This window comes from Cajanus cajan, chromosome 7 (assembly GCF_000230855.2).
Source record: "Cajanus cajan strain Asha chromosome 7, NIPB_CcT2T_4, whole genome shotgun sequence".
Classification (NCBI taxonomy): domain Eukaryota; kingdom Viridiplantae; phylum Streptophyta; class Magnoliopsida; order Fabales; family Fabaceae; genus Cajanus; species Cajanus cajan.
The window spans coordinates 40,612,206-40,732,914 of NC_138523.1; the positions used below are offsets into that span (position 1 = coordinate 40,612,206).

The 120,709-nt window shown below is 33.4% G+C and overlaps 5 protein-coding genes, 1 long non-coding RNA gene and 1 other non-coding gene across 9 annotated transcripts; 5 read left to right on the plus strand and 2 right to left on the minus strand.

Annotated features, from left to right (window-relative positions):
• Positions 1-24,619: 24,619 nt before the first annotated feature.
• On the plus strand, positions 24,620-25,324 carry LOC145950020 (uncharacterized). The gene is made up of 2 exons (XM_083060933.1): positions 24,620-24,917; positions 25,059-25,324. The coding sequence occupies exons 1-2, from the start codon at positions 24,620-24,622 to the stop codon at positions 25,322-25,324; spliced, it is 564 nt and encodes a 187-aa protein (XP_082917059.1).
• LOC114916861 (small nucleolar RNA R71) lies at positions 25,025-25,131 on the minus strand. The gene has a single exon (XR_003805510.1). It is a non-coding gene; the product is annotated as a small nucleolar RNA R71 (small nucleolar RNA).
• A 19,991-nt stretch (positions 25,325-45,315) lies between the features above and the next one.
• On the plus strand, positions 45,316-47,893 carry LOC109813542 (putative inorganic phosphate transporter 1-7). The gene is made up of 2 exons (XM_083059641.1): positions 45,316-45,531; positions 46,254-47,893. Exons 1-2 carry the CDS (start codon positions 45,331-45,333, stop codon positions 47,241-47,243), a joined length of 1,191 nt encoding a protein of 396 aa, XP_082915767.1. The 5' UTR covers positions 45,316-45,330; the 3' UTR covers positions 47,244-47,893.
• A 3,440-nt stretch (positions 47,894-51,333) lies between these two features.
• On the plus strand, positions 51,334-53,014 carry LOC109813541 (protein phosphatase 2C 3). Of its 3 annotated transcripts, none has more exons than XM_083059639.1 (3): positions 51,336-51,832; positions 51,922-52,275; positions 52,691-53,014. In XM_083059639.1, exons 2-3 carry the CDS (start codon positions 52,048-52,050, stop codon positions 52,766-52,768), a joined length of 306 nt encoding a protein of 101 aa, XP_082915765.1. In that variant the 5' UTR covers positions 51,336-51,832; positions 51,922-52,047; the 3' UTR covers positions 52,769-53,014. The 3 variants fall into 3 exon arrangements, 2 of the variants coding, with proteins under 2 accessions (XP_082915766.1, XP_082915765.1); XR_014427821.1 differs by having other exon boundaries at positions 51,350-51,832; positions 52,481-53,014; XM_083059640.1 differs by having other exon boundaries at positions 51,334-52,275.
• A 3,828-nt stretch (positions 53,015-56,842) lies between these two features.
• Positions 56,843-63,414, plus strand: LOC145949544 (uncharacterized). The gene is made up of 2 exons (XR_014427822.1): positions 56,843-57,234; positions 62,207-63,414. It is a non-coding gene; the product is annotated as an uncharacterized LOC145949544 (long non-coding RNA).
• A 22,564-nt stretch (positions 63,415-85,978) lies between these two features.
• On the plus strand, positions 85,979-87,374 carry LOC109813547 (auxin-induced protein 22D). The gene is made up of 4 exons (XM_020377746.3): positions 85,979-86,330; positions 86,429-86,634; positions 86,735-86,834; positions 86,965-87,374. The coding sequence occupies exons 1-4, from the start codon at positions 86,095-86,097 to the stop codon at positions 87,035-87,037; spliced, it is 615 nt and encodes a 204-aa protein (XP_020233335.1). The 5' UTR covers positions 85,979-86,094; the 3' UTR covers positions 87,038-87,374.
• Positions 87,375-103,341: 15,967 nt separating this feature from the next.
• On the minus strand, positions 103,342-104,742 carry LOC145950021 (uncharacterized). The gene has a single exon (XM_083060934.1). The coding sequence runs from the start codon at positions 104,740-104,742 to the stop codon at positions 103,342-103,344; it is 1,401 nt and encodes a 466-aa protein (XP_082917060.1).
• Between the last annotated feature and the right edge of the window lie 15,967 nt (positions 104,743-120,709).

A 120,709-nucleotide genomic window follows, 5' to 3' on the forward strand; every position in this document is an offset into this window, starting at 1 on the left:
TGAAAAAATGACTTTCGATTATATATGAATATCTAATTCAGAAATAGATAATGGCTATAACTTTTATGCATCAGTTTTGTGTGTACTGTGTAGTTAATTCTTCTCTCTAGTTAGTAGCTATATACATAACTAATAACAATAAGTCAATGATAAAATACTTTTGGACACGATGCAGGATTTCGTTATAATATTAGCTTTAATTGTCAATTAGAGTATCCATATAGACAGAATTAATACATGTTAAAACAATTTAGATTTCTAGTATTTTGTTCTAGCGATTTGTTATAAATATGTATGTATTTCTGACATGCCTTTTACTTTGGATATGTATTAATGGGTAGGAGTAATTGTCAAACTTAATGCGTTAGTTATTTCTGAAGTTGGACACGTACGCGTATTAGGAACCATGGAGTTGAGATTCATGTTCTGTGGCACAGAAGCAAATCATCTACACAAAATGAAAATCATGCTTTGGGTTGGCGTGGCTAGCCTGTATAGTATCATTTTAAGTACACTTTGTGATTACAACATTTCGACACTATTAATTATGCGTCCATTTGTTAACCTTCCTAATTACAATTGATGTTATCAAAACTAGGAATGAATTATTGCTTTCTTAATAAGTTACTCACATAATTAATTTATAGGCTACAAATTTTAGAATTTACGTTAGTACTTTTATATTGGGATGTGCTAAGTGCTGAAGATGATTCACCAACAGAAATTGTGGGGAGCAAAAGTAGTATATAAGAAGCACATTTAACTACAGCGTGCATATGTACCGGATTAGTGGTATATTGATCAGAGGTGTTGCTTTAGAATTGCACGAGCACAAGTTGACCTTGCCCACATATGGGGCAAACCAAACTGGACCGTGAGAAAAATAAAAGAAACTGAAGATTGTGTCTAAGATTTTCCTAACCTAGCTAATTAGTTACACCCCCGTGTTAGAAACACCAAAATCTTATTTGGTCATGGCTTTGATTTGTGGGATGACTGTGATCCTCATTAATACAATTTCAGGGACGAAATCTTCTCAAGGAAAATGATTTATTAATTAATTGAGTCCATTGACATCAAGTAATGAGAATATGAATCACTTTCAAATTTTGAAGATCATAACTACTTGTTGAAGCATCTAATTATACATGCGTATATGAAAGAAAGTTAAAGGAATAAATTTTAACGATATAACTATGAAAGATCAAGAATTAATAAAAAGCTTTTTTTTTTTAAAGCTTACATAATTTTACGTTTTAATGTTAATTATTTATTATGAGATTTAAAGTTAGTTAACAGGGATTGACATATCTGATCAAATCTTTCGCTTATATTGAGACTTGGATTTAATTATCAAATTTTAGTAGATCATGTGAATTTCAATATAATTATCGCTCAAGTTGATGGTTTAGTCTTATAATTGGGGATGTGTTTTTTTCTTAATCTAAAATTTTTACAAAAAGAAAAGAGGTTTAATTAATTTTTATTTCTTAATATTCATTAAGGAAACTCCCTTGTTTAATATATTTTCTTCTAGTATATACAACTATATGTTGAGTGGAGCAAAACAAACTCTCCTATGTAACAAGATGCAAGTTTGAATTTTCACTCATATATTTGGAATAAGGTAAAAATTACTTTATTTTTAAACACTCTGAGTTAGAAAGTTTTTTTTAATATATTTTTTAATTGTAAATGATGAGACACCATCCTTTTAAAATTCTCTATCTAATTATATATCTATCTATCTACAAATCGGTATCTCAAATTCTTTATTTTCATATCCCAATTACTGGTTATACCAAAATGATAATTATCAAAGAGTTTAATTCAGTTAGTTGAGTGACATATATAAGTTGTTGTAATCTCTCATATTGAATTCGATTTTTAAATATAAAAAACTAAAACGGTAACAAACATTTATGTTTTCGGAGATATATTAATTCTCAACTAAAATACTTAGCTTTTCATCCATGATTTGTCTTTTGTGTCACAAATCATTAATTTTAATTAAGTATAATAGTTTCTGGCCGCTTATCATTTAATAATTTAGAGTATATGTAATTTTTTTCCCTTCACATTTTAGGCACACCATAGCTATTTTATAATATGAGCATATTCTGCCAAAATGTACATACATAGTTACATACATCCAAGTAATATACAAATATGATAAAATAATCTATTTATAGTTTTCTCGCTCATTGGCATATTTTTGTAATTTTCTCATAATCCAAGAGCATTTTGTTTGAATGGCTTTTGGCCTCTTTAATACGTTGTTGTATATTTTTTATAAGGTTATGATCACCTTTAGTTATCATGCAAAAGCTAGGGTGTGGTCCTCCAGTATTTGGATGGGTAAAAAGGAAGAGGTTGAAGTTATTGGTTTAGCAAGGGTAAAATGAAGTGTACATGGACCACTTTTGTTGAAGACGAATTTCACATATGCATGGTAGGTCATGCATCCGTTAAAAATGAAATAACATTAACATCAGGAGAAGAGAATAACGATTGAGCATTGAAGATAGGTACCAAAAATGATGTAGCAGCTTATTTCCCTAATGTGGTATTGAGAGGTAAGTGGGACCCAAGGGTAACAGAGCCATGTGGTAAGATTCATTGGCTAGAGGTCGATATGAAGTGTGAGGGCCCACAAAAGAGCCCATGTGAGTTTGTTGGCCGTATGTACCCTTAAGGGTCAAACCCTATCCCATGTGCGCCGCTGCAGGGCACCCCACTCACCTCCCCTTCAATCCCCACTCAACAGACACCCTCTCTTCTATATCTATTATTCTTTTTTTTTATACTTTTTTTTTCTTTTTAAATTTAATTTCTTATCACGAAATAGTTGATACTAGACTCAAATACTTTAAAAAAATTTCAATTTAAATTTTGCAAATATGGTAAAAAATGTAATTAAGAAAAAAAGTTATACTAAAAACGGTTAATTAGATTTTAAAAAATTAATACATATTTTGTGTTAATAACATGATTATTAAAACTATATTTATAAATTTTAAATAAATAAATATAATTTCAAAGATTAAATTTTTATTACATGATTAAGGGATATGGTTTCCTATCAACTATCACACACTTATTATTTTATCTATATGAACATAAGTTTTACATTACTATTTACTATTTAGATGTCACTAAGGCCCAAAAGTCAACCGTCAACAATGAAGGAGAACAATGATTCCTTGAAACGGGGCAAAAATAAATCATACTTTTTGTGAAACCTTTCCCTGCATTCTCTCCCTTATTTATTAGTATGAATATAATCATATCCCTTAAATATTCCTCCAATATGACGATGAGCATATTCCTTGAGCAACAAGGCTGATTGGAGAGGGAGGTGGAAAGACACAGAAAGAGATCATATAACCAATGATGATTTATTTTGCCTTTTGTTGTGATGAAAATAATTGCTCAATGATTATTGATCTTAGTTAGATATTGCTAATTTATTTATTCACAGGATGGTGGTTTAAACATTAAACACTAAAAAATAGAGGTCAGAGTCTTAGATAGATAGGGAGGGTAGCGTGGAGCAGAAAAACCAAAGACCAGAAAGTGATTAAAAAGTTACATATAACAGATTATTGGTGGTGGCAAAGAGAGAGCTCGTGATCTTTCTAAGCTAACAACATCTACTTATATAGAACTAACTAGCTTTTCCAAGGTTAAAAAGTTTGGTTCCTTTACTTATTCTGAATGATATCTGATATTGCGCTTTCGTTGAGCTCCATGACAAAGTTCAAATTCGGTTCCATCGTTACCAAAAGTGTAGACACAGCGATAAAGTTTCCCCTCTATTCATTATACCATCCACCAAATCTAAACAGATATAACCATGTTCCTTAGAATTCCATGGTGTGGTTTTTGTCAATGTTTTAGATACTATTTGTGTCAGCACTGCACATGCCACTGGTTTTGGTACTAGCTAGCCATCCAGGGTCGACTTTAATTTGCAAAAACACAACACAGAATATAGGCACTGCTACGAGAAATTAATTGAGTTCTGTTGTATACCAGCTAGCTAGGCTCATTATTTCACATGCATAACTCACATATATTTGGCTATGCAGACTATAGGTCTAGCATGTTACATATTCTCTTTCATAAACAAAGCCTTAGTCCTTACTTAACCTTACCATTGTCTCTTTGCTAACTTGTGCGACATGCATGTTTCTTTTTATAAATTAAGGGTAACAGAACAACTTTTTCATTTTCGTATATGAGGAGCTTTGATCCACATGTTTTGTCTTTCCCTCTTTGTTTTTGTTATTCATCAGAAAACCAAAAAGAACAAAACAAGACTAAGCCTAACACCGAAATCAACTGTATGCAAAGAGACTTGTACTAAGCTCAAGAGCCTCCCAACCAGAATCGCTTCTCGCACCTCTCTTAGCTATACATGTCATCATTTAACTTGAGATACATATATGTTAAAATAAAAATAAAAATAAAGAATAAGTTGTGTAGAAAATTAAGTTATATAAGAAGGTAGAAAACACTTGCTAGAAATTCAGTGCAGTGATTTAATATTAATGGTGCAAATTGGAGTCCTGCACAAATTGGATTCTCTTGTAGTTTGAGCTTCTTACGGGACGTACCCAACTTTTTTGTTTTTGGCATAAACGACAGAAAGAAGATTTAAAACATTATAGTTTATCAAAAGAGTGTTTAAGAGAGTGGAAATTGCTCCGATACCCTCCATCGTTCCAAATTTCTCCACCATTAATATATAGTATTAGTGGATAAGAAACCATCAAAATATTGAAAAAAGTTTGGCACCTTTTGATCCTTTGGAGAAACACATAGCATTCAGGTTCACGGGGTTTCTCACTTGCGCCATTGCTCGCCAATGAGATTATATATAAGTAAAAGAAATAGGATAAAGATGAACCTGTGAAAACAAATGGGTTAATAGAGTAGTGAATTGAATACTTTATTTTTTTTTTCGCAAAAGCAAAGTTTATTCCCTTTTCAAAGAAAAAAAAATGTTTTCAAGTAAAGTTGAAGAACAATGGTAACAACCCTCTTTCTAACAATCAAGTTATGAAAATATTTGTTGAAGTAATTGATGAAAAATTAAAGAATGCTCTAAACCTCAAACTGATGCATATGTCTCTTGATATCATGCAATGAAAATTAGTATGACCAAATTAACAATGTAATAACAAAAGCCCAATGAATCAAAATAAATGAAAAATATCATATTGCTTATAATCTTGATGAATTCATGACCAATGCATTATTTTAGTTAAACATATTTTAATTTTGAAAATTAAATTTAAAAGCTAAAAGTAAAAACTTGCAACTAACCCGAACCAGTCCTTAAAGTTTAGAGAAGTTGTATAGTGAATTTATCCTAATTCTTTCTTAACTCAACAAATGAAGAGTGATGTCCCAACTAGATCCGTCAAAGTGGGTCAGGACCTGTGGGCCAATCCAGCCTACCTTGAAAATGAGCCGGGTCGGGCCAAAAAAATTGAAGTTTTATAGTAGCTAGGTGGATATATCTCAACTCGGCCTACTTTGACCCAGCCCACCCAGGCTGAACCCGTGGTGGGCCGGGTAGCCCACCAACCCACCATTTTTTTTTTGTAATAAAAATTTAAGTATGATTTGTAGTTAATTTTGTATGATGGGATATTGAAAATTTTTATTTTAGACTTTTATCATGATTTATATTTAATTTTTTATGGTGAGTTATGACTTATGACTATTAATGATGCTAATTTTATGACTATTATGTTAATTTATAATTAATTTAAAATTTTGAATTTCGTTGATAACTTTTTTTTTTAATTTTTGGTGGGCTGGTGGGCTGGCCCGTATAACCTACCAACCCGTGGTGGGCCGGGCCGGGCCAAATTTATTTTAAGAAAATCAAAAGTGAGTCGGATTGGGTTGACTCGTTTTTAAAGTGGGACAAGGTGGACTGACCTACATGGGCCAGGTTGACCCGTTTTGACAGCTCTAATCCCAACCATTAATTGAAAATTCCCACTATAAAATTAACTATAGAATCAAAGACACCTCACTTTTGTTACTATGGATGCCGCATCTAAAAATCCTAATGAAAATATTATAAGTGTATTTCGACGAGAAATTTAAATATAATAATTTTTTTTTAATTTCAAATGTCTTAAAAAAATGATTTATTTGGATGAACAATTTATAAAAATTTGAAATCAATATATTTATAAAATTTCTTAAAAGAATAGAGTTTCAAATTTTTCTAAAAGAATAAGAATTTGAAATTCTTCACATTTTTTTTCTTATTTCACCTATATATATATATTTATAACTCTTTCCTATCTCTTAATTATTGAATATTCAAAAAAAAATATTTTTAAAATATTAAATATTATATAATATTAATTTTTAAAATTATTAATTATTTAAAAGCTAATTAATATTTATTTTTATAAAATTTAATCTTAAAATCTCAATGTGTATCTTTTTTATCTATCAGAATTATAATAATAACATTAGAATTCGAATCTAAAATCTTGTGTATTCTACTTCAATTCCTACCACTAATCTCAAAATGTATATCTATCTATATATATATATAACAAATTTTATTCATAATAAAATTCAAATTATCATATTCATACTAAGAATTTAAAATTAAAAAATTTAAGTTAACTTATTTAAATAAAACATTTAAATACTTATAAAAATTAAAATTATTAAAGTAATTCAAATTTAAAAATTTAAAATTTTTTAAAATTTCTCCTCCAAGTACATTATAAGAGTAATTTCACTATAAGAAAAGGGTTATTAATTAGCGCCAAAAGTCATTTACATAACATAATGTCGTCGGTAACAAATTTTTTTTTGGCAAATTATTGGCAGAGACATCTCAGTTGAAAATGGACGTGTTGGTAACTTCTTTTCACAATCAAATGAAGAAATCGTTGTCACTACAATACCAACAGCCAACAACCATACTGCAGGCCATCTTCTCTCTTAAAGTAGAATAATTATCTTAAAAAAAAAACATTTTTTTATTAGTTATCGGTGTAATTTTTTTGAGTTATTACTCAATAAAAATGTTTTTAAGAATTTTCTTGATATATGCTTTTAAAAAAATTTCTTAACCTCTTATTTTAATATATTTTTTTATGTTTATATATAAATTAAATTACAATATTTTTTAAATAAATTACTAATAGTTAAAAATAACTGTGTACCGCAATATAATTTATTTATTATAAATATAAAATATCACAATACTAATGTATCATTCTACAGAAAAATAATTGGAGATTCCGAAGAAGTAATGTATTCATGACCTTAGGAACAAAAATTGAACATTAATTGATTCATATTATTCTTCTAAGTTTTATTGAAACATATATACAAATAAAATGAGAAGTTTACGTATCAAAAGTTTTTTTTTCCCGTAGTTTAGAGCATGATCAATTGGACTATCTTGAGTTTATTATATGTTGTGAAAAATATTTAAAAAATCATGTAAACACCCATTAAAGAGCTATGAGATTTCTCTAACCAATTTTTTTCACAAGCTGGTTATTTCCAAAAGCAAAGGGAAGAAGTGATTCGAGTATTACACGAGTTTAAAGATTTCTTCGTTTGAGATTATGATGAAATGCCTGGTTTGGATCGAGGGTTGGTAGAACATAGATTGCCAACAATCCCTGGGAAGAAGCTAGTAAAACAAAATCCTCGAAGATTTGTCCCAGAAGTGATCGACAAGATTAAGGAAGAAATTGAGAGGTTGTTGAAAGCTAAGTTTATTAGGACCTCAAGATATGCGGAGTGAATATCGAATGTTGTGTCCGTTATAAAGAAAAACGAAAAACTCAGGGTATGTATTGACTTTCGAGATCTTAATACAACTACCCCCAAAGATGAATACCCTATGCCTATCGCTAAGACAATGATAGACGCAACTGCAAGTAACGAAATTATAAGTTTAATAAATGGTTATTCTGGATATAATCAAATTTACATTGTAGCTAATGATATATCGAAAACTGCTTTTCGATGTCCAGGAGCTTTAGGTGTGTATGAATGGGTGATGATGCCATTTGGATTAAAAAATGTAGGTGCCACATACCAAAGGGCAATGAATTTAATATTTCATGATTTGATAGGTAAGTTTGTGCAAGTATACATTGATGATATAATTGTTGGGTCGAAACAAAAGGAGGAACATTTGTGCCATTTAAAATTATCTTTCGAGAGAATGAGGAAACATGGTCTAAAAATGAATCCACTAAAATGTGCTTTTGGTGTCACAGCAGGAGAGTTTTTGGGATTTATCGTGCATCAAAAAGGGATCGAAGTGGATAAGAACAAAACTAAGGCCATCATAGAAACTAGGTCTCCATCGAACAAGAAAGAACTTCAATCTCTCCTAGGTAAAATAAATTTTCTTAGAAGATTTATCTCGAATTTATCTGGCAAACCTAAAGTGTTTTCTCCATTATTACGTTTGAAAAAGGAGGAGGAATTTCGATGGGAAGAAGAGTACCAGAAAACATTCGAGGAAATCAAAGCTTATTTGGCTCATCCTCCAGTGATAGCATCACCCTCTAAAGGAAGACAGTTGAAATTGTATGTTTCAGCCAACGATTTGACTATTGCAGGCATGCTGGCGTAGGATGATAATAATGGCATCGAAAGAGTAATTTATTATCTAAGTAGAATGTTGGTCGGAGCAGAGATTAGATATACTCCTTTAGAGAAATTATGTTTAAGTTTATATTGTGCTTGTAAAAAGTTGAAGTACTATCTTAGACCTTTTGATGTATTGGTATTTTGTCGAAGTAATGTCATTAAGTATATGTTGGGTAAACCTGTATTGCATTTGAATTGGAAAATGGGCACTTGCATTAACTGAATATTCACTAACTTTTGTTCCTCTTAAATCCACTAAGGGACAAGTAATTGCAGATTTTCTTGTAGATCACTCGAGATTAACTGAACAAGTGAATTACCTAAAAACGAAACCTTGGGAATTATTTTTCGATGGCTCGAAACATGAGTTAGGAGTTGGGATACGCTTGTTAATCATTTCCCTTGAAGGAATTCCGACCAAATTATCACTAAAAGCAAATAAAGGGTACTCGAATAATGAAATGGAATACCAAGCACTCATTGCTGGATTGGAAATCCTTAAGGAATTAGGAGCTAAGAACATAGTAGTTCGAGGAGATTCTCAACTTGTCATTAAACAATTAACTCAGGAGTATAAATGTTCAAATAAAAAACTGGTCGAATGAAAAGCTGGAGCCATTGAGTTACTAAACACGTTTGATAAGGTTGAGTTAGAACACATTTCTCAAAATGCAAACACAATCACAAATGAACTGGCTCAAATCGCATCAGGGTATAAAATGAGTAAGGGATGTCTCGAATCTTTGATCCATACAGAAAACGAGTTAATAGGTAACTTGGAAGACTTCATGATTAACACCTCAAGCAGCGTTCAAGATTGGAGGAGAGAGTTGATTGAGTACCTTCAAAATCTGAATTTGAAAGTCGAAACAAAGATCAGATTCCAAGCCCTTAATTACGTCATGCTAAATAACAAATTATACAAGAGAGGTTTCGATGGAATTCTATTTAAATGCCTCGGGAATCATGAAAGTTATATAGCTATGGCAGAAGTACATGAAGGTATTTGTGGGGCACATCAAGCAGGTGAAAAAATGAGGTGGATTTTGTCGAGAAAAGGATATTATTGGCCAAATATGATTAAGGATTGTATCGAATTCGCTAAAAATTGTGAAAAATGTCAGAAACATGGACCAATACAAAGGGTACCAGTGAGTGAGTTACATTCGATCATTAAACCTTGGCCATTTCGAGGTTGGGCTCTCGATATAATAGGACAGATTCATCTACCTTCCTCGAAAAATCACAGATATATAATAGTTGCTATAGATTACTTTACAAAATGGGTAGAGGCAATTCCTTTGAAAGAAGTTGATCAAAAAGACATAATTGATTTTGTCAATGATCATATCATAACAAGGTTTGGAATTCCCCAAATAATTACTACAGATCAGGGCACAGTTTTTACAGGTCGAAAAGTTACTCAATATGCTCAATCGAGAGGGATTAAGTTAGTAACTTCGACACCGTATTATGTACAAGCAAATGGACAAGTCGAAACTGCTAATAAATTATCAATTTAATCAAGAAACACATTTCAAGCAAGGCTCGAAATTGGCATGAAACACTCGTCCATGTGTTGTGGGCTTATAGAAATTTGCCAAGAGATGCTACAAGAACTACACCATACAAATTGGTGTATGGACATGAAGCCATTTTTCCTATAGATATTAATTTATAATCAATTCACATAAAAAAACAAAACGATTTGCCTATCGAAGATTATTGGAATCTAATGTATGATGCGTTGGTATCTTTAGAGGAAGGGAGGTTGATGACATTACAACATCTCGTCCAGCAAAAAGAAAGAGTCGAGAAAACATACAACAAGAGAATCAAAACACGCAGTTTTCAAGTTGGAGATCTAGTGTTAAAAGCAATTTTTCCCATAGATAAAAAATCTTGACATTTAGGCAAATGGTCTTATAATTGGGAAGGCCCATTCATGGTCAATCAAGTATACTCGAAAAATGCGTATGTAATTAAAGCAGTAAATTCAAATTCAGCAAGCAAGGTAATTAATGGTAAATACTTGAAATATTTCCATGAAAGATCAGAGTACTGAAACAAACATAAAAAATAACATAAAAGAAATCGAAATTGATGTTCTAAAATTTAATTAATATTACAGAACTTGGATTTGAAATTCTTGAAGGCCTGATAAGCTTCATTTTAACTCTGCCTTCGAGAAGCGCATTGAGCTTCTAGACGTTTCTTATGCTCTAGGGTCTTGGAGAGTCTCGAAGAGATCTCCTTGCCTTCATCTTTGAGACTTTTTTGGCGTTGAACGACTTCTTGACTTTGAGCCTTCAAAGCAGCTTGTTTTGATCGAAGGTTATTAAGTTCTTGTTGTAAAGCCTCAATAGACCTCTCAGTATCAGCTTCCTCTTGTTGCAACTTCTTTAAAGCAGGAATCATCTCTTCAATGGATTTTCTAATTGAAAGTAACTCTTGCCTAAGATGTTCAAGCTTGGCATGGTCACCTTCGATTCCTACCTCAATATGGGCCACCTCTTGAAAAGTTTTGACCTATTTGGCTCGAAGATCATAAGCAAGAGTGAAATGTTTGATGAACTCTTGGAGTTAGAGATGAATTTATGGAGGAAGATCTAGATACGCAAGTAGGTCATCCACCATTTGCTCGACCTTAGTCTTGAATTCAGGGACAAGAAACGCCTGGTCAAGGTCCTCGACATAAGCTTTGGACCGAAAAGATTCGACCAAAGGTTGGAAATTGGCAACTGACTCAGGAGTTTTTTTCTGAAAAAGATGTGCCGCTTGTCTAATTCTCCAAGACATCAAATATATTGTCAACTTCGATGTCATCATTAAAAAAGCTGACTAAGTCTAAATCAATAGAAGGAATCGAGGCAGTAGGAGGTTTCGAAGATTCGACGCCACCTTGGTTGGATGGTGAGGGAGTAAGAGGCCTTGGAGAATCGGTCGAGTCTACATATAAAAGGAAGCACAGTCATGTTTTTTTTTACATCATCATCATAATCGAAAGTGATTAACAAAGCATAATCAAAAGTGATTAACAAAGAAAAAGGGAGATATACCATGACTAAGACTAATTGGAGGCTTAAGCTCGAAAGATGGAGCTTCATCTTGGGAAGATTGATGATGAGTTTCAACATCTTCAACTGTTTTTAAGAATGCGGCACTTTGATCATCTTGGAAGCAGTTATTCCCGTTAAGGGAATATCGACATTATTCGACTGAGGAGTAATCAATTGAGGAAAGAAAGAGAAGTTAAAAAAAAAAAGAAGTAAAATACAGAAGAAAGATCGATAAAAAGGTCAAACCTTTTGAGGATCCTCAGTCGAAAGAAGGGCATATTTTGAAACGTCTCAAGAGGAGGAGATCTAAATTATCTCAACATCCTATAATCAAAAGATTTTCGATCAGAGAGTGTTTCCTTTTGGAACTCGGATAAATAAAGGGACTAGGAGTAAGGATAAAACTAAATACCTTGGGCACAGACTTCATGGCATCCTTGAGAAGTTTCTTAACCTTTGGCATTGAGGGCGGTTTAGGGATGTGAGTTTGTTTCCCTTTCCCTTTATCGAGTTTTTTCTTTGTCGAGACCTAAAATAAATAAGGGAATGAGAAGAGAAAAATGTTTGCGAAAATGACAAAGCAAATTACTTACAACATTGCCGGTCGTCGAACCCGCCTTTTGTTTCTTCGAGGTCTCGAAACTCTAGAAAAAGAAAAAATACTTAGAAAAGGAGGTATTGAGTAAGTTGATCGAAAGAAAGGGACACTACCTTAGAACGCAGGGAAATCTTATCAGAAACAGTCTTTCTTTTTCGAGTCTTCAATGAAGACCCACCATCACCATCTTCGTCACTTTCCCATTGGGGTGTCTCGTTGACATATTGAGGAACACGTTGAGGAATAACAACTGCATAAGACAAGCAGGGGTCATATAAATACAAGGGGAGAAACAGAGAAATTTTTTACAAGACATTTACCAAGGGGAAGATTGTGATTATTGACCCAACACAAAGGCCACCATTTCTCTCGAGGAAAATCGTACACGGAACATCTCGCATAGGTAACTCGATCTTTTACAGGAATTTCTTTGTGTTCCAAGTAAAAAGGGTTGAGTGTCTTCACCCAATGAGGGTAAGATAAATATTTGACTAAGCCAAAACGAGCATTTGGAAGAGGAGGAATGTTTTTTGGGCAAAATTTTTCAAAATCAGTTTTTTCTCGAGAATTAATAATCTTTTTTGAGCGAATGTTCCTTTGTACCATTCTCGTTAAAGAAACAGAAGCATCAAAATTTGTTCGACCAAGGTTATCGGGTCGATAACAAACTTTAAAAAATTGCTCGAATTTATAAATAATATTACGGTTCTTGTAAGTACCCGGTATTTTTTGTCCATGCGAAGAAATAGGAGAATTAATTAGCTTCTTAAAAAAATCATCGAAGGTGAAATTTTTTTCAACATACTATTCACACCACCAACGAAGAAAACACTTTGAGACTAAAATAGAAGCAGAGAAAGTGCAGGGGGTAAGTCAAAGTTGTTTATCAGGACGTAGAGTAAAATCCAAGACATCCTGATAATCCCCTTTGTCGACACAAATATCAACATCTATACTTTCTTTACGTCGAAGAGGGAGAGGCTTCATCTGGCAGAGGCCAAGTTGTCGAGCAAAAAGCTGAGGTTGGTAAGGGTAAATCCTAACATCTTTTTGTCGCATCCTAGATAAAATTACATCCCACGACAAGAAGCCAAACCACATGTCAACAGAGTCGGGTGAAATATTTACCACTTGATTGTTCTCTCGAAGCCAAGAAGGCCCTGTTAAACTCGAACGAATGAACGGAGCTAAGTCTTTGGTGAAGTCATTAAAACTAAGGAATGCTCAAACATATTTTGAAAAATTCTCAATTGAACGCTTACGCGGAGTAAGAGTAGTTAAACGAGCGCCTTCAAGTTGACATACGAGGAAGAAAGAGGAAGTCAATAGAAGTTTCTTCTCGAAAATAGCATTGAGCCATAATTGCAGCAACCATAATGGCCCATAAAGATTGCGAGGACCAGACTCACAGAAAAGACTTTCCGACGCTTCATCGAGAGAAGAGTACAAATAGGCCAATAGTAGTTTACTCAAACAAATTTTCTTTTGCAAATGTAGAGCTTGAAGAGATGGAGTGCAGAAAACACAAGCAGAGAGCCAATACATTAGAAAAGCAATATGCTTGGAGGTCGAGACAGGGGTATCCGATTGTCCCATATGGGTGTTGATGAAGGCTAAGTAGGTCTTTTTGTCCCAAGAAATAGAAGTCTCTTTGATCGAAATCTCCTCCTCGAAAGCATCTGGATAAAACCTATCCCCTATAGGCGCCAAACCAGTGATAGATGCAATGTCTAACAAAGTGGGACACACAAAACCACATGGAAACTCGAAAGCTCGATTATTCCAAAAGAAGATAGTAGAGAGAAGCATTTAAGGATCGAAAGCATGCAAATCAAACTTAGAGAGTTGGATGAACTCAGATATACCAGCACCTACCCACACAGAATGCATTGATTTCTCTACGCGCTCTAACCATTGCAAATGCCTATCTTTCATGGGTGGAAACGCTCTAAATATTTTTTGTGGTGTCACTAAACAAGTTCAAGTCTATTGTAGGGGAATAGATGAAAGACAAGGTAGAAGAATCCTCAGGAAGCAATGTGTTACTAAACTTTTTCTTATTCTGACCTATGAAAGGACCCAGAAAAGCATGGGTAGTACCATCTTGAAGAGAGAAGGGAAGAAGTACCTGGGAGTTGAAAATCTTGAGGCTAGCCTCCTCCATGCCCAGAATGGGGACAAATTTCTCATCACCATCTTTCATAGCACAAACCGTAGCATTGGCCATTAGCAGGGGAAAGAATTGTGTAGATGAAGCGAAAGACAATGTAGGAGAAAGAACGGAGGCAGTGGCAGAGGTTAAAGCAGCTGAAGAAGCCATGGCAGCAAGAACCAAAAGAGAAAAACCAGAAGAAGCGCAAGAATGAAGATGGAGCGAAGAAGGAAGAAAGCAACGAAGACTCAAGGGCGCACAATGAAAAAGTGGTAAAAGAAATTTTACCCAAAAATACTCTTAAACAAGTATAAACGGGCCAAGGTAAAGGCCCACATGAGTTAAATCAACCATCAACGTTTCAAATCACAATTCAAATAAATGGATAAGAGCATAGGGAAACGTGAGCAGGCGCCGTCAAAATTTATTAAGAGCAGTAAAATTTTGAATATAATGGTAGCCATATTTAATGCATGTCTGACTAGGGTTCTAGCAAAGATAAATGACTCGAAAGTTAGTCAATGTTGGTCGAAAGAATGAAAGTCATAGGAATTCAATCTTTCATCGCCTTAACATGTGCTTCAAAGACTAAATTCCTAGGGGGGCATTTGTTAGGGTCACTCAAAAAAGGTACTTTTTGAAATCACTCGAAAAGGAGAATGATTGGAGAGGTATCTACCAAAAAGAATATCAGAAACCATAAGCAAGCCTATTCGAGGATTGATCGAAAAATGCAAGAAGGAGTTACTAGAGGTTTTTAAGCAGTTGAGTAGTTACACTAAGGTAGTTACTTAGTCGAAGAAATGAAGAACGTGGGATGAACGGTTGTGAGAGATTACACGTAATTGATGTAGTGGACAGCGGTTGGGCACCCATGATGTACTTGCATAGAATTAACCGCTCTCGAATAATTCTATAAATATGAGAAACATACCCCTTCACTGAGGTCAGAAAAATCATACTTGCACTCTTCAAGCACTCACCGCCTGCGCATATGGCTTTCTTGCATGGACTTGCTGGGTATGGCAAATTCTTGACCATATTTTCTTTCTTTTTCTAGGATTAGTGTAATTTCTTCTTTTAATTCTGTAGTTTGTAGATTGTTTGATTTTAATCTTGTAACTTGATCATTATGCGAATTAGACAATGATTTGTATTGCTAATGTATTTATTGTCCATTCTGTTCACGTAAGTATCTACATGCATGCAAATTATTGATCATCATTCATGAAAATCTGGAAACAAACATTTATTAATCAGTTCTGTCTCATCTATTCCCATTCCTAAGTAAGTTGAACCACTTTACTGTAAAATACCTAAATTGAAACGATTTCGTGCTAGTTCAAATAAAAAGAACTCACAAACAAATTCCACCACAAACAATATTATATTAGAAATGTATTGTAGAGGAGTCGATTCTATGCTAGATAGTGACGAGGAGGAGGAACTGATTGTTTGCTCGGAGGAAGAATTGGCACATGAGCAATTAATGGCTCAATGGAGAAGGATTACGGCAGTTGACGAAAGTTGGAGACGACAATGATCACGACACATTTAGGTCATGTAACATTCGCCCTGTTATTCCTGGACCAGCTGGTTTGGTCCAAGCTGCGATTAAGAATAGGCAGTCTGATAGTCCTTTACCAACACAAAAGTTTTTTTTTCCTAATATTGCTCGAGGTGTCAACATGGTATTCAACACTAACCCGTGGCGTTATGCACTTGATTACGTCAAATCCAGAGGCTATTTTTCTATAATAAGTTGTTCTTCATCAAATTTTTTCACGCAATGAATATAATGCATTCTATGTTTTTATTAACAAAAGGCCTTCTAGAAGTCACACCATTGATCAATATAGACCATAATTTACAAAGAGTTGCAACTTTGTTGGTTTTGTGGACTCTATGACACCAACTCAGAACGGAAATTATACTATTAATTGAAGGTATGATTAGTGATTTTTTGATACATGATAAACAACAATGTATTTAAATAATTTAGTATATTCATTTTAGGACCCAACTGTAACTATTGGTGCAAGCTTACATTACGAGGCAAAACAACACCCGCAATATGGGGAAGACATAATTGTTAGTTGTGTATTAGTTTTGAAACAGGTAATATTTCTTTTATATGTTTATATCAAAAATTAAATAAATGTTGAATTAATTTAGTTGCATAATTGTTCAGATTGTTGTCTTTGCCCCAGCTCGTATCAGTGGTCCTTACTTCTTGAACATAACCAAAAATAATGTACAACGGGTGCATATAGATACTCAAATTTAATTTACAACATTATTAATAACGTATATTAAATAATTAGTATTATATAATTCTTTATTGCATGTTTATTTTAGGTTATTTAGAAGGAAATATGAATTAATAAGGAAATAATAAATGTACTTTAACTTAACCTTGTTTTTTTAATTTACATGTGTATAATTTAATGTTTTATTTCGATTGTAAAATTAAATTTTCAACAACATTAATATTATTATTTGTGCACTTGATTCATTTAAATGTATTTCTACTTATTTGTTTACAATTCCTACAGTATATTTGTGTTATCTTTAAATAATGTAGGGTCCTCTTGGAGTGTCTAACATCGGCCTATAAATATAACATGATGACTATCTTATAAGTTCATAGTCTTGAGAAACAAAAAGGTTGAAGTTCCTCTGTCAACTGACTCAAGTCTGCCTGAGTCAAATCACTGCACCACCTATTATACGGTGCATTACTCAACTCTTGTATCAATCCATTACAAATGGGATATCACATTTTAATAAAAAGCCTTTTTAATTTCCCAATTCCCATCACTGTAAATGTTAATATTATGTAAATTGAATCATTAATAAATCACCGTCACGTTCAACTGAAATTTATCATAATTTAAATTTATTCACTTCGTTGTATGCCATTACAATTAACTAAGATTGTATGCCAATTTTGTCCCTTCTATTAATAAAAATACTCAAATTATCCATCCTTTATGTCTAAAAACACATTAATACCATACAAACCATTATAAAAATTATTGTAAAATTAAAGTAAATATGAGTAAATACAATTATCCTTATCTTCCATAACTCCAAATACAATAGTAGATCCTTCCTTCATATTGTTGATTCTGCAAAACTCAGTCCATCCTCCACTCAAATTGTAGTATAGACTTGATTCACATTCCCAACTTATATTGCATTCAAATATGTTCCCAGTAGGATCAACTAAATCAATATGTTTTGCGCTTTTGCAAATATTATTTACGCAAAATCCAATTGGAAATCTCTGTAAACAAACAAATTAAGTGTAGAATAATCAATATTAAACTATTTTTATAGTATATATATATATATTTATTAATTTCAAGTTGTATTTGAATTACATACCAGAATAGATGTGCTAACATCAACGACATTCATTTGTTTATGCACTTTATGTAAAAACTCAGAATGATGTAGAATGTCTACTACCACCTTATTGCAACTTATAGTACCACTTACAGATTGAGATTGTTTCCCAAGTTTGAAAACCCTCTTTGTCTTTGGATAATTAATTTCATCACCTAATCTATCTTTAACATTCATAAAAAAGAATTTTACATCCAGAAATGTAAGTGTCAGCCAACCACCTCTATGAAGCCCATTAAAAGGACCAATACCTTTTGTCCCTTGAGTCAAATAAACTCGTCCATTTTTTTTTCCTAATAGAAACTTCAAAATTATTTCCCATAGGATCTTCCAGAATAACAACTTCAGTAATGTCATTATAATAATCAAGTGAAAACAACAGCGACAATCTTATTTTTCTCTACATTCAACAATAAAATCACAAAGTTACATACATCAATAAAATCATAAACTTTATTTTCAGATATAATTTTAGACGAATAATATAAAAGACGATGTTTTTACTTACATATGCATCCAACCTCAAAATGCCGATTTTTGATATCTTTCATTGTTTTCATTGCTTCTTCAACATCATAAACACACTTGTCCATTTTGACGAACAAAAGCTACAAACAATAGAAAAGGTTTTCTAGTGACACAAACCCTAACAAACAACACACTTACATGCGTACTTTTTCCCGTATGGTCGTATGTCATAAGCATCTATATAACATTATGAAACAAATATCGAAAAAAAATTTGATAAGGCCCATTATAGGCCATTACGGTACGTAACGTCACTTTATGGGATTTGAATCATAATTCCAAAGTTACCAAACAAAATTTTGTCTTTTCGAATTCATACCGGTTACCAAGGCTGGTTGTAAAATGTGCTGTTGCAACTTCCAGGTTTTATACTTTACCAATACACGTCTTTTCATTGCCAATACTCCTTACTAATACACTTGTCAAAACGCTTTATCCTTTATGCAAACACGTATGAAAACGGGTGTTTTTTCCTTCAACAGGTGTCATAATAATATTATTATAATTTTTTTAATATAATTTATAACAATTATATTTACACATTTGACATAACATCTTTTTTATTTTTAAATATGTTATTAAACATTAGTATCACTTTTTTTTAATCATATTTACACAACAAATTAATTTTTTATTTTTGTACACATCGTTTCTAATTAAAGAACAAAATTAAAATAATTTCAAATTCAAATATAGGTTATATACAAGGGTATTCAGTATGAATTGTTCAAATACAATTACGCAGTACAACGATGGCGTCAAAAACGATCTCATCACCAACAACTTAGTCATCCTTCACACAACAAACTGACAAATTCCTCCATCAGCCACTCATCGGTCCTACATCACACACAAAATGAAATTACTATTTAATTTTTGTAATAATTCATGTATCATACACTTTATTTATGCCAAAAACAAATTCAATCAAACAATTACATTAACTTACACCATCCACCTTGATTTTTCATCATACTATGTAGGAATTCACATCAACCACCTCTAGAATTAAAATTTGAAGGAACACCATAATTTTGAAATAATTATTCCAATATAACAATTAATTTATTTCAAAGACCAAATAAATAAAAAACACAACAAAATAATTATCATTATATACAAACTAATCATATATGTCGGCATCAAATTTCGAATAGCATTACTCCACCTTCATCAAACTTAATATTAACACCACTTGAGCCAAACCATACTGGTGAATGACACATATATTGTATTGCCCAACACATTAAAATATTAACAATAAACCGTGCATACCATGTATACACTTCATTATAATAAATTGTTTTAAATTTTCAAATCACACAAATTAAGTCTGAAAAAAATAAAACTAACCATATACGTGCCCATTGGATTAGGCATTGACAAAATTGGTTGTTGTGGGAATTGATTCAAACTATTAACCTCACAACCCTTATCATTCTTAACCTCACAAGCCTTCACCATTGGCTGTTTACCCTAAAACAAATTATAACAACTTCAATATAAATGAATATAGAGATTAACATCAATTTATCAATGAAAATATTTCAATTCCAACAAAATACCTTTACTTTATCTCCTGCAGTTGTAATACCTGCACTTTCTGACCCACAAACACCATCAATTTTACTAACATGTTGCTCCTGAGAAACAACAACAGGGCATGTTGTTATAAAGTGACCAGATTTCTTGCACTTAGAACATTTTCTACTATTCTTTTTCTGCCTTTTTGTTACTAGAGCACCTTTTGTCTTAACCACATTTGGATCACAAAAATGGTTTCTTTCACACTTATCATTTAATTGTAACTTCTTTTCAAGCTGTTCTTTTAACTTGAAGACTTCATTTCTAACAAAATTGAAACTATCATATTTTTTTGCCGCAATACTACACAGACTGTTACAACACGCAGCCAATGATGCAAAATGAGCCATAACCATCATATCAGTATCTTCAACTTCTGACTCAAAAGATGACATATATGAACTTTTAGCATCCTTCAACCATCTGTTGCAAATCAAACTACTTGGAAAACACTCCATGTGTTCATATCGCATCACACATATTATGTGCGAGCATGGAATGCCACAAAACTCATACATCATGCAATCACAAACAAATTTACCTTCTTGTTTATCATATCCAACATCATGTTCACGATGACGCTCACAAAATTTATCCACCTTAAAACAAACCTTCTCCTAAACTTCAAATCTCTTTGTCACATTCAAAGATCCAGCACTAATAATTTGTATTGACACTTGTTTAAAAATATTTCTCGTGAATAAATTAGCAGCCTGTTGCTCAATTTTTGGAAGATAGGATGTAAGAACAGGTTCACTATATAATGAATTATAATATGAAACTAGTTCATTGTACCTAAAATCCCTTAAAGAGTGCTCAAAATTATACAACAACTCAACAATTGTATTTTTCCTCCTTATATATGTTTTGATACAAGAATTAATCCCTTCACATTATGACGTTGTTCGTATTCCTGCAAAAAACTTATCACGAAGATATGCATGAGCCCACACGAGCCTCTTCCTATAAACTTCACTAACCCAATTGTTATCTTCAACCTGATGCTTATCAACTAACTCCTACCAAAAATTTTCAAATTCACTTGACGAAAAATTACCATACATTGCTATTTTGAACCCACAGACATTTTTTTGCAAATGCCAACCACAAAGTCTATGTGTAGCATTTGGAAACACTTGTTTTATTGCCTCCCTCATTGCTCCATCAACATCTGTCACAATGGACTTTGGTTGTTTGTTGCACATTGCATCCAAAAATGTTTGTAACACCCACTTGTATGTTTCAATTGTTTCGTCTGAAACAACACTACAACCAAATATCACAGTTTGAGAATGATGATTTTTTCTAGAAAAAATTACTAAAGGCTTATTGTACTTATTTTTCTTATACGTGCTATCAAATGCAACATGTCCAAAATATTGGAAATCAATCTACTGGTACCATCAAACCAAAATAGGTGCTTCAATTCACCTTCATTGCCAACAACATATCTTAAAAAAACATTGTATCATTATCTGCCTTTCCTTGTAAATAACTTAAGGCATCCATTACATCTCCCCCTTCAACTTTACACCGTCTATGTTGTGAAATATGATTATAAAGATCTTTCTTGTTGAACCCTAAACCAACACAGCCCCCCTTTTGCTCCATCATGAAACCCATTATGTGACATGTTCTTACACCTTGAGCATGCAACGAATCAACCTGTGCTTTGTCTGCACTACACAGCCCACGATATGTAGGGATTAATGGAACAAATTTATCTTCACATCTAATATGATTATGACTTGGTTCATGTCAAAGGTCTTTGTTGTTTGTTCCTATCATCTCTAATAAAGTGTTTCTTATCCCTCAAACCCGCCTTGTTGCACAAAAATTGATGCATTACAATATTGTGATTTTTGTCATAACAAACTTCATCTTTTCTAACACCAAAACCATGATACTTTGCATAACCAAAATAGAATTTATAAGTATCATGTTCACTACATAACTCCATCTCTAAAATCTCATCTGTTGTTAAATCAATATAACTTTTGTAATCAAATCCACTCAAACCTACAGTTTCTACTTTATCACTTTCACTTTCGCTATCATCACAAATATCTGCATTTTCTTCTTCATAATTTTCGATATCACTATCTTTACAAATATCAATGTGAGTAAAATTACACTCTTCTTCATCACTTAAATTAACACAACCTTCATCATTCAATTTTGCCATCTGTATAATATGTGAAAAATCCAACACAAATATTAATAAACAACACAATCAAAGCAACTAAACCCTAAATCAAAATTTCAAATTACCCACAAAACGAACCCAACCATATAAAAAACACTATCTTCGAACACACGACACCCACAGGTAACCAATCCGTCCAAATGCCTTGTCGGAGATGATGACGCTTTATGCTTGACAAACTAAGTTCCTTCGCTAGAGAACAACAACGAATTTTCCTTCCAATTCAAAATGGACACTCGCAACCACCTCGCCGGAGAACAACAACGACAATACTATTTTCGACAACACCACAACAGAAAACGAAACTAGAACGACTATTTGTGGATATTCAAAATGGACAGTCGCAACCACCTCACCGAAAAATGCCAATTTTATAGTTCAATCACAGGGCTCAAAAATAACAATGGAAAGCCCTAAATGGAGAAGGCCAATTTTACATTCATAGCCTTTCGTGAAATTACCCATTTGTCCCTAAAACAAATGTTCAACTTTCAAACGACACCTTTCCAACTCACCAGTGACTCACCTCATTAATGCCACATGTCAATCTGTCATTGGTCCTCATAGAAGGGGCACCACAACCCCTTCAATTAAAAGGGCACCTAAGCAATAGCCGTAGAATTCATTGGCTAGAGGTGGATATGAAGTGTGAGGGCCCACAAAAGAGCCCATGTGAGTTTGTTGGTCGTATGTACCCTTAAAGCACTACAAAAAATGGCATTTAGCGACTGATAAGTGTTTAATTAGTTTGATGGAATTTAAATTTGAGACACTTATCTAGCACACTTTTTGTATATATTGATATAATTTTGGAAAATACATTAAGAATCAAAGAGGGGCTCTTAATTTACGTTATTACATGGAGTGATGAGTTTTTGATCAGATTTCCCCTTATTTTATAGTTTTTGAAGTCTGGAGGAAAATGACTCAGCCTTTCAAAAGGGCTGAGTGCTTTCAAGCTAGAGAGCCCTTCAAAAGTGCACCAAACTAGAGGAGCTCAGCCATTCTGAAGCGCTGAGTAGTTTTGGCCCTGGAAGAAGGAGTGTTCTCTACCTTCTAGGCGCTCAGCGGATCTGAAGCGCTTAGCCCTTGGCTTGCTTGATAGTGAAGAATCTCTCAGGTGCTCAGCGGATTTGAGGGGCTCAGCCCTTCAGATTACTTCATGATGAAGAATTCTTCAAATCGCTCAGCCGTTTCAAGACGTTGAGTGGATTCTTCTCTCTCCTGCCTACTCTATTTTAATTCCAACACTTATAAAAGGGCATAGGAGAGAGAAAAATAGGATCACAAGTGACACGAAGAGAAGAACAGAGAGGAACTAGGAAATAGAGCACCTTGGAGCTCGTGGCGACGTGATTCTTCAAAGGATCTCTTTCTTCTACCTTTCTTCTTGTTGTTTTGTGATTTCTTGTACCATGGAGAGCTAAAGCTCTAGGGTTGGGATTGATGTAATCATCGAACTCCTTTGTATTCCTCTTTGATTCATATATATATCTCATCTATTACTCAATGTCAGTGATTTGTTTCTATTCTTAATGCTTTGATGAACTGATCATTTATCTTTGATTTCAGATTTAGAATTTGGTTGGAAAACGTTTTCTGAATCTAAACTTGGAACGAATCACCTATTAGTTTCAAAAGTCAAGAATGATTTTGGAATTAATAGTTGTAAGAAGTTCTGACTCTTAATGCGGGATATTTAACTGAATGAAGTGAGGAATCATTCATTGAGTTAAATATCTTAGAATTTCTTATGCCAAGGAATTGGGTGAATGAATATAGAGAACTCAATGGCCATGAGTAATGGAATCATTTGAAAGAATCAATATGAATGCATAGGAGGGAGATTGATGAAATCTAATCCCAACTATTTCTCATATCTATTTTTCTTAAATCTAATCGGACTCTTGGTTACTTAAGTTTGATCTACCATTCACATCAAATTTTGAACATGTGTGATTACTCAAGTTTTAAATTTATAAGTACCAATTAGTATAATAGAAATCAAAGCTTACTTCACAAGTCCCTGAGGATCGAAAACCTTTTAACTCTATTATAGAGACTTGGGTGCGCTTGCTCAGAAAACCAACAAGTTTCTTGGCGTCGTTGCCGAGGACTTGTGTCAAGATAGTTTGTGATTTCTATTATTCTTGTTGTAGCTTGTTTGTGTATATATTTGTTTTATTTTCTTTTTGTTAAAATATTATTTACCTGGTTGTTCTAACTTTTCTGTTTAAGTCACTATTTGTATGTGAGGCAAAATTCCTGTTGAGCATTTGCTATTTGATCCAGAGATTGAGAAAACAGCTAGGAAAAATAATAGTAAAAGAAGGCGGCAAAGGAAGCTTGAACTGGAAAGGCAGGAACAGGAAGGTACTTCCACCTTAGTTTCAGCTCAACATTCTACTCTTTAATCAATGGTTGAAGAAGGACCGGGTGGTGATAGACCACATCATAATCCCCCAAGGAGACTCCTAGGAGAATATAATCATCAGTTGGGTCCTAGGAATTTCTCCAGTATTGCCAAGCCAACCAAGAGGGTGGAAATGAAACCAGATTTATTATCTCTCATAACTACTAATCAATTCGCAGGGATGAATCATGAAGATTCCTACACTCAACTGTCTACTTTTTATGAACTCATTGGTACTATGGGCATTCCTGGAGAAGATGAAGAAGTGGTATATCTGCGATTATTTCCTTTTTCCTTGATAGGTAAGGCCAAGACATGGCTACAAGCCCACCCAAATCAGAGTTTGACCAGATGAGACGATGTAGAGCAGAAGTTTTTGGCTAGATTCTTTCCTCCTTCCAGATACATAAGTGCCAAATCAGCAATTACAACTTTCTCTCAAGGCACTGATGAACCTTTGTGTGAAGCCTGGGAGAGATATAAGTCTTTATTGAGAAAATGCCCAAATCATGGGTTTGATGATGTTGCACAACTTAACATGTTCTGTAATGGGTTAAGGCAACAAACAAAAATGCTATTGGATGCTTCTGTAGGTGGTTCTATGATGATGAAGGATTCTGAGGAAGCAATCATTATTATCGATGCTTTAGCAGCCAATGATTACCAAGCTCACCATGATAGAAGCCAGCCCACAAAAAAGGAATTCTAGAATTGGATACTTAGAATGCAATTTTAGCTCAGAATAAACTTCTTTCTCAAAAAATAGAAGAATTAAAGAAATAGATGTCTAAGCTCCAAGTGGGATCATCTTCACGCCTTCAGCAAGTAATGAGATGTGATTTTTGTGCAGGTGATCATCCAAATGGACATTGCAACATGACTGAACTAGACCAGGAGGAGGAAGTGAATTAAATGAACAACTCAGTGAGGCAAGGGAATTGCTCTGGCAACTACAATCAGAACCAAGGTTGGAGGAACAATCAAAATCAGTATTCTGGTTGGAAGCAAGAAGTAGGGCCATCACCAAGGCAACCTCCACAGAAGCCATATCAAAATCAACCTTCTTATCAATCGGACAGGCTAACAAAAATGGAGGAAGCCCTTATACAGTTCATGCAGGTTTCTTCAACTAATAAAAAAAATACTGAAGCCTCTATCAAAAATCTGGAAGTACAAATAGGGCAGTTGGCTAGCAGAGCAGCATAGTAATAATTTTTTTAGCCAATACACAGGTCAATCCTAAAGAATATTGTCAATCAATTATAACCAGGAGAGGCACTGTGATAGGAAAGGGGATATGTGATCATTTGAGAGAAAATAAAGATGGAGTGGATAAAGATAAGAGTGAATTTGAGCCTGAAAGTGAGAAAGAGGCGGAGTTGAATAAAGAGGTAGGAAAAATAGAAAATAATAAAAAAGAGAGTGAAAAAAAATGAGAGTAGAGATGGAGATGTGAGGGAGGAGAGCAAGAAGAAGGGTAAAGATGTTGTTAGGCCTCCTCTTGTGAAGAATCTACCTTATGCACATGCTCCATCAAAGAAAGACAAGGAACGACAGTTTACAAGGTTCCTTGATATAATCAAGAGGTTTCAGATCAACATACCCTTTGCAGAGGCTTTAGAACAGATGCCATCTTATACAAGATTCATGAAGGAGCTTCTGACAAAGAAGAGAAAATTGAGTGAGGATGGAACAGTGGAGTTAGAGGTAGGTTGCAGTGCTATAATTTAGAGGTCACTTCCACAAAAATCTAGAGACCCAGGGAGTTTCACCTTGCCAATCACCATTGGCAATCTCTCTGTGGGTAAGGCATTGTTGGATTTAGGGGCTAGTATCAATCTTATGCCCTTATCTATGTTATAGAGGATAGGTGAGGTGGAGGTGAAACCTACCAGGATGACTCTGCAATTGGCTGATAGATCTATAAAGTATCCTCATGGTATTGTTGAATACCTCTTGGTTAAGGTTGATAAATTTTTGTTTCTAGTTGATTTTGTTGTCATGGATATAGAAGAGGATTCTGAGGTTCCTCTCATTTTGGGTCGGCCATTCATGAAGACAGCTAAGGTCATTATAGATGTTGATGATGGCAAACTTAAGGTTAGGCTGCAGGATGATGAGGTGAATTTTAATATTTTTGAAGCTATGAAACACCCAAATGACAAGAAAGATTATTTTAGAGTGGATGTGATGGATGAAGTGTGTTTGGAAGCTGAAAGAAAATCTTCATTAGCCACACCATTAGAGAAGGAATTAAATTTTGATATTAAAGCTACAAGTGAAAAGAGAAAACTTCAACTACATGAGCTTGAAGAAATGCAATTGCAAGCTTATGAATCCTCAAAAATTTACAAGAGCAAGGTGAAGTCCTACCATGACAAGAAAATTGTGCAGAGAAACTTCCAACCAGGCCAGCAAATATTGTTATTCAATTTTAGGTTGAGATTATTGCCTGGAAAGTTCAAGTCCAAATGGTCAGGTCCCTTTGTGATCAAATCAGTCAAACCTTATGGGGTAGTGGAGTTAGAAGAGCCAAATTCTGGAAGATCTTGGATGGTTAATGGTCAGAGAATTAAGCCATATCTGGGTGGTGAAGTTGAGAAACTTACCATTGTAATTCATCTCAATGACCCATAATTGAGTGAAGTGTCAAGCTAATGACAATAAAGAAGCGCTTACTGGGAGGCAATCCAGCCATTTTGGTTTGAATTCTCATTTTCATTTTAATTTAATCCTTTACATATGTAGTTATGCTTTTGAAGAGTTGAGTTTGTGATTTGATGTTTTGATGGTGTATTCTATCAAATGTTTTGTTCCTTCAAAATTCTCCTCTCTTGTGTTATGTTTTTTTATAGTTTATTGAAGGTAACTGGAAGTGGGAGTGTGAAAGGAGAACAAAATGTGCTTCTTCCAGGTAAGTTTACAAAACTGACAAAACAGCTCAGCCCAGAAAAAGGGCTCAGCCCTTTGGCTGTCGCATCTGATTGTGAGCTAAGTTTTCCTCCCAGGGGAAAAAGGGCTCAGCCCCTCATATTAGCAAAAAAATTTGGTTGAGATTTCTGCATCAAACGGCTGAGCATTTTCAAAGAGCTCAGCATTTTTCTTTATATTGCTCGCGGCACCCAAACGGCTGAGCGCCTAAAAAGGGCCCAACACTTCAAAAAAAATTGAGAAAGCCTAATCCAAGAACAGAAAAGCAGTTGTCCCTTTATTTGTCTTTCATTCTCAACACTTTCAAACCTGGTTTTCTCATTTTCTCTCGCTTTCTTCTCTTCCACACACACCATTATTCTCTTTGATTCAAGGTAAGTTTCAAGTTCTCTCTTTTGATTTCTGTTGTGCCTTCATGAAAACATCTTATTAGTATCTGATGTGTTTTGTGTCCACTTGTGGTGATGACAAAATTCTTTTTGGGAATCAAATTGATAATCTTTCTGGAATGAGCATTTTCATGATTCAAGTTTTCAATAAGCGATGTTTTCTAATCTAGAAGTTTTCATTGTTGCACAAGTGGTTGTACATTTTTGACTTTAAGTATGTGCTTCAAGCATGTTCAAGTGAAATTGAAATGATTCTGAAGTTGTTGATGTCTGGGGCACTTAACCAAACCGTGTGAGTGAGTGGGCCAAACAGTTAATATTCAATCATTGAGAGTCATCACTGTTTCATGCGGCCAGTTTTGTTTGAGTCTCCCATGAGTTACAGTTAAGCTATGCATGGAATTTACTATAAGGCAATTGTTATTATACTTAGCCAGTAGCCAAAAAGCCAACCCATGAACTACATCAACCCTTGATCAGCCATTTTGAGCCTAAACAGATCCCTTAAGCTTATAAAGAAAAACCATGACTGTCCTTGTGATGGAATCATGCCAAGGAGGCCAAGAGGTGACATCTTGAAGGAACCAAGAGGAATGGGCTAGACATGAAGATTTGGGCCAGTCAAGGCCCAATGGGCCCGATGGGCCTAGGAGGCCCAATTTGTTCTTCACATGGGACACACCTTGAGATAGAAATTTTTATTTTATTTTGTATATATTAGTATAGATTTCATATATTTTGGTCTTGTATTTTGGACTACATAGAGTAGCATTTTTGGGTCATAGGCTTATTGGGCCTAGTTTTGGGCTTCATAGGCCTTTGGGCTTTTGGTACCTAATATTGGGCTCATTTTGTTTCTTTTATTATTTCCTTTTATTTGTGTATGTTTGACCATTGTATTTAGGCCATTAGAGTAGGAATATTTGAGGAACACTTAATAAGGCAAAACTAGCTTAAATTAGGTTTCATTTAGCATGCATTTAAGTTGAATTTGAGTCACATGTTTTAGCCAAGGGTGGATGCACATGTGGACACTCAAATGTATCTTAAATTCACTCCAAATGAAGCTTAATTAGCCATGATTCACATTCAGCACATGGTAGCCCAAAGAATTTGAATTCAAAATTCAAATTCTTGGCGCCAAAGTTCAAATTTGAACTTGGCTCCACTTTGGCTTGGCTAATTGTCTATTTTAGTCTTTTCCTTCACATTTGTATTCACTTTGAACATATTAGAGAATTCTGATCAAATTTGATTCAGCTTCAATTCTCTCCTCAAATTCACTTTAGAAGCTTAGAAAAGTTCCTTGAGAGCTTCTAGGTTCTAGTCCATTTGTGAGCAATCCATTGCTCACTTTTGCTTTGGTGCTTCCTTCCATTCCAATTTTGTCTCTCTTCTCCTTGCTTTGCTAGATTTGAACGTTCACAATTTGGATCAAGGAAGAGTGCCGTGGCCGGAGCAAAGCCAAGGGAAGATCTTCAATTTTCTTCACCTAGCTTTGCCATCATTTTTCTCTCCCTCTCGAAAAGGATTTATCCTCAAATCATGAGGGTTTCTATGATAAACATCATCACCTATAATAATAAAATACCATGCATGAGAGGTGATATGTTCAATGGATGGAAATGAAGAATATACCCTTAGATGATTCATCTTAGAAAAGAAATTTACACTAAAAACACCAGACTCTCTAAAGGTAGAGATAAGATCCTTACCCAAGCAAAGTCTATGTGTGTAGCTAAAACCTAGAAATGTAATGAAACTAATACTATAGCAATTGAAAGAGTTATCTCTAAAAACTAAAACATCTTGCCTAAGGTTCCCTAAATGGTGACCTAGGCATGCCCTAGAGAATAAAGAAAATACTACAAGAAAACTTCCTAAACAATTATGGATTATATTGTTTGTTAGATAGTGATGAAAAGATAATGTCCCATGGAATCTTGAAAACTCATATAAACTATTTTTTTCTTGTAGGGAAGGAGGCAAATTAAGTTCAAATAAAGATGAACTTCCCTTAAGATCAAAAATAGAATATGAAACATGACAAGATGTATCTATCAAACAATATATTCCAAAATTTGGGTGCTTTATTAGAACAACTAAGGTAGAAGGAGTCCTAAAGAGAGGGAGGCTATCTTCCTTGGGCACCTCCAAAGAATTAGCACAAGAAGTAGAACTAAGTGTAGTCTACTCCTTCTTCACTATATCTTGAAGTTGAGATTCGTTTTTCTTTAAAATATTTTGTTCTAGAATCTCTACTTCATGACTAGTGGTAGCATAAGGGTAAGAGTTAAGGTCTTTATGTAGGAAGAGAGTATTTTGCAAATGGTTTTTAGTGATAGAACAACTCTCTTTACTCACAAGTCCTTTAGAGGAGATATTTTCCTCCTTACTCTTCCCTAAGAGAAATGCCTTTTTTCTTTCATTTTTTCTTGTTTTTCTCAATTTTATTTTTTCCAAAAGTTTTTCTTCCTTTTGTTTAATAATGCGAATTTCTTCCTCCAAAATTGCAAGTTGTGTTTTTCTTTTTCTTTTGTTAACATTTCTTGCTTGGTCCAAAGTTTTAGTGGCATAAGCTCTTGAGTAGGATGTGAAAAACTTTTTGGAGAACTTAAGGCACTACCACTTGAGGAATTCTTTCTCATGATTAAACAAAAAGAGTTTTCAAAAAAGATAAGTTTTCAAAAATTCCTAAAGAAAAGTTGGCTAAAGATTACTAGTTAAACGTGGTTCTAAACAACACTAAGCCTTTGGAACTTAGAAATTGTTTCCCTTAAACTTCAATGAGCAAGCATCTAGCAGACTTGACAATTAAAACATGCAATTTGAAAACTTAAAAACAAGAGAAAATTTTAAGCAAACTAGTCGATTGGTTAAATTTCAATGCAAAAGGAAAATGAATTTTTTTTTTCAAGGAACAAAACTAAACACTTAGTGGTCTAAGTATACAAATTGCACTATCAAGGGAGGTGAGCTACTAAGAGCCACTTAATAACCAAGCCTTTTCAAGTGGAAATTACTAAACCCCTTTAGGTTAGTTTCAATTCCAAAATCTTTTCACAAACTTTAATGCTTATGATTTTCTTCAAACAATTTTTTTTTTCTTGATTCCTTCCTAAGTGTGAGCAATTAAAACTGCACAAGCTAGTCGAATCAACTAAGTAAAGCAATCAAAGACAACTAAACAATAGCAATGATCAAAGATTAACAAGCTATTCGGTTTCCTAAGTGGAAGCTTGAAATCATATGAAATTTTCAAGCCACTTCCACTAGATCTACACGTGAGTGATCTATAGGGATTTAGATATACCTGATCAGCTTCTTAATACTCCCTTCAAGCTATTACAATTGATTAGAATCAAAGAAAATTTCAAGAAAAAATAAGCTAGATTAAAGCAACATTTAGTGACGGATTTGGAGACAATTTTAGCAAGGGATTTTTCTTTGACAATTTTTCAGCCACCACTTTGTCTCCAGTTCATCCCTAATCTTGGGATTCTTGTTTCTCCTTGCAACGTGCACCTTAAACACAGAAAAATACAGAAGATTGGCTGCTCACAAAGATGGAAAGGTGTGATCACTCTTGTGAAGGATCTTTAGGAGGTTAAAGGATGATTTATGTATGAACAAGTCCAAAATCTCCTAGTCTTAAGATTCCTCTCCTTCTTCTAGGATTTGTGAGCTAATGCTTGCTTCCTTTGCAATGGTTTGAGGCAGCTTCCAATCATGGAATCCAAGAATAAAAACAGCAAAAGCACAATTAGGAATAGTTAAACCAAAGTAGAGTAAGAATTTGACAAACACAAAGAGTTCCAATCAAGACTAAAAAAACTAAAAATTAAGACACACCTAAAGGTTGGCACACAAAAGGAAAGGTCCTAGATTAAGTCTAGATTAGATTAAGAAAACCAAAAATTAAAGGAAGAGAAGATTAGAGATGATTTAAAAAGATTGCAATCCGGATTAAGCTTGGTGGCACAATTTCATTGTTCTATGTTTCTCCTTGGCTTTTTCTACTTTGTTCTTTTCTTTCTTTCTTTTTTTTTAATCTTTTTTTTTAAATTATTTTGTTTCAAAGGAGATCTCACTTCCTTTTTCCAGCAAAATGTTCCAGCCACACTAATTAAAAGATTGAATCCGAATTACTAAAAAAAAAATTCAGCTAGAACTAGTTCAAAATTTATAAGGAATTTGGTGCATGTTCTTTACAAACACTTGCTTGTTTTCAATCGAAATTCACTTGCACATTTATTTTTCAATATTGGTTCTGTTTTTCCCCTGTTTTACAAACAAATTTCCAGATTCTTAAATGCCAAATTCATGCACCAAAATTGAACTAGTCTACTAACCAAAAAATCTAGCAATAATGATCACAATTTTTTTTATAGGAAATTTTCATGGAATTTTATCAATACAAACAATGAAGACATAATGGAAACATAACTCTAAGAATCCACCAATGAACTAGTGATGGATACGAACTCAAAGTTGCAAAATAAAAGCACATATGAAGGCACACAAAGTATAGCTCTCGGCCAAAGCAGCTTTTAGTAGAAAATGAATCAAACAATGTTTAAACTAAGCACATCTTGAATCAATTGACATTCAAATGACTAAACATGACTTCTAGACATTCATAAGATTCAAAAATTAAAATCACATGCAATACTCAAAGATGACCGAATCAAAATTTAAAGAACAAGACTCAAACAAAAATGAAAACCGCACAAGTAGAGTCCTAGACTCCTAGTGATTGTGGAATGAACACAAATACAATCACTCAATTGGATCTATCAAATTTTGAGTAGAAAAATTAGATCCAAACAGCAAGAACACAATGAGACATATAAGAACACAAAACACAAAAATTAAACTGTGAAAGAATGCACAAAATCTCAAGGAATAAACCAATGCTCTTGATACCAAAAATGATGGCAAAGCTAGGTGAAGAAGATTGAAGATCTTCCCTTGGCTTTGCTCCGGCCTCGGCACTCTTCCTTGATCCAAATTCTGAACGTTCAAATCCAGCAAAGAAAGGAGAAGAGAGACGAAATTGGAATGGAAGGAAGCACCAAAGCAAAAGTGAGCAATGGATTGCTCACAAATGGACTAGAACCTAGAAGCTCTCAAGGAACTTTTCTAAGCTTCTAAAGTGACTTTGAGGAGAGAATTGAAGCTGAATCAAATCTGATCAGAATTCTCTAATATGTTCAAAGTGAATACAAATGTGAAGGAAAAAACTTAAATAGACAACTAGCCAAGCCAAAGTGGAGCCAAGTTCAAATTTGAACTTTGGCGCCAAGAATTTGAATTTTGAATTCAAATTCTTTGGGCTGCCATGTGCTGAATGTGAATCATGGCTAATTAAGCTTCATTTGGAGTGAATTTAAGATGCATTTGAGTGTCCACATGTGCATCCACCCTTGGCTAAAACTTGTGACTCAAATTCAACTTAAATGCATGCTAAATGAAACCTAATTTAAACTAGTTTTGCCTTATTAAGTATTCCTAAAATATTCCTACTCTAATGGCCTAAATACAATGGCCAAAAATACACAAATAAAAAGAAATAATAAAAGAAACAAAATGAGCCCAATATTAGGTACCAAAAGCCCAAAGGCCCATGAAGCCCAAAACTAGGCCCAATAAGCCTATGACCCAAAAATGCTACTCTATGTGGTCCAAAATACAAGACCAAAATATATGAAATCTATACTAATATAATATATACAAAATAAAATAAAAATGGCTATCTCAAGGTCTGGCCCATGTGAAGAACAAATTGGGCCTCCTAGGCCCATCGGGCCCATTGGGCCTTGACTGGCCCAAATTTTCATGTCTAGCCCATTCCTCTTGGTTCCTTCAAGATGTCACCTGTTGGCCTCCTTGGCATGATTCCAACACCTTGAGCCTTGTTGGTAAGAGACATTCTCATGAAACAAGTGGGTTTGAGCCAAGTTGGGGGTAAATGTATGTAGTCTTCATGTGGTTAGAGTTGTATAGGCAAAGTGTTGTTCTCTGTGTATATATTGTTCTAAAAAAAAGAGTTAAATTTATAATCAAGGTTCCTTGTTACCATTCCATCAATTATTGTAATATTCTAAAAGAGAAGGAACCAGTAGATACAATCAAAAGAGGGATGAGACATAAGAGTAAAGAGAATTCAAGCAAGTGCAAGAATTTGGTATTAACCCATATGAGTGATAATGTCTCTTGCCAAATAGGCCTTTGAATCTCTAAAGAAAAACCAAGTTCTCTTATAACCAGGCCACATTACAACCCTCTTTAAGTCCTTAGTGATCCCTGTTTAGTTCTAACAATAGACTTGTGGGAGATGAATAACAAAGCAAACTTAGTGTGTTTTGGTGCATGAAAAGAGAGAAACACTCACCCTTCACAACATATTATTGAGAGATACACAATTGTGATGAAAATTTTAGTGCCTTTGACTGAAAACAATGGAAGATGAGTGGATATTTCGCTTGAGTATGCTTGATGTTCATGATTTTTGTTATTATGTGGGCACCATTTGTAGTGACTTGCATGTAAGCATACTGGATTTTGCAAACAATGCTTACATTGGACTCTTTGAAACCATGTAAGTGCATTAACATATTTTTTGGGTGACACTTGAAGTGATTCACTGGGTATATAAGTTAAGATATATTATTTCCTTAATCAAGACTTTTTGTTTGAGGACAAACAAATTTCTAAGTTGGGGGTAGCTTGATAAGTGTCTAATTAGTTTGATGAAATTTAAATTTGAGACACTTATCTAGCACACTTTTTGTATATATTGATATAATTTTGGCAAATACATTAAGAATCAAAGATGGGCTCTTAATTTACGTTATTAAGAGCAAATTTTCCTCTTATTTTGTAGTTTTTGAAGTCTGGAGGCAAACGGCTCCGCCCTTCAAAAGGGATGAGCGCTTTCAAGCTAGAGAGCCCTTCAAAAGTGCACCAAACTGGAGGCGCTCAGCCGTTCTGAAGCGCTGAGCGGTTTTGGCCCTGGAAGAAGGAGTGCTCTCTGCCTTCTAGGCGCTCAGCGAATCTGAAGCGCTCAGCCCTTGGCTTGCTTAATAGTGAAGAATCTCTCAGGCGCTCAGCGGATTTGAGGGGCTCAGCCCTTCGTATTACTTCATGATGAAGAATTCTTCAAACCGCTCAGCCGTTTCAAGGTGCTGAGCAGATTCTTGTCTTTCCTACCTATTCTGTTTTAATTCCAACACTTATAAAAGGGCAGAGAAGAGAAAAAAACAGGATCAAAAGTGGCACGAAGAGAAGAACAGAGAGGAACCAGGAAACAGAGCACCTTGGAGCTTGTGGGGACGCAATTCTTCAGAGGATCTCTTTCTTCTACCTTTCTTCTTGTTGTTTTGTGATTTCTTGTACCATGGAAAGCTAAAGCTCTAGGGTTGGGATTGATGTAATCATTGAAATCCTTTGTATTCCTCTTTGATTCATATATATATATCTCATCTATTACTCAATGTTAGTGATTTGTTTCTATTCTTAATGCTTTGATGAACTGATCATTTATCTTTGATTTCGGATTTTGAATTTGGTTGGAAAACTTTTTCTGAATCTAGACTTAGAACGAATCGCCTATTAGTTTCAAAATTCAGGAATGATTTTTGGAATTAATAGTTGTAAGAAGTTCTGACTCTTAATGCAGGATATTTAACTGAATGAAGTGAGGAATCATTCATTGAGTTAAATATCTTAGAATTTCTTATGCCAAGGAATTGGGTCTGAATGAATATAGAGAACTCAATGGCCATGAGTAATGGAATCATTTGAAAGAATCAATAGGAATGAATAGGAAGGAGATTGATGAAATCTAATCCCAATTGTTTCTCATATCTATTTTTCTTAAATCTAATCTGACTCTTGGTTACTTAAGTTTGATCTACCATTCACATCAAATTTTGAATATGTGTGATTACTGAAGTTTTAAATTTACAAGTACCAATTAGTATAATAGAAATCAAAGCTTAATTAATAAGTCCTTGAGGATCGACAACCTTTTAACTATATTACAGAGACTTGGGTGCGCTTGCTTAGAAAACCAACAGCGACCACCAAAATCGGTCGCTAAATTGCTAAAATTGGTCGTTATTTACCTTAGTGACCAAATTAATGACCGAATTTAAGTAGTCGCAAAAACCTTGGTTGCAAAGCTATATAGATACCGAAAATTTTGGTCGCTATTTAGCGACCAAAAATTTGGTCGCAAAATGGTTGCAATGATTTTGGTCGCTACAAACACTCATATTTGCCCTTCCAAGGATTCTATTTCACAATACTTCACTTTCAGCATGTCTTGTCCTTAATTGTTTTGTCCTATATTACTCCAAGTCAAGCACGCTTAATTGTGGAGTTCTGATGAGATAAGCTACCGAAAAGCAGATGCATGTTGTTAGTATAAGTAGCACAAATTAATTCATTTAACTCATCCTCAACTATACAATATCAACTTATACTATCGTTGGATCCTTCTCATTTTGATGTGTCTGGACCGTTATAATATATAATAATATATAATAATTATATTACTGATAATAATAATTATTATATTATATTTAATTAATCTTTATTTATATATATACTTATTTTTATAATTAACAATCTACTTATTTCTATTTAAAATTAATATTATGATACAATTTAAATTATTTATTATAAATTTAAAAGTTTAAATAATAATTTTTATATTTTAAAATGAGAAGGATTATAATAACACTGGTATAACCTTTACTAAGTATTACACTGTGTAACACCCCAAATTTTATACAATAGTTAATTATTATTTTTATATTTATAAAAATTATTTTCTTATAGTTATTAATTAATAAAAAGGGTTTTTATAGAACATTTTAGAGATTTTTTTTAAATATTTATAAAAAAAATAATCTTTATATGAAATTCTGTTTTTTTTAGGCCTAGAGCGGGTTGTTCCAAAAACTGGAACGGACCGTTCTAAACGATGAAAGTAAACTATTTTTAAAGGACCAGAACGGGCCGTTGCAAATGGTGGAACGGGCCGTTCCAAATTAGTAAAGAGGCCAAATTTGGTTATTCCAAAACGGGTTGTTTCCAAAGTGAAATGGGTCGTTCCAAGATTCTAAAAATGCCTAAAATCCTTAGTTGGAAACGGGCCGTTCCAATTATGGTTAATGTGTGTTAAAATCAACCCCAAAATGGGTCGTTCTGATTTTGAGAACGGGTCGTTTTGATTTTTAAAATGGGTCGTTCTAATTTTGAGAACGGGTCGTTCTAGTTGTAAATTTTGCGTATAACGGATGGGTCTAGAACGGGTCGTTCTGGTTTGAGAACGGCCCATTCCGGCCTCCCCTGAATGCCTATAAATAGGAGGGAGGGGCTGTGAAAAATTATAACTGACCGAGGGTGAAAACTTAGAGAGAGAAAAAGAAAGAGAGAGAGAGAGAGAGAGAGAGAGAGAGAGAGAGAGAGAGAAAGAAAGAGAGAGAGAGAGAGAGAGAGAGAGAAAGAGAGAGAAAGAAAGAAAGAAAAAGGGAATCCAGAGGAGGAGATTAGCAAGGTTTTGCTCTAGTTTCAGCTCCTGCTTATCGAGGTAAGGGGGGAGTGAGAAACCTCACTCGGGGGTGTGGGAATAATTGTTGGGTGCCCCCAATCTATTGCCTGATGCATGTTTCTAGGAACATGCAAAGTATGAATATGTTCTGTTTTACTTTCTTATTACTCTACTGTGTTCCTTGTTGGAGATGATGAATGAATATGTAACTAATTTTGAAAATAAATAAGTTTTAATATGAACTAAAATGCTCTATGAATTTTCTGTTCGGACCTTATTAGGAATAATCATGACATTACTATGTGAAATATGAACAAATGACATGAGACATGAAAATGGACTATTGAGATAAGCTACGACTATGAGAATATGAAAAATAATGATGTGAGACAATAAATGAAATTCCGTGATAAGTGAAATGTTGAGTCAATGAAATTGTGAATGTATGACATGCATCATATACATATATAACTCTAAGTGTGCTGCTTAGGCTGCATACCTGTGATGTAACATGCTAACAAGGTGTACCTTAGGGTCACCCATGATGTAAAATGCTAACAAGGTGTACCTTAGGGTCACCCACGACGTAACATGCTAACAAGGTGTACCTTAGGGTCACCCACGACGTAACATGCTAACAAGGTGTACCTTGGGTCACCCACGATGTAACATGCTAACAAAGTGTACCTTGGGTCACCCACGACGTAACATGATGATATGATGAGAAATGTGATTATGAGACACGTGATTGGCGCCACATGCATGCATCTGTGAGTCGAGTCCATGACATCATTGCATGATGAATGACTGTGCATGTGTTATTGTTGTATGTGAAATTTGAATTTGCACTTGATTAATGTGACTGTGCTTGTATGAGTTGTGTGTGTGTTGTCTAACTGTTATTTCTACACTTGGAATCGAGTGAGATGTTTCTCACTCCCTTGTTGTTCTTGTATATGTTTAAATTATGTTGCAGCTGATCATCATCATGAGGATGTTGGTGATGAGGCTTAAGGTTTCAGTTGGGCATGCTCTGATAGGATGTGACATCGGGCATAGCTAGGCTTAGTTTAGGATGTTATTGTTTTAAAAGTCTTAGTTTTCTTTTCTTTTATAATTTATAGCGAAGGTATAACATAGATGAAGTCTATAATTGCAGTGATTGAATCCAAGGAGAATCTATGTTGAGAATTGTATGTTTAAACGTTCTTGATATATAAAAGACCAAAATGTGCATCTTTGTCATATTTTTTTTATTACATGATTTGGAAGTTATAAATTAATTCCTAACCAGGAGGCACTGTTACCTTTACTGGAATTAATCTATATTTCCTTTATTATTATTTTCATATATATATGATTTCTTGTTTTCATCAAATTGTATTGAAAACCTTAATTTCTTTTCTTTTGTAATTTCTACATTGGAGTTATGATTTATGAGTTATGAATGTGAATTTTCTACCTTATGATATTTGAGACATTTGTTTTATCCATGAAAGCAGTGTTTTAAAAATCGAACCGGTCATTGAACCGGTGGGAGTACTGGGTCAATGAGTCAATGGTTAGACCGGTGGGTCACCTATTAAACCGCATGACCCGGTTTCTATTAAAAAAAATTAAAAAAAATATTATTATACATATTTCATACCTATAAATTAAAAAAAAATCATATCATACCTTAAAAGAAACTTCAAAAAAATTACAAACACATTTTAACATAATTTTATAACGTTAAAAACAGTTCCACTCAAGCACAAAAAAGGGAAAAACATAGAAATGTCATCAATCTTCTTTCTTTTTTTCCCTGCACAAAATCTTTGCTTCTTTCGTTTTTTTTTTCATTTACCAAATGCATCCTCTCCGTTCCATAATTAAACCCGCACATAAATGTTAAACCTTCCTCCAATTGAATGCACCGGTGAGAAAGACTCTATATTTAAAACGAATTCCAATCAACACCAAGATCCCAATTTAAATGAAACACGATTTCAGCAACAACCCAGTTAAAAGCTTTCAAAAAACACTCGTTCCAATGACTGAAAACCAAACCTTAGGGAGATGCTGAGCAGACACGGTGATGCTGCAGTGGTGCGTGCGACTATGCGGTGGTGTAGGCGTGCAGTGGTGCGGCTGTGCAGCTGTGTGGCTATGCAGCAGTGCGGCGGTGCAGCTGTGCAACGATCCGAAGGAACAACGATTGTGGCTATGCAACTGTGTGCGGCGATTGTGGCTTAAAATCAAACTGAAAAACAAAACTTAGGGTTCTCAAAGATGAAGCTTAAGCGTGCAGCTAGCAAATGCGAGAGACATTTCAAGGTTTTAATTTTTAAATTAAAAAACGACGCCGTTTAAATTTTTTTTTTTCCAAAAAAAGTGATGACCCGGTTTGGGTCTTGAGACCCGCGAGTCACTGGTTCAACCGGGTTTTTAGTCGGGTCACACCGAGTCAGACCGAGTCAGCTGCACGTCCGGTCTGATCACTGGTTCGACTCGGTCCAACCACCGGTTTCCGGTTCGACCGGTTCGACCGCCCGGTCTGAACCGAGTTTTACAACACTGCATGAAAGATGTTGTCAACTATGAAAGATTTTATTTACTCAAAAAGAAAAAGGAAAAACATTGTTTATATTTATTGTGTATTAATGTTGGGGTAGAGGGTGTCACACACTGCTCAATAACTTTATATTAAATGTGAATTTTGTAAATCCAACTGTTAGATTGAAAGTTTATATCACTTTATATGTTTATATAAAGTTTTGTTAAAATTGAACAACTTGAAGGAAATCAAAGTGCTCATATTTTAGTATATTTTGAAATGTATATATTACATCAATTTTATTTTACAAGAATGAAGTATCAAATCATCTTGAATTCATATAAAATTTTGTCTATATGATTTAAGAGTAAAAAACTTTCAATCTAACGGTTGAATTTATAAAATTCACATTTAATATAAAGTTATTGAGCGATGTAATACTTAGTAAAAGTTACATCAGTGTTATTATAACCTTTTTCTTTTAAAATATTATTTTTATAAATTAAATTTTAACATTTTAAATAAATTATTAATTAACTTAATATATTTATTCATCTTAAATCTAAGATATAAAATTCAAAAAATGTATTTATCCTTGTTTTATTTTATAATTATCAACAATTACTAAAATACTAATTTAAAATCTTATCAAGTTATATCATAATATTTTCATATCAAGTTTAAAGCCAGATATTAATTATTTATAAAATATGTTAATTTGTGTTGGGATTTTATTTCAACACAAAACTTTAAAATACATGTGCGAATAATCAAAAAGAACAAGCGGGTGGTTTGCCCAATTAGTTAAGGAGGAAGACTTAATATTTTCTCCACGTAAGTATGAGTGTGGATTCGAGCTCTACTGTCAGCAATTTTAACCTTTTTAAACAAAGGAGGTGTATATATCATAAGTTATGTAACACCCCAGTTTTCAAAAAGGTTATTATTATTTATTATTATTATTATATGGTATTTGGTCATAATTATTTTAATAATTATAGAGGAATATTATTTTGTAAGTTTTAAATAATTATTGTGTTGGACAATTATTTTGTGCGTATTAAATAAGTATTTTTATTAGCATTTTTAAATAAATATTTATATGTTTTAAGAGAAGGTTGATTTTATATGATATTTTGTTATTGAAATTATATTATTATATTTTGGGTCAGAAATATATTATTATTATAGAGGAAAAATATTTTATAATATACATGTATTTATTTTATTTAATTATTTTGAGGAAAAAGAGAAGTGAGTTAGAAGAGAAGGAAAATGGGTTGGGTTGACCTAGCCCAATGGATTAATTTTAAGAAAGGAGTCAGGTAGCATTAACCCTATGTGCCTCATTTGCGTTCTGAAAGGTTAGGGAAAAAAAAGGAGAAACAAAGAGCTATAAGGAAGAGTACTCAGGAACGATCTTAGATCACACCAAGACCATTTGTGACACCCTTACTACCCTAACACATATATTATAACAATGTAAATAAGCTAAAGAATAAATTTTTCAACGTTGGTAAAAGGGTTCATATAAAAACCTTCACAAATGTTCTTCAATATCTAAAATGATTGAAAATAAATAAATTAGAAAATAAAACCTAAGAGTTTACAAATTATTTTTTTAAAATAATAAATACAGCTCCAAATCCATATAAAAACTTCATGTCCTAGAAATCTTCTGCCCCGATGTCACAATATCAGAGCATACCCACAATTCAACCGTTGGCATTCTAGTGCCACTCATAGCCGGATCTTCCTCACCTAAAACATCCACAAGTTGTACGGTGAGAAAAGAAAACATCTATATGGAAAACACACAAGGAAAAACATAACATAATCTCATCATAACTCCTTAATGAAATATTCACAAGCATTTATATATATCATAATTTATCAATCATTCATCATCTTCACATCTCAATTACATCAATCCATCACAATCCACACAAATCTTACAATTAACATTATGCCAAGGCCACGCCACATTTGACACAAGTGATACGGGTTAATTGCCTCACTTATCCCACACCATGCTAGGGGCACACTCGTCCTTGTAACATCACTTACTCAAGATTCGTCTCATCCCTGGTCATTAGTGTGAGGAACCACAATCACATTACAATCCACACAATCTCTTACAATTAACCCTATGTCAAGGCTTCCATATTTGACATAAGTGATGCGTGTTAATTGCCTCACTCATCCCACACTATGCCAGGGGCACGCCATCCCTGAAGCATCACCTAACCAGGGTCATCTCATCCCTGGTCATATGTGTGAGGAACCACAATCACAATCATATTTACATCCATACAACATCTCATCTCATAGCTCAATTTCTTATCACATACACAATTTCATATCACGTACAAAACAGATAAGTCCAACAAAATAAGGATTTACACACCCCTCAGGCAATTCACATCTAGATCATCAATTCTTATCAAGTAATATAACAATAACATTCATAAATTAATACAATAATCAATAGAATTACCAATTTAATATAATCTTAACATAACGGTAAAACCCTCAATTATTCCAAAATCTAACTCCTAGGAACTTTTCTACAATTTCGTTCTCTCTCCCAGATCATCATTCTTACAAATTATTAGCATATTTCTAATCCTCAACACATACAGAATCTAGTGGGATCATCAATTCCTCAAACAAAAATAATCCAATTTTCTAAAACCTAACTTACAGGCACTTTTCTACAATTTTGTTCTCTCTCCCCGATCATCATTCTTACTAATTAAATATATATTTCTAATCCTCAACACATACAGAATTTAATGGGATCATCAATTTCTCAAACAGAAATAATTATAAAATTACTCATAATCTTAAGGAACTCTTCCTCTACTCAATTCCCTCATGTAACTCTACATACAAATAATCCCTTTTTCCTCGTACCTAGATAAAAATAGTTGAAACTAAAATAGAGATATCCTTGGTCTCCTCCTCTGAGTGCCCCTCGATCTTCAGAGAGTGTAGAAGGAAAAGAAGAGAATGTAGAAGAAAGAAGTCAGAACTAAAAAGTGTGATTTTGAGAGTGTCAAAGCGCTCTATTTATAGGCATCAGGCGTCGCCGGAATGGCTCGTTTCAAATCCGGAACGGCCTGTTCTAGACTCTGAAGGCATGTGTAAAATTCACATCCAGAACGGCCCGTTCTGGGGTTGCACTTAACCCACAACGAGGATGTGAAATGCGATGAGATGAGATAATCCATGACTATGAGAATGTGAAATGTGATAAGACATGAAATTCCATGACAAGTGAAGTGATGAGTCCATGAGGTTGTGAACGTGTGACATGCATCATGAGCTAATCAGGTGTACCTTTTGGTCACCAAGTGATGTAACAAGCTAACCAGGTGTACCTTTTGGTCACCAAGTGATGTAACAAGCTAATCAGGTGTACCTTTTGATCACCAAGTGATGTAACAGGTGTACCTTGTGTCACCTAGTGATGTAACAAGTTAACAAGGTGTACCTTGAGTCACCAGTGATGAAATGATGAGAAATGTGATTATGAGACACGTGACTAGCGCCACATACATTTATGAGTTGAGTCCATGAGATTATTGCATAATAAATGACTGTGCATGTGTTACTGTTGTATGTGTAATTTGAATTTGCACCTGAATATTGAGTAGCTATGGCTATGATTGTTATGATTCGTGTGTGTGTTGCCTGACTGTTATTTCTACATCTGGAATCGAGTGAGATGTTTCTCACTCCCTTGTTGTTATTTGTACATGTTTAAATTGTTTTGCAGATGATCATTAGCACGAGGATGTTGGTGACGAGGCTTAAGCTTCAGTTGGGCATGCTCTGATAGGATATGTGACATCGAGGCATAACTAGATTTAGTTTAGGATTCCTTATTGTTATTCTATTTTGGAAAAGATTCATTTTGCTATAAATTCTGCATTTGACTATATTTGAAGTATACGAATGTGAATCCTTTACTCTTATGTTAATGGATTTATTGTTTTAATTATAAAGATTTTATTTAAATCAAGAATATGTTTCATATATACGTCGGGGTAGAGGGTGTCACAAGTTAAATACTATGAACATCTTTAAGTAAATTAAAATCAAAAGATAATAATTTTTTTAAATTACTAAAAAACATTTCATTTTATAATTGTTTCTCAAATTCTTATTTTTGTAAAGTCAATTGCTTTTAAACAATGAAACTAACACGATTATATCAATTGAATTAAATGGTTAAGTCTAACTTTTAAAATAACAATTGAAATAAAATAAGATTCATGAAAATAATTTCAAAATATATTAGGTAAATAATTTTTATATATAATAAAATTAAAGACAAGGATTAAAATAATCAATGGAGTTAATGTAATATTCATTTATAAATATTTAAATAAATTATAAGTAGCAATGTATTATTTAATTGATGTTTAAATAATATTTTATAATATCTAAATGAATTGATTTTTAAGATAAACTATTATATACATATTTAATTAATATAATTTTAAAAAATATATGTATAATTAGATATATTTTAAATAAATATTTTTATATTAAAAATTAATTTATCATTAAACAAAATAAAAATATTTCAAAATATGGTTGTTGTTGAATATGTTTCCCATGGTGGGATCATATTCATATATAATAATAGAATCATGTCTCTTCAAAGAAGCAATATCTACCTCAAAGTAGTACGAGCATAATCGAAGATAGATGGTATAACGTATTTTAAGTAATTGATCTCATGCATTATTGGTATATATATTTATATATATAATTTAGTTTATAATTTTTATTTATTAAACTAATGGAACATTTATATTTTTTTATCAATTTTAGATTTGTTTGATAAATTTGTATTAATCCTTATACAAGCCAATTATTTTTAATTTGATGGAACTAACGTGTTTATATCAATTGAACTACATGTTTAAGTCAATTTTAAAAATAATAATTAAAATAAAATAAGATTTATGAAAAGAAGTTTATTTACCTTAACAAAATTGGAAAGCACAATAAATTATGTATTTTCATATTATCTAATAATATAATAAAATATTAAGCATGATAAAAAAAATAAATTTTTCAAGAAAAAAATAAATAAATTTTCTAGATAAATTATTATTTAAATTAGTCTAATTTTTTTTAAAAATATTCCATTAAAAATATTATTATTTAATTTTATTTTATAGTATTATGTTTCTCATTTTTTAATACATCATGATACTCATGTTCTTGGTGTTAGCTTCCATGCTTCAAGTCTTTCATTTGGACATGATCCAAAGACTGTGATGACAACTCTTTGCTTCTTCCGCTTCTGGCTTGGCTTTGGTATTGGTGGAGACTATCCACTTTCAGCAACCATAATGTCTGAGTATGCTAATAAGAAGACACGTGGTGCCTTTATAGCAGCAGTGTTTGCCATGCAAGGGTTTGGAATTTTGGTAGGAGGTGTGTTTGCAATTGTAATAGCATTTGTGTTCGTTAGAATAGTGGATTAAGCCTAACTCAACCCTACAAAACCGGCTTGTAAGGTGAGGGTTGCTTTCCACTTATATACTATTCAATTGCCTAATCTCTAGTCGATGTGGGACTTGAGTTTTTCCCAATACACCCCCTCACGTCCAGCACTATTGGGCTTGGTACGTGGATAAATGGTAGGTGGCCCTTTTTAATGATCTAGGATTGGCGGGACTTGGGTTTTTCCCAATACACCCCCTCATGCCTGTGAGGCATGCATCAATGGTGGGTGACCCATTTTTAAAGTGGATCTAAATGGCTTTGATACCATGTTAGAATAGTGGATTAAGCCTAACTCAACCCTACAAAACCGGCTTACCTTACAAGCTGGTTTTGTAGGGTTGAGTTAGGCTTCAATCCACTATTCTAACATGGTATCAGAGCCATTTAGATCCACTTTAAAAATGGGCCACCCACCATTGATGCATGTCTCATAGGCATGAGGGGGTGTATTAGGAAAAACTCAAGTCCCGCCAATCCTAGATCATTAAAAAGGGCCACCCACCATTTATCCACGTACCAAGCCCAATAGTGCTGGACGTGAGGGGGTGTATTGGGAAAAACCCAAGTCCCACATCGACTAGAGATTAGGCAATTGAATAGTATATAAGTGGAAAACAACCCTCACCTTACAAGCCGGTTTTGTAGGGTTGAGTTAGGCTTCAATCCACTATTCTAACAGTTCAAGACCAAGTTTAGTGCTCCACCCTATGAGGTTGATCCATTGGGGTCAACTGTTCCACAAGCAGACTATGTTTGGAGGATAATTCTGATGGCAGGGGCACTTCCTGCTGCATTGACTTACTATTGGAGATTGAAGATGCCAGAAACTGCTCGCTACACTGCCTTAGTTGCCAAGAATATGGAGCAGGCTGCAACAGATATGTCTAAGGTTATGCAGGTGGAGATTCAAGTTGAGCCAGAAACTGAGGAGAAAGCACAAGGCCAGTATGGATTGTTATCAAAGGAGTTTCTTACTCGTCATGGACTGCATCTGCTTGGAACAACTAGCACCTGGTTCTTGCTTGACATTGCATTCTACAGCCAAAATCTGTTCCAAAAGGACATCTTCAGTGCAATTGGTTGGATCCCTTCTACAAAAACCATGAATGCTCTTGAGGAGGTTTTCAGAATTGCAAGGGCTCAAACTCTTATTGCTCTCTGCAGCACAGTTCCGGGTTACTGGTTTACTGTGGCTTTCATTGACAGGATAGGAAGATTTATCATTCAATTGATGGGGTTCTTCTTTATGACTGTCTTTATGTATACTCTTGCCATCCCCTATGATTATTGGACTCTTAAGGAGAACCGAATAGGTTTTGTGGTTTTGTACTCTCTCACCTTCTTCTTTGCAAACTTTGGGCCTAATGCTACCACATTTGTTGTGCCAGCAGAGATTTTCCCAGCTAGATTTAGATCTACTTGCCATGGAATATCTTCAGCATCCGGGAAGCTTGGTGCTATGGTTGGGGCATTTGGATTTTTGTATTTGGCACAGAACCAGGACAAGAGCAAAACAGATGCAGGGTACCCTGCAGGTATCGGTGTGAAGAATTCACTAATTGTGTTAGGTGTTGTCAACATTTTAGGCTTCCTCTTTACTTTCTTGGTGCCTGAGGCGAAGGGTAGATCTTTAGAGGATATTTCTGGTGAGAATGAAGAAGTTCAAACCAATAAGGGTTAAAATAGTGCCACAACAATCACATGGTGGCAGCCAGAAATGTAATAGTTTAATGTTTTCTTTGTTTAGGTTATCAGTGTTGTGTTACTAAAATAAAGTCGAGTCTTAATTAAAATCATGAATTTCATTAAATATATTATTTACTCATTTCTTATTTAAAATATAATATTAAATTATTTTTAAAAAATGAAAAGTTATAATTAACATTATCTAAATATAGAATACAACGAAATAAATAAATAAATAAAATGTTACATAATAAGTAAGAAGGATAAAAATATATAATTTCATTTCATTCAAATACAAAATATTAATAAATATCATTAAAATAAAATATATTTTAATAATATTATTAAAACAAAAATTAATGGGATATAAGATAATAAGAGAGATAAAGATATAAGGAAAGAGAGAGGAAGAGAGGAAGGAGACTAAAGTGACATAGAGAAAGTGGGAAGGGAGAGAGGAAGAGAGGGGGAGTGAGAGGGAGAAAGACAAAGAGAGAGGGAGGCAGAGAAAAAGATAAACAGAGAGAGGAAAAAAAGAGGAGTAAGAGTGAGAAAAATAAAGAGATAATTAAAAAGTTGAAAATTTATAATTAATATTATCTAAATATAGAATAGAACAAAATAAATAAATAAATAAAATGTTACATAATAAATAAGAAGGATAAAAATATATAATTTTATTTCATTCAAATAAAAAAATAAATATTAACAAATATTAAAATAAAATACTTTAATAATATTATTAAAATAAAAATTAATGAGATATAAGAAAGATATGGAAAGGAAAGCATGAGGAAGGAGAGTGAGAGTGACATAGAGAAAGGAGGGAAGGAGAGAAGAAGACAGGGGAAATATATTTTTTCTTTTATATTTTTTCTTTTTCTTCTTTTCCAAACGTATTTTAACAATATTTGTTTATTATTTTAAAAAATTTGTAATTTTTTTTCTTTTTCATTTTGTTTTTCTTTTGTGACTCATTTTTTTTTTCTAATTTTTTTTAGCACCTTTTTTTCATTTTTTTTTTCATTTTTTTAAAAACTTTTCTTTAAAAAAACGGAGTTTTTTTTTAATCTTAATTATTTTTATCTAAATTTATCTTAAAATATACTATTAATTTATTTTTAATTTACTGAACTATTCTAGGTTATTTTTAAAAATCTTATTCTTTTTTGTAGATTATTAATATATTTTAAAAGTTCAACTCTTAAAATAAATATATTTTAATTTTTTTTTTATTTTTATAAAAAAATAATTTTTTTATAAAATTAAACCATTTTAGATGTTGAAACAACTGATAGCGACACTATTAAAGTCGCTACAGCTAGTAGCGACTTGTATGTGGCTAAATTTAAGCTGTCCTATTTTAAAAAAATTATATGTGGCACGTGACACTGTAGTAAACTACCTCAAAGGCATAAATAATTTCAAAACAGTGTCATTTACATAATTAATTTTAAAAACTATCCTACAATGGTCAATCAGCCTTGATCAGGAGATGCAGAAGATTGCAAATGCCAATCGCAATTATAGTTGCAGGAAAAATAACGAGATAATGACAAAAGCATATTAATTAATTTCCTTTTAACCTCCTTAGAGCATCTTTAACCAATAAATCTATTAAAGTTTCACTTGTACTTTTTAAATTATGTTTTACTTCTCTATCTGGTCACGTCACATTCATACTTTAAATTGTGACACCCTCTACCCCAACATTAATACACAATAAATATAAACAATAATTTTTTGTTTTTGAGTAAATAAAATCTTTCATAGTTGACAACATCTTTCATGCATAAAACAAATGTCTCAAATATCATAAGATAGAAGATTCACATTCATAACTCATAAATCATAACTCCAATGTAGAAATTACAAAAGAAAAGAAAACTAAAGTTTTCAAAACAATTTAATGGAAATAACATCCTAAACTAAGCCTAACTATGCCCTGATGTCACATATCCTATCAGAGCATGCCCAACTGAAGCCTTAAGTCTAATCACCAACATCCTCATGATGATGATCACCTGCAACATAATTTAAACATATACAAGAACAACAAGGGAGTGAGAAACATCTCACTCTAATTCAGATATAGCAATAAATGTTAGGCAACGCACACACAGTCATAACAAATACCACACAAGTTACACATAACCAATCATAACTATCAAGTTATAAATACATTAGAATACATATACATTCACTTATCATGCAATAATGTCATGGACTCAACTCATAAGTGCATGCATGTGGCGCTATACAGAAGTTTACATTTCTCATCACTGGTATGCTGCACAGCAACATACCTGGGCACGTTCATTCATGAATACATCACTGGTCAGTGGTGACCAAAGGTACTCCTAAAATATCTCAATACATCACTGGTATGCGGCCTAAGCAGCACACTTGGAATAAGTCATTTCATCACATAACTTGTTACATCACTGGTATGCGGCCTAAGCGGCACACCTGGAATAAATTATTTCATCACATCATTTCATCACTGGTGAAGGTACACCTGGAATACATCATTTCATCACTAGTATGCGGCCTAAGCGGCACCCCTGGAGTTATATATGTATATGATGCATGTCATACATTCACTATTTCATTGACTCAACATTTCACTTATCACGAAATTTCATTTATTGCCTCATGTCGTCATTTTTCATATTCTCATAGTCATAGCTTATCTCAATAGTTCATTCTCATGTCTCATGTCATTTGTTCATATTTCACATAGTCATGTCATAATTATTCCTTATAAGGTCCGCACAAGAATTCACAGAGCACTCTTATTCATATTAAAACTTATTTATTTTCAAAATTAATTACATATTCATTCATCACTTCCAACAAGGAACACAGTAGAGCAATCAGAAAGTAAAACAAAAACATTAATGCTTTGCATGTTCCTAGAAGCATGCATCAGGCAAGTGATTGGGGGTCAATCTGACTACCCAACAATTATTCCCACACCCCCGAGCGAGGTTACTCACTCTCCCCTTACCTCGATAAGCAAGAGCTGAAACTAGAGTAGAACCTTGCTAATCTCCTCTTCTAAATTCTCCTTGGTCTTTAGAAGGTTTAGAAGAAGAAGAAGTCAGAAGTGAATAGTATGATTTGAAATCAAGCCTTAGCCTCTTATTTATAGGCATCAAAGGTGGCCGGAACGGTCCGTTCTGAACCAGAACGACCCGTTTTGGACTCATCCGTTATATGCAAAATTTACAACTACAACGACCCATTCTCAAAATCAGAACGGCCCGTTCTAGGGTTGATTTTAACACACATTGATCATAATTGGAACGACCCGTTTCTAACTTAAGATTTTAGGCCATTTTATTAGTTTGGAATGGCCTGTTCCACTTTTTGGAACGCCCGTTCTGCTTATGGGAACGACTTGTTCCGCTTTTTGGAACGGTCCGTTTTGGGCCTAAGAAAAATAGAATTTAATTTTTCATAAATATTTAAATTATTAAAAAAATCTCTAAAATGTTCTATAAAACCCCTTTAATTAATAAAAATAACTATAAGAAGATAATTTTCATAAATATAAAAATAATAATTATTAACTATTGTATTAGTAGAAAATTCGAGATGTTACATAAATAAATCCATTTATTTTTAACTTCAACTAAAAAAACTTATTTCTTTTAGGTGAACTAAAAAATTATTTTTTTTTTGAATGGACTCCACATATATACCTATTTATATATTTTATTATTCATGTTAATTTTAAGTTCATATATTCAAATGAAAATTTTTAAATAATAAAAATATGATACATTTTAATAAAATAAAATTTAACTTTCATCTTTAAAATACATAAAATAGAATGCAAATTAAAATTAATAATATTAACTTTTAAAATATATAAAGAAATGCAGATAACACTATCACTAAAATATAGTTTAACAAAATAAATTTTATCGCGAGATCAATTCTAATTCTTGTTTGGGATTGCCCATTAGAAAAGTTTTTTCTAAAAGAAATATATTAGAGATAAAATGATTCTTCCCCTCTTATCAAGGAGCACATCATCTCATATTTTAAAAAATACTTTTGCAGTGTATATGGACCCATAATATGAGAAGAGAAATGGGTTCTCTGTCCAACAACTCAATTCTAAAAGTAAGACCCGCACAGTTTGTCTCCAGTGATGAAAATTTGTCTTTTGAGTTTCTATTAGTACTACAAAAACACTTTTAACATCGTTATATTTACATATAGTAGAATTGATGTAAATCATAAATGCAGTAAACTTGTAAATAAATATAAAAAATACAAAGATGTTTACATCAATTAGGAGAAGAAACGATGTAAACAGGAGAAAAAGAATCCGGAAGTTGTTCTACATCGGTTTCACTTATGACCGATGTAGAAGTTGAGACCCTAATAACCACGCCCACCATGCGAAGGCACACCCTTTCACTCATCAGCAATGTGCCCAGCCGCTGAGAGCAACGACGGAGAAACAGAAGAGAGCCATGGCGTTGTTTTTGCAATCGTTTATCGATCCCAGGAAGAACTGGTTTGCCGCTCAGCACATGAAGTCCCTCTCCAAATGCCTTCGCATATACGGTTACTTCCATTTTTCCCTCTCTTCCTTTCGATTTCCAAAACCCTAATTTTCTATTCGTTTTTGAAAATTTATGGCTTTCATTAATTAGGGCTCCGATACGACAATTTGTGCGATCCTTATTACGATCTCGATGTGAAGGAGGCGCTGAATTAGCTTTGAGATAGTGAAGGAGGAGGTTGAGAAAGGGAAAGAGGATTTGGACTGGGAAATCACGATGAAGAAGTGTTTCGCTCGCATGGACGAGGAGGTGCAGAGGTGGACCAAGAGCAAGGAAGCTCCCACTTGCAGGTGCGAGCTTCAGACTCAGCACTGCGATGCCATCGGCTCCACTGCGATCGTCGTCGTCGTCACGCCGGACAAGATCATCATCGCGAACTGTGGCGAATCACGCACCGTGTTGTGCCAGAACAATGTCGCCGTTCCACTCTTCGACGACCACAAGGTAAGCAAGAGTTTTTGGTTTATTTGTTTGGGATCTGAATTGATGTGGTTGGCGCGTTGAGTACACGCGCGTGTGATTTGGTTTCATTGTGGTGACTCCACTTACGGAAGTGGAGGGAAAAAGTTGGTTGGTTTGTGTGTTGTGGGTGCGTGTTGGGCATGTGCACTAACCTTTTTGGTTTTGGTTGGGTTTGAATTTTGCGCAGCCGGATCGAGCGGACGAGTTAGGTCGGATCCAAGCCGCGAGAGGGCGTGTGATATATACTTAGATGCATTGTGTAGATTGCTAGTGCTCTTGTTGTGGATTGAACTCAATCATTTCAACATATATATTAGCGTATTTGATGATTTACTTATATTATATATTTCAAGAAGAAATAATTAAATTCTTCCTGTATTTCACTTAATTTCTGTAGCATTATTTTTGCAACTGCCCACTTGCTGGAATAGATGGGGTCATGGATATTTTGCAGTATCTGGGAATCTTGCTTTAAGGAAGGTTTTGACAAGGCTTCCGAATTCTTTGTTGGGTATGAGGAAGATAAAAGACCTGATGTAATTTTGCTCACTTTCTACAACGGTTCAAGAACCGATGTAGAATATCTTACACATTCTACGTCGTCATCTGTAACTACATCGATTTCAAAATCGATGTAGAGTAGTCAAAAGAACCGATGTAAAATTTTGTTACTGTAGTGTCAAAAGAAAATAAAATTGTTGGAGTTGCTCTTAGGAAGTTATTGAATGGGACTAATTAAATAACCACTTACTAAAGAAGTGCCACCATTTAGATGTGCCATCGATGACTATTGCAATGTAGAGGTTAATTAATACGTAGTGACTTTCTATTGTCAATACTCATTGCCAATAGTTTTGAGATTAACCAACACTTCTTATTAACGCAAAAATTGATCGGTTCACATGCAACAAGATGAAATATCCCAACACTTATATCTCTAATTTCTTATAGATGATTGTGAAACCTTAAGGATAAACATCATAATTGAAGATCTCATGATCGAGATGAAGAATTGTTTCTTTTCTCTCTAAGGGAAGACGTGAAAGTTTGGCACCAAAGTCTACTTCAAGGTGGCATCATTACTTGGTAAGACTCATCTAGTACATCCATACCTGTTTTGGCAATAGGTTACGATGTCTCTCTTTCTCTTTTTCTCCTTTTAAAGACCCTCTATGTGCTCTACTTTGAGCAACATAATAACCATCTGTTACCTCTTTCCCACTCTCCTAGTATTGTGCTACACGTAGTACGAGAAAAAGGTTGTATGCTAGCATTCTCCAAAGGTCACAAACATATCCGTAAAGGGTTAGGGTTCTTACTAGTTAATGTCTCGATCGTTGGTTGGGCCATGCAATGGACTCGTAAGGCAAGACCTAGATGCATGCATCTAGGTGACTCATAAATGTGAGGTGACAGGTCAAATTATCTGGAGGTTCAATTCTAGATCGTTCATATCAACAAAGCTCAATTGGCCATCATTTTGCATCAAACTCATCAACCTAATTATTCAACACTCGGTTCTTCTCACCCAACATCTTCAATTGTTCCTCTAGATCCTTTTAGGTCGATATCACAACTTTGGCCCGACCTTCTACGGTCAATGACAGCTTATTGACCATTGTAGTGTAGTTTTTAAAACTAATTACATAAATGATGTTTTTTTGAAATTATTTATGTTTTTTGGACAGTTTACTACAGTGTTGCTATGGATAATAGCGACACTAGTGCCACATGTAATTTTTTTTGTAACCGAGAACGACTTGAATTTAGTCACGTAGAAGTTGTTATCGGCCGTAGCGATTTTATTAGTGTCGCTATCGGCTCCTTCACCATTTAAAATGTCTCTAAATAATAAATCTTTTTTCATAGGAAAAATATATATTTTAAAATATATATTTTTTAAAACTTGATCTTTAAAAATATTTTAATTTTTTTTTACAAAAAATAAGATTTTTTAAAAATAAACCAAAATAGTTAATTGTACAAAAAATAAATTAACAGTATATTTGAAGAAAAATTTAAATAAAAAATTAAGATAAAAAAATGACAATTTTTAAAAAAAATTATTAGAAATTGGAAATTTTTTTAAAAAAAATGATAAAATAAATGTTGAGAAAAAAAGAAGAAAAAAAGAGGTTGCTATGGGCCATAGTCACACAAAGTCTATATGGGCTCTAGCGACTCTGATAGTCCATAAAAATATATATAATTTATTTAAAAAATAGTAAAAATAAATAATTAAAATACATCTGAAAAAGAAAAAAAAAAAGGAAAAATATAAAAGATAAAATTAACTAAAGAAAAAAAGTATATAAAGAAAACGCAAAAAAAAAAAGAAGTATAAAAAGTTGAGTCACATAATATAAACAAAATAAAAAAGAAAAAATGTACAAAATTTGTAAAACAATAAAAAAAATTATAAAAATACATGTGGAAAAGAAACAAAAATGAAAAATATAAAAGGAAAAAATAACTTAAGGGAAATAATATAAAAAAATGCAAAAGCAAAAAAATGAATGCTAAAATAAAATTTTTGTTAAAAAAATGATAAAAATAAATGTGGAGAAAAATACATCTAGAAAAGGAAAAAAAAAGGGAAAAATATGAAAGATAAATATAACTAAAGAAAAAAAATGTAAAAAAAAACGCAAAAAAATAAGTATAAAATAAAAATTTTAAAAAAATGATAAAAAAAATGTATAAAAAAAAAGCCGTTATGGGCCGTAGCGACATTGTGTCGCTGTGGCCCATAACGATCATTTTTTTTATGTCGCTATGACCCATAGCCACTTTTTTTTTTTTTTTTTTTTTACTTTTTCCACTTTTACCAGAGGTGCTAGAGCCCATAGCGACACAAGTCGCTATGGCCGCTATGACCCATATCGACTTCCCTTTTTTTTATTTACTGTTTTTACTTTTATTTTATCAATTTTTTTAAAAAAATTTATTTTATACTTCTTCTTTTTTGCACTTTTTTTTAAACATTTTTTCCTTTAGTTAATTTTATCTTTTATATTTTCCTTTTTTTCTTTTCTAGATGTATTTTTCTCCTCATTTATTTTATCATTTATTTAAATTTTTTTATTTTAACATTCATTTTTTTTCTTTTGCATTTTTTTTATATTATTTCCCTTTAGTTATTTTTACCTTTTATATTTTTCATTTTTTGTTATTTTCCACATTTATTTTTATAATTTTTGTTTACTGTTTTACAAATTTTGTATATTTTTTATTTTTTCTTTTGTTTATTTTCTTTTACTCAACTTTTTTTCCAGTTTTTAAAATTATAATTATATGCTATCAAAAAATTAAATAAATTGTATAATTATACTAAAATTTTAAATTAATTATTTTATAAAAAATAATTAATTAGTGTCGTTATAGGCTATAGTGTTAAAAATTTTATTTCTAATAGTTATTGTGGGCTACATATATTATTTGTAGTATTTATATTAGTTATTTACATTTAGTTGGGCTCTATAAAAGTAATCTAATTTTAGTGAGTCTTTAGACTGCTAACATGAAAAATTGATATGGGCCCAAATAAGTAGAAACCAGATTTGACCCGTTAGGGGTTAATGGAAACCCTGATAGGTTTAAAATCGTAAAGATGGTCATGGTCCCCAATATGCCAAATCAGAAACACACGTCTCTCTGTCTCCCCATCAAAAGAGTAACATCAAGTCCCATCAAGGAATTCAGTGATCTGACTGAGGAAGATCATTGCACCAAAAGACTATTCCGCTGCAACCTTTTGATCAACGTCAATGGATACAAGTATGTGTTATTAACATTAACTCTGTAATCTGAGATAACGGTTCTTAATTTTGATTAATGGAAAATTTCTATTTGGCTTAAGAAATTTATCCCAACATATAACGACTTCATTAATTTATTTTTTTAAAATTTCCAGCCAAGCATGAAGCCGTTTTGTGTTGTTAGGAGCTGTAGCGACTTTACAAGAGACTCTACCGGCTGTAGCGACTTTTATAATATGACTTTCATGGTTTCTAAAAAAAATTACATGTGGCACTAGTGTCGCTATGATCCATAGCGACACTATAGTAAACTGCCTTAAAGGCGTAAATAATTTCAAAACAACCTCATTTACGTAATTAATTTGAAAAACTACCCTACAATGGTCAATCAACCGTCAATGACAAGAAAGCAAGTTTGGAGGCTAATGCCTCCATCATTTTACAAAGACTTACATCCTTTACCTCTTCAAAAGTCTTAACATCATGTACCAAACTCAAGTGTGGATGGATTAGTGTAAACACCAATTTTGTTCCATCAATTTTTCTAATAATTTCTTTCTCAAATCTCCAAATCAATTATTCAAGAATAAAAGAATAATATATATATATATATATATATATATATATATATATATATACTTTTGTGATTTGTATATTTAAAATAAAAATAGAGTGATTAATTATAACTTTTCCTTGTAAAATATAATATAAAATAAAATAACAAAAATAGAAAGAAATAAGAAAATCAAATAGTGTATAAATGAGTCAGAAAACAAAACCAAGTAAAAGAATTGGGAGGCACCATTTTGAGTTTAAGAAACAGAGACTTTCTCTTGCACCCCTACGTTCCTCCTATTCTCATACAAGGTAGTGCAAGCCTTTTTCTCCTAAAAGGTTGTCTATGCTACCCCTGCGGCTTTTCCCTTTTGATTGAAAAAAATCCTCGACATAAGCGAAAGAGAAAAAGAAGGAATTCATGGATGAGGAGAGGGGACGACATATAGGGGTCAAGGTTCATTCAGTTGAAGGGGAGAGGTTTTGGAAGCGAAGAAAGGAAGGGAGAATCCGTAATGGAAGGAGGGAGGTTTTGGAAGCTGAGAAAGGAAGGAGGAATCCGCAGTAGAAGGAGAAGAGGTTCAAAGAAAGGAAGAAATAATTCGTAGTGGAGGGAAGAAGCAGTAAGGTAAATGGTTTTTCAACCTATTCACATTACCCCTTTATTCATTTAGTTTTTTTAGCTTAGATTATATTATTAGCTTGCACACGGAACCTGGACAGGAAGTCACCACGTCAAAGCCTTATTCATTTCATGTCATTCCTACATTCACATCAGGTCACTTTCTAAAAGTATATATATATATATATATATATATATATATATATATATATATATATATATATAATGAAAAGCAAAGGAATCACGCACGAATTGTTTTCCTATTGTCAATTTTGCACGCAATATCCATTAATTTAGTTTCATTTATTTTAAACATGTTTTACCTTTTCAGTCAACAATGAATTTAGTAATATGTCTTCGATAATTCTCAGCTATGTAATTTGTGACTTTAGCTATTCGTCAAATATATTAATTCTACTCTACTACTGTGTAGACTTAGATTAGTTTATATTGTAAAATTTATGCCTAAAGACTGTACGTACTTAATATCATTAATAAGGAATTAATAAAAATATACACTAAACTAACAAGGCAATATTAAAAATAAAATAAAGGAAGAAAGATAAGTAATATTATAAATTAAGTTTTAGGTAATATATATTTTTCTATTGGATGTTTATTTGATCATTTTTTTTAAATAACCTTCTTACAATATGTTTAATCATCATATAAACTTATTTTATTAAGAAATTAATTGGATGTGATGTCTTTTTAATCTTGAAGTCTTAAAGCACAACTTGTGACAACTTTGTAGTTCTAAGTTTTCTCCTAAAAATGAAATATTTCATAATTGTTAATCTAGATTAAGTCATTATAATAAAATAATGAAAATAATAATTTTATTCACAATAATAAGGGGAGGAATTTTCTAACATTTTGTTTCAAAGATAGTGAATTAATTAGATGAAACATTTATTTAATCCTAGAGGCTTGGAATCACAAACTGTGATAATTTGATAGTTCTAAAACTTCTCTTTAGAACTTTAAAACATATCAAACCATTTTATAAAAAGAATTAGCTAAGGAGTACACCTTAGTTGGTTCCATCCTGCAGGCGTGAATTGTAACAGTTCAAAGATCCTACAGTAATAATAATAATAATAATAATAATAATAGAAATAATAATAACAATAATAATTAACGTGATATTCTATTATCAACATTTATATTAATAATATATATCATTTTAAAAAAAAGAGATTATTTGAATGTAACATTCTCTTGATTCTAGAGTTTAAAGGTGCAAGTTGTGACAATTTGTCACATTAAAAGTCTTTATTTAAATTCAAAGTATGACTAAATATCAAAAATATATTTTTACAATATTTAATATAAATATTGGAAGTCATTATATCAAAAATTCATTGGAGGAATGGTTAATTAAATGTGACATCTTTTTAATTTTTTAATTTAAAATACAATTTGTGACGACTTGATATCTCTAATTTTTTCTTCTCCAAAACAAAAACATTCAACCAAATTTTTTTTCAAGATAATAATATCTATAACATTTATAAGTAAGATTTCATTGAGTTGACTTTGGTGTACACCTCAGTCAATTTTATTATTTAGGGTGAATGAGCTGAAACAGTTCAGGAATCATAAATTAAATAAAAAATAGAATTTAATTAAAAAAATATTAACACATAAATATTTTCTACAAAGAACTACGTGACTCTGATTCTCCATTGTATATGGAGATACGTAAGAGCAAGAAATAAATCTTGTCGAGCCCCAAAAAATAATATTATCTTTTTATATAATAATTTTAATTTTTTACAAAATAAATGTACTAGTTAAATAAAATATATTTAATTGCTATAGTTAATTTCGATTAATCTAGAGTAAGATAAATATTTTATAAATTATAAATAATTTGTTTAATTAATTAAAGGTAATCGTCTTAAGACGAACGTTGTAAGGTGTTAATATCTTCCTTACACGTAATCGACTCCCGAACTCAAAACTCTGATTTTTGTAGACCATTTTCTACTTTGTGATTTTTCTAATGTTTTTCATGGAAATAAACATCGGTGACGACTCCCTATTTTTCAATCTATTTTTGTCATCTCGTGGTAACCAAGGTTACTACAATTAGCTTGCTATGAGAGAATTATAAATTCCAAAGAGAATGTACGTCGATTCCAACACCTTCCAATTTCTATTCAAATTTGGTCAGTTCTGGACATCGCCTCTACACTAGATCATGAGGGTCTCCTTCGCCTTCGAGATGCAGACCTTCCTCTCCATCCGAATCTACACTGAACATAGCCTGACCAATCATGTCGAAACGACATTTCTTTTAAACAATCATGTCTTCTTCGATGATCCATTTCGGTAAATGAGGCTGTGGTAGGAGTTGGTTTGGCCATAGAAGTTCCCATCGTAGTAGAACCATTGAGGCCTACTAAGGTGGATGGCTCTTTGGCCTTGAATTCCCTCACAGGTTTTGTCATTTCATGAGTGGAAAATGAGGCCATTTTCGCTACATAAACACACAAAGAACTTGTCAAAAATTTTTACCAATGTTAACAAAATCAAATATGCAAATAGAGAATCGCATGAAAAGCCTATACCAATATATTTTCTTTATTCAATGAATTTGAATTCTAAATTTAGAATGCGATTGTTGCTAAACACTCCTAACTTTGGTAGTTTCTCTACATCAGTTTTATCCTTCTCAGGTATATATATCTTCCAACTTGAAGTCATCATGTATGCTAGATTTCTTCGTCCAATATAATGGAAAGTCAGAGAGTAGTGTCTGGTCATGGATCGGGGCTTTTATTTTGAAAAACTTATCCTTAAACCCTTTATATGAGGAAATATAAAGCTCCATCAGACCCCAACATGCAACACTACTCATAGACACCCATCCAGTCTTTTTGCTTATTTTCATCTTAAAGAAGAAGAAAATTTTCCCAATTGCATGGGAGCAACATTTAGCATGGTTAGGACTTCTTTTTCAAAGTTCATTAATGGCCAACACACTTCTAATATAGACACTATGGTTTCATAACAAGTGGTGAAGGGCCTCCCTCCTAATGTGCGCTAAACACAAATTGACGTTCCTTTTCGGTAAAGCTCAACTACTACGTTCTCCTTCACTCCGTCAACAAAAATGACATTTTCATCTAGGAAATGATTGATATTCTCCCATTACATCCACAATGAGGACACCTTAAGAATGTGTGCCTTAGCCCAACCATACTCCCTCGTATAATCTATCTCTAGTTTCTCCATATTTGCTCTCTGTACCTTATTCCAACAACGATTAACTAAGAGTGCAAGGAAGAGGTACGTCACACCTAAGCAAGAAGTTGTTTTTGTTCTCCCACACCTGATCCTTCCACCAATATTTCCCTCGGCTGTGCAGATTAAGGACCTTTACCGTTTTGCTAGCATAGAAACGTCATCAAGGTTTTTGGGGATTTTTTAGTGATTAAGAACAAAGTTTTGAAAGCAAATGTGTGAATAGGAGGGGGAAGCCATTTTGCTTTCTTGGCTCATGACTTTTAGGGCTTATGTACCACTCGACCGGTGGCCAATTGAGTGGTTTTACTACAAGAAAATTACATATTAGCGAGGGAATATTCCCTCACTATTTCTTCTCTGATTTCTCGCTAATCAGATTTGCGACAGAATAGTGATGGAATTGTGAGAGACCATTCCCTCGCTAAATACAGGTAGCTAATTAGCGAGGGATTTAATCCCACGCTGTAGCAAAATCCGTCGCCAATCCCTCACTAAGTTCCTCGCTAATTATATTAAGTATGCTAACTATATCGCTCGCTAATTTGCGATCAAGCTTCCCCGCTATTCCCTAGCTAAGGTGTCACAAAATATCCCTCTCTAATTTGTAGCTAATCTCTCGCTAAGGCCTCGCAATTCCCTCGCTGAATATCCCTCGCAAGCCCTTCTCTATTCCCTCGCTACCTTTCGCTAGCAATTGTTTCGCTATTCCCTCGTAATATTTCCCTAGCAATTGTCTAGTTATTCCCTCGCAATATTTCCCTTGCAATTATCTCATTATTCCCTCGCAATACTTCCTAGCAATTTTCTCACTATTCTCTCGCAATATTTTCCTAGCAATTATCTCGCTATTCCTTCGCTATATTTCCCTAGCTATTTACTCTTTTTTCCCTCGTTATTTCCTAGCAGATCCCTTACTGTTATGTTTTGGTTATCATCGCTAATCCCTCGCTATTTTGTCGCAATTTTATTTTTAATATTCATATATTCGTCTTTACCTGCATTTTTCATATTATAACTATCATAATTGTTTAGTTGTGATATCAAGATTGTAGTACCTGTATTTTGCATATCAAATATATTGTGTCATCAACATGCATCAAATAAAATAAAAATACTAAAGGCTACCAAAACAATTCTACACAAAACAACTTTTCCTTTGATTTCTACCGATTAGACAACAATTGGGAAGATTTCTCTAACATTTATAGAGTTAATTTTTCATATATAAAAACTAATCCAATGAGTAATGACAAACACATCAGAATCAATTATTCCATAGAAATCTGCAGAACCATCATAAACAGAGTAAACATTAACCAATCTACGGAAAATACTTATGGCAAGTTTCAACACACACAAATTAAGAAGAGTTGAAAGTTTTGCATGGAACCGTTGTAGTCATATTATTTACCTTCCTGCAACGGACTGTTAACAGACTAGCCTTAGGTAGGTCCAAACCTTCAAGCTCAACTCCATCACTTTTATCTCTGTTTGGAACGAAAGAAACATAGATGCCAACCGAGTAATTCATCGGTGGAATTTTATGGAAAATAGAAGAAAAGTAATAATTAAACTTTGCTCCCTTAATCATTGTAGTATTGAACTTAGTATGACTAAAAAACGGAGGGATAGTTAATGTTACGGAATAGTAGAGAACTTTGGATTCGTCATTGTTTTTTTAATTTTCCTTTTCTTTTCATTGAGAGTATGAATTCGGTTGCAGAATGCGGAAATTGGCTCAGAAACATGAAGGTCAACTGTACCTGAATTCAAAGCATGGAATTCGAAAAGTAAGAAAGAGTTATGGTTAATATAGCAATGTGGAATTTAGGAAAATTCATAGTTAACATGTGATTGAATAAAAAAGAGAGTACCGCGTGTGGTATTGAATGTGGAAGAGGAAGAAGACGAGAATTTTTTTCTGAAATAATATTTTTTTAAAAAAAAATTACAAGAATGATCATTGTGCAGGATTATTTACCAAGATATAACCATTTACTGTTCAAGCTCAGAATTCGGTTCCCGGGGAACCGAATTCTGAGCATCAAAATGTAATTTTTTTTGTTTTTTCAACTCAGAATTCGGTTCCCGGGGAACCGAATTCTGAGTTGGTTTTAATTTTTTTTTTTTTTCGTGTATGGGGCAAATGTGGGCTGATCTGGGAAGCGGAACGGCCCGTTCCAAAAGCAGAACGGGCCGTTCTGCTTAAAGAAACAGAGTGCAAATTCTTTAAGCAGAACGGGCCGTTCTGCTTTTGGAACGGGCCGTTTTACATTCAGAATTTGCACTCTGTTTTTTTAAGCAGAACGGCCCGTTCTGCTTTTGGAACGGGCCGTTCCGCTTCCCAGATCAGCCCACATTTGCCCCATACACGAAAAAAAAAAAAATTTAAAACCAACTCAGAATTCGGTTCCCCGGGAACCGAATTCTGAGTTGAAAAAACAAAAAAAATTACATTTTGATGCTCAGAATTCGGTTCCCCTGGAACCGAATTCTGAGCTTGAACATTAAATAGTTCTATCTTGGTAAATAATCCTGCACAGTGATCATTCTTGTAATTTTTTTTAAAAAAAATATTATTCCAGTAAAAAATTCAGAAGACGACGATGGAAGGGGTTGGGTTTGGAAGGGTTCGAATTGGTGAGATCCGAAAGAGGGTTTCGTCTTCGCTCCAAAGCTTTTGCATTCTTCATTTCAGTGTCTCACTCACACTCACACTTGTCATGCATTCTGTTATATTCTCGTTTCCCCATGGCGAGAAATTTCAGTTAGAAAACCACCATCGCCTCATGCCGTCTGCGTGACTTAATTTCAGTTAGATAAGGCTATGATGTAAATTACATAAATTTTACCTATATAACTTTTTGTAAAAAAAAATAAATAAAAAAAATCTATGATGTCAAAAAAATGCTAAAATTTTAATATAATATATACGTACGATTTTATTGTGACATTGACATATATAAGATTCAGTGATGAATAAGAATAAGATATAGTACGTACTAATTTATATTCGGTGATGTATCATGAAAACCTTGTTTTTTTGTAGAGATAATCATATAGTATAAAAAAACTAAAATAAACCTACAAAAAATATATATATATATATATATATATATATATATATATATTTAATTAATATTGGTTCTCCTAATCAATGGTGTCTGCTAATCAAGAGTATTAAATGTGTGCAAGAAATTTATTCTTAAACGAGAAATTTGGAGTAAGTAATTGATAGAGTTTAATTTATAGGATTGATAGTATAAAAAATTATATTATCAATTAATTAAGAATTAAAAATTTAGTATATTTAATTTAATGTAATTAATGTAAATTACGCTCTCTTTCTATAAGTAACATAAGTATTACATTATTCATTCTTCATATGTTAAAATGTCAAATAAATTATATTTTTATCCCTTACATATATAACACAATTCACTATTATATCATAAAACACTAATTCATGTAGATATTATAAAATATTTTTATATAAATTATATCTTAATACTCATATATTACATTTAATATATGTAATTAATATAATAAAAAATATTATTTTATTTAAATATTTATAATTAACAAAATACATTAACTACATCTATTAACTACTGTTTTAATACTCATATATTATCTTTAATATATGTAATTAATATTATATAATAAAAATTTTATTTTATTTAAAAAATAATTTTAATATAGTCAACTTTGCGAGGGAAAGGAGAGAAATAATTTCCCTCGCTAAATAAACTTTTAATATCTCCACTTTTGTGAAGGATTGGCGAGAGAACATTTCCCTCGCTAAAGTAACTTTTACTATTTTAATTATAGTGACAGATTAGCGACCAAATTATTCTCTCGCTAAAATAACTTTTATATTCTTCTCTTTTGCGAGAGATTAGCGAAGGAAACTCAACCTTGCCAAAACAAATTCAATATTCTAGACATTTTGCAAAGCATTAGCGAGAGATTTTGTTTCTCGCTAACTATTTGTGAGCAATTAGCGACCAAATTTATGTTTCTCGCAATTTAGCTACGACTTAGCTAGAGAATATTTTTTATCGCTAATTTGTCGCTATTTAGCGAGGGAATAGCGAGACAAATTTTCCCACGCTAAAATCCCTCACTAATTAACAATTGAGTGGCCTTATGCACCACTCGACCGGTGGCCAATTGAGTGGTCTTATCAAGCCATTTAGCCTTCTTGGCTCATGGCTTTCGAGGCTTATGTACCACTCGTCCGATGACCAATCAAGTAGTCTTATGAACCCATTTTGCCTTATTGGCTCATGGATTTCAAGGCTTATGTACCACTCGGTCAGTGGCTGATCAAGTGGTCTTATCAAGCCATTTCGCCTCCTTAACTCATGACTGTCGAGGTTTATCTACCACTTGGTCGATGACCGGCTAAGCTTTGTCTACTAGAACGGTCTAAAATCGAACCTCTAGATAGTTTGACCCATCACCTCAAAATTATGAGGCACCTAGACATATGGATTTAGGCCTTATTGTACGAGTCCACTGCACACCTCGGTAGACGACCAAGGCATTAACTAATAAGAATCCTAACCCTTTGCAGATATGTCCATGACTTTCAGAGAATGCTAATGTACCACCTTTCCTCATACTACTGTTGACATATACGTCATTTTGAAAAACTGTTTTTGCAACAGTAGCACGTTCGCAACAGTCCCGTATAAGGAAACAACGTGCTCCCGATTTTCACGTTGCCTTCCTGATTCTTCTACTTGCTGCGGTTAACATATCATGAATGTGGTCCATTTTTCAACTCATTATCAAATAACTTGCGGATATGGTACCGTGACTCCCGCACTTTCTCCAACGTTCAAAGAGGCTCTACGATGGATTAGAGTTCTATAAAAAATTGAACACGTATCTCTGTTTTGGGTCCCTGAGCCTACTCTCCTCTTCAGTATACTACACCATCGCGTATTGAGAGCAAGGGTTCAGAAACCTGAAGGAACAAGCGAACAACAATGGCTGGAGGTTGGTCCTTTAATTTCCGCAATTATGAGAATGATTTGAAGGTGTTTATTTTATTTGATTTTTGCCATGTTTAGATCTTTTAGAATATTAGTTCTTTCATTTGGTATCAGAGCCTGCTAATCCTCTACCTTGTTTTGTATCGGGTTTTTTTTGGGTATCTCTTTTCAACCCCATAATTGTTTCTAAAACTGGAGAGGGAGTAGAGGATGATTTTTCTACCGTTTCTGTAATTAAAATGGTGTTTTTCGATGTTCAAAACATGCAAAAATAGTCGGGTTTTCGTTTCGGGTCCGCGGGTCATAAATAGGTAAAAATGACCCGTCTCAAGGTTGAAGACGAGTGAAACGCAATGTGTTTTCACGTTTTGTTTGTTTGTTTGCTATTGACATGCATATGTTTTATTTTTAAATTGTATCATACTTATGAGATAAAGCGCTTGGTGCAGTGGTTTGTTTACTTGGGATATTACTGTCATGGCATGGGTTCGAATCCTGTTGGGGTCCTTTGTTTTGATTCCCTTCGTACGTTTTCTTGCATGTTGTTTCGTAATTACATGGTTGCATGCTAGAGACACGTCATATCACAAGTAACGTAAATATTTTTCGTAATACATGTTATTCTTGGCTGCATTAAATATTGGAAATTAAGAATAATGAGTATTGAATATTATATGATTATCTAATATTTGCTTATATTTATTTTATTTTGATATTAAAATAAAAATAAGATTTATTTATTTTATATTAATGTTTAGTGATACATATAATTTTAATAAGTTAGAGAATAGCCACAGCATCTTTAATTAATTAAAATTATATATTTTTTAAAGATCACATTAAGAAAAACATTAATTGTAATTAATTATATGTGATGTGATGAAATATACCCACAGAAAATTTCTTACATTTGTATGATTGATTAGGATAAAATATTATATTATATTTCTTAATTTACCCACAGGAATTAAGAAAGGGAACAAATTTGATAGTTTTATCATAAGGTTACATGAGTGTAATTGAATATGACTTTAGCCCACAGGCAAGTTTTATGTCACTAGATTCGTTAAAAGAGACATGTTTGCATTGGTAAAATATGACATTTATTTTAGTCTCAAGTTATGATGATGAACATGTTTTTGACATTTGCAGTTTCTCAATCTATGAATATTTCTGATATCAAGTGTGACATTCCCGAATTAAAGGGTGACAATTATAAGGTTTGGAAGGAGATAGTTCTTCTTCATTTAGGCTGGATGGACATTGACTATGCTATTAGGAAGCCAGCACCACCGAGTATTACTGAGACCAGCTCTCCAGATGCAGTTGATCTTTATGAATAATGGGAGAGGTCAAATCGTCTCTCTGTGACGTTCATAAAGACCAATATTTCTGCTGGAATTCGGGGTTCTGTTGACCAGCATGACAATGTCAAGGATTTACTAAAGGTTATTGATGAACAATTTACCACATCTGATAAATCTCTTGCCAGCACCCTTATAATGCAGTTTTCATCCTTAAAGCTCACTAGGATTAAAGGAGTGCGTGATCATATCATGCGCATAAGGGATATTGTGGCTCAACTGAAAGCTTTAGAGGTTACCATGTCTGATTCTTTCCTAGTGCACTATATTTTGTGCACCTTGCCTCACCATTATGCCCCCTTTAAAATCTCTTACAACACACATAAGGATAAGTGGTCTATTAATGAATTGTTGACCATGTGTGTTCAAGAAGAGGAAAGGCTAATGATGGAAGAAGGAGAGCAGGTGCTCTTAACCACTTCTTTTAAGAAAAAGAAGAATCAAGATAATAAGAAGGGAAAGGTTCCAGCTCAACCAATTATTAAGAAAGAATCCAAGTGTTTCTTTTGTAAAAAGAAAGGACACATGAAGAAAGATTGTCTGAAGTTTAAGAATTGGCTGGAAAAGAAAGGTAATTTATTTGCTTTTGTTTGTTATGAATCTAGTATGACTAGTACTAATCATAACACATGGTGGATTGATTCTGGATCTACAATCCATGTTTCTAATACCTTACAGGGTATGCAAAACCTAAGGAAACCGATGGGAAGTGAGCAATGCATCTATTTAGGAAGCAAGATGAGTTCACATGTGGAGGCCGTTGGGACATGCAATTTAGTTTTGAGCAGTGGTTTTATTTTAAATTTAGAAAAGACTTTTTATGTTCCTAGTTTTAGTAAAAACTTGATTTCAATTTCGCAACTTGCACCTTTGGTTTTTCTTTTAAATTTCTGGATTCTGGTTTTACTTTGTTGAATAAATCCAAAGTTATTGGTTTTGGTGAATTATGTGATGGTCTTTACTCTATTAATTTGCAAAATAATGACGCATCTTATAATTCTATGCATGTTTCCTCTGGGTTAAAACGTTGTGTTATGAATGAGGATTCTTCTATGTTGTGGCACCGGAGATTAGGACATATCTCCATTGATAGAATTAAACGATTAGTAAATGATGGAGTACTTAGTACTTTAGATTTTGCTGATTTTGAGACTTGTGTGGATTGCATCAAGGGTAAGCAAACTAACAAGTCCAAAAAGGGTGCCAAGAGGAGTTCAAACATACTAGAAATCATTCATACAGATATTTGTTGTCTGGATATGGATGCAAATAGTCCAAGATACTTCATCTCCTTTATTGATGATTACTCACGATATATGTACCTTTACTTACTTCGTTCTAAGGATGAAGCCTTGGATGCCTTTAAAGTTTTTAACGCTGATGTAGAGCTACAATGCGGAAAACAAATTAAGATTGTGAGATCAGATAAAGGTGGAGAGTACTATGGTAAATACACAAAGAATGGACAAGCACCTGATCCATTTGCGAGATTTCTTCAAGAACATGGGATTTTTGCCCAATACACTATGCCTGGTTCTCTAGATCAAAATGGTGTGGCAGAAAGAAGAAATCGAACATTAATGGATATGGTGAGAAGTATGAGGAGTAATGCAAAACTTCCTCAATTCTTGTGGGCTGAAGCACTTAAAACGGCTGTGTATATAGTAAATCGAGTTCCAACCAAGGCTGTTTCAAAGACACCTTTTGAGTTATTCAAAGGTTGGAAACCCAGTTTACGACATGTACGCGTTTGGGGGTCTGTCTGAAGTAAGGATTTATAACCCACAAGAGAAGAAACTAGACCCGAGGACTATTAGTGGGTATTTCATTGGATATGCTGAAAAGTCCAAAGGGTATAGATTCTATTCCCCATCTCATAACACTAGAATTGTGGAATCAAGAAATGCAAAGTTTCTTGAAAATGACTTGATTAGTGGGAGTGATTTAATTCAAGATATTAGTTTTGAAAAGGATCACTATGAAGTTCAACCCTCTCAATCAAATGATAGACTGTTAGTCAACCACGCTCCTTCAGTTCAAAGATGTGTTAGACAACCAGTGATTCAAGTTCCACAAGTTGCTGAAGATTATAATGTAGATCAAGTTGTTGACCAGGAGTAACAAGTAAATGTTGAACAACCTATTGAGAAATCAGTTGAACAACAAGTTCCTGACCAAAGTGATGAGACAACATTAAGAAAATCTACTAGAGTCAAAAGATCAGCAATTTCTAGTGATTATGTAGTGTATTTACAAGAATCAGATTATAACATTGGAGCCGAAAATGATCCTGAAACGTTTTCACAAGCCATGAATTCTAAGGAATCAAATTTGTGGTATAATGCTATGAAAGAAGAGATGAATTCTATGACGTCTAATCAAGTCTGGGATCTTGTTGAGTTGCCTCATGGTGTAAAATCCATTGGATGTAGACGGGTCTTTAAAACTAAAAAGGACTCACAAGGTAACATTGAAAGACATAAAGCAAGACTTGTTGCCAAAGGATTCACTCAAAGAGAAGGAATTGATTATAGTGAGACATTTTCTCCTGTATCTAAGAAGGATTCTCTACGAATAATCATGACATTAGTAGCTCATTTTGATTTTGAACTACATCAAATGGATGTGAAAACAGCATTCCTTAATGGTAATCTAGAGGAAGAGGTTTACATGAAACAACCTGAAGGATTTTTCTCTAGTGATGGTGAGCACTTAGTATGTAAGCTTAACAAATCCATCTATGGATTAAAACAAGCATCACGCCAATGGTATTTAAAATTTCATGAAGTTATATCTTCATTTGGTTTTGAAGAAAATATCATGGATCAATGTGTACACCAGAAGGTTAGTGGGAGCAAGATTTTCTTTCTTGTTTTATATGTGGATGACATTTTGCTTGCAACTAATGACAAGGGTATGTTGTACGAGGTGAAACAATTTCTCTCAAAGAACTTTGATATGAAGGATATGGGTGAGTCATCTTATGTTATAGGCATTAAGATCCATAGAGAAAGATCTCGAGGTATTTTGGATTTATCTCAAGAAACCTATATCAACAAGGTTTTAGAGAGGTTTAACATGAAAGATTGTTCACCAAGTGTAGCTCCCATTGTGAAGGGTGACAAACTTGAGTTGAGTCAGTGCCCGAAAAATAATCTTGAGCGGGAACACATGAAAAATATTCCATATGCTTCAACTGTTGGAAGTCTTATGTATGCTCAGGTTTGTACCAGACCTGACATTGCATTTGCAGTTAGAGTTTTAGGAAGATATCAGAGTAATCCTGGTGTTGACCATTGGAAAGCTGCAAAGAAGGTAATGAGATACCTTCAAGGAACAAAAGATTTCATGCTCATATATAGACGAACTGATAGTTTGGAGGTGATAGGCTACTCTGATTCAGACTTCGCTGGTTGCATTGATACTAGAAAATCTACATCTGGCTATGTTTTTATGCTGGCTTGTGGAGCTGTATCTTGGAGCAGCAGAAAGCAGACCTTGACTGCTACTTCTACTATGGAGGTTGAGTTCGTTTCTTGTTTTGAGGCTACCTCACATGGTGTATGATTGAAGAGTTTTATATCTGGGCTTAGAGTTGTGGACTCAATTGCTAAGCCATTGAAGTTGTATTGTGATAACTTCGCTGCTATTTTTATGGCTAAAAATAATAAAAGTGGAAGTCGAAGTAAGCATATCGACATTAAATATCTAGCCATAAGAGAACGTGTTAAGGAAAAGAAAGTTGTCATTGAGCACGTTAGCACTGAGTTAATGATAGTTGATCCTTTAACTAAAGGCATGCCACCAAAGAATTTTAAGGATCATGTAACTCGAATGGGACTTGGTTCCATGATGTGACAATCATTGTAATTACTTGTTAAAACTCTTATTTAGTTTGATCTTTTCTCATTTATCTTGTGCACATATCTATTTACTTTGAGAAAACTCATTAATTGTGACCTGGAATAAACATATGGTTTATTCATTAGAGTTAAGCTTAAGATGAGAGACTTAATATATTGTGATACATAGGAGATAATACTCATTATCAGAGGACCTATCACCATGATTCATATATTTGGTTTCCTATTTGATTGATAATTGGATAAATGGACCAAGTGGGAGAATGTTGGCATATACGTCATTTTGAAAAATTGTTTTTGCAACAGTAGCACGTTTGCAACAGTCACGTATAAGGAAACAACGTTCTCCCAATTTTCATGTTGCCTTCCTGATTCTTCTACTTGCTGCGGTTAACATATCATGAATGTGGTCTATTTTTCAACCCATTATCAAATAACTTGCGGATATGGTACCGTGATTCCCGCACGTTTTCTCCAACGTTCAAAGAGGCTCTACGATGGATTAGAGTTCTATAAAAAATTGAACGCGTATCTCTATTTTGGGTCCCTAAGCCTACTCTCCCCTTCAGTATACTACACCATCGCGTATTGAGAGCAAGGGTTCAGAAACCTGAAGGAACAAGCAAACAACAATGGCTGGAGGTTGGTCCTTTAATTTCCGCAATTATGAGAATGATCTGAACGTGTTTATTTTATTTGATTTTGCCATGTTTAGATCTTTTAGAATATTAGTTCTTTCAACTACATGTAACACAATACTTGGAGAATGGGTGATAGGTAGTAGGTGGTTATGTTATTTAAAGTAAAGTGCACAAAGGGTCTTTAAAAGAGAAAATGACAGAAAAGAGAGAACTCACTTTTCTGTGAATGCTTTGGTAATAGGCAGCATAACCTATTGCCATAACACTATCCTACCACTTTCCTCATTCTTTACTTAATAAATGAATTAACCATTATTAAATGAAATTGAAATATATAATACATATTTTTAACACTAGGCTAAGTTTAAACACAAAGATGATTCTTGACTCAACTAGAGACTCTATGGACATAAATTTGTGGAGGCCAAAATGATATAAAGAGTATAATGTACAATATGATAGAGGATCCATATTCCAATAAAAGTAATCTTATATATTGATACACAAATAGTGTTATGTTAGCACAAAATTAATGCATATCACCTTAATTAGAGGGCATTACCAAACAGTTGAGGGCTATGCAAATGGAAAATCCATTTCCTCAACTTTCCCTAGTTCAAGCAACGTAAGAACTCAAATGTTACTTGTGGATGACATTGTTCTAATGTTGGGTGTAAAGTCAAGAAGAACATTTAGGAGAATGTTAATTATGTTTAGAACTTTGGGGGCAACATAACAATCCATGTTTCAATAACTACAATAATGCTTGGAGGAATCAGCTAAATTTCTTCTAAAGGCAAGACATGCATTCCTTAATTTTGTCAACATTTCCTGCATCAAGCATAGAAAGACTAAGACTTTATATTAGAAGGGAGATTGAAGCAATTCATCTGGGCCATTTAATGGAAACCTAGGAGGCCGAAGAAGGCTAAGGAAAAACTTAGGATTAAGAAATAAAATAAAATAAAAAAAAAACTTATTCTCAAGCTAAATCTAGAAGGATAAATGCTTAAGTTGACCTAAGAAGTCCAAGTTAATGAAGAGCCCAATGTGAGGCAAGACTTTAATTAGTTATTTTTGTGTAATTATATTTACTTAGATCATATCATCACTAGTACTCCTATAAAAATCAAAGGACCTAAATTGGCTAGCTTTCATAGCAAATGGTTGATAAAGTTATCAGTAGCTTATGTGAAAAATCATTGACACACCTAGAGTAGTAATGATATCACGTCTAATGAATGGTAAATTAAAACAATTACATTTGCAAGTAAAAAATCTCAAAAATAAAGCTACACACTAAGCTCAAAGGATCTTGGGAGCTTCATTAATCCCTGCATTGGTACTAAGATTCACATATCTCTATAGATGATGCCATTTGTTAGGGTGCACCAAAGGAGATATCCCATGTATAAGTCCACATTGGTATGATATTGTTCATTTTTGGCTTAAGCCTTCATAATTTTGCTTTTAGTAATTCCCCAAAAAGTTTTATACAAATGGAGCGTGTGTACTTTATAAACCGATGTTTCCCTTTTTGCTACTAATGCTCCAAATTTCGTTAATATAATAAAGGATATTTTTAATTAATAAAATATGTTTTATAAACAATATCAAAACTTTTAAAATTTCTAAGTGTGTTTTTATTTAATTAAGAAAGGTTTTGTGAAATTATATAAATTATTTGGTGAGATATGTATTTTATATTTGTTTTAATTAAAGTAAGATAAGGTTGGTTTTAAAAAGTGGTTAGGGTTAAAAATTATTTTTACATTTTAACATTTATGCTTCTCTCATCTCTCTTTTTCTTAAACATAGAAGTTTATCGAGGTAAGAAGAAAGTGAATAATCTCGTTATAGGGTGTGGATATCTGTTGGGTAGTGAGATTGACCCTAATCTCATGATTTGTATTTTGTGTTCTATGAGTGAACCTTGAAAATCCTCGATAATATGATTCCTTTGTTCTCTATGAGTGGATCAATTGGTGTAAATTGTTAATCTATGAGATCCCTTAGCTTCTTGTAGGAAACTCTTGATATAGAGTTGGGTTAAAATTGATCAAAATTGGTGGGTCCAATATCACTTGTACTTATAATTGTTGATAATATGATTCTTCCATTCTTTATGATTGAGAATTATGTTATTGTATTGAAGAATGCAAATCGATTGGTGTAAATTGTTAATCTATGAAATCCCTTAGTCTCTTGTAGGAAACTCTTGATATAAAGCAGGGTTAAGATTGATGAAAATTGGTGATGTTTTGTATAATTGTTGTATACTAATAAGTCGTTGATCTAAGTGATATTGAATTCAATCTCCTTAAGTAATAAGGACTCCAGTTCGAATCTTGTACCTAAAAAAACGTGATTAAGAAGGGAGACTCTACTAAAGGAGTCCAACAAGATTTATTAATAGAGATTAATCATCAATGAAGTTGATAAATACTTTATACTAATAACATGATTTTTAAAAAAAGTAAGCTTAACATGTTTGGTACCATGCCTTTAAGGATTTTGTTGTTAATTATTACATTGCAATTTTCAAATCATATATTTTTCTATTTATTTACAAAATTTATCACATTATGGTATATTTTCAATATATGTTGTTGAGTTTTTCCCCCACAAGGAATGATAAAAGATTTTTGCATAATTTTCAATAGGCTTTCTCTTAAAAGTTGCATCGAAAAAAACCTTGGCACACCTAGCCATTTCCTTAATTGGCATTGAATTTCTTCTTATAGATATCAGGTGTGTTAGGAAAACAATTCAAATTTCTGAGATATTATTTAGATTTTAAAAGATATTGATTCTTTTAGGATATTATTTAGAATTGAAATATATTGTATTTATTTTAGAGATTTGTTTCCTTTTTTAAGATTAAGATATAAAGTACATAAATAGAGACTCTTGAGATGAGAAGAAGCACTCGACCTGTAGAGGGGGTCACCGCCGTAAATGAAAAAAGATGTCATATGAAGGAGAGTTTTCAAGTTTCGACAGAAAACTTGTGAAGAAAGGTTTTTAAGTTTCGTTAGAAAACTTGTGAGGGATGTATTTTCAAGTTTCACCCTTAAAACTTATGAGGAAGGAGTTTTCAAGTTTCACCCATAAAACTTGTAAGAAAGAGGTTTTCAAGATTTATCCACAAAACTTGAAGGGATGATTTTCAAGATATACATTTAATACATTTTGAGATCGATAATGAAAATCCTTGTGGATGTAGACATAAAGAGATGAACCACGTTAAATAAATTGTGTGATATTTTTTCTATTTCTTTATGGTGTTTACTTATTTGTGTTTTCTCATCCTTATACATAAAAGAAGAAGATTTCTTTGTTCCCTATGCAAGGTTTATTTCTTACATAGCCCTATTACATTAGTTATCTCCTATCAAACTTTAACATGTAGGATGCTAAACATACTTCCATATTTATATGTCGACCATCACCTATATCTCATTATCTTGTTGATTGTTTCACCTATGATGTTACTACATATAGGCAAATAAATTGTTGGATCCTTTCAATGTTTGTCCCTTACAAGACTTGACATTGCTTTCTCGATGAAAATAAAAGGGGTTATCATGGCAAGAAAGTTGCCATATCACCATTCCTTTTTATTAGGCTACCTAATGTGTTTTAATTAAGTTATCTTAAAGAACAATATCATGGACTTCATCTAACGTATGCTTGCTCATTATTCCTTGATGTCTATTGGAACTCTAATCGGGTTGGAGTCTCTACAGATTCCAAATCAACTGGTGCCTAAATTATTTTCGTTGGCACAAATCCTATCTCATGGTCATGTAGGAAACAAATAACTGTTGCGAAGTCTTCCGTTGAAGCCGAGTATATAGAACAATTTCGTCCAATGCCACTGGGGTTTGGTGGATGCAATACCTTTTCAAAAATCTTCGTTATACTTACCCAACTCACTAGCTAGTGATATGCTCTAATAACATTGGAGCTACCTACCTTTATGAAAATCTAGTATTTCATTCTATGATGAAACACCTTGCAATAGATTATCATTTTGTTTCAGATTTTATCTCCAACAAAAATCTTTGGGTATTACACATTCCTTAGTAAAGCTCTTTCCTATTACTAAATTTTCTCTTTTAAAAGTCCAAAGATTAATGCCATTAATTAGTCCCTCCACCATTTTTCAGGGTTGGATTGGAGTCCTAATCACGTAGCTACTATTATCTTATCATTCTATTATTAGCTACTATTATTTTATCCTTTGTATTCTATCTTTATTTCATCCGTTCATCTTATTTTTATTTTATTACAATCAAATCAATGATATATTTTTCAGAAAATAATTAGAATTACGAATCAATTAAAGTTGATTTATCCAAAACTACGTATGTGCATTAATAAGAAAAAAAAACATATATAATTGTAGGTTTGGAGTAAAGTAATTAACACACAACTAATGTACATCATTAATAACAAGTTTCATACGGCTGACAGAAAATTGAGTTAATTCCTTCAACATATTTTCGATGGTTTAATACATCTTTCCAGCATATCGAAGAGACAACTCAAGTCTCAACCACGTAATATCAAGAATGAAAAAAATGAAGAGGTGTGATATATACAAGAACGAGGGTTATTGAAAATACAATTCCAAACAAATAAAGAGATGTTTTTGAGATGATATTATTAACGCAATTAAAATATGTTTATATTTAAGACTAACATTAACATACATATTTTTGCTTGTTTTTTTGTTTATATTTGATACCGCACTATTAGATTTTAATTCTTTAACAATATTTTCTTGTTTACATTTATTAAAATGTTACTATATATTAAATAAATAGGTTATTTTACAACACTTTTTTAAAAAATATCATTATAGATAGAGTAACATTTTTTATTTTAATATTATTATTTTTAATTATTTTCAAAATTAAAGTCTCATATCGAGTAAAAAAAATTTATAGGTTATTTTGCAACATTTTTTTAAAAAATGTTACTAAAGAGTTAAAATGTAGTAGTGCTTGCTTGTTTGTTTATATTTGATACCGCCGGAAGAAATAAAATTTATTAACGTAAAGTAGTCTTATGAAATTTTTGTCTTGGGATGTTATAACTATAGTCTATAGCCCAGCTGTGAAATGAAAATAATTAAGTAGAGGAGAAAGCGAGCAAAGTTATGAGCTGTACGTAACAGTTGAGCTCCAGTGGTCAAAGAAGAAGTTGGATTAGTCCTGCTTTATTCATTTTATTCATGAATGATGACATCTTAGAGGAAGGCGCATTGATAGCAATGGCAATTGATGGCCCCAATGCATGGCCAAAACAATCACTCACATGGAGTACTAGGGCAAAAAGGCAAACAAGGAAGCAATTAGGGCGTGGTAGTGGGGACTATTTCTTTTAACCTACATAATTAATGTTGGCCCTTCATTCCCTACCTACTTTCATATCTAAAACCTTCCGATTCTATCTTCCACGTGTGGCTCAAAGTCCATAAAATATCACCATCCACATTATGCACCCCACACGTGTGTGCTTGCTTTGATAACAAAATGTCAAGATGCTAGCTATAGCTAGCTAGTACCTAGCTGCCTACTAGGGTTTTGAACATTAAGTATTTATATTTACATTTTCTTTTAGTAATCGTTTTCTATTCAGATTCTCGACTGAAAATAGTAATTAATCTTTATTAAAAATTGTAAACATATATAAAATAAGTATTTCTTTCTCGACATAATTTATTATACATTTAAAGTCAAGATTGGAATCATAAATAATTAGTATATGAAACATAAGTTAATACTATTCAGAATTTTGAATATACTTTGTGCATAAAGTTATACACCATATATACTCATTATTGCTTATACTTTGTGCTGCATGTTTCGAATCTTTTTAAATAAAAATGGAGGAGTTAGTTTGAAGCATGATATTTTAATCTACTTCCCTTATCCATATTTGATATGTAAAGTATCCAATCCTCTAAGAAAAAGTTATGAAAATCTAATACAATTACTCGTGAAATATAACGGCATATATATAATATAAAAGTATATTGTTGTATTAAATACATATCATATTGGCTACATATTTGTACATCATAGGGTAACAGTTTTCTAACATTGATTTAAACATAAATCTCACAAGTACAAAATTTTAGATTCTTGCGAGAGGAAGCTCTCGATCTGTTCAGTTTACTTATAAGCCATTTTCCACCACTCTACAGCAATTACACTGCTAAGGACTCAAATCCATCACACACGCTCACACTATAATTTAAGTGACAGAGGGGGTACAGGGCTAGCTAACAAAGAAACCAACATAATATATTCATTTTTTGCTTTAACTTAATTGGCTGGATAGAAAAATTTGATGGCTCTTTTCAAGCAGAAGAAGAGAAGTTGAGTTGGGTCCAGGAAAAAAATGCCCTCGGTTTTATTATCAAATATGGTGTTTCAGTTAACGTGAAACTGTGTATGCTCCGTTGGCCATTCGTTCTCTTTTTAGTGAACAATGAACACACCTAACATCTTTCTTTGTTTGTGTGTTGTTCTTTAGAGTCGTGTGGTTGTGGTCCAAACACTACTATATACCTGACTGTAGTTTATTTGAGTCTATCTGTATTTTGTTAAATAATGATCTACTCGTATTAAAGACCAGTTATATATCGTTGCCATGCATGTTGAGCATTCAAAATTGTTTTTCAGTAAATAATAAAGTAGTTGAAAATTTGAATCCATGTGTAATATGTATAAAAACTATATAATAGTAAAATGAACTAAATAAATTTTACCAAAAAGGATCGGACTAGATAAATTGTAGGTCGGAAGACCACAAATACTAATTAATTAAAAAAAAAAAAAAGATTCAGATCAATGTGTAATTTCCGTTATTTTAGTTTATTTTAAGTTGCTAACTATTTTGGAAGAGCACACTTATATATACTATTGTGTTTGTTTACGACCTTTTAAGGTGGTAATTGGATGATGAGCTTTCGCATGCCTCCGGTAATCTTTTCGCTCTAGTCAAGTAAAAGGAAAGCCATTCACTTTCGAATTAATGTATTTTCATTTTTTTTTTCATAATTTAACCTCAAATAATTTATATAATTTGGCTTCAAAACCTACTTACCTGTGTCTATACACTAGATTAATTAATTGACAAATTTAGAGAGATATGTGAAATGAAAATAGCGATCGATAATTAATATGTATAAAATAAATTTATATTTAGTTATTTTTATTAATATATATATATATATATATGATTGTTGGATCAACTTATAAACTATTGTTTTAGCTAATTAATTAATACTTTTGTGTTCAATTCTTGAATTACAACTCCTTTAAGTACTTAAAGAACGGACTTTATCTCTCAATAATATTTTAATTTGTTTTGAATATATGTCTCCTAAAATAAATACATGCAATATCATAAAAAAAATTAAAAATATTTTTTGTAAAATAATTTTTTTAGTATTCTAAACCTCAACATAAAGGCAAGCAAGTGTTTATTTTCAAACCCATTCATAACCCCAAATATATGTTGTTAATTTGCTGAAAGTTAAAAATTGTTAATAACTTATTAAATTATAATTATTGAAATAACCGATGAATATAAAATAACAAAAATAGACATTCTTATACGATATCTTCTATAAACTTTAAATTTATTTTACGGATACAAAAATATATTTTAGGTAAATATAATATTAGTTTTTAATTGATTTTGAACTCTTATAATTTTTTCATTTAAAGACCAATTATTTTATTTACATATTTTAGTTTTAATTATTTTTTAATATTATACATTCTACTATTAATTTATATATTACATTTAGGGTTAAAAATGAGTCAATCTCGATTTAATAATATGTGGCTCAATCGTAACTTGACTCAAGTTTGACATAAAAAAATTTCAGTTGAAATTCAACTCAATTAAAGCTTGCTAGTAACTTAGTTTAAGCTTGCTAGCCGCTTAATTTAACTTGTTAAACTCGAATTACATGAATCAAGACTCAATTTTTTTTAATTTTATACATTTCAAAGTTTTAATTTAATAATAAATTTTTGATGGAATGATTATTTTTTTTAAAAGACAAAACATAACTTATTTTGTTAGTTTTGAATATTACAAGGACGACTCTAAAGAAACATGATTACAATTATATAAGTCTATATAAATTAAAACTACATTGTCTTGCATGAAATAATATCAAACTCAATTTATAACCATAACATTTTAAAGTATTCACTTCTTTTATTATTATTAACTTATAGCTAAGTTTTAAAGGTTCTTTCAAATTTTAATAAACTGAAATTAAATAAAAAGTTAATTATATAAATTTTATATTTATATGATGAGTTAATTCATGAACTAAATGAGTCAAATTATACATAATTTATATTTTATTCATTTATTTATCGAGCTCAATCTTTAACTTATTTAATTTATGAACCAAGTTTAACGAATTAATTATCAAAATGAGTTTCAAATTATTTTTAAGTTGATTGGGTTCATTGTCACCCCTAATTACATCTTAAAATATTATCTACATGTTTAAAATTAAAATAAAATGAAAGGAACCCAAAAAGGAATAATAATATCCCACCTTATGTAATATATATATATATATATATTCTTATGGGTAAAAAGGAAATATATTAAAAAATTGAAGTTAAAACCTTATTTTAAGGAACATCTCACAATGTTACAAACTAATAAAATAAACCTGTTTACCAGACTCACTTTTATAGAACTTCTCTTATGTAATTTCTCAACAAAATTTTTTTTGAAGAGTATAAGTTAAATTTAACTTAAAGAAAATTTCAATTCATTTAACGTTTTATTTTTTTCCTATAAGTATTTATAATTTTTTTATCTAAATTAATATGACAAGATATATAAATGAAAATATATTTTCTCTAATCATAATTAAAAATTCAAACTTGAAACTTTAATTATATCAATTAACTTCTTTTACTTAAACTTTACTCATTAATTATATATATAACGTTGAACAGCCATTTTGTCTCAATTGATAGAAAACTTTTAGCCTATGGGCTAGTTTGTTACATATTTAAAAGAGAATTTTATATAAAATAATTTAGTGTATATATTTTTTAGTGATTTAGCAAAAGGGAAAAGATAATTTACATTTATTTAAGATTTAATTGTAAAAATAAAAGAAGAAGAAATGAAGAGCATGATGATGGTTTCAGAAGAGAAGGGGTGGCTGGCGGTGGTGAGAGGTCAACGGGTGTGATTGTAAGAACAGAGGTAACATTGATTGTCGCCAATAATGGATTGGTGCTGCCTCGGAAACAGAGTGGTGATTTCCATTTTCCAGTGGTCGTTGGTTTTTGGTCTGTACTTTCGACGTTTCTTGAATTTGTGGATACTCGAGGTGTCGTTCTCACACGGTTTTTGGTCCATCTGTCTATAGGGATCTTCACAACCCAATGCCTCCAAACAAAAAATTCTAAATCAATCTAAAAAACATTCAAAACTAACAATAAATTAGCAGTTCTTTTGATTTTTAAATAGTATAATTTGGCTCAAATTTTGAATTAAAATATGAAACTGTCTTGAATCAAAATAAGTCACATTTATTCATAATATATTTTCTTCCAAATATATAGTATAAATATACAAAATTGACATATAATATAAAAAATATTTTATAAAATTGTAACCTACTAAAAAAATATTTTTATCATGTTATAATATTTTATAAAATTATAGGTTATTAAACTAAATTTAAGAATGAAAAATTGTGAATTATTTATAATGTTTTAAAATAATTTTTTTAAGTGATAAATTTTTTATATGAAAAAATTATTTAATATGATAAATAAAATTATATTAAAAAAATGTTTTTACTAAAATAATAAGATAATAATCGGTATTAAATGAATTAAGTGATCAAAATAGTTTTGTATTTTATATATTTTTAATTTATTTTTTATATATGATCTTACATAAAGAACAAATATTATATATTTTATGATTTTTAAATAATAAATTTTAAAAGTTGCAAAGATCAAATTAACTAAATAATAAAAGTTTGATTTGATTTGATTTGAATTTCATAATTCATTTAAATCGAATCAAAAGTAAATCATACTTAATTTTTTTTGTTTGATTTGGATAACTTTTGAAGTAAAAATCAAATTAAATAACACCGATCACCCTTATGTGTCTATATGTTTTGTTATTTTTAATTTTTCATAGAAGTCAATGATATGATCCATCAGATGATAAATATAAGCATCTATTTCAATAGAAATTTAAAATATAAATTATCACTTATATTATATAAATTAAATAAACGCTTTAACAAGAAGACTTGCTTGATGGATTTATAGGCAATCAAAAATCAATGTTATTGGTAGTTATCGACATTCTTGTATACCTAAAATCTATAAGCAATTGAAGATACTTAACCATTAGTTAACACAGGACTTTAGACTCTCAATTATCTCGATCTTATAAGATGCTAAGGAAGTTAAAATGAAGAGGAAGCGAATTAAACTTTATCTGTAGTTAAAGATATTAAGGTAATTGAAAGGATCAAGTCATTTGTAAGTCTCGACCGCCTATTCCATGTAAAGACTAAGGATTAAGTCATTTTCCACTCTAGACCACTAAGACCCTATAAGTAACCAAAGGTGATAAATAACATTAAAAAAAATTTAAAAAGTAATTAGTTTTAAAAATAATTAAGCTTAACTTCTATATAACATGGATTAAGACACACATTATCTAATTCATAATATTAGATCAAGACTTAAAGTGATTACGATTAATATAAATAATAATATATATTATTGAAGAAAAAAAACACAATTCTTTCATTACTAACATTTATTACACTAAGCAAATATTTTACTTAAAGAAAGAAACATTCGCATTTCCTTAAACAAATACAAAATACATCTACAATTAATTATTGCATTAGAAAGTCTAATTTAATTAATAAAAATAATAATAAGTACATTATCTTCATTATATACAATATTTCAATTAAAAACTACAATATAGAACTTGAAATAGATATAAAAGCAACAAGAATATATATTTATTTCAGTAGTATATATAATACGTCTTCTTATATATCCAATTTTAATTTCCTATAAAAACAATTAAAATAAAAACAGTGTCGTTTTTTCTTTGTAAACGTTACGTTTAGATAGTTTGTACATAAATTTTGAATGTTGATATTATTTATGTTTTAATTTTTGAATGTATTTATGAAGTTGTATCATTAACTTTAGTTTAATTACTTAAACTTTTTTATTATAAACTTGATATTTATAACCTCGTTATTAAGAGTTTTAATTTAATTACTATTTTGGATATCAAGTACTTTATAATGATAAATTTTTTAATTTAAAATATAAAATTATGTTGTAATAAATTTGTGCTTTTAAATTTAAAATTTTGATATGTGATATTTATTATTTAATATATTAATAATTTATTTTTAATGTGAGAAATATTTTAAATTATATTAATTATATTATTTTAATTTTTAATATAAATCAATTTAACCGATTCAATAAATGACCCTCAAATTTAACCACTAAATTATCAAACCACTTTCTTGATATCGATGAACGGTTAATATTGGACAAAACTATTTTCAAATATTTTTACACTTTAATTCTCATTTTTATAATGGTTTCTAGGTCTGATTCAATACAAAGAAAAAGTGTTAGAGTGTATAAAGCATATTTATCAAAGATGAATAAATATAACTCGATTGGAAGATTTATAATAAAAGAAACATAGGAAAAAAAAAAGGGTTGCTTATTAATATGGAATTGAATTTCTATCAGATCAAAATTCTCGCATTTAACCTATATATAACTAGAAAAGAGAATGTCTATGAACTCTCATATATTATACATTAATATTTATTTGAAAGTATATTAACATATTCTTGTTTATATTTATCAAACTATTAGTTTATATATATATATATATATATATATATATATATATATATATATATATATATATATATATATATATATATATATATATGAAGAGAGTTCAAACGACACCGGTATAACTTTTACTAAGTATTACATCGCTCAATAACTTTATATTAAATATGAATTTTATAAATCCAACCATTATATTAAAAGTTCATATCACTTTATATGTATATATCAAATTTTATTAAAATTGAACAACAACTTGAAGGTAATCAAAGTGTTTATATTTTATTATATTTTAAAATGTATATATTACGTCAATTTTGTTTTATAAGAATGAAGTATCAAATCATCTTGGATTAATATAAAATTTTGTATATATGACATAAGTGTAAAAATCTTTCAATCTAATGGTTAGATTTATAAAATTCATATTTAATATAAAGTTATTACACGGTATAATACTTAGTAAAAGTTACACCGGTATCGTTTGAACCCTCCTCTATATATATATATATATAATGTTATTTATTTATTTTTAATAAATATTATTAATACTAATATATATATATATATATATATATATTATTTAATAAAGGTAAATATGTCTTCTATGTTTTGATGTATACATTATTGCTAATAACTTTAACATTTAAAAAATTGCATAATAATAATTAACAAAGTCAAAAAAGTCTTTTGATATAATTTATTTTAACCTCTTAATAATCACCCACAACCTACAACCTATATTAACATGTGTGAATTCAAAGAAAAACACGAAGTGTCTTTTATCTACTAGTATTAGTAACGAGAATGTCTTACTTTAATGTCTACTTATGTTAGACTTATTTATCTCTTAACTAATTTGTTCAATTATTTCAATATCATAAAGTTAATTGTACACTTTTTTATTTCACCATTTCTTTTTCAATTTTTTATATTTAGACACAAAGTTTTTTTTTCACTAATTTATATTATTTAAATAAGTTAATAATTATATAATTTTAAATTATTATAAAAATAATAACATATTAATATACCAATAATATTATGAGATTTAAGTTATGAATAATATTATTAATGCTAATAATATTTATAATTTTTTTATTTAGTACTACATATATTATAGCCCTCATTTTTATTTTTAAAATTTTCATTGATTTAGTGATTAGGTTTTGTTATTGAAGGTAAATGTGATAAGTTCAATTCTCATATTCTATATTTTGACTAATTAATGTTTATCTTTTATATTTTAACTATTTTTAATCTTATTTTTATATGTCAGATCATTGTGCCATGTTAATATTCATCACCAACTCAAATAGATTGATCAAATGAGAAGAACAATAAATTCTATTTTTTTACTCGATATATCATGGGAGAATTATTTGCTTAAAATACAAAATATCTAAGAAACAAAAACAACAATTACTCATCTGTCGCGATACCAATGTCATTATTTTTACCTATTATTATTATTATTATTATCATCATTATGATTATTATCAATATTATTGTTATTACATCAGCATCATCTTTATGTCAAAATTAATTAATAAGAATTTATTATAAGATAAATATTAGAAACATAGTAAATTTAATATTATTTTTGTTTATATTATCCAATATTCATTAAATAATGTAGAAAGTAAAATTAAAGTTAACCAATGAAATAAAATAGATTATGATCTATCTTCTTGCATTGTATTTCAATCTTATTTTTAAAAACCAAACAATAGAACAATTTCTTTCTTCATTTTATCCCTCACCATTCTCCTCTCTGCTACGGATCTATATAACCTTAGTCAAAGCTATATATTTTTAGTCGAACTAGTTGTGCTACAAGATAGACAAGGGGAACAAAAAAAAAAAGCCCTCATTGCAGACTCTTTTTTTTTTTTTTTTTTATCAATAAATGTGAAAGAGAAAGGATATGATACCTCCGCTCTAATCTAATTTTGTAAACTCTGAGAGCTATTTAACCGGGCATTGTCCACTCTAATCTTATTTTATTCTCTAGTTTATTTAGTAGTAAGCCATTATATAAACCAAATTAGAAGATCTAGCACATTATAAAAATTAATCTGAGTGAGTTGAAAATTAAGAAGAGGAAACAGGGGAAGTGTATGATGAATTAATGATTATATTTTTACTTACAAGTTAAGATAAGAATAGAGGGGGGGGGGGGAAAAAAAAAACGAGGTGGGTGGGTGGAAGAATTGATGCAGCCACTGCCCACGGGATTTGAATCCCACAAGAACTGAGACGGGGTTTTCTCCCTAACAATAATATCCACTCACATGGCTATGAGGATCCAATGAGAGACATCCACGTGGGAGTGGGACCCACCTATCATTATCACATGTACCAGCGCCTCGTGATCCAACGCTCCTCAAATCCCATTGTCCCAGTCACGGTGGTCCACCGTGTTCCCCTCTTGTCCCCTCTCACCCTCACACCCTGTTCTTTCCTGTCCCTAATGTCAGCGGCAATCATATCTGTCCTCTGTATGTAACCCCACGTCACCCGCTCTTTCAACCGTGTGCCGTGGCTCCCCACACCTACCTGTCGCATTCTCATTCGCCCGTCACAAGCGCGTCTCACAGCCCAGGGTTGTTTGTAAAATTCATGCACCATGAGAATAACTCACCTAGATATTGTCCCACACTCATGTTGCTATAAAATTAATGAGCCACCCACTACCCTTACACCACATTTCTCACATCTCTCTCTAGATCTCTCTTTTTCCCCCAAGAAACCTTTTCGATTATTAATTTGGAATTCTTCAAGTGATATCAAGAAAAAAAATGGATAATTCATTGAGAATTAGCCACGAAAAAGAGCTGAATCTCGAGGCCACGGAGTTGAGGCTAGGGTTACCCGGAAGCGATGAGCCTGAGAAGCGTTCTGTTGTCAGAAGCAACAAGAGATCTTCACCTGAAGCAAGTGAAGAACTAGAGTGCATGAGCAAGGGCAACATGAATTCTAATGGTTCTGATGTTACTAGTGATCATGACCAAGACAACGTTGTGCCACCTGCAAAGTAAGTTATATAAATATGTATATCCCTTTTTATTGTTCCTGAAAAGGAAAATAATTATATGCATGAGTTGGATTAATAATGAAAATATTGTCATGCAGGGCACAAGTAGTGGGGTGGCCACCGATTCGTTCTTATAGGAAGAATAATCTACAACAAAAGAAAGGAGAAGAAGGTGAAGGTTCTGGGATGTACGTGAAAGTTAGCATGGCTGGTGCACCTTACTTGAGGAAGATAGATCTCAAGGTTTACAAGAGCTACCCAGAACTTCTCAAGACCTTGGGAAATATGTTCAAGTGCACATTTGGTATGTTAATTAACAAATAATAATCTTTTCTTTTTTGGTAGTCAAGATTTGGCATAGTATATAGAAAAGAGGAATAAAATTATATTTGGTTGTGATCCAGGTGAATATTCAGAAAGGGAAGGGTACAATGGATCTGAATATGCTCCAACTTATGAAGACAAGGATGGTGACTGGATGCTGGTTGGAGATGTTCCCTGGAAGTAAGTTAATTTCTTCTACTAATTAAATCTGTTGTTTGAAAATTGAAATAGTCTTAGTAACTATTAATTTGTTGTTTGTTTATATTAATTATATCCATAATCTTATATTTGATTGTGTTAATTATTGCAGCATGTTTGTGTCATCCTGCAAGAGGCTGAGAATTATGAAAGGATCAGAAGCAAAGGGTTTGGGATGTTTATGAGGCAAAAAACAAAGCAGGACCATGCATATGCATATGCAAAACATGGAGTAAAGCAATTCATAGTGACGTCATCAAAGAGAATTTCATCTGTTTCGATTATTCAACCAAGCACTTGGCCTCTGAGATGGTCATATTATTTAGCTGATTAAGAAGACAGATCGATGCACATACACAATTTTATTTTGCTTTATTTGTTTATTTAAAAGCTAGGTGACTTTTAGACCTGCTTAATTAAGTACACTATTTCAAATCCTCAAAGCCGAAACCAGAATGGAAAACAGAAATGAAATGAGAAGACAATATTAATAAAAGCAAAGCAAATGATATTTTATTTTAATTGTATAGAGGATGAATATATATATATATATATATATATATATATATATATATATATATATCATTTTGTCATGTGTCTGTTTACGTACAAATTATATATACAAAAGGGGATCAAGAAGGTGGAACTTAATTTCGTTCTTTGTTTCTTCTTCTTCTTTTGGCTTGATTTCATATCATTTATCTTTATACTTGATTTTAAGTGTTGATTACGGAAAATTTTATTTGATGCATGCTTCGTAACTTTGATGCTAATTATTCGATTTCCAAATGATCTTTTATCATCCACTTAAACAAAAGATCAAATAGGGTAAGCCACCCCCTTTGGACAAGGATCAATGGAATCTCGTAAGAATGATAATTCTAAATTTAATTCTTATAAAGTTAAAGAAGGTATGAAGCGAAAAAGTACAACTATAATAACTCTTAATTTAAATTAAAATGCGTTCCAAACTTAATTCATTTAAAATATAAGCAAAACAAGTATAAACATATCTCTTTTGTTCCCAGTTTTCGCACTTTCCTTTAAAAGAACTAATAGTAATTCATGCCCAGCTGGTCCGCGTATATTAGTTTAAAGACCTCATTAATTTTCAACCAAATTTTATATTCATTTTTCAGGATTTTGACTCATGTAAGATTTGGGATTTTTTTTATTTAAGTTCAATTTCAGAAAGTTGATCCATATTTTTGAAGAATTTTGCTGATGAATAATTAATAAAGTTAATTAGTGTTCTATATTAAACAACTTATTATGTATTCATACATAATGCGTAAAAAACTTAAAATTATTATGTCAATGCAAAAGTATTGGCATATTTCTGGAGCCATATGCATGACGAGATGAATAAATTCTTCTTAAATTCGAAGATATCGATCCACACAAAACTTAATCTCAATTATATTAGTATGGGCATCCTGTCGGTAGGGCAACTTTTGCAAACATCTACATCGACCCCTTTCATCTTATGCTTGGATTGCTCATATTCTTTCGTTCACGGGATCATGGATGTACATGTGCACGCAACATCAGAGCTTAATTAGTTCACTATTTACACAAATTTATTTTGATGAGATAAAGGGAAATATTTTAATACAGTGAAAAAATAAACTTCATGTACTAACAGAAGAAAATCGTACTAGTGTGAGTATAATATACTCTTAAAAAAAAAAAAAAAAAAGAGGAGAGTATATGCTTTGTTTAACAGAAGTTTTACTATTAATTAGTATGAAAGTGAATTTCTACTTATAGTACAATATACATAATATCATATTAATATTATGATGTAATAATGTCTATCGATTTCTTCTACCAATAGAATTGTCTCTTAGTACTTAGTATGAGTTGCGAAATGTCAGAGCAATTTCGCTCGTGGGTGATTTTATAATAATATTGAAAATGATCTGAGTATATGTGCAATCTTAGAATAATTATTTAATTATATGAGAAAGTTTGGTATATGCGAAAAATATTGGTAGACTTAAGTAAATTTTTTATTAATTATTTTAAGAATAACTTGGAAACAAGAATAATATTTAGAGAACAAAATTGGTAGTTTATTCCGATACATGAAAACTCTCGTCAAGTATGGTGACAATTTTTTTTCTTTCTTTTTGTTCTTTCCAGGAAGATACGCAAGGTCTTACGATCCCTCCGCGCTGGGTTCTGACTGTGGTTTGTAACAATAATTCATCTGATGATGATGTCCTGGTAAAACGTCATTTTTTGCACTAGTCTTTATAATTTCAACCTAATTAAGATAAAAAAAACGATCAATTGATGGGAAAACTACCTAAATTAACTAATATTTACGTATCAATCTTGTTTATTGCCTAACTGAAACTCAATCAATCCATTGCCCTAAATTTTAAGAATAAATAATGTGGTATAATAGGTACCTATCGAAAAAAATCAATGTGGTATAATATATATAGTACGTATTTTACATATGATATATTTTTGGATAAATATTCTTTATTCCTATATGTCTAAATATTCTGAAGTTTGAGCTAAAATGGAAAATATTATAATTACAGTTAAACTTGCGATGATTATTACATTTAAAATTATAGCTAAATTAAGTTAAGAAGATTTAGCATTTTTTAATAACTTTAACTCGAACTTTAGGATATAGCTATACATATAGTTATAAAATAAGGGATCAAATTGAAAGAAAAAGAAAAATGAAAGTATGAGATCGTAAAGTGTAATTCATCTTTGTTACTATATATCACAGTGACAATTGTGTTTAGCAACTAACATTTAGAATTTTTAATGACAACTTAAAAACTCATAGTAAATTGTTGAAGATTTTATTCGATAGCGTTTGAATTTACAATACGTGTTATAAGTTCACGTGATGAAATGGTAAATTAAAAAGTTAGGGCAACAAAGGAAGCATGGTTTTCTTTATAGACATCATATATATATATGAAGTGAGACATGAAATTATTGCTGAAGAATGATGGATTTCAAAACTCAGTCATGAATTGTGGTGGGACAGTTGCAATGCAATATTAACAGGAGCATAGGATTTTAGGGAGTTGGCAAACATGGTTACGTCATAAACTCATCAATCTAAAAAGTAAAGAAGATACAAAACAGGAACCCTTATCCGATAAACTTGCTTTAATTGCTTGTGTGGTTCCATAGGATTCTGCCATTTTCGCCAGTTCCATGACGTAGACGCTTGATTTAATTTGATCGATTAGCATCTTCCTCTCCAAGAATCTTATTTGTGCAGTGCACTGAACACAAATTGAGAGTTTGGCATGCATGCCTAACTGTTATGTTATTATATATATATCAGCTCCATTAGCCAACAAATTAATGAAGTAGCAATTAGTCAAATCTTCTCTTCACATACATACACGTCTGAATTTCTTTTGCTTTATCATTAGTAGAAAGGGCTCTCAACAGATACTAATCTGGACGAAACCGTTTTCCTCACGTTCACACTAACTAATAACTGAGTATTCGGTAAAAACGCATTTTTATATATTTCCAACTTTTAAAAAAAAAAAAAAAAAAAAGAGAAGATAGATTCATTCATTTGAGTGCTAAATAACACTTGAAATAATATGATAACAAACGTAAAGATGTTTTTTCCCCCATATTTTTTTTTATTTTTTATTTTCCGTAGTATCCTTAATTTCACTCTATAAGTGGGACTTATCCCATCTTAAGCTATCCTTTAATCTAATTTGATGTCATGTAGATGAGTTTCAAGATTGAATTTGATCGAGATAGCATACTTGAATGATTTGAATCCAATCCACTCAGGAAAATACATGTTATTATTCATATAGTTCAATTGATTTGTAATTCTTAATTAATTTAAGCTCACATTTTAAAGTAGTGTGAAGTTGAGAATTATGATTGTTGTTGGATTTATCAAATCATTATTAAGTCATACATTCATATTTATTCTTTTAATATTTACATTTAAGATATCAAGGATAACTCATACTTTACAAATCAATTTTGCAATATGAAATTAAGTTTAAAACCCACATTATTATTGTATTTACATGACACATAATTTAGTAGGAATTGTATTAAATTTTGTATAGTAGTAAAAACATCAAATACAACAGAAGGCCAATAAAGGTCACAATATATATGTTGAGACATATTTATTGAAGATTCCAAATCAACTAGTTATATTACTAAAATAGTATGTGTATTTATTTATTTATCTATCTATATATATATATAAAGGGTAATTTTTACCTTTAGAGTTGATTTTTCAAGGTTTAGGGTTAAAATACAAAACAAATCATTGATAATAAATCACAATAGAAAAATAAATGAGAAAGGAACTGCGACAATTATTAGTTTTTTTTTGTTATTTGTAGTTTATTTTTTAAAAAATTTATTTTATTATATAGATAATTGATATAGTTTTTTTAATCAATATAATTGACATGAGACTAAAGTACAATAATGAGACCAATGGACGCATGCATCTACCGATAAGAGTTTGTTTCAATTTAATCAATAATATCATATCCGAGTCTTAGTTATGTAGTTGTCGTGTTAAATACCTTGAAAAAAAGAGTTGCCATTCATATTAATCATATTCAATTTGAATAAAAATATCTCTAATAATAATAAAAGTATAAGTAGTTTAATGAAAGTATGACTATCGGTTATGTAATATTTTACAAAATTATTTGTTATACTAAGTAAGCTACCAAAAAGCAATAAGAATTTAATTTGTTGTAGTAAATAATATAAGCAAATAATTATAAGAATTCTTTTTGGCATTTTTATACACACTTAGGGTGCAAAACTTGATTCTAAAACAATAGTAACAAATGTTGGGGTTTGACTTCACTAAACCTTCCTCTCATGTTTATCAATGAGCTCACAACAGTTATCATTTAGAATTTTATCAATCACTCTAAAAAATAGCCAACCCTAATCCCTTATAAGTTGGTATCTAAGTTGCTAGATTAATCTATCAATTCCTTGCATAGTTTAATCAAGAAACTAGCTTTCAAAACCATAGCTTAAGAAAGACTAATGACATTTACTCTATTCCTAGCAATAACCATCATTAGTTGCTCTATTTCCATTCAAAGGTTTGAAATCATTTTCCAATATCTTAAAAACCTCAAGTTCAAGTTAAGAGTAATCAAATCATAACAAGCATTATGCATAGGAAACAGAGCAATAAAACTAAATAACAAATAAAATTGATCACTTAGAGTTTACACATGAGAATGGATTCACTTAAATCAAACCCTAACAATGGTGAGAGTAGTTACGCATAGAGATGTAGAACTCTACAAAATGATAAAGAAAGGAAGAAGTTTGATCTTGAAGGTTCTAGAACTCTCCAGCCGCCACATAGACCCCAAGAAAGGTTATCCACTTCTATCCTCAAAATTACGTCTTTTAGGTCATAAAATTTTCTTATCAGAGTAATGACATGTTAGTATAATTCACGCTAAGCATGAGGGATTGGTCTAAAAGGAAGTGTCTTTCTGGAACACTGACAGCTTAGCACCAGTTTCTACGCTTAGCGTGAAGATTGAAATTTGTTCCTTGACTCTTTGTCAAGTTGAGGCTAACCATGGATCTGAAGTTTGGTGTGGAAACTTAGCCAAAAATTCCTTCTACTTTAAATTCATCACTTTGTCATTTGCTTCCTTCCATGTTTCCTAACTTTCTCCTAAACTACAAAATAGCTACCAAATACTTGTAAGTCACCTAAAAACATGATTCAAAGACAAAATGAGATCACTTACCAATTTAGATATGTTTTGAGTTCAAAATAAGATCTCAAGTTATTGAAAATTGATATAAGTACTCCAAATTGGATCATAAACTTAATGAAATCATGGTACATTAAATACTCCTAGTTAATTTATACTAACAAAAGGTATAATAATGTATAAATGACATGAGATTAAAGTATAATAACATAGTTTGCAGTATAAGTTAAATGATTAAAAAAATTAAAATATAAATCAAATAACGATATTTCATTTATTATTATTATTAGAGATTAAAAAAACCACTAATCGAATTTTTTTTAATTAGTGCAATTCTAGATAATAAATTGAATTGGATATTTAGAATCAAATCAAATTTGAACTTAAAAAATGGGTTCTTATCAAACTCAATTCAATTTTCAAGATGAGCCAATTTTTAGTGTGAATGGAACTGAATCATATTTTACAAACTTATTTTCAACACAAATTAAGAGGCTCAAAAAATATAGGTTGAAGTTTGTGAATTGAAATCGAACAAAGTATTTCACAGTTGAATGTTATCAGTTGTTGAATATAAATGAAGACACTTGTATAAAATGTCGACCTTGTTATTTTTCATTAAAACTATATAGTTTTTAGGACTTATGCTGAAGAGGGAAATCTTCACAAGTCTCGCACCATTGGAAAAAATTTGCCACAGTCAGATATATCATATATCTTAATCAAAGGTCCAATATTTTTTTTCCCTTTCTTCTTTTCTACTTCTGTCTAATTGGCCCTTCTACCCACACCTCAGCACCTCCGCAACTCACTCCGTGCCTCGTCATTGTAAGGTACAGCGTGTAAGGTACAGCGTACAGTCACACTTCAAGAAACAATAAATTGAAAGCTCAGTCCACAATTGCAAATTCAAAATTTACATTCTCTTTCAGACTTAAAATTCAAAGTCGTGACTTTATTTTGCATCAATTCAAGGAGAGCTTCAAAATGCTATTTGGAGTCATTTACACTTCATTATTTGCAGCTTTTTGATCATTCCACTAATCAAGAAAAAAGTTACCCCGTTTACTTGAAAGGTTTTGTTCACCCTGCATTATTACAAATTCTTCTCACCCCACATTATCGCATAATATAGCATAGTTGTAAAAATCGAACCAAATTGATTGGTTGAATTGATTGAATTGGAAATCGATTCTTAATTGAATTAGTTAGTTCAAGAAATTGTTTTACATCGAATTGACCAGAAACCGTATAACCAATTTAAAATTGACCAAAACCGATTAATCGATAAAAACCAATCAAATCAGTTAAGTAGTCCAATTAAAAAAAAATATATTTAAATTTAATTTAATTTTTTAATAAAAAATGCATAAATTAAAATAATTTAGTTTGCATACTTATTTCATAAATATAATTTAATAATTTATATTAATTTACAATTTTTAATATATATTTATTTTTATATTTATATTATATTAATTTGATATTTTTTATTTTATATATAAATTTGTTATTATTAATGAACATTATTATATTTTATCAAAAATTAAACTTAAATATTATATTATATATAGTTTAAAATTATATATATATATATATATATTTATATTTATTGTACATGTGGGGCATACGCCCATCTCTTCTCGGTCACTACCAAGACTGAAGACCCCTTTCGGCCCTCAGACCTAGTCGGAGGGCAACCAAAATCTAATACACCCTTTGGTATGACCAAACAATAGCCAAAAGCCACCTCTCCTAAATAGTACCCAAACCGAACATCCCTAATCAGCCCAAACAAAGGCCGAAGGGGTAACCTAGACGAACCAAGCCAAGACACCACCAAAGAACACTAGACAAGGCCCGGCCTAAAGATAAACCGAGTATTCCTTCAGTCCCAAGGTCCATCGAAGAGGTTCGTGGCACCCCAAGATTATTAGAAATAAACTAAACAATAAGGGCTACATTAAATCAACACTTAAGGCTAAACTAAAAGACCATAAACCTTAATTACACGTATCCCAAGATAGAAGGCCCATCAGGCCCAAATGCATCATTATAAATACACACACATGATGGGACAAATACAGGTATCATTATTAAATATAAGTCTTTATTGTTCTATACCAAATACTTACTTGAACATCGGAGTGTCTTTACAGATACCCTCCCTACTACTCAGAGACAGGAGGATTCAGTCAGCACTTAAGACTTAGAAGACTAGTTAGCAGGAACGACAAGATGAGTGTTTCTAACAAGAACATATATATTAAATATTAAGAATCTATAAATAAAATCTTATTTTAAATTTTAGAATTATAAAATTGTTCTGGCCAAAGGGTGGACTAGGGTTTTTTCCTAGATCGTGCCTTAAAGCCAGAGCATTCAAAAGTGTTATCTACCGTCTTCGCTCTAGGGTTTTGGGTTATATAGTTTGTTGCATATGGGCCTCTTGGGCCCCAAGAATATAGGGATTTTCTCAACCGTTCCTATCTGCAAGATATTCGAGGGAGATGATGCCAATATAGAGGGTCGGGCTCGGTTCCCGACCGACTGGGAATATTTAGGGGATATACTCGGTTGTCAACCGAGTTAGGCAAGCGAGATATGTTCGGATATAGACCCAATGCCCTCGACGGGGAGGGTCGATCTAAGTTCCAATTAGTCCTCCTCATACAATGAGGTCTAGTCGGGCTACCTTAAGTAGTCGGCATCCGACCGGGACGGTCCACTTGCCTTCCAGTCCTGAGCCTAGAAGGCGAGAGGGCTCAAGGTCGAGTTCCTGACCGTGTTAGGCCCTCAGTCGGACGTCCATTGAGTTGCTCTAATCAAGTGGGTGCCCCAAATAGAGGAGTTTCACTACAAGAAAAAGTCAAATTTCCCACGGACCAAAATCCGTCGAAAATTTCCCACGGATTTAGATCCGTGGGAAATTTCCGACGGAATTTCCCACGGATTTTTACATGAAGGAATTTCCGACGGAATTTCTGGGAAATTTCCGACGGAATTTCCGACGGATTTAAATCCGTGGGAAATTTTCGACAGGATTTCCCACAGATTTAAATCCGTGGGAAATTTCTGACGGGATTTCCCACGGATTTATATTCGTTTGAAATTTTCGACGGGATTTCCCACGGATTTAAATCTGTCTAAAATTTTTGACGAAGTTTCCCACGGATTAAAATCCGTCTGAAATTTCTGATGGAGTTTCCCATGTCTAAAATTATTAAATAAAATTTAAGCCAATTATTTTTCAAATGCAACCAATCCTAATTGCATCAATACACACAATAATGCACTATATAATATTTTCATTATTATATGGGTGTTTTCAAAATATAAATAAGATAAATATAAATCAAAGTGTGTGAGGTATGACTTATATTACCTATATATAATTATATGTTTAGGTTATTATAAATTATAAGCTAATTAGCGTAAATGTGTTTTTTGTTACTTATCTTGAAAAATACCAACACATGACGTTCAAATTTAAGAATAACACATCTTTTCTTTAATTTTTAAAAATCACTCATCTCTTTGAAAATAACGTTATTAATTAAATAAGGGGGAAAAAAGTTAAATTATGTTCTGCAAATCATATATATGTATCTATCATTTATTTCTAAATTACATCCAATACTATGTCATTTTGATAAAAACTTACATTGATCTTCAATTTTGAAAATAAGATTTTTTTCAATTCATTTTTAAAATTATTACTTAAATTTAATATATTTTTTTAAATCACAGTGTGCATGATATTTAAAATAAATTTCAAAAAAGTTGAAATAATGAAATAAGAGATCAAATCTCATTTAATTATTGATATTTGTATTAATAAATTATTTTCTCTTAATAGTATATAAACAGTATTATCTTATATAAGTAGTTGTATGTGCCACTTAAATAAATAAATAAGAAAATTAATACTCACTTAAAAATTTGAGAAGAGATATATGTATGACGTTATTGAGAAAAACTTCAAGTAGGGGTTAATGGAATTTTTTCTAGATTAAATCTTCTTTATTTAAAACTTAAAACATTAAAGTTAAAATAATTACACTAAATAATTATTTTTGTTCCTAATAACTGATTGATTTAAAAATCTCTCTTTAAGTTGTAGTAATTTCTTAACTTTACATTTTATTGATTTCTGAATTTTATATTTAAGTAAATCAGTAAAATACAAAGTAACGAGTATAAATATGAGTATTTAAAACTTCAATGAATCTATATATAGAAAGTAGAGATAAAGACAGAGAAAATGAATAGAAGAAAAATAGTTAAATATATAGTTGTTTGAATATGTATAGTAATAGATAAAGGGAAATATACGTCATCTTGTAGCTGATTTTCTCTAAAAAATAATAGATAATCATACCCTTAACTAATTTTTATTTTATATATTTTAATTTTATTTGAAATAATATGATTATATATTTAAATAGTTTAATTTTAATAATTTTTTAAGTATATTTTTGTCTTTTCACTTAAAATATTTGAATTTCTATATTTTAATTTGAATTATTTTTTAAGTATATTTTTGTCTTTTTGTCTTAAATTTTTGAATTTCTATATTTTAATTTTAATAATTTTTTATTTCTATTATTTATTAATTCTTTTCATTTTAAATATTTTATAACATTAATAAAATTTTATAATTTTAATCTCTCTAATTCTATCTTACTTTTTATTTTATAAATATAATTTGGTTTATTCATTTTATAATTAAATTAAATTTTTTAAATTTTTTATGAGTTTACATTCTAAGAATGTATTGAAATTCCTCAATATTTGATTATTAGATAGCAACAACATGAATATTCTGATTATTAGACATTATGTTATAATTCTACTACTGATCGTACTATATGTTATTTTTAAATTTAAACTCCTAAACTTTATTTGTTATGTATGACATTTTATTTTGTATGAATGAACTTGTTTTGATTTACATAATTATGATTGATTTAATATTAAATAGGATAATTATTTAATAAAATTTTGAATTTTAAAAAAATAATTTTTCATAGAATTTCCCACGGATTTCCCACGGATTTATCCGTGGGTAATTTCCCACGGACTAATCCGTGGGTAATTTCCCACGGATTTATCCGTGGGAAATTACCCACGAAAAAATCCGTGGGAAATTACCCACGGATTAGTCCGTGGGAAATTACCCACGGACAAATCCGTGGGAAATTACACACGGATTAGTCCGTGGGAAATTACCCACGGACAAATCCGTGGGAAATTACACACGGATTAGTCCGTGGGAAATTACTCACAGATAAATCCGTGGGAAATTCTGTGAAAAAATATTTTTTTTTAAATTCAAAATTGAGGAGTTTCAATACATTCTTAGAATGTAAACTCATAAAAAATTTAAAAAAATTAATTTAATTATAAAATGAATAATCCAAATTATATTTATAAAATAAAAAGTAAGATAAAATTAGAGAGATTAAAATTATAAAATTTTAATAATGTTATAAAACATTTAAAAAGAAAAGAATTAATAAATAATAGAAATAAAAAATTATTTAAATTACAATATAGAAATTCAAAAATTTAAGACAAAAAGACAAAAATATACTTAAAAAATAATTCAAATTGAAATATGGAAATTCAAATATTTTAAGTGAAAAGACAAAAATATACTTAAAAAATTATTAAAATTAAATTATTTAAATATATAATCATATTATTACAAATAAAATTAGAATATATAAAATAAAAATCAGTTAAGGGTATGATTATCTATTATTTTTTTAGACAAAATCAGATGACGTATAACTTTATATTAAATGTGAATTTTGTAAATTCAACCGTTATTAAAAATATTTTACTCTTAAATCATATATACAAAATGTTATATTAATCGAAGATGATTTCTTATAAAACAAAATTAAATCCGTTGAAAAATTTATATTTTCGATGACAAAATTTTTGTAGGAAAAGCTATATTATTGATGAAATATTTCAGACAAATTTATATTTGTCAAAAATGTAAGAACTGGTTTTAAATTTGATATGAAAATATTATGATATTATTAGATAAGATTATAAGTTAGTATTTTATTAATAGTTGATAATTAAAAAATAAAACAAGGATAAATATATTTTTTGAATTATATATATATTTTTTTAAGATAACTTATAAAATAACTCTTTGGTAAAGTTATTCCGCTTAGTAACTCATGGCGTGTGTTGAATTTTATCGATCTAATTAATTGTTAAATTAAAAGTTACTGAATTTTACTAATAATTAATATAAAAAATTAATTAGTTTTGGAATAAATTATTTTTGAATTAACAATATAATTGAAATATTAATTATTTTAAATTATTTAACTAAAATCTTATTGATAATTTACTATATGATCTTAATATTTTTGTATAATTAATATCTGGTTTTACTATATGATCTTAATATTTTTGTATAACTAATATCTGATTTTAAATTTGATATGAGAATATTATATATAATTAGATAAGATTTTAAGTTAGTATTTTATTAATAGTTGATAATTAGAAAAAAAAAACAACAAGGATAAATACATTTTTTGAATTTTATATGTTTGATTTAAGGTAAATAAATATATTAAATTAATTAATAATTTATTTAAAATATTAAAATTTAATTTATAAGTATGTATTAAATAAATATTTATAATTTTTTAAATTATATTATCATTATAAATTATAAAATTAAATAATTTAAATTATAATTTTAAATAAAAATAAGTAGACGTGAATTTGTACAAGTTATACTGACAACATACATATACATTTCGGTAGCTTACTCATAAGAACTTCACAGTTAAGCGTGCTTGACCTGGAGTAGTACAGGGATGGGTGACCTCTGGGAAGTTTCCCAGAAATTGCACAAGTAAGGATAAAATACACTAAACAATGAAATATTGTGAAATAGAACCCTTGAGAGGCCAAATATGAGGGTTGTTACATTAATAAATTTATTAAAATTAAAAAAAATTATAATTTCGGGAAATTACCCACGGATAAATCCGTGGGAAAATCCGTGGGAAAGTTACCCACGGATAAATCCGTGGGAAATTACCCACGGATAAATCCGTGGGAAAATCCGTGGGAAAGTTACCCACGGATAAAAATCCGTGGGTAAATTTCAGATGACCAATTTATCGACGGATTAGTGTCCGTCGGTAATCCGTCGGAAATGCCTCATTACCCACGGATTTTGGGCATTTCCCACGGATTTTTGCCGTCTGAAATACCGAATTTTCTTGTAGTGTTAGCCTAAGCTTTAGTCGGTCTTCTATATGTAATGAAGTCTAGTCAGGCTACCTTCAATAGTCGGCATCCGACCGGGACGGTCCACTTGCCTTACAGTCTTGAGCCTAGAAGGCGAGAGGGCTTAGTTATGTCTGGGATAGGCTCAGGTCGGAATATAGCCGACCAGGTTCCTGCACAAGGGGGTTTAATCGACAAATGGGCGATTAACTTTTTCGGGGACAAACTGTCTGGGTTCTGACTGATCTTGGATGATTGTGTATTATATGGGTCGGCATCCGACGCGGACTAGGGCAGCAGTTGCTTTGGTTGTCAACGGTGGTAGGTCGAGGCGCGCGTCACAATGTAGAATTGCAGCTTGCTAGAGTCGGAGAGGGTATGTCTTTTCAACTTCCCCCAGAAGGGATAGGCATTGATTGCCAAGGCGGCTTTGCAGGGGTGTGAATAAATGGTGGTGCCACGTGGCAGGACCCGTTGCCAAAGTAAGTGTTGTGGGCCCCGCTTCCCTTTAGGTTGAGGGTTGTAACGCCCCACGCGCGTCGTATCCTTTGGGTCTCCCTCCTCACGCGCGACCGTTGGCCTTTTATAAGTAGGGGCGGCCTCCGTTCATTTCAACTTATTTGCATTTTTTTGCATATTTTCTTCTCCAGCGGCCTTGAGTGCTCCGTTTTGAGCTACGGTGGTGCGCGGCGGTTCACAGCGGTCCAGTGGCCTTTTGTAGGGTGAGGAAGAGTTGTTGTCCTTCTGGGACGAAAAGTTTAACCATTCATCTCACATCCGCAACACCGATCTGCTTGAGGGCGATAAGGAGGACTTAGAAAAAATGAGCCCCTTTTCAATTGCAAAGGGGGTTGAGTCTTTGACTAATCGTCTCTCCGCTTTGTCTCTTATTAATGAAGATAAAATTCGCGAAATGGCCCGAGAGATCAAGCTGCAGGGAAAACAAATCAATTCTCTCGAAGAAGCCGTGAAGAAGGGTAAGGCGGATCTTCAGTGGGTGAGTTCTGAACGAGATAAGCTGCTTGAAGGTCGGCGTGCCTTCGACAATGAAAGGAAGATTTGAGCCTCCTAGAGATCGAACTTCGAGAAGGAGCTTGAAGAGATCAAGTTAGTCCGAGACCAAAGCGTGGATGCGGCTCAAGTCTCTGAGAGAGAGCTAACCTTGGTGAAGGCAGAGGTTGAAAGGCTACAAGCTAACCTTCATGCCGTAAAGGTGGATTCGTTGAAGAAGTTTATGCAAGGTTTCGACGCTGCCAAGAGCCAAGTAAAGTTTCTTCATGCTGACATTGACCTTGAAGGTCTTGGCTACTTCAAGGAGATCGTGGATGGCGAACTCGTGGATCCCCCCGATGATGATTGAGTTTTTGGATGTTGCACTTTTCTTTTAACTCTCCTTTGTTGTCACTTGTTTTAAGAACTATTGTAGTCTTTCCTTTTTTGGATCTTGTTATGAATTCTACGAGTTGTTTCTTGGTACAAGTTGATTGATTCGTTGCGTTTGTGCATAATTTTCACTGGAAAATTTTCCAAGTTAAAATAATCATGGTGAAAATAGTTGGTCAAATTCCGACCATCACAATGCGTCGGATATTTTCCAAGTTAAAACAACCAAATGGTGAATATAATCGGTCAAATTCCGAGTATTAAAATAACAAATTTTTTCTGTTAGAATTTGAAAATCAATGCAACTAATCGTTCAAATCCCGACTAGAAAAATAAAAAAAAATATTTCTAAGTTAAAATTTGAAAATCAATAATCAATGCAACTAGTCGTTCAAATACCGACTAGAAAAATAACGAATTTTTTTTAAGTTAAAATTTGAAAATCAATGCAACTAGTCGTTCAAATCCCGACTAGAAAAATAACGAATTTTTTCTAAGTTAAAATTTGAAAATCAATGCAACTAGTCGTTCAAATCCCGACTAGAAAAATAACGAATTTTTTCTAAAAAGTTAAAATTTGAAAATCAATGCAACTAGTCGCCCAAATTCCGAGTATTAAAATAAAAAAAAATTTCTGTTAAAATTTGAAAATCAATGCAAACTAGTCGTTCAAATTCCGACTAGAAAAATAACAAATTTTTTCTAACAGTGAGTACAATCGGTCAAATTCTGACCATAACAGTGAGTTAAAATAACCAAACGGTGAATATAGTCGGTCAAATCCCGACCATCACAATGCATAGAAAATCAAATAATCAAATGGTGAATATAGTCGGTTAAATCCCGACAAACATAATCGACAAGCGCGAGTTTGTCTTCGAGTTTTTTATACTCGCCCAGTCGGACTTTGGCCGACAATCACGAGTTTGTCTTCGAGTTTTTTATACTCGTCCAGTCGGACTTTGGCCGACAATCATGAGTTTGTGCCTTTAAAATAACACATGTTAGGAGTCATGAAAGAAAACAATGAGATGACATTTATTAGAATTGAAAGGGTGGTGCCTCGTTAAAAACCTTCTCAGCAAAAAGCCCTCATATTTTTACGGGGACAAAATACTGAGTTAGAAAAAGAGTGCACCTAATACAAATGGATAAAGAGACTAGCTATAGTAAAAACGCAAATTTGCAGCGTTCCACGTCCTCGGTATCATCCCTCCATCCAAGGTCCTCAGTCAATAAGCTCCTTTGCCTACCACATCATCAATTTTGTAGGGGCCGACCCACTTAGGTGATAACTTGTTTCTCATCTGAGTTAGCTGAGCACGCTTCAACACGAGGTCTCCTACAACGAAGTCTCTGGGGATGACTTTTGTATTGTACTTGAAGGTTGCTCGTCTCTGGGCTGCTATTTGATTTATCCTTGCTCTCTCTCTTGTTTCTGTGATTAAATCCAAGTCCACTCGTCTTCCCTGGTCGGATTCCTCCTTCGAAAAAGCTGTAGTACGTACTGATGGCTCTGCAATTTCAATCGGGATCATGGCGTCTATTCCGTATACTACATTGAAAGGAGTGTCCTGGGTCGACGAATGAACAGTCGTGTGGTATGACAATAGCACTCTGGGTAACTCCTCCACCCAAGAAGCGCCTGAGTCTTGGACACGCTTCTTCAAACCTGAAAGGATTACCTTGTTGGCCGACTCTGCCTGGCCGTTAGATTGTGGGTGTTCAACGGAAGTAAATGCCATTCGGATGCAGACCTCTTTACAGAAAACACGGACTCTCGTACTTGCAAACTGTGTCCCATTATCGAACACGAGCATCTGAGGAACTCCATACCTGCACACCACGTTCTTCCAAAGAAACGCTCTAACCTTCTCTGCTGAGATGGTTGCAACTGGCTCCGCCTCGATCCATTTTCTGAAGTAGTCAACAGCTACTATCAAGAACTTCATTTGCCTTACTGCGATCGGAAATGGACCGAGAATATCAATCCCCCACTTGTGGAAAGGTCAGGGGGATAATATTGAATGCAGCCGTTCAGCTGGGGAATGGTGCAAGGTTGCGTGTCTTTGGCATCCGTCACACTTTTGGACCTAGTTGACGCAGTCATTCCTCAAGGATGGCCAAAAGTACCCTACGCGGGCAACTTTGTACACCAGAGCTCGGCCTCCGATATGACTTCCGCACATTCCACTATGTACCTCCTCCATCACTCTCTGTGCTTGCGACATGGTCAAACACCTTAAGAGAAGAGAGCTAAAGCCCCTTCGGTACAGTCTTTCGTTGATGACTACGAACCTGGCCGACTCCCTTTGCACCAAAAATGCCTCCCTTTTGTCTCCCGGTAATTCCCCCCAAGTTAGATATGCGATGTACGGTCCCATCCACGAATTAAGCTCTTCCTGGATGAATAGGACGTTCTCTTGCGCCTCGTTTATACTTGGTTGTGCTAGCGTCTCTTGGATAACTGACCGAGTAGCTCCTGGCTTCTTCGTGCTTGCAAGCTTGGAGAGCAAGTCGGTCCTCGAATTTTGTTCTCGTGGTACGTGGTTAAGTGTGAACTCTCGAAAATTTTCCGATAAGAGCTTAGCCTTTTCCAGGTACTTAGCCAGTTGAGGGTCCTTTGCCTGGAAGGTGCCGGCTACCTGCCCCGTGATCAGTTGGGAGTCACTTCGTGTTGATAAACTCGTCGCCCCCATTTCCTTCGCCAATGCCATACCGGCCAACAACGTTTCGTATTCGGCCTGGTTATTGCTTGCTCGGAATTCAAATCGCAATGATTGTTCCAACAAAATACCTCCCGGCCCTTCCAAGACGATCCCCGCTCCACTTCCTCCAAGGTTCGAGGCTCCATCCACCGATAGGATCCACTGTGTCTCTTCAATACTGTCTTCCTCAGCCGGTGAGGTTAGTTCCATCACGAAGTCAGCTAGCGTTTGAGCTTTGATTGCTCCTCTCGGCTCATACTTGATGGAATATTCTGATAACTCTACAGACCACTTCATCATCCTTCCTGCCAAGTCGGGCTTCTGTAACACTTGCCTAATCGGATGATCTGTTCGGACTACCACCTCATAACTCTGGAAATAATGTCTCAGCTTCCGCGCTGTAACCAGTATTGCAAGGGCTAACTTCTCGATTTTTTGATAACGAACCTTTGCTCCATGTAATACCCTGCTAACAAAATAAATGGGCAATTGGGAGTTACCTCTTTCCTGTACTAAGATCGCGCTGATGGCGCTATCGGATGCTGACAAATACATCAGCAAAGGGAGATCGGCTTGCGGTTTGGAGAGGATTGGCGGTGAGGTGAGAGCCTGCTTGAGTTCGCCGAATGCTCTTTCACATTCATTTGTCCATGCAAAACGATCGTTCTTCCTCAAGAATTGGAACAAAGGCAGCGACTTGTCCGCCGCCCTTGAAAGGAAACGAGAGAGGGAAGCCATCCTCCATGCCAACTGTTGGACCTCTTTTATCGTCGCAGGACTTCTCATATTGATAATCGCGGAGCACTTATCAGGATTTGCCTCAATGCCACGATGAGTCAATAGGAAACCGAGGAATTTTCCTGCTTGGACACCGAAAGAGCACTTCGCAGGGTTCAACTTGAGCTGGTATAGCGCTAGAGTGTCGAATGATTCTTGTAAGTCGAAAAAATGCCGACATATGCTAGGCGACTTGACGACCATGTCGTCCACGTATGCCTCCACATTCCTTCCTAGCTAATCGGCCAACACTTTGTCCATAAGCCTCTGGTATGTCGCCCCCCGCGTTTTTCAGACCGAAAGGCATCACCTTGTAACAATAAGTGGCTTGGTCTGCTATGAATGCTGTTTTATCTTTGTCGGCAAGGTGCATCCTAATTTGATTGTACCCTGAGTAGGCATCCATGAAACTCAACAATTCATACCCCGATGCGTTGTCGACTAGACAATCTATGTTGGGCAGCGGGTATGAATCTTTCGGACAGGCTTTGTTTAAATCGGTGAAGTCTGTGCACATCCTCCAGTTTCCGTTACTCTTTCGTACCATCACCACATTTGCTAGCCACGTCGGGTATTGGATTTCCCGGATGTGACCAGCTGTCAACAATTTCTTCGTCTCCTCGGCTATGGCCCTCTTCTTATCCTCTCCAAACTTTCGTCTTTTTTGAATCACCGGCTTCGCATTGGGATCGACCATGAGACGGTAGGATAAAAAGTCGGGATCGATGCCTGGCATGTCGCCAGAACTCCATGCAAAAGCCGACACGTTGCTCTTCAATACGGTGAGCAACCCTTCCTCATCTTCTTTGGCCAAGGACACGCCAATCTTGACCGTTTTTTCCCTCGGCCAAGCTAACTTCCTTCACATCTTCCGCTGGGGCTGGTCGAGAATCGAAGTGAGTCATCCTCGGATCTAACTCGATTGACTGGACCCCCCGATCATCCTGTGTTACATATAACTGTCTCCTCGCCCTCAGGCTGTCCTCGTAGCACTTCCTTGCGACTTCCTGATCAACACAGAGGACCCCAACCTCTCCGTTGGGTAAAGGGTATTTTAGCTTCAAGTGGGGTGTGGAGACAACTGCTCCCAACTTATTCAATGCCGGTCGTCCGACTAGTATGCTGTAGGACGACTGAGCATTGACCACCAGGTATCGAACAGTGATAGTCTTCATGTGTTCTCCCTGGCCGAAAGTTGTCTCCAAGCCGGTGTATCCCCTAGCTGTTACCTGATCACCTGCAAAACCAACTAATGTACCTGCATATGGCATGAGATGGTCAGTCGGAATTTTCATCCCGACGAAAGCTTCCCAAAACATTATGTCCCCCGAGTTGCCTTGGTCCACCAGTACCCGTTTCACGTTGTAGCCCATGATTATCGCCGAGACGACTATCGGGTCATCCTCATGTGGGGATACACCTTCGAAGTCGGAGACCGAGAACGTGATAGGTGGCCGAGATGGTCTCACCCAGTCTGAGACCGATAACACCGACCAAGAGTATCTCTTCCGTGCTGCTGATGTCGGGCCCCCTCTAGTGAATCCCCCTGCTATAGTGTTGAAGTCTCCATGGACGGCTTGCTGGTGAGTCTCTGTACTTTTTTCTGGAGGGTCTCTCGGGGAAGATCACCCTTCACGCCTTCCTCTTCTGGTGTCTTCTTCTTCACGCCTACGTCGCCTGTCGGACGAGCCCTCCTCCTGCTTCCCAGCGATGAATTTTTTTAAACGTCCCTCCTTAATAAGGCGCTCAATTTGCCTCCCGAGAATGAAGCAATTCTCCGTAGTGTGTCCATGGGTCCGATGAAATTCACACTAGTCGATTTTGTAAGGTCCCAACTGGCGGTCGGTTGCCGCTGGGAATTCGAAAAGTGACGCGCTGTTGACGTCATGCAGTATGTGCCGCCTGGGAACGTTGAGTGGAGTAAACTTCTCTTCTTCCTTGTTACGTGTCCACTCGCCCCTTGGCCGACCAATGTGATCGGCCTGCTGGTAGTTGCCTTCCTTCGTGTTATAACAATCGCGTCGCTTACTCCAATCCGATCGCAGTCGGAGATGCTTGTCAACCTCCTTGTTGCTCCCCCCTACTTCTCGGTTCTCCGCTGCCCTTTTAATAATCTAGTTCTCCTCCGTCTTGATGTGACTCAAGGCAAAAGCCCGCACCTCTGACATCGTTTGACAATTTTCTTTCTCAAGCTCGATATCGAAAGCCCCGGACCTTAAACCCTTCTAGAATGCGATGACCGCCATCCTTTCATCCAGCGACGCTATCCTCAAGGAGACCTCATTAAACCTTTGCAGAAAGTCTTTCAGCGACTCCTCACGTTGTTGTTTGAGGTCAAACAAGTCCGACGTGATCGACGGCTTCTTTTTGTTAGCGGCGAACTGCGCCATGAAGAGTCGGCTAAAGACATCGAAGTCGGTGATCGATCGATCAGGAAGACCGCTGAACCAGTCAAGCGCCGCCTTCTTGAGCGTGCCCATGAACAATTTGCAGCAGACCTCCATGCTCCCACCACAGATCAACATTTGAGCTCGGAAGTCCGTCAAATGCTGACTGGGGTCCTGCGTTCCATCAAAAGGCTCGACCTATGGTATTCGATGATCCCTAGGGATCATCTCGGCCTCTATGGCTTCCGAGAATGGTCGAAAGTCTCTAGGGACCTCCAGCACGACATCCTCCTCCACAGTCCTGGTACTGGCCGCTATTCTGGCTTGCATCTTGTCCGCTCTTCTCCTGATCTCTTCATTCTCGCGCTGAATGGCCTCCTCTCTCTCCCTGGACCGCGCATTCTCCTCCTTTAAGCCATTGATCATGGCCATCATCTACTCCATGGTAGGGGGTTGTGAGTTGTTGTTGTTATTGTCGCCTCTCGCCATGGTAAAGTGTAGGTCTTTCTGTATGACTTGGGGCGTAGGAAAAGTTTCACCGTAGCCCCACGGTGGGCGCCAAAATGTTTTGGCCAAAGGGTGGACTAGGATTTTTTCCTAGATCGTGCCTTAGAGCTAGAGCATTCAAAAGTGTTATCTATCGTCTTCGCTCTAGGGTTTTGGGTTATATAGTTTGTTGCCTATGGGCCTCTTGGGCCCCAAGAATATAGGGATTTTCTCAACCGTTTCTATCTGCAAGATATTCGAGGGAGATGATGCCGATATAGAGGGTCGGGCTCGGTTCCCGACCGACTGGGAATATTTAGGGGATATACTCGGTTGTCAACCGAGTTAGGCAAGCGAGATATGTTCGGATATAGACCCAATGCCCTCGACGGGGAGGGTCGGTCTAAGTTCTAATTAGTCCTCCTCATACAATGAGGTCTAGTCAGGCTACCTTAAGTAGTCAGCATCCGACCGGGACGGTCCACTTGCCTTCCAGTCCTGAGCCTAGAAGGCGAGAGGGCTCAAGGTCGAGTTCTTGACCGTGTTAGGCCCTCATTCGGACGTCCATCGAGTTGCTCTGATCAAGTGGGTGCCCCAAATAGAGGAGTTCAGCCTAAGCTTTAGTCGGTCTTCTATATGTAATAAAGTCTAGTCAGGCAACCTTCAATAGTCGGCATCCGACCGGGATGGTCCAAAAATGATAATATTATGTTTATTTAATATTTTTTATATTCATCATAATTATTATTATTTCATTAATATCAATTTGATTATAACTCAACCATAATTTAGTGTTTAGAACAGTTTAATGATGATTGAGATTTTCAAAATATTGGAATATACAACAAGCCACAACTTGTAATTAAAAGCAAGAGCCATCAAAGAGAAATGACCAATTTTTTTTTTTAAATCTTGTGCACCACCGCGATTTCCTACGGAAACGCTTCCTTTACTCTTTCTTCCGTTTCTTCTCTTCTTCCCTCTTTGCTTTCCTACCCTTCTCAGCATTGCACCTCGACAACAACGACAGTGAAGACAACATGTGGTTGATCTTGATGAGGATTTGCAGGAAGAGGCACCATCACATTCTTGTGTTGGAGTTGGAAAGGAAGACGGTGGCCTTGAGAGTTGAAGGGGAGATTTCAAATGCATATTTAAGAAAGAAGAATAACAACGGAGAAAAAATAAGAAAAAACAAAAATCCTAGCCATCTAATTAAAAACTAATATATCTAATGGCTAACTAAAAAATGGTCTCTCACAATGGGAGATATCTTCTACTATCCCACCCAAGCATCCGTCCAATTTTTAGTGTCTTGTTAATTCCAGCATAGAAATTATAAGTGCCTAACAGGAGAAGAGAATGTTGAATGCGACATAATCAAATTTTTTTTTTGGTTACAAACATAATCAATTGATAATATGATATAGAGCTTAAGGGAAAACTAACCATAATTAAAATTCATAGCAAAATGCAAACTGTACAAAGAAGATTCACAAGTCGAAATCCAAATTACGTCGACAAGATTTGGCACAAACATTTAGAAAGAAAAGACTTCATTTGCAATCATCATATCTACAGGCATCCTAGCGTTTTCACTAGCAATACACCCCTGTTATCTATTTTTATGTTTTAGTATTTGTTAAATAATTGCGCCCTGTTTTCTAGGAAGAATGAGTCTAGGGGTGCTATTCTTTCGTCCACTATTCACATAGGTTGTTAGTCAGTTTCCTTTCAGTTTCTTTGTAAAGGCTTATAAATGTCATCTCCAGTATTTGAATAAAGTATGCAATTTTCACGAATATTTGAATTGCATCAGTAAATTCTCTTTGAGTCTTAACAATTGGTATCAGAACTCCACCAAGGGGCCTGATACAAAGTGAGCAACGGGTATGATACAGAGTGAGAAAACAGTGTGAAGAGCCATGTATATCTCATAAAAATTCATTCAACCAACTATCCCACGATTCGATCCATGGCCATGGAAAATTTCTTACGTAGTAAAGAACTATGGCAACTTGTAGAAGACGGAGTTCCAGCGCTTACTACGACATCAACCGAGGCTCAAAGAAAAGTTGTAGTAGATGTGCATCTTAAGGATCTAAAAGTGAAAAAAAAAAAAATTGTTTTAGGCAATCAATCGAGAAATTCTGGAAACAATCCTGGACAAAGGTACGTCACAAGCAATCTGGAAGTCCATGCAACAGAAGTATCAAGGTTCAACAAGGGTTAAACGTGCTCAACTCCAGACTCTCCAACGTGAGTTTGAGCTCCTAACAATGAAGGATAGTGAGAAAGTCGACTGCTACATTGGGCGCACACTTAGTGTTGTAAACAAAATGAGAGCCAACGGTGAATCAATGGACTCCAACATAGTGGTTAGCAAGATTCTCAGGTCTTTAACCTCAAAATTCAATTATGTGGTATGTTCCATCGAGGAAGCCAATGACCTAAGCACCTTGAGTCTTGATGAACTCCATGGGAGTCTGCTTGTGCATGAACAACGAATGCAAGATTCTCAACCATCAAAAGAACAGGTACTACAAGTTACGCAGGATGATCGGACAAGTCGTGGCTGTGGCAGTGGTAGAGGAGGTCGAGAATGAGGGAGAGGACGTGGACGACAATCTTTTAATAAAGCACTCATTGAGTGTTTTCATTGCCACAAGCTGGGCCATTTCCAATACGAGTGCCATGGAGTAACAAAGCAAGCTCATTACGCGACATTTGAAAAAGCAACAACAACTGAGGATGAAGTCTTGTTGGTTGCATATGAAGAGGTGACACATCCAGTACAAATGGAAGATTGGTTTCTCAACTTAGGTTGTAGCAATCATATGACTGGTAATAAACTTTAGTTCACTGAAATAGTTGAGGAAGGGCTCCATAAAAGTGTCAAGCTTGGTAATGATACTACATTGGAAGTGACTGCTAAAGGGAGCATTCGGGTCTAATTAGGGAACACTACTCATGTCATCTTAGATGTCTACTATGTTCCACAACTTAAAACCAATCTTCTGAGTCTCGGACAATTACAAGAGAAAGGTCTTACGATCTTGATTCAACATGAATCATGCAAAATATTTCATCCTGACAGAGGGTTAATTATCCATACCCCTATGAGAGAAAATCGTATGTTTCATTTATCAGCTTCGATGTGTCCTCAACAGTCCAAGTGCTTGAAAGTCGAAGATTGTTCCGAGGAAGAAAAACAACTATGGCACAAATGATTCAGACATCTTAATTTCAAAGGACTCCACACACTTGCTCAAACACAAATGGTGATCGGGCTGCCCTCGCTAAAAATGTCCACAGGTGTATGCACTACTTGTCTCATAGGCAAGCAACATCAAACCACAATACCAAAACAAATCTCCTGGCGCGCATCAAATAAAATTCAATTGGTCCATGCGGATATATGTGGTCCCATTTCACCAACCTCAAACAGCTGCAAAAGGTACATACTAAGTTTTGTTGATGATTATTCACGAAAAACATGGATTTATTTTTTGCATGATAAATCTGAGACGTTTAATGCATTTAAAAGATTCAAAGCTTATGTCGAAAAGGAAGTTGGAACTTACATTGTCTATCTAAGGACTGATCGAGGAGGGGAGTTCACATCTAAAGCATTCTCAGAATTCTGTGACCAGCAAGGCATTTCCAGACAACTTACAGCTGCCTACACTCTTCAACAAAATGAAGTTGCAGAACGCAAGAATAGAACTATTATGAATGCAATAAGAGCTGTACTTCATGAAAAACAGGTTCCCAAGACCTTCTATCCTGAGGTAGTAAAATGGTACGTTCATATCCAGAATAGGAGTCCCACAACTACAGTTGAATACAAGACACCTGAAGAGGTATGGTGTGGAATCAAACCTCATGTAAATTATTTTTGCATATTTGGATGCATTGCGCATGTTCATTTTCCAAATCAACGACGAAGGAAATTGGATGACAAGAGTCAACAATGTGTTCTCTTAGGTGTGAGTGATGAGACAAAAGGCTACAAACCTTTTGATCCCATTACAAAAAAGGTGATTGACAGCAGGGATGTGGTGTTCGAAGAAGATAAGCACTGGAATTGGAATGAGAACAAAACAGAAAGTACGCCTACTGCTCTTGATGTGAAGGATCAAGACGAAGGCGTCGGTGAGGGTTCAACACTACAACCCATAGCAGCTGGAGATAACACAAATAATCCATAAACATAAATAGTTGGACCAGCTCTGGATTCAGAACACACTGACCCTCCAGATGAAGGGAGGGTAACGAGAACACAGAGACAACCTGCATGGTTAACAGATTATGAAACTAATCTGTTTGTAGAAGAAGAAGACAATCTACTAGCAATGATGACAACTGAGGATCCTAACACTTTCGAAGAAGCAAATGCAAGCCAGAAATGGAGGGAAGCAATGGATGCTGAGATGAAAGCTATTGAGAAGAACGATACGTGGGAACTAGTTGATCCACCTAATAGAGTGATACCCATAGGAGTGAAGTGGGTCTTCAAGACAAAGCTTAATGAAAAAGGACATATAGAAAAATACAAAGCCAGATTGGTAGCCAGAGGCTATGCGCAAACTTACTGTAGACACCCAATTTCATCTGGGGGCATACAAACAACAAGATAGGACATCAGAGGGCCTAAAAGCCAAATCAACTATTTTTAGTGGCCTGGAACGGCCCGTTTCGATTTCCCAAGCCCGGAACGAGCCGTTCTTGAATTGGAACGGGCCGTTCCAAGGCTCCTAAAAGGCCTAAAATTTGTAGGTTGGAACGGGCCGTTCCAGACCAAAACGGGTCGTTCCAAACCAATCAAAAGGCCTAAAAAACTTGATCTGGAACGGGTTGTTCCTAAATTAGAACAGGCCGTTCCAAAAGGTTAAAAAGGCCTAACAAACCTAGTTTGAAACGGGTCATTCTGGAAAGGGAATTTAGTGTTAATTTGTACCCCAGAACGGACCGCTCTGATTCCAGAACGGGCCATTCTAGGGTGCAAAATTAACACATAACGTTCGAATCTTGAACAGGCCGTTCCAAAAAAAATCTAGAACGGGCCGTTCCGGCCCACATCTGATGCCTATAAATAGAAATCTCGGGCACAGTCCAAAACTCCTTAGAACTCGAAATTTCTCTCTCTTTCTCTCTCCTATTGTATTTCTTGAGTTTTGTGAGGCTTATTGTAGTGTGAAAGGTTGCCACAAAGCACCTAAAATCTTTATATTTGAAGATTCAATAGAGCTCGTTCAAGAGGTATTTCACTCAATCTTCTTCTCTCCCTTTTATTTCTTATCTTTGATAAACATTGTTATAATAAAAGCAATCATGTAGACATTTTAGGGTCAATTGTATAATTTAAATTTCAAGTATGTAAATATTTATTAATAAAAAGAGATTTAATATTTATATTATTATTGTTTATAATGCTAACTTCATCATTGGGTACCGATTAAGGACGTTGTAGGGGTGTTTAATAGCTTCCCTACACGTAACCGACCCCCGAACCCAATTCTGGTTATCAAGGCCATTATTGGACTTTTAAAAAACCTTTTCTTTTTCCAATGTTTGGGGTAAAATATTGATGGCGACTCCATGAACCTATTTTCAAAACCATTAATTAAGGATTAATCTGGTTTCCAGGCATTCATTAATTGATGAGACTTTTAAAAGGATATCTAAATCATTAGTCGCGAGATCAAAAATTTTCGGGTTGCGACAGATGGCGACTCCACTAGGGACGTTTAAAGAGGGTCAGACCCATTTAATTAATGAAGTTAATAAAATAAAAATAAAAATTTAAATATTTTTCCCCTTTACTTTATTTGCTTTATTTGTTTGGCTTTAATATTTGTTTGCCTGTTTAGAATTCTGCATCTCTTTGAATAAAAGAATTGTACACAAACCTTTGCACACAACAGTTCCCCCTACACTCGGGGGCATGGGGGTATTAAACATAAGGAGTGGTTGACGTACGATTGGCCCAAGTTTGGCCTTGGAGCCTGCAAGCCTTGTCAGAAATCACACTTAAGGTGATAACCGGTTACTCTAGCCCGAAATACTACGACAGATCTTAGAGTTTTCCAGGTGACGACGGTAGAGATACTGGGTCCCTATAATGGGGGCACCTTGGGGCCTTAAAACCAGTGAGATTAGAACCGTCCTATACAATGCACTTTTCTTGCAGGGACCACAAACCAAGGATTTGAACGCGACTGTCTACGGGTGTACATTTGTTTGAGCATATGTGTGTTGCATTTGTTGTGTTCTCTTTTTGTTCATTTCAAATAGAGAGGAATTATAGACAAATAAATAGATATCAATAAAAAAAACTAACACTCTTCTGTATGCCCTAACTCTAAAGCATCATATAGGATAGTTTGTTTAAAAAAAAATATATATATATATATATATAGCAAAAATCATGCATCATAACCGTTAGTAAAGTAAAAAACATGATCAAATTTAGGTAAAAAAATAAATATCATGCATCTCCTAGGATAGTACATTAACATGCATCCATTAGAGACGGAAGGCACATATAATAGTATGCAAAGATGTTCTTTAAACAAAAATCAATGAAATTGATATTCGTTGAAATTCTCAAGTGTCTCTGCATCCTATTTTACGTTTCATATAGATAACATGCCTTCCTTGTAAATAATAAATAAGAATAAAAAGGGAAATCTAATATGTGCGTGTTAACCGGATAATGGAAATTACTGCAATCAAATGCAAACCTGACACATCAAATCGGGGAACACTTATCAATAATTGGGGGCATCACACGCCCAAATCGACGATTCAAACACCGAGACTTTCCCATGCGAAAACGATAATTGTCGGGATAAGAGGAATGATAAAAAATGGACGAATCCTTGCTTCTAGGGAATTACAAGACAAAACCCAATTAAAGAATAAAGGCATTGCATGACAAAAATCCGCTAGGATGAAAACCCGTAAAAGACGTCCTAGGCAAAAATTAGGTTGAAGAAAAAAGAATCAAAATCCCGATAGGATATGTCCTATGAAAAAGTTAGGGACATATAAAAATAAGAAATGTCTATCTGAGTTGGAATCGAAAGGTGGCTCAAGTATTCCTTTCGAAAGTAAGAATTCATAAAGGTTTCACTCCAAATTCAAAACACCGACATTCATGCAAGTGGAACGGTTTTTTGAAATTATCAAATCATCCATGACTTTCGAGGGGGCAACCTCCCTCTAAATATTCACTCTAGGCCTCATCCATCAACCCTTAACAAACAAAATGTACTTGCGACAAAGATGTTACTCAATAATAGCATGGAAAGGATAACAAAGGGACAATCAGGAATTCAAACATGACTAGGGGTCAATAAAAATAGGGCGTCCCACACAAATGCTGTAAAAATGAAGGCCTGGCAGGAAACCCACTAAGGGGGCTGCGCAAAATTAGGGCAAGATCCACTATGGGACCCACAATCAAAAAGGGTAACCTAGGAAAAATTAAGGATCAAAAGAAAAATGTCTGCTGGGAAACACGTCTCCAGTGACTTAGGCAAAAGTCAGGACGTTAAAGCAGCAACTTGTGCTAAAAACCGAAAGGCAGCTTAGGGGAATCATTCAATTAGAGCGCGACCCCTAGTCATCACTCCACTTTCCAAAAAGGCTAAAACACAATGATAGCTTCCTTGCAACAAGTACATTTTGTTTAATAACCCTAAACACCAAAGCCTACCTTGGCCAGCCGTTCTTCTAAAAAACCCTTTTTGAAAAATCCCTTCTAACAACCCTTTTGAAAAAAAAACAAAATAATAATAATAACATTCCGTCCTTCTTTTTTCTTGATCCTTATGACATTAAAATGGTACCGAAAAGATACACAAAAAATGCATAGTGAACACTCACAAAGAGAAGATAGAGATGTCCCTAAACAGAGTTTGGAGACGCTTGACTACACATCAACTAGATAGTCAAGGAGCTATTTAAACCTTGGGTTTAAAGGAGTATATCCCGACAATAATCACAAACGACATGGATAAATAGGAATCATCAACATTAACCTTAACGCGCACAGGTTAATTTCCCAACAAAAAAATTGAATTACATGTTTAGGAATAAACATATGAGCATAAACTGCATCGCATGCATATGAGTTAGGGGCATATAGAAGGGCGTTACAAAAAAAAAGAATAAATAATAATAATAATAAAATCACTCTTGTCTTGCATTTTCATTGCATCCATGCATCCATGCATTTTGCTTCCTATGGGTCAAAAGGAGTCATCAGGACGAAGCATAAGCTAAATAGCCAACCATGAGGCAAGCAGTGGCAAACGGCAACCCCAAGTGATTCTATGTGCCCACTAAGCAAAGACATATCAATAGTGGAATAGAATAGAATCGACCAAGCAAGCAAGTCTGCAAGCATGAAGAGGCCATCGCGCCTTACTCCTCAACTAAATGAAGGATGATCCAAAAATGCCAAGACCAGGAATGACTTCCTAACCGAAGCCAGGAGTGGCTTCCAAAATAATACTCATCAATAAAGATTGAGCAAATAACATCATCATGGGATGTGATCCCTCCACCAATGATGACAACAAAATATAAAATCAAAAAAAGGCAAGCTTCGTACATGTTGAAAAAGCCGAAGCATTTAGAAAAATAAAATAGAAAAAAGGCAAGCCTCGTACATGATGAAAAAGCCGAAGCATTTAGAAAATAAAATTTAGAAGAAAAAAAAAACACTATTACAAACAGACGCCTAGAGAGGCATTACAATACTCACCTTGACAAGAACAACACCAAACTCTTACCAAGCTACCACAAACAGCGCCTGGAGAGGCATCACAATATTCACGTGGTAGGGGCAACACTAGAATCCCTACCAGCCATCCACTTCTCTGCCCACCAACATAGGGGCACAACAAACATCTCCTGCCCATCCACCTAGGGGCGGTCTTTCATTCCACAATCATCCATCAACAATCAAATAATCAGTCATCAAAAGGACTCAGCATTACGCCTAGAGAGGCATCACAATACTCACATGGCAGGGGCAACACTAGAATCCTTGTCACCCATCAACTCTTTTGCGCACCATCACAAGGGCACCACCTGCCAGTAATCCTCGTCTTCATCAGACGTCCTCCCAAAGAAAAGGGGAAATCACATCATCATCAGCAGGTAGCCTGGAGAGGTCAGGCATAATAATACAGCATTTACTCTTTTTCCCACCATCACAAGGGCACAACCTACCAACAATCCTCGTCTTCATCAGACGTCCTCCCATAGGAAAGGGGCAATCACATCATTAGCATCAACAGACAGCCTAGAGAGGCCTTGGATAATAATACTCAGCATTCAGCAGGCAGCCTAGAGAGGCTAGGCATAATAATACTCAGCATTTAGCAAATACTCAACATCAGCAGGCAGCCTGGAGAGGCTAAGCATAATAATACTCAGTAACAGCAGGCAGCCTGGAGAGGCTAGGCATAACAATACTCACCATTCAACAGGCAGCCTGGAGAGGCCAAACATAACAATACTCACCATTTAGCAGGCAGTCTGGAGAGGCCAGACATAACAATACTCACCATTCAGCAGGCAACCTAAAGAGGCCAGGCATAATAATACTCACCATTCAGCAGGCAGCCTGGAGAGGTTAGGCATAATAATACTCACCATTCAGCAAGAAGCCTAGAGAGGTCAGCCATAATAATACTCCCTCTTCAACAAGCTATGAATAAAAGAATGCACTATCACAAGAGAAATAATGGAGCATCTACTTGAAGACCGAAGGTTAGGTATATAGTTTGTCAGGCTTGTTACCCAATAGAGTACGCAATCAATGCTCAATTGCTCTAAAGGGTGAGGATACGAGAAAATACACCTATCCAAGGAAAATAACGCAGAAGCACCAAAGAGATGAAGAGAAGAACCGGATGAAATGTCTACGTCTTTACTTGCCTTTGAAAAAGCAACACATTTCTATTCTAAAGGACAAGTAAAGAGGGGCAGCTATAGACACCCAATTTCGTCCGGGGGCATACAAACAACAAGATAGGGCATCAAAGGATCCAAAAGCCAAATCAACTATTTTTAGTGGCCTGGAATAGCCCGTTCCGATTTCCCAAGTCTGGAACGGGCCATTCTTGAATTGGAACGGGCCGTTCCGAGGCTCCTAAAGGGCCTAAAATTTGTAGGTTAGAACAGGCCGTTCCAGACCAGAACTGGCTGTTCCAAACCAATCAAAAGGCCTAAAAAACTTGGTTTGGAACGGGCCGTTCCTAAACCAGAATGGGTCATTCCTAAACCAGAACGGGCCATTTCAAAAGGTTAAAAAGGCCTAACAAACCTAGTTTGGAACCGGCCATTCTGGGAAGGGAATTTAGTGTTAATTTGTATCCCGGAACGGGCCGTTCTGATTCTAGAACGGGCCGTTCTAGGGTGCAAAATTAACACATAACGTCCGAATCCGGAACAGGCCGTTCCCAATCCAGAACGGGCCGTTCTGGCCCAAATCTGATGCCTATAAATAGAAATCTCGGGCACAGTCCAACAGGCGGCTCCCAAATTTCATCCAAAACTCCTTAGAGCTTAAAATTTTCTCTCTCTCTCTCTCCTATTGTATTTCTTGAGTTTTGTGAGGCTTATTATAGTATGAAAGGTTGTCACAAAGCACCAAAAATCTTCATATTTGAAGATTCAATAGAGCTCGTTCAAGAGGTATTTTAGTCAATCTTCTTCTTTCCCTTTTATTTCTTATCTTTGATAAACATTATTATAATAAACGCAATCATGTAGACATTTTAGGATCAATTGTATAATTTAAATTTTAAGTATGTAAATATTTATTAATAAAAGGGGATTTAATATTTATATTATTATTGTTTATAATGTTAACTTCATCATAGGGTACCGATTAAGGGCGTTGTAAGGGTGCTTAATACCTTCCCTACACGTAACCGACCACCGAACCCAATTCTGGTTATCAAGGCCATTATTGGACTTTTAAAAAACCTTTTCTTTTTCCAATGTTTTGAGTAAAACATTGGTGGCGACTCCATGAACCTATTTTTAAAACTATTAATTAGGGATTAGTCTGGTTTCCGGACATTCCCTAATTGATGAGACTTTTAAAAGGATGTCTAAACTATTAGTCGCGAGATCAAAAATTTTTGGGTTGCGACACCTATGGCATCAACTACACAGAAGTTTTTGCCCCTGTTGCAAGACTTGACACTGTGAGGGTGTTACTAGCTATGGCTGCTTAGAATACATGGCAAGTTTTCCAGCTCGATGTAAAAAGTGCATTCTTACATGGTGAAATTACATAACAGATTTATGTTCAACAACCCACCGACATTATTAAGAAAGGAAGAGAAAGCCAAGTCTACAAACTTCGAAAAGCCTTATACGGGCCCAAGCAGGCACCACGAGCTTGGTATTGAAGGAAAGATAAAAATAAACTTTCTGTGTATATGGATGTGATTTTCTCACGTAGCAATGTGCATAATATAGGCACCATATTGGCCAGTTATAAGCATGCCAAATCACGTGCACCGTGATTCCTAATTTTTTATAACAAGAAGAACCAACGAATAAGATAAATGTATCGTGGGCATTTACCACTTTTGTAAAAGGCAAGATATGTTCACGTCCAGAAAATCCAAAACGGTTTTGCAATTTGAACGTTAAAAAATCACGAAAACCAACATTGATCAAAAACATAATTAATTTAAATTTTAAATTATAATATAATTTCTCAACAATCTCCCACAAATTTAAAATTTTAAATATGGAAAAAGATGATATATATATATATATATAAACTTAAATATTTTAATGGAGCATGATATATTATATTTTCAGTATAAGGAACCTTCCGGATTTGAGCCTTATACCTAGTGCATATGAATTTCTATCTGAGAGAATATGGAGACATAATTGTCTTGAGCCATATCTCTTTGACCAAATTTTAGAACATAACACGTATAATAAAGGTGTTCATTTGAGTTCTAATTAGTGGAGCGCATTACGGCCTTGCGCATGTATCTTGTTTCGTGAGTGTCACTTAGAGATTGCCCATATCTCACAGTAGCGGCCCCACCACCACACTCACTAGGTGAACCCTTCCAAGGGTGGTCTGTGACACCCATTCCTACAACAATTGTCATTGGGTCCATTAAGAGGTATTTTTAATTTTAACACAATAAATATTTAAATACCTCAACCTTATTACTGTCACAGTTTACTTTAGAGTACACCTCGTCATAGGAATGGAACATGCAATAATTTTGCAGTTTACAATGGTGTACTTAGTTAACAAACAATTTTGTTATAACCCATTGAACTCCATTTATGGGATCGCCATTTATGTGGCGATGAGTGTCCATTTTTGCAACTAGTTGATGGACTTTAGTCCCACTCCCGTCGACGATTCAAGTACTTGTTGACGCGTCAACCCTTTTCTGAGTAGATCCGCAAGATTATGAGTATATATTCCTAACCTACCAACAGTATATGCAATGTCCGGTCTTGAGAAATTAGACAAATGCAACAAAGAACCAATAATTTGAGAATATTGAAGAGGAGAGACACTTTCACCAATATTTTTCTTCAATTTAATACTAGGATCAAATGGGGTAGAAACTGGTTTCACATCAAAATAATTAAACTTTTTTAATATTTTTTCAATATAATGTGATTGTGTCAAAACAATACCATTTTGATTCTTAATCAACTTGACACCTAAAATAACATCAACAAGATCAAGATCCTTCATTTCAAAATTACTAGACAAGAAAGACTTCACATCATTTATAACATGTAGATTACTACCAAAGATTAAAATATCATCCACATAGAGACATAAAATAACACATGAATTATCATCAAATTGTTTCACATAAACACATTTATTACTATTATTAAACTGAAATCCATATGAAGAAACAACTTGATCAAATTTATCATGTCATTGTTTAGGAGCCTGTTTTAAACCATACAAGGATTTAACAAGCTTGCAAACTTTATTTCCATTCCAGGTTCTATAAAACCTTCAGGTTGATTCATGTAAATTTCTTCTTCCAAGTCACCATTTAAGAAGGAAG

Coding starts and splice junctions, on each gene's coding strand:
- LOC109813541 (XM_083059640.1), top strand. CDS start 52,048: ATGAAGAAGTGTTTCGCTCGCATGGACGAGGAGGTGCAGAGGTGGACC. Junction 52,276..52,690: donor CACTCTTCGACGACCACAAG/GTAAGCAAGAGT, acceptor TAATTTCTGTAG/CATTATTTTTGCAACTGCCC.
- LOC109813542 (XM_083059641.1), top strand. CDS start 45,331: ATGACAACTCTTTGCTTCTTCCGCTTCTGGCTTGGCTTTGGTATTGGT. Junction 45,532..46,253: donor CATTTGTGTTCGTTAGAATA/GTGGATTAAGCC, acceptor TTCAAGACCAAG/TTTAGTGCTCCACCCTATGA.
- LOC109813547 (XM_020377746.3), top strand. CDS start 86,095: ATGGATAATTCATTGAGAATTAGCCACGAAAAAGAGCTGAATCTCGAG. Junction 86,331..86,428: donor AACGTTGTGCCACCTGCAAA/GTAAGTTATATA, acceptor ATTGTCATGCAG/GGCACAAGTAGTGGGGTGGC. Junction 86,835..86,964: donor GTTGGAGATGTTCCCTGGAA/GTAAGTTAATTT, acceptor TAATTATTGCAG/CATGTTTGTGTCATCCTGCA.
- LOC145950020 (XM_083060933.1), top strand. CDS start 24,620: ATGGTTGAAGAAGGACCGGGTGGTGATAGACCACATCATAATCCCCCA. Junction 24,918..25,058: donor ATTTCCTTTTTCCTTGATAG/GTAAGGCCAAGA, acceptor CTTTCTCTCAAG/GCACTGATGAACCTTTGTGT.
- LOC145950021 (XM_083060934.1), bottom strand. CDS start 104,742: ATGAGAAGTCCTGCGACGATAAAAGAGGTCCAACAGTTGGCATGGAGG.